This window comes from Myripristis murdjan, chromosome 24 (assembly GCF_902150065.1).
Source record: "Myripristis murdjan chromosome 24, fMyrMur1.1, whole genome shotgun sequence".
In the NCBI taxonomy this organism is placed as follows: domain Eukaryota; kingdom Metazoa; phylum Chordata; class Actinopteri; order Holocentriformes; family Holocentridae; genus Myripristis; species Myripristis murdjan.
Window position 1 is genome coordinate 22,328,877 of NC_044003.1, and position 143,110 is coordinate 22,471,986.

The 143,110-nt window shown below is 42.1% G+C and overlaps 7 protein-coding genes across 10 annotated transcripts in view; 5 read left to right on the forward strand and 2 right to left on the reverse strand.

Moving 5' to 3' along the window:
- The window catches only part of LOC115355783 (cholesterol 24-hydroxylase-like), a 10,294-nt gene extending 7,955 nt beyond the window's left edge, over nt 1-2,339 (forward strand). Inside the window, exons 13-15 of the mRNA XM_030046673.1 lie at nt 780-868; nt 1,195-1,261; nt 1,346-2,339. Of these exons, the coding sequence (XP_029902533.1) occupies nt 780-868; nt 1,195-1,261; nt 1,346-1,504 (315 nt within the window). The 3' untranslated portion in view covers nt 1,505-2,339. The remainder of the gene's footprint in view (nt 1-779; nt 869-1,194; nt 1,262-1,345) is intronic.
- Nucleotides 2,340-13,824: 11,485 nt separating this feature from the next.
- On the forward strand, nt 13,825-23,185 carry LOC115355777 (cholesterol 24-hydroxylase-like). The gene is made up of 15 exons (XM_030046667.1): nt 13,825-14,039; nt 14,137-14,214; nt 17,231-17,312; nt 17,546-17,619; nt 18,216-18,302; nt 18,836-18,974; nt 19,362-19,475; nt 19,567-19,729; nt 19,877-19,942; nt 20,109-20,181; nt 20,265-20,349; nt 20,460-20,570; nt 21,922-22,010; nt 22,282-22,348; nt 22,433-23,185. Exons 1-15 carry the CDS (start codon nt 13,891-13,893, stop codon nt 22,589-22,591), a joined length of 1,536 nt encoding a protein of 511 aa, XP_029902527.1. The 5' UTR covers nt 13,825-13,890; the 3' UTR covers nt 22,592-23,185.
- Nucleotides 23,186-29,215: 6,030 nt separating this feature from the next.
- LOC115355780 (peroxisomal succinyl-coenzyme A thioesterase-like) lies at nt 29,216-44,269 on the reverse strand. The gene is made up of 11 exons (XM_030046669.1): nt 44,219-44,269; nt 38,271-38,476; nt 37,965-38,064; nt 36,482-36,672; nt 35,652-35,815; nt 34,009-34,128; nt 33,711-33,793; nt 33,532-33,625; nt 32,594-32,674; nt 31,810-31,951; nt 29,216-30,650 (listed from the first exon to the last, which is right to left on the reverse strand). Exons 2-11 carry the CDS (start codon nt 38,461-38,463, stop codon nt 30,517-30,519), a joined length of 1,302 nt encoding a protein of 433 aa, XP_029902529.1. The 5' UTR covers nt 38,464-38,476; nt 44,219-44,269; the 3' UTR covers nt 29,216-30,516.
- Nucleotides 44,270-45,402: 1,133 nt separating this feature from the next.
- Nucleotides 45,403-57,982, forward strand: LOC115355782 (cholesterol 24-hydroxylase-like). The gene is made up of 16 exons (XM_030046672.1): nt 45,403-45,621; nt 45,720-45,797; nt 50,170-50,251; nt 50,489-50,562; nt 51,165-51,251; nt 51,789-51,927; nt 52,274-52,339; nt 53,129-53,176; nt 53,268-53,430; nt 54,046-54,111; nt 54,277-54,349; nt 54,434-54,518; nt 54,638-54,748; nt 56,061-56,149; nt 56,468-56,534; nt 56,619-57,982. Exons 1-16 carry the CDS (start codon nt 45,473-45,475, stop codon nt 56,775-56,777), a joined length of 1,536 nt encoding a protein of 511 aa, XP_029902532.1. The 5' UTR covers nt 45,403-45,472; the 3' UTR covers nt 56,778-57,982.
- Nucleotides 57,983-58,423: 441 nt separating this feature from the next.
- On the forward strand, nt 58,424-111,852 carry ccdc85cb (coiled-coil domain containing 85C, b). 4 transcript variants are annotated; one of them, XM_030047646.1, is made up of 7 exons: nt 58,424-59,900; nt 95,507-95,586; nt 98,126-98,167; nt 102,137-102,241; nt 107,128-107,220; nt 107,711-107,809; nt 109,457-111,852. In XM_030047646.1, exons 1-7 carry the CDS (start codon nt 59,177-59,179, stop codon nt 109,544-109,546), a joined length of 1,233 nt encoding a protein of 410 aa, XP_029903506.1. In that variant the 5' UTR covers nt 58,424-59,176; the 3' UTR covers nt 109,547-111,852. The 4 variants fall into 4 exon arrangements, with proteins under 4 accessions (XP_029903506.1, XP_029903507.1, XP_029903508.1 ...); XM_030047647.1 differs by having other exon boundaries at nt 102,140-102,241; XM_030047648.1 differs by lacking the exon at nt 98,126-98,167.
- Nucleotides 111,853-112,142: 290 nt separating this feature from the next.
- On the reverse strand, nt 112,143-121,106 carry ccnk (cyclin K). Its single transcript, XM_030047644.1, has 11 exons — nt 120,949-121,106; nt 120,057-120,292; nt 119,557-119,638; nt 119,310-119,441; nt 117,085-117,190; nt 116,924-116,981; nt 116,256-116,425; nt 115,898-116,106; nt 114,782-114,812; nt 114,498-114,569; nt 112,143-113,968 (listed from the first exon to the last, which is right to left on the reverse strand). Exons 1-11 carry the CDS (start codon nt 120,955-120,957, stop codon nt 113,415-113,417), a joined length of 1,659 nt encoding a protein of 552 aa, XP_029903504.1. The 5' UTR covers nt 120,958-121,106; the 3' UTR covers nt 112,143-113,414.
- Nucleotides 121,107-125,375: 4,269 nt separating this feature from the next.
- LOC115356476 (B-cell lymphoma/leukemia 11B-like) overlaps nt 125,376-143,110 on the forward strand; it is a 32,176-nt gene continuing 14,441 nt past the window's right edge. Inside the window, exons 1-3 of the mRNA XM_030047643.1 lie at nt 125,376-125,664; nt 125,801-126,138; nt 134,627-135,010. Coding sequence (XP_029903503.1) covers nt 126,075-126,138; nt 134,627-135,010 — 448 coding nt within the window. The 5' untranslated portion in view covers nt 125,376-125,664; nt 125,801-126,074. The remainder of the gene's footprint in view (nt 125,665-125,800; nt 126,139-134,626; nt 135,011-143,110) is intronic.

The window sequence follows — 143,110 nt, forward strand, 5'->3', positions numbered from 1 at the left end:
AAGTATGATAAGTTCAGTGCAAAAGCCCTGCCATAAATCCTCCCTTTTAAGAAAGTTTATCATGTTCAGTTTTTGTTGACATTGTGGAGAATGTGTAAATTTAATTCTGTTTATTATTGAGGTTGTAGTTTGAAGAGGTCTTGTACTGGACTACACTATATTGAGAGGTGTTTCTACTTTTTTGTCCTCCCTATTTATACATACATGAGGGGACAAAATATTAGAAACACCTCTCAGTGAAATACAACTAACTGAGCTGAATGCCAAACATAGAATTGAATGAACACCTCTATTACTGTGACAGAAAGAAAACCTGAGTATTATAGGCATCAGAAAAGTAAACTTATTTGTAACACAAAGAAGTGATTAGCAGCTTTCAAGTTTTTTTTTGTTTGTTTGTTTTTTTGTTTGTTTGTTTTTTGTTTTTTTGCTTTCATAGCAATCTGTCCTACCAAAATATTATTTTCCACAATAGTAAAGGAGTGAGTAAAACTGGTTGATTTTGACATTATATTTGCATGTTGGAAATTTTACAGTGCATTTTCGATTGCTCAGTTTTTTTCTACAGGGGACATTGGCTGATCTCAGTAAGATAAAAAATAGAAAGAAAAAAAAACAGATTTTTTTTTCATAAGAATACTGACAAAGTAGTGCAAAGTAGATTCCAGCACCCTGCGACCCTATTTAGGAGAAGTAGCTTGAAAAATGAACAAATCAACTGACAAAGCAAATAAATTTAACTAATAATAAAATGAAATAATCAATGTGATGACATTTAGTTTAGTTCCTATGTGACGTCAAGAATGGACAAATTCTTCAAGGACCCACTGACGTTTGATCCAGACAGATTTCACCCAGATGCACCCAAGTAAGTGCCCTGCAATGAAAAATGCAGATTACATTTCTGTGTATATGTTTTGGTGTGTGTGTGGGTTTGTGCAAGTATGCATTATGCACTGTAGGTTTCCCTGATATTGTATTGCAGTTTACTGCCAGATTAGCTCACCTGAGACAAAATAAAGTAATCATGTGTGACATTGTAGATATTTCTTACTTTCAATCTTCACAAGCTGCTGGAGCTTAGATAATTTCTCCATATGAATCCTTACCACAAAGTTAAGTTTCACTTCATGCAAAAGACTGGAAGAAAAATCCACTGAAGTAAACTAATGTGTCTGTTATCTGTTTTACAAGGCCTTACTACTGTTATTATCCCTTTTCTTTGGGACCACGCTCATGCCTGGGACAGAACTTTGCTCAGGTGGGGAGCAAACACACACATTCACACTCGTGCACAGCAACACTCAAACTGATTGAATTGAATGGCGTCATGATATGATTTTAGATGGAGGCTAAGGTGGTGATGGCCAAACTGCTGCAGAGGTTTGAATTCAATCTGGTCCCAGGGCAGAGCTTTGACATCCGGGACGTTGGAACCCTCAGGCCAAAGGATGGAGTAATGTCCCACATCAAACACAGAAATCACAGCAAAGTAAATGAATGACCATACCGTACGATAAGATGACAAGATCAGATGAGATAAAACGCTGAAACTGGCTTTTTGCACTAACAGACTATAACTGGATACAGCAGAGCAAAATGACAATGTAAAGATCAACAAAGAATAGATTGCACAAATGTATGCAAATCAGAATATCAGCACTGGAACAAGTAAATTTCAGGGTTTATAAAAACTAGTTTATAGCAGAGAGACAGATGCTAAGGAATTTTATGTTGTCTTTCTTTCATATTCCAATGAAGTCTTCAACACAGTAGGCCATATAATTTTACTGCGTTGCTTGAGAAACCAGGTTTTTCCTCACAGGTTGAGGGAACCTTTTCTATTAAGACTGGCAACTCGTCCTCAGCAGACATTACATATTTGTTCCCACTGGGGTGCAGTCTTGGCCCCATGTTATTCTCCATTTACATGATGCCACACAGACATATTATCTGTAAACATGAATTTTAATTGTAATGCTGATGACACACACATAGGAAAAAACAGGGGCTTCACTAGCAGTGAAGACCCTGTTTTTACTAAGTGTGTGTGTTTTTTTCTTCTTTCTCCCCTCCCACAATTCACTTACATTGATTCACCGTGAATCAGGCGCTGTCTCTGTAGTTATGAAAACAGTGACAAGACTTTTAGGTGTAATTTGTGATGCTAATTTGAGTTTCAGTGAGCAGATTAAAGTGGTTCAGCCCTGTTTCTTTCATTTTTATTAATCTGGAGAGTCACCCATACTTTCTGTCTCCCCCAGTTAGACCACTTCAACTCTTTGTATCTCAGCTAAAATCCACTCAATTTGATTTATTGCTTTTCCTGATGATTTTTTCAGTCATTTGTAAAGTGTTTTGTAGCTGTTTTGAACTGTAATGTTTGTCTTGTAATTTTATTGATTGTATTTAATCATACCTATTGTAATGAAACGCACTACTTATTGACAACATAATTATCGTACATGTTTCCTCCTGTTATTACCATTATAAACAATAACTAGGACGTGGCGATGATTTGATGGACACTTTTATTCAAATTAACTTTTTCACACAAATCATCAAGCTGAGGCTGTGAGGCTTCCTCACATTGTTTTTTCATTTGTCTTTTAATCTTTCTTTATTTGAGGTCATTATAGCGGTGTGACCGCAAGGTGGCAGTGTAACTTACCAAAGAAATCCCAAACACACCTGTTCAACTTGTAAAATGTGAACTGTGTTTCTTTCAGCAGTCTAATAAAACACTCAGAGATGGTTGTGCACCTTGTTTTCATGTCGTGTTTCCTTTTTTACATTTGTTTTACGATGCATACACAGACAATGTTGAAAATGAACTGAATCAACAAAATACTGTTGAATGCTGATGGCATGTATGTTGGGAGTTATTGTCACGTTTTTTCAGAGATTAGTACATAACATCAGCCCCTACATTTACAGCAACTCTAGAACTAATTGATACATTAACCCTCATACAGACAAACGCTGGCACTGCTAAATAATAATTATTATCACTGATTATTGAATGATTATAATAGTAGTGAAAAATGTGTTGGGACTAATTAATATCTTTAAAATACATTCATCACGTTCAGTATTTTTTGCTATTTTGACTATTAGGTGAGCCTTCTGTGGCCTACACTGTAGTCGCTTTCTCACAAACTTCATAAAAATAGTTCATGTTACAAGATGACGCTCTATCTTCCCACCAGCTTTTTCTTGGGACATACGTCGACGTTTCTCAGGGAAATGAAGGCTGAGAGAGTTGTACACAAAAAACTTCTTGAATAGTGAGTAAGTCGTGGTCCGTAAGTATTGTGAGAATGACACTATTTATAATTTTGCCCTTGTACACCACCACAGTGGATTTGAAATGGAGTAATCAAGGTGTGATTGAAGTGCAGCCTTTCAGCTTTAATTTAAGGGGTTGAACAAAAAAAGTGTAATTAACTGTTGAGGAATTACAGCCAGTTAAAAAAAAAAAAAAAAAACTCAACACGCCATCCAAAGAGGTGTCTGTGCAGGTGAAGGAGGCCAACATTAGGCTCAAAAAGCAAAAAACAAAACAAAACAAACAAACAAAAAATAATCAGACAGATAGCAACAACTTTAGGAGCAGCCAAATCAAAGGTTTGATATAACCTGAAAAAGAAGAAATGCAGTAATAAGCTCAGCAACACCAAAATGCCTGGAAGACCATCGAAGACATCTGTGAATGACCAAAGAAGTCTTTCCCGGTGAAGAAAAACCCTTTTACACCGTATAGGGAAGTCAAAAACACTCTGGAGGAGGTCGGTGCATCATTGTCCAAATCTACAGTCAAGACATTGTGACAGGGAATAGGGCCCTTCCTATGTTCCCCAAAATCCCACTCCTCACCTGACTCTGAAGGCAACCTTGGTAGGTGGGTGTGGAGAGGTAGCAGCTCCACCCACAGACCAATCTCCCAATTTGCGGCTCACGGCAGGTGTATATAAAGGGGTTAGCTCATCAGCCAGGATGCAATGCTGGTTGATGGGCTGCCCTGGTGATTTCTCCTGCTGTGAGCTGCCAATTGAGCTGTGTGGCCCCAGTTGGGAACAAGACATGAGTTCTCCCTCCAGCAGAGGTTTGAGTCTGTTCTAGGACTGGTTCCTGCAGTTGCTGTTTTCTGCCTCCCAGTTTTTGATATGTTGTCCATGTGAACCTCTGGTATACCTGCTGTTGTTCTTAAGATAATTCTTGTACTCTTATTGGAGTGTTGTGTTTTTCACAGGTTGTGAGTGCCGCCAGGTGGGGTCAGCCACCCGGGTGAGGTCCCCTTCACTGTGTTGCTGTGGCTTCGAGCACTGGGCACCTTTTTTTTTTCTCTTTTGTTTGAGTTTGCTGTGTGTGTGTGAGTGTATGCACCCCCGGACACTCTTCCCCTTTAAAATCTGGCCCCATCTTTTCGGCGGCCTCAGCCATAACCTTGTTCCAGTGTGTTTTAGTGGCACATATTTTTAGCTTGTGGAACTGTTTTAAAATAATTGCTCATTGTAATAAAATATATCTTTATACGGATGCCTTTTTTTTCAGGCAGTGATTTATTTATTTTCCTTTTGAAGCTGTTTTTTTTGGGATCTTCACCCCCACCCTCCACTTACACACTAAACAAATCAATAAACACTTTGATTTTTGAATTGCCATCTCCTTTGCCTCTCTGTTTCTGTTGGTGAACGAACTTGTGAATGTCCAGGCTGGTAATCACATCTTGGCCTCCTAACTCTGAAGTTCAGGCACATTTAAATGTAGTGCCTTAGGTTTAGTTCTTACCACTCTGTCACAACATGTTTGTGAGAAAATAATTACAGAGGGTAAACAGCAAGTTGCAAACTACTGGTGTCACTCAGGAACAGGAAGGCCAGATTAGACTTTACAAGAAACATCTCAAAAAGCCTGACTGACTCTGGAACAGGTTCTTTGGACAGATGAAACAAAGATGAACTTGTACCAGAATGCTGGGAAGAGAAAAGTGTGGAGAATGAAAGGAACAGCCCAGGACCCAAAGCACACCACGTTCATACCACATCCATGGTGGAGGCAGTGTTATGGCATGGGCATGTATGGCTGCCGGTGGAACTGGCTCACTGGTGTTTACTGATGATGTGGCGGCTGATGGAAGTAGCAGGATGAATTCTGGTGTTTATAGGGCAATACTATCTGCTCAGATTCAGCCAAATGCCACAAAACTGATAGGACAGCGCCTCACAGTGCAGATGGACAATGACCCAAAACATACTGCGAAAGCAGCCAAAGAGTTACTGCAAGCAAAGAAGGCCAAGTCAAGTTCCCAGATCTCAACCCAGCTGAGCTGCTTTTCACCTGCTAAAGACCAAAATGAAGGCAGAAAGACCCACAAACAAGCTTGAAGGCAGCAGCAGCAAAAGGCTTGGCAGAGCATCTCAAGAGAGGAAACTCAGAATTTGGTAATGTTGTCCATTGATTCCAGACTTCAGGCAAAACTCCTATTTTGGGCTGATAAATACTCAAACCATCATACTTGTTTATCACAAAAGCAAGGTTCTCTATATTATATTAATTAAAAATGTAATATTATTGCTGTTATTTCATAAGACATCCTGATAAACTGGAAAATTAAGAATTAGTACACTGACAAACACTGACATTGTTGATAGTAAAAAAAAAAATAATTATAGATACATCTGGTAATATAACCCATGACCCCTCGATAATTAATGACTCTTTCAGAACTTTTTACTCAAATCTCTACACTCCAACACAGAACACCTCACCTGCAGACACAGAGATATTTCTGAGGAATGTCTCCCTACCCAAATTAACCCAAACACAGTCAGAAAACCTAGACGACCTCTCTCACTTCAAGAAATCACCAAAGCCCTTTATCTCATGCCCAACAATAAATCACCCGGTCCAGATGGCTATCCAGCAGAATATTATAGACAATTCTGGCCACTTTTCTCACCAGTGTTTTTTAAAATGATCTCGGAAATTCACAAAAACAAAACTATACCCCGTCACATGAACACCGCCTATATCACACTCATCCCAAAACCAAACAAGGACCACTCCAGTTGCTCCAATTATAGACCCATATCACTAATCAATACAGACATAAAAATCATAAGCAAAGCGTTATCAGTTAGATTGGAATCTGTAATCTCATCATTAATACACATAGATCAAACCGGCTTCATTAAAGGGAGGCATTCCTCAGAAAATACTCGAAGATTATTTAACCTGATAAATTTTTATAAGAACAACACCACTCCAAAAAAAACACCATTCATCATAGCAACCCTAGACGCAGAAAAGGCATTTGACAGGGTAGACTGGTCCTTTCTCTTCACCTCCCTAAATAATTTCGGATTTCAGTCATATTTCACCAACTGGATTAAAACACTCTACAACTCACCTACTGCATCTGTTATAACCAATGGAATTATATCAAGACCATTTCAACTACTACGAGGAACCCGACAAGGATGCCCATTATCCCCATTACTATTTGCACTATTCATTGAACCACTGGCAGCTTCCATTAGACAATGCAACCACATCACAGGCATCCAGTCAAAATCACACCACCATAAAATTAGCTTATATGCAGACGACATTTTGTTATACATCACAAACCCCTCATCATCACTTCCATCAGTCCATAATCTGATCAGCAACTATAGTCGGGTGTCTGGCTACTCCATCAACTAGATCAAATCCGAGATTCTGCCAATGGGCAGGTGGGATGCTGAGGCTGGGGACCCCATCTTCAGTCATACAGTAAAATCCATCAAATACCTTGGAATACACATCTCCCCAAACCTAAATGAATTATTCAAACTCAACTATACCCCCCCTATTACAAGAAATAACAGACAGCCTGGAAAGATGGAATAAGTTACCACTATCTCTAATTGGCCGTATATCAACAGTTAAAATGAATATCCTTCCAAAAATAAATTACCTTTTTTCAATGATCACTGTCAACCCACCCCCGGGCTGGTTCTCCTCTCTCAATAGTACAATCACCAAATTCTACTGGAAAAATAAAAAACGAAGAATTAAACTATCTACCCTACAAAAACATAAACAACACAGAGGACTTGGGACTCCAAATTTCTATTTCTATTTCCTTGCACACCAACTACTGTATATCCGTCACTGGACAAATAATATCAACTCACCATGGCTAGAAATGGAAAGTAACTTAACCCAAGAATTAAACATCCAAGATCTCCCATTTATAGATAAATCCATAAAAACCCATCCATGTTACAAAAACAATAATACCATCAACACCACTTTATCCACCTGGTGGAAATCAAATGAAATGCTCCATTACAGCCTCTCACCATCCTCTCATACCCCTCTATGGAACAATCCCATGTTTTTAATCAATAACAAAATCTGTGCTTTTTCACCCTGGATTGAGAGAGGAGTTACCAGCCTGGGACAGCTACTCAGTGGTGGCCTATTCGTGACCTTCGACCACATCAAAAAAGAACACAACATACCGGATCACTGCTACTTTCAATTTATTCAGTTAAAAGAAGCCATAAAGAAAAGCATCAGTATCAGAGATTTTAACAATCACAGTCCCCCCCATACACTAAGCTCAGATCACTTAAACCTCAGAAAATACTATCTCAAACATACAAGATCCTAGCATTCAACGACACCACAATATCAATTCCAACAGACAAATGGACCACTGACTTAAATAACCTAACAACAGATACCAACTGGCTAAACATATGCAATAATACTTTCTCCATGACACGTAATTCCAAAACCCAACTAATACAGGACAAAGTCCTTCATAGAACTCATATCACCACACACAAACTCTACCGCATGGGCTTCAGCCAAAACAACACCTGTTCTTTCTGTCCAACCTAAGTAGATAATTACATCCACGTCCTTTGGCACTGCCCACCTATCCATAACTTCTGGTCGGAGGTCACGAACAGGCTATCAGAGATGCTCAGCCTCAGCATCCCCACAAGCCCAACCATAGCATTACTTGGTGACCTCTCTTCATTACACATACCCAAACAGCACAAATCATTTGTACTAATATCATTAACCATTGCCAAGAAAACCATATTACTGAACTGGAAAGACAGAACAAAGGTATCCATATCCAACTGGCTCAGTCTCCTAACAGATCATTCAAACCTGGAAAAACTCACTATTACTTTGAAAAATGACATCACATCCTATGAAAACACTTGGTGCCCCTTCCTACAATACATTCAGAGCTGATTCCTCTCACAATTCTCAACTCTCTCTCAACCTCTGACTGCTCGCTTGTCTATTTGTTTTATTTATTTGCATATTAATTTGTTTGTTTATTTATTTATTTATTTATTTATTTATTTGTTTATTTATTAACTTGTTCACAATTACATATCAGTCTCTGTTTTCGCCCATTCTTGATCTTCCTCCATATACATAAATAAATAAATAAATAAAAATTTGAAATAAAAATCGAAAATTGGAGGGAAAAGAGGAAAAAAAATGGACATATGTATATGTGTGTGTGTGTGTGTGTGTATGTATGTGCATATATATCTATATATCTATATCTATCTATATCTATATCTATCTATATCTATATCTATATATATATATATCTATATATATATCTATATATATATATATATATATATATATATATATATATATATGTAGATATAGATATAGATAGATATAGATATAGATATATGTGTGTATAGGTATGCGTGTATGTGTATGCATGTATATACACTATATTACCAAAAGTATTCGCTCACCTGCCTTTACTCATACTATGAACTGAAGTGCCATCCCATTCCTAACCCATAGAGTTCAATATGATGTCGGTCCACCTTTTGCAGCTATTACAGCTTCAACTCTTCTGGGAAGACTGTCCACAAGGTTGAGGAGAGTGTTTATAGGAATTTTTGACCATTCTTCCAAAAGCGCATTGGTGAGGTCACACACTGATGTTGGTCGAGAAGGCCTGGCTCTCAGTCTCCGCTCTAATTCATCCCAAAGGTGTTCTATCGGGTTCAGGTCAGGACTCTGTGCAGGCCAGTCAAGTTCATCCACACCAGACTCTGTCATCCATGTCTTTATGGACCTTGCTTTGTGCACTGGTGCACAGTCATGTTGGAAGAGGAAGGGGCCCGCTCCAAACTGTTCCCACAAGGTTGGGAGCATGGAATTGTCCAAAATGTTTTGGTATCCTGAAGCATTCAAAGTTCCTTTCACTGGAACTAAGGGGCCAAGCCCAGCTCCTGAAAAACAACCCCACACCATAATTCCTCCTCCACCAAATTTCACAGTCGGCACAATGCAGTCTGAAATGTACCGTTCTCCTGGTAACCTCCAAACCCAGACTCGTCCATCAGATTGCCAGATGGAAAAGCGTGATTCATCACTCCAGAGAACGCGTCTCCACTGCTCTAGAGGCCAGTGGCGGCGTGCTTTACACCATTGCATCCGACGCTTTGCATTGCACTTGGTGATGTGTGGCTTGGCTGCAGCTGCTCGGCCATGGAAACCCATTCCATGAAGCTCTCTGCGTACTGTACTTGGGCTAATCTGAAGGTCACATGAAGTTTGTAGCTCTGTAGCAATTGACTGTGCAGAAAGTCGGCGACCTCTTTGCACTATGCGCTTCAGCATCCGCTGACCCCTCTCCGTCACTTTACGTGGCCTACCACTTCGTGGCTGAGTTGCTGTTGTTCCCAAACGCTTCCATTTTGTTATAATAGAGCTGACAGTTGACTGTGGAATATTTAGGAGCGAGGAAATTTCACGACTGGATTTGTTGCACAGGTGGCATCCTATGACAGTTCCACGCTGGAATTCACTGAGCTCCTGAGAGCGGCCCATTCTTTCACAAATGTCTTGTTTCACAGTCTGCATGCCTGAGTGCTTGATTTTATACACCTGTGGCCAGGCCAAGTGATTAGGACACCTGATTCTGATCATTTGAATGGGTGAGCGAATACTTTTGGTAATATAGTGTATGTATATATATATGTGTGTGTGTGTGTGTATGTGTGTGTGTGTATATGTTTATGTGTATATACATGTGTATACATGTGTATGTGTATATTGTGGCCTTTGGCTGCACTGCTGGGGGCTGGGGTGGGGTCTTCTACCTGCCTCAATGGTTTTGGTCCTGCCCCCCTCTCGCCCCATGGATATTGTACAGATGTGCGTTTTATATCATATAAATATACATTATTAAGTACTGCCATTTTTATTATTATTAATATCACACATACATACATATGCATGAGACTGTAAAATCTCTTTTTTTTCTGTATTGTTTCGTTTTATCATCATTGTTAATATTACTATTTGTATACCTACTTATTCGTCTACCGTTCTTTGTGGTTTTGTTGCTGAAATATACTTATCACTATTATATATAAACTAGTATTGCTATTAGTACTGTTATTACTAATATTATTATAATTACTAATTTTTATTGTATCAGTATTATTAATCAATATTATTGTTAATACTATTTTATTGTGGTTAATATCACTATTATCAATACTATTATCGGTAACACTCTTTTATCAATACATACAAGGGCATCTCATTTAACAATCCGAATACACACACACACGCACACGCACACGCACACACACACACACACACACACACACACACACACACACATCACAATAGAAGCGAACATGTACTGTTATTTATTATCTCTTTCTGTTTTTGTTTTTGGTTCTTGTTTTTTTTTTGTTTGTTTTGTTTTTTTTACACTGTGTATCTGTCAACATTATGTCATGTATGTCTAGTTATGTCAATGTCAGCCATGTTAACTGTCAAAATAAAAAATAAAAAAATAATAAAAATAATAAAAAGGAATGAAACGGGAGATAAGCTATGATGATCTAGGGAAACTGGTCTACCTCTCACAGGTACATATCATGAAGTTAACAAAATGACAATGTTGTTCTTTTTCAGATGAAACCACCAGCTGTTACTGAAATTGTACAAGTACATTATATTGAGAGGTGTTTCTAAATTTTTGTCCTCCCTATTTATACATACAGTACAGGCCAAAAGTTTGGACACACCTTCTCATTCAATGCGTTTTCTTTATTTTCATGACTATTTACATTGTAGATTCTCACTGAAAGCATCAAAACTATGAATGAACATGTGGAGTTATGTACTTAACAAAAAAAGGTGAAATAACTGAAAACATGTTTTATATTCTAGTTTCTTCAAAATAGCCACCCTTTGCTCTGATTACTGCTTTGCACACTCTTGGCATTCTCTCGATGAGCTTCAAGAGGTAGTCACCTGAAATGGTTTTCACTTCACAGGTGTGCCTTATCAGGGTTAATTAGTGGAATTTTTTGCTTTATCAATGGGGTTGGGACCATCAGTTGTGTTGTGCAGAAGTCAGATTACTACACAGCCGACAGCCCTATTGGACAACTGTTAAAATTCATATTATGGCAAGATCCAATCAGCTAACTAAAGAAAAACGAGTGGCCATCATTACTTTAAGAAATGAAGGTCAGCCAGTTCGGAAAATTGCAAAAACTTTAAATGTGTCCCCAAGTGGAGTCGCAAAAACCATCAAGCGCTACAACGAAACTGGCACACATGAGGACCGACCCAGGAAAGGAAGACCAAGAGTCACCTCTGCTTCTGAGGACAAGTTCATCCGAGTCACCAGCCTCAGAAATCGCAAGTTAACAGCAGCTCAGATCAGAGACCAGATAAATGCCACACAGAGTTCTAGCCACAGACGCATCTCTAGAACAAATGTTAAGAGGAGACTGCGCGAATCAGGCCTTCATGGTCAAATAACTGCTAGGAAACCACTGCTAAGGAGAGGCAACAAGCAGAAGAGATTTGTTTGGGCCAAGAAACACAAGGAATGGACATTAGACCTGTGGAAATCTGTGCTTTGGTCTGATGAGTCCAAATTTGAGATCTTTGGTTCCAACCGCCGTGTCTTTGTGAGACGCAGAAAAGGTGAACGGATGGATTCCACATGCCTGGTTTCCACTGTATGGAGGAGCATGGAGGAGGAGGTGTGATGGTGTGGGGGTGTTTTGCTGGTGACACTGTTGGGGATTTATTCAAAATTGAAGGCACACTGAACCAGCATGGCTACAACAGCATCCTGCAGCGACATGCCATCCCATCCGGTTTGCCTTTAGTTGGACAATCATTTATTTTCCAACAGGACAATGACCCCAAACACACCTCCAGGCTGTGTAAGGGCTGTTTGACCAAGAAGGAGAGTGATGGAGTGCTGCGGCAGATGACCTGGCCTCCACAGTCACCGGACCTGAACCCAATCCAGATGGTTTGGGGTGAGCTGGACCGCAGAGTGAAGGCAAAGGGGCCAACAAGTGCTAAACACCTCTGGGAACTCCTTCAAGACTGTTAAAAAACCATTTCAGGTGACTACCTCTTGAAGCTCATCGAGAGAATGTCAAGAGTGTGCAAAGCAGTAATCAGAGCAAAGGGTGGCTATTTTGAAGAAACTAGAATATAAAACATGTTTTCAGTTATTTCACCTTTTTTTGTTAAGTACATAACTCCACGTGTTCATTCATAGTTTTGATTCCTTCAGTTAGAATCTACAATGTAAATAGTCATGAAAATAAAGAAAACGCATTGAATGAGAAGGTGTGTCCAAACTTTTGGCCTGTACTGTACATGAGGGGGACAGAATAGTGGAAACACCTCTAAATAAAATGCAGTCCAGTGCAACAGCACCACTATGAGTTCAAACATAGAATTGAATGAACAGCCTTATTATTGTGACAGAAAGAAAATATGACCATTATAGGCATCAGAAAAGTCATCTTCTTTGTAACACAACGAAACGATCAGCAGCTTTTAATTTGTTATTTTGTTTGTTTGTTTGTTTGTTTTTGGTTGATTTTGACATTATATTTGCATGTTGGAAATTTTTACAATGCATTTTCGATTGTTTGGCTTTTTTATTCAGGGCATAATGATTTAATGAATTTTTTTTTTTTTTTTTTTTTTTTTTTTTTGGCTAAGATTACTGATAAAGTAGTGGAAAGTAGGCTCCAGCACCCTGCAGCTCGAAAAAGTTCGTTTTTAAAGCTCACTACGTAGGCCTATCCGGTTGTGGTTGCCAGGCTCCAGTCACCAGTCGTGTCGAGTCGCTTTGGACATCAGGGTTGCCAAGTCCGCGTTTTTTCCGCCAAATTGGGCTACTTTTTAAGTGTAGCCACGGGTAACAAATTTTGTCCGCGGGTTGGGCTTGGGCAGACATGAATAAAGATTCATATTTTGAATGACTCATTTTTATACCCAAATCCTGTCGAACTGACTCCAGGCCAGATCAGCATATAAACTATCCACATATGTCACATGCTCCACAGACAAATAATATGCCAATGCCAATGTGAGGCCACTCAGCACATGTCCAATCACATCATCAGCACCACTCGTGCCCAGTGCCTGTCAGCTGAAGTAAGGTATCCCATATTATATTTTAAGTTCTGATATACTGTAAATTAAATAGGTGAAAGAACTGTTTCGGGAAATTGCCTTTAATGTTTATGGTGTTATTTTATAGATATTATAGTGCATTTTGCAATTATAGCAATGCTGTTGGACTTTCAAAGCAACATATATGGATTTTTATGGGCATATTTTGAGTTCTGGTGTTGGGCTGATTTTTGGGCCCTTTTCATACCAGGTTGGGCGGGTTTTGGCCTGATTTTGAGTTGCTGTTTGGCTGCTTTTTTCTTACAGACCTGGCAACCTTGTTGGACATTGAACCACTTCGACACTTCGACACGGGAGGTTTAGCAGCAGCTGCGCAGCTGGTTCTCTCTGCAGAATAATCTCATCGGAAATTATTTCATCAATATGGCAGTTTTCAGTCTGATTTTCGGCTGGGCTTGTCATGCGCTTTGGTACCTGTTCTTCATTGTTCTTATAGCGTTTCTCGGCTACAGTTTGTATATAAAACACATTCACATGAAATATGACCACATACCCGGGCCACCGAGAGACAGGTAAGTGGATTATGTAATTAGCCTACATTATACTCGCTTTCTCACAAACTTTATAAAAACAGTTCATTATACGAGTGACGCTTCATCTTCCCACCAGCTTTTTCTTCGGACATACGTCGACGTTTCTGAGGGAAATGAAGGCTGAGAGAGTTATACACGAAAAATTTCTTGAATGGTGAGCACAGCTTTCAAGTTTAATTCAAGCTCTTGGTTTCACTTAGCTGCTATTTTGAGATCGAAAGTTCGTGTATTTATCAGCTCTATATATAATCAGGTCCGTAAGTATTGTGACAGTGACACTAGTTATAATTTTGCCCTTGTACACGACCACAGTGGATTTGAAATGGAGTAATAAAGGTGTGATTTGAAGCGCAGCTTTTCAGTTTCGATTTAAGGGGTTGAGCAAAAACATGGCATCAACCGTTGAGGAATTACAGCCAGTTTAAAAAAAAAAAAAAAAAAAAAAAATCTATCAGACAGATAGCACCAATTTAGGAGCAGCCAATTCAACGGTCCAGTGTATCCTGTAAAAACAAGGAATGCTCTGGTAAGCTCAGCAACACCAAAATTCCTGGAAGACCACAGAAGACATCTAAAGTGGATGACTGAGGAATTCTTTCCCTGGTGAAGAAAAACCCTTTTACAACGTCTAGGGAAGTCAAAAACACTCTGGAGGAGGTGGGCGCATCATTGTCCAAATCTACAAGACACGTTTGTGAGAAAATAATTACACAGGGTATACAGCAAGGTGCAAACCACTGGTGTCACTCAGGAACAGGAAGGCCAGATTACACTTTACAAAAAACATAAAAAAAAAATCATATTTGTTTTTCACAAACTTTTATGTATACGTAGGGGAGAGTGGGGTAAGTAGTGCAAATTTTTACTTAAAGTGCCTTTAAAGCGAGGGGATTACAGTAATGCCTCCAACTAAAATATACACATATAGTTTAGGATGTTGTGCATCCCTGGGAACAATCACTTTGGATCTTATATAAACTATTATATTATATTATTATACTATTATATAAAAAGTGGTTTTGTGGCACAACTTGCCCCCGGTGCGGGGTAAATTGTGCCATTAGAGAGAATACACTGGGGTAAATTGTGCCATTGATAATTGAACTAAAACTGAACTAGAACTAATTTTAATCTCACAAATGATAATGCTATATAAAAGCAAAACAAATTCAATACAAAATTATTTATTTAACATTTATTTATTATTTTAACAAGATCACAGGCCACTTTTCTGTAACAAGGCCTAGCGCCACATGAACACATACCCAGAACAAAATAAAAATTCCAAAATGAGCACCTACAAATCATCTGAATCTGAATAGTTTTAGTGATCAAAGGTAAGAAGGCAATGTACAATAACAATAAAATACAATAAAGTAATATATAGTATATGATCACAAGTTGTGCCACTGGCACAACTTACCCCAAGGCCCTTTGGCACAAATTACCCCAAGCCCACCATTTTGAAAAAAATGCCTCCCCCAGCTGTTTTGAGCTAACATCATGCTAACTGTATAGACTCATGGTGTAGCTTACTGAAGTACTACAACCTATGTGAAGTGTTTTCAAAGTTTTCTGTAATTGTTCAAACACAGCAATCAAAAAACCTTGATCATAGAAAAAAATGTTTTTTGAATTGAAATGTGCCTCTCAAGCCATGTGTCTCCCTTCTCTACAGGATGAGTGAAATGGATGCCTCTTCAAAAATATGTGGTCACATGACCAACTTCTTCTATGGTTTTCTAGATAACAGGGGTGGCACTACTTGCCCCTTGGCACAAATTACCCCACTCTCCCCTATGTGTGTGTGTGTGTGTGTGTGTGTGTGTGTGTGTCTTCAAGTGCAATTTCTTTTAGTACAGTCACAGCCAAAATACTAAACAAATCCTAAAAAAGCCATTAAAAACTTAAAATTGATTGGTTCCATAAAAATACATAAGAAATTTTGAGTATTGGGTCATTTTGGTACCAGTGATGAAGGTCGTTCTTTTTATTAAAAGACACAATTTTTGTTGCCAAGCTTCGTGTCTATATAAAGCCAGCACATTTGAAAGTTCTTCAGACTCAAAAATGGCTAAAAAAAGGAACCTAGCGCAGGAAACACGCCTGAAGATAAAGATTCTCAGCCAGGAAGGGTACAGCTGCCGCCAGATAGCCAGGAAGTGCAGAAGCAGTCCTTCAGCAGTTGGATACACTCTGCAGAAATACAGACGAACCAACAGCTTGGAAGACAAACCAAGATCTGGGCGTCCAAGGGTTTCTTAAGCAAGAAATGGCCACATCCTGATCCGCATGTGCAGGCAAAACCCCCAAATGGCATTACAGGCGCTTCAGCAGCAGTGGTCAAACCAAACTGGTGTCCAGTGTTCCACCCGCACTGCACGTGGCCGACTTTCAGATCATGGCTTAAGGTCCTACAAGGCTATCAAGAAGCCCCTGATCAATGAGAGACAGAAGCTAGCCCGGTGTCGTTGGGCCCAGGCACACAAGAACTGGACAGCCAGGAATTGGAAGAAGATTCTGTGGTCAGGGGAATTTGTCAAGAATTTAGTTTTGTTAGTTTTTCTTGTAAACAATAAACAAAAAAATATAATTTGTATTTATTTGTATGTTAATGCAGCCACACCTTTTGAAACACAAAAAAGATTTTTCCACAAATATTTCATAATAATATTTGAGATTGTGTAAAATTTTAAGGGTGTCCGAAAAGTTTTTTTTTTCCCACCACTGTATATAAAGGTGTTTACAAGATGTTTTTAAAACAAGTTCACAGTCTTTTTTTTTTTTTAAACTGACACGGGAGTTTTTTTTGTGTTTTGTTCCAGCTGGCTTGACTCTTTGGTCTCTGGACTCTTTGTGTTCAGGGCTTGAACAATAGCTACTATTTTGAATGCCAGCACAAGTCCTCAAAAAACAAACAAACAAAAGAAAAAACAACCGCCTGGGAGCATGTTAGGTTACAGTTCCTTCATGAATTTTTCTCTCTGAAAGCTGCACAAACATGCAGGTACATGTATACATGCAGCAATTTCTCTCTCTCTCTCTCTCTCTCCCTCCCTCTACTATCTCTCTACCTCTGTCTCGCTCACTAACACACCCACCAAATATCCAGGGCGGCCTAAAGGGTGTGTCCAGGCTGTAATTGTTTGCATTTCATGTTACCTTTACAGGGCCGAGACTTATGGTCCTGTTTACAGGCTCAATGGTCTGCATCATGTCATACTAGTTGTGTCCTGTCCAGAGGCCACTAAGGTAAAAAGCTAAATTGAATTTGCAGTAGGTATTTGCTTAATTACCATCAGTTGCATAAGAAAAGAAGAGAAAAAATACAGTAATAATAAGTAGTGTAAAGGTGCTCAGGGAGCCCTGTCTTGTTTGAACTTCTTTCAGTGCTACATTTTGAAAATCAGTGTCTCTTACAACAGTATTTGAACTGAAAAAAAGGCCTTGTTTTAATACCCCTCTTGTGTTGGCCCTGGTTTTAGGAAATCCTGATGTCCCCGAAGTATCCAAAAGATAAGTTTCTCTACAAGAGACTCTTCCACCTGTTTGGACAGAGGTGATTCACTGGTCTTAAAAATAAACTGCTCAGCTATAGTTACCATAGGCTAGGGGTGTAACGATTCTCCAAATCCACAGTTTGCCTCAGACCCCAGTTTTAGAAAATCAGCATTTTTATTGCACAGTTTAATCTTTCCAAACAAAACATGTTTAATGAACAAAGTGCCATATTATGTTCATTATTTCATCATCTATTTTATATTGCTGTGAAAACATTTGCAAATTTCTCCCTCACAAAACTGTACTCATTGAAGTGTCTACCAAAACCAAATTTTACAAATCACAGAGCATGGGGACCCAAATGGTACAGTAGTTGTGCTTGACGTCTGCAACACCTTGTCAAGTGAGTCCTTGTCAACAAAAATTTGCAGTATAATCTTAAGTGGGGACATACTTGGCCCCTTTGATTTGAAATTTCATATGTGGACTCTTAAATAAATAATGTGTCTCAAATACTTTAAGAATGCATGTGCTATTAAATGTCATAAGCAGGCTCTGCACCATTTTTGTACTTACACACAGTCAGGTTTTTAGTTGTGTCATAAATCCTAACGGATCTTACAAGTTTAAAAGTAAATAACGTGTCTCTTTAAGGTTCCTGGGCAATGGCATGGTGACAGCACGGAATCATGAGCAGTGGTACAAACAGCGCCGGATCATGGACCCTGCCTTCAGCAGCCTGTAAGTTATTAATCCCAGAAGACAAGCAAAAATCGCAGCTTTTCAATTGAAGGAACACTGTAATTATCGTGATGTTTTCGTACCATCTAGTGGCATCTGTACGCAGTCTCAATTACAAGCTTAATAATTTTTCTTTATCATTACCATATCATTATCATTGATCAACAACGCTCATGAATAGCGATCAACCTATACTGATTTTTCAGGGCCGATGTTGCTTATTAGTACTCAAAGGCACCGATAACCAATATTCAGGGCTGGTATTCATTTGCAGTAAATTTGAATCACACTCAAAATATACATTATTAGAAACACCAACACAAAACTTGCTTCAATTTCACAAAAGTTGAATTAACATTATTTGAAAAATAAAGTTGCATGGAGCTCAGTTGTGGTAATTGTGGTAACCAAACACTTGTGACAAGTATATGTAAGGGAAGCAACATTGTATGACTGTGACATTTGCATGGTGCTTCACATGTTTGGCATCTTGGCTATGTTTTAGCTCTCTCTATACCTGCTATCACTTCCAGGTACCTGAGAGGTCTGATGGGCACCTTCAATGAGAGGGCAGAGAGATTGATGGATAAACTTGCAGATTTTGCTGATTGCAAGAAAGAGACCTGTATGCTCCATCTAGTCAACTGTGTTACCCTAGATGTTATTGCCAAGGTAATGGGACCTGTTCCATGACTTATGGCTGCTTTATGCTCCATGTCGTGTTCATGATGCTCATGTCACGAATAGCATGGCACGGTGTCTGTGAATGTTAGGCCGATCATGGTTGGTAAAGTTGAACCAGCAAGAAACAGCAGTTCAACCAGTCATCATCCAATCCAATTCATGCGAAGAGAGAGTACTGGTTCATCGCAAAGGGTGAAGTCATACTCATCCATAGTCTGATTTTCTACAGTCAAGTATCAAAAGCTGCTTAACTGTCCTCACAAATTTGTTTTACAGTGGCTTAGGATTCACAACAATAACATCATCAAAAATTTTTGTGAACTACATTGGTCAAGATACATTTGTTGTTTCTTTTATTTCCACAATACCACATAGGTTGCTTTTGGAGTGGATTTAGACCTGCTTAAGCATACTGACTCACCCTTTCCTAAAGCCATCGAGGTGTGTCTGGAAGGGATGGTGTACCATGTCCGAGATGTATTCTTCCAGGTTAGAATTCACTGCACATATGTATGAAGTTTTAATGACAAATATAACCATCTAACAAGGTATGTGAGATCTTAAAATCTGTCATTTCCAGTTAATCCCAAAGAACTGGCCTTTCGTCAATGAAGTGAGGCAGGCATGCAAGCTGCTGCGTGACACGGGGTACAGGTGGATCCAAGCCAGGAAAACTGCCATCCAAAATGGCGAGGAGGTTCCAAAGGACATCCTCACACAGATCATCAAAAGTGCTGACAAAGGTGATAGTCACTTAGAATCACCTTAGATTAAATTAGATGAGTGCAAAACGTTACATTCACAGGTTATAGTACGTTACAGATAGATATAATACAAGTAGTAAGATTGAGGTCAGTATCTATGGACCTATTCAATGTCATTTTTCCCAGAGGAAAGCATGGGTAAAGATGATGAGGAGTTCATGTTGGACAACTTTGTGACATTCTTCATTGCGGGTGAGGCTCATTTGTTTGCTCTTTGGTATTTGAAAACGATAAAAAAAAAAAAAAAAAATACACTTGATACTTTCAAACTAAAATTTTAGAGAAAAAGATGAAGCAAGATTCTCTATTATATTAATTAAAAATGAAATATTATTACTGTTATTTGATAACATTTTAGGGCAAGAAACAACAGCCAATCAACTTGCTTTTTGCATCATGGAACTGGGAAGACATCCTGATATACTGGAAAAGTAAGAAGTAGTATCGTGAGAAACACTTACTTTGACATTGTTGATAGTGGGAAAAAAAAATCCTCAACTATTATCTTTCTCAGAGCGAGGAAAGAGGTGGATGATGTGATTGGAATGAAACAGGAGATAAGCTATGATGATCTGGGGAAACTGGTCTACCTCTCACAGGTACATATCATGAAGTTAACAAAATGACAATGTTGTTCTTTTTCAAATGAAACCACCAGCTGTTAATGAAATTGTACCTCATAACCCCCCTGCCCTCCACTTACCTCCAGGTGCTAAAGGAGACTCTGAGGCTCTACCCCACCGCTCCGGGCACATCTCGTGAGGTGCATGAAGATATGGTCATCAATGGCATCCACATACCTGGAGGAGTCACCTGTGCTGTGAGTCCTTCAACTTTGAGTGTGTTTATACTTCTAAATCAGCATTTCTCTTACTGTGAGTGGAGGTCGAAGCTTGATCCATGTCGACAAGTCTTTTTTTTTTTGTTTGTTTTTTTAAACAAGAAAATGATGGCAGCTAAATCAGCTCTGTTAAGGTTAGGGTTAGGGTTAAGGTTGTGGTTAGGCAACTAAAACAGTGTTTAAGGTCAGATTAACATGAAAGTATGATAAGTTCTGTGCAACAGCTCTGCCATAAATTCTCCCTTTTAAGAAAGTTTATCATGTTCAGTTTTTGTTGACATTGTGGAGAATGCGTACATTTAATTCTGTTTATTATTGAGGTTGTAGTTTGCAGAGGTCTTGTTCTGGACTACATTTAGTCCATGAGCCAGACCACCGATCACAACCGAAAAGTGGGCAATTTCTCATTGCTTTTTTCTTCTTACTATATATGTCAACATTATTTATTGGCATGATAGCCTTCGCAGACTGGCAGCTTCTTAGTGATGGTTATCATACATTGAATGTGTATATATATATATATATATATATATATTTTAATTTGCATAGGCAGAAATCAGAATTTAAATTTTCTTCTGTGTATCTATTCACATTAGAATAACTAGGTAATTTTTTACATTCTTTTAGACAACAGATTTGAAATCCCACAAGTCTTAACCTTTCATTTGTTACCAGATTTGTGTCTGTAGCCCTTATACGTTTGGAGATATACTTATTTTCATATGTGCATGTTGTTTTAGGAAAAATTTCTGACAAACCAGATGGATGAATGGTTATATTGAGAGGTGTTTCTAATTTTTTGTCCTCCCTATTTATACACATGAGAGGGACAAAATATTAGAAAAATCTCTCAATGAAATACAGCTGAATGAGCGGAATAGAACATAGAATTGAATGAACACTTCTATTACTGTGACAGAAAGAAAACCTGAGCATTATAGGCATCAGAAACTTATTTGTAACACTTTCATAGCAATCTGTCCTACCAAAATATTATTTTCCACAAAAGTAAGCGAGTGAGTAAAACTGGTTGATTTTTACATTGTATTTGCATGTTGGAAATTTTACAATGCATTTTCGATTGCTCAGCTTTTTCTACAGGGGACAATGGCTGATCTCAGTAAAATGAAAAATAGAAAGAAAAAAAAACAGAATAAAAAAAGTTGTTTTTTTTTTTTTTCATAAGAATACTGACAAAGTAGTGCAAAGTTGGCTCCAGTACCCTCTGACCCTATTTAGGATAAGTAGCTTGAAAAACGAATGAATGAACTGACAAAGCAAATAAATTTCACTCATAATAAAATGAAATAATCAATGTGATGACATTTAGTTTAGTTCCTATGTGACGTCGAGAATGGACAAATTCTTCAAGGACCCACTGACGTTTGATCCAGACAGATTTCACCTAGATGCACCCAAGTAAGTGCCCTGGGTTTGTGCAAGTATGCATTATGCACTGCAGGTTTCCCTGATATTGTATTGCAGTTTACTGCCAAATTAGCTCACTTGAGACAAAATAAAGTAATCATGTGTGTGTAGATATTTCTTACTTTTAGTCTTCACAAGCTGCTGGAGCTTAGATAATTTCTCCATATGGATCCTTACCACAAAGTTAAGTTTCACTTTATGCAAAATATGAGAAGAAAAATCCACTGAAATAAACTAATGTGTCTGTTATCTGTTTTACAAGGCCTTACTACTGTTATTATCCCTTTGCCTTGGGACCACGCTCATGCCTGGGACAGAACTTTGCTCAGGTGGGGAGCAAACACACACATTGACACTCGTGCACAGCGACACTCAAACTGATTGAATTGAATGGTGTCATGATGTGATTTTAGATGGAGGCTAAGGTGGTGATGGCCAAACTGCTGCAGAGGTTTGAATTCAATCTGGTCCCAGGGCAGAGCTTTGACATCCGGGACGTTGGAACCCTCAGGCCAAAGGATGGAGTAATGTCCCTCATCAAACACAGAAATCACAGCAAAGTAAATGAATGAACATACCGTATGATAAGATGACAAGATCAGATGAGATAAAACGCTGAAACTGGCTTTTTACACTAACAGACTATAAGTGGATACAGCAGAGCAAAATGACAATGTAAAGATCAACAAAGAATAGCACAAATGTATGCAAATCAGAATTTCAGCACTGGAACCAATAAAATTCAGGGTTTATAAAAACTACTTCATTGCAGAGAGACAGATGCTAAGGAATTTTATGTTGTCTTTCTTCCATATTCCAATGAAGTCTTCAACACAGTAGGCTATATAATTTTACTGCGTTGCTTGAGAAACCAGGTTTTTCCTCACAGGTTGAGGGAACCTTTTCTATTAAGACTGGCGACTCGTCCTCAGCAGACATTACATATTTGTTCCCAGTGGGGTGCAGTCTTGGCCCCATGTTATTCTCCATTTACATGATGCCACACCGACATATTATCTGCAAACATGAATTTTAATTGTAATGCTGATGACACACGCTTAGGAAAAAACAGGGGCTTCACTAACAGTAAAGACCCTGTTTTTACTAAGTGTGTGTGTTTTTTTCTTCTTTCTCCCCTCCCACAATTCACTTACATTGATTCACCGTGAATCAGGCACTGTCTCTGTAGTTATGAAAACAGTGACAAGACTTTTAGGTGTAATTTGTGATGCTAATTTGAGTTTCAGTGAGCAGATTAAAGTGGTTCAGCCCTGTTTCTTTCATTTTTATTGATCTAGAGAGTCACTCATACTTTCTGTCTCCCCCAGTTAGACCACTTCAACTCTGTGTATCTCAGCTAAAATCCACTCATCTTGATTTATTGCTTTTCCTGATGATTTTTTTCAGTCATTTGTTAAGTGCTTTGTTGCTGTGTTTTGAAATGTAATGTTTGTCTTGTAATTTTATTGATTGTATTTAATCATACCTATTGTAACGAAATGCACTACTTATTAACAACAAAATTATCCTACATGTTTTACCTTTTCCTCCTGTTATTACCATTATAAACAGTAATTAGGACGTGGCGATGATTTGATGGACACTTTTATTCAAATTAACTTTTTCACACCAATCATCAAGCTGAGGCTGTGAGGCTTACTCACATTTTTTTTTTGTCATTTAATCTTTCTTTATTTGAGGTCATTATAGCGGTGTGACCGCAAGGTGGCAGTGTAACTTATCAAAGAAATCCCAAACACACCTGTTCAACTTGTAAAATGTGCGCTGTGTTTCTTTCAGCAGTCTAATAAAACACTCAGAGATGATTGTGCACCTTGTTTTCATGTCGTGTTTCCTTTTTTACATTTGTTTACGACGCATACACAGACAATGTTGAAAATGAACTGAATCAACAAAATACTGTTGAATGCTGATGGCATGTATGTTGGGAGTTATTTTGACGGCCAACATTAGGCTCAAAAAGCAAAAAACAAAACAAACAAACAAAAAACAATCAGACAGATAGCAACAACTTTAGGAGCAGCCAAATCAAAGGTTTGGTATAACCTGAAAAAGAAGGAATACACTAATAAGCTCAGCAACACCAAAATTCCTGGAAGACCACAGAAGACATCTAAAGTGGATGACTGAGGAATTCTTTCCCTGGTGAAGAAAAACCCTTTTGCACTGTCTAGGGAAGTCAAAAACACTCTGGAGGAGGTGGGCGCATCATTGTCCAAATCTACAGTCAAGACACGTTTGTGAGAAATTATTACAGAGGGTATACAGCAAGGTGCAAACCACTGGTGTCACTCATTAGCAGGAAGGCCAGATTAGACTTTACAACAAAATATCTAAAAAAAAAAAAAAAAAAGCCTGACTCTGGAACAGGTTCTTTGGACAGATGAAACGAAGATGAACTCGTACCAGAATGATGGGAAGAGAAAAGTGTGGAGAATAAAAGGAGCAGCTCAGGACCCAAAGCCAAGTCAGTCCCCAGATCTCAACTAGAGTTCTCATCGGGCCTGAAAATTAAGACCCGACCCGACCCGGGCCTAACTGGGCCAGCCCGAGGCCCAACCCGACCCGACTAATTAGCCGATCTTTAGGCCCGACAGCCCGATAAAGCCCGGAAAAAAAAAATCGCCAAATTCGCCATTAGGCCTATTTAGCAGAGCCGGTCGGCCGCGGCACCGGGGCACCATCAGTCGGTATCAGGCTGGCCGGCCGCCGCACCCGCCAGCATCAGGCAGCTCACCTGTCAGATCCGGCAGACTTGACGGGTGGGCGCGGTACCGGACGGTGCCGCGGCCGGCCAGCCTGATGCCGACTGATGGTGCCGCGGCATGTGCGGGTCAATACGGTAGTCTAGAAAACTGGAGATTTTTTTTTTCTCGTGCGCCCCCAAGTAGATTGCGCCCTGGGCAGTTGCACTGCCCATAGCAAAAACCGTCCCTGCTGCCGAGTGTGCCAGCACAGCGGGATACTGCTGCAACTCTCTCTCACTTGTTTGCGCTGCGCTCGCACAGCTGGTTGTCTGTCACTGAAAGTTTAGCCTCCAAATCCAATCCAGTCTCTCACTCTCTCCACCAGTCACATAAAAATGAAATGTCATAACCAATAACACAACACATAATTCTATTTTTTTATTTAAAAAAAAAAAAAGATCCCCCACAGAACCCGAAGCCCGACCCGACCCGCCCAATTCACGTAAATTTTAGGCCCGACCCGACCCGAAAATGTCGGGTCGGGTCGGGTCGGGTCGGGTTCGGGCAGAATATGAGAACTCTAATCTCAACCTAGCTGAGCTGCTTGTGGTTAGGTAACTAAAACAGTGTTTAAGGTCAGATTAACATCAAAGTATGATCAGTTCAGTGCAACAGCTCTGCCATAAATTATACCTTTTCAGAATATTTATTATGTTCAGTTTTTGTTGACATTGTGGAGAATGTGTAAATTTAATTCTATATTTATTGTTGAAGTTATACTTTGCAGAGGACTTGTACTGGACTACATTATAATGAGAGGTGTTTCAAATTTTTTGTCCTCCCTATATACATACATGAGGGGGACAGAATAGTAGAAACACCTCAATAAAATGCATTCCAGTACAACAGCACCACTATGAGGTCAAACATAGAATTGAATGAACACCTTCATTGTGACAGAAAGAAAACCTGAGCATTTTCGGCATCAGAAAAGTCAACTTCTTTGTAAGCACAAAGAAGTGATCAGCAGCTTTCAAGTTTTTTTCTTTTTTTTTTCTTTCTTTCTTTTTTCTTTTTCTTTTCTATTCTGTTTTTTTTTTTTTTTTTTGCTTTCATAGCAATCTGTCTTACCTAAATATTATGTTTCACAAAAGTAAAAGAGTGAGTAAAACTGGTTGATTTTGACATTATATTTGCATGTTGGAAATTTTACAATGCATTTTCAATTGCTTGGCTTTTTTTTTATACAGGGCACAATGACTGATCTCAGTAAAAGAAAATGAAAATAAAAAATAGAAAGAAAATAAAACAAAAACATTTTTTTTTTTTTTTTTTAAATAAGAATACTGATAAAGTACTGCAAATTAGGCTCCAGCACCCTGCAACCCTGTTTGGAATAAGCAGCTTGAAGAAGTTCGTTTTTTAAAGCTCACTACCCAGCTGGCATTCAACCGACGTTCAACATTGAAATATAATTTAAAACATGTCAGTTGTTGTTTCTACATTGAAACAATGTTGAAATAATATATAAAGCTAACAATTGCTGAAACGTTGACAACCTATCAATAAATCAACGTTGAAATTTACACAAGATCTGTATGTTGATTCAACCTATTGGCCTCTTCCACCCAGCTGGCATTTTAACATTTATTCAACACTGAATCAACATCATAACTCATGGGTGAATCAGTCTTGAATTTGGTTTTGATTTTGCAAAGCGAATCAACGTTGATATTGTGATGATGCTTCAATGTCTTAAGTTTCAACATGAGTTCACTAATGTTGAAGGCACAACAGTGAATTAATATTGAATTAAGTGTTGATTTTGCAAAGCGAATCAACGTTGATATTGTGATGTTGTTGATATTGTGATGTTTCAATGTCTTAAGACATTGAAACTTGTGATGTTAATTCTTAATTCACTTTTCAGATTTGATTTTCTTCCATATAACTGCCTGAAAATGGCAGATGGTTCTCTGTTACACTCACTTCAAATAAAAATCAAAATTGATGATCACTACTTGCAATGAATTATGGATTTTTTTTTTTTTTTTTAATTTTTCCCCTCCTGTGATATTCCCTGGTCAATTTGATCCACCCAGTGCCGGCCCTGCCTATGTTGGCGCCCTAGGCGAAATTACTCCCTTGCGCCCCTCCACCATGCCCCACACCCCCACCCCCAGACGCCGACAAAAACACGCTGGTAGAACACAAGCGGGTGGGCCAGTAAAAAAAAAAAAAAAAAAAAAAAAAAAAAAAAGGAAAAACACAGCACCTCACTGCCACCTGCATCACAGCACCTGAGTGGCTACTGTGTTGCTGTCCTCACCTCAGTGCTGAACTGGACAAAGACGTTTAACTCAGACTTCATTTCTCACTCTTATTGACTGCACAAAACTGTAAACGAAATATATTTTTGGAGGTTTTGTCTCTCTCTCTCTCTCTCTCTCTCTCTCTCTCTCCATTTATTTAACCATCCAAGTTACACTGTTACAACATACTCAGATCGAACAGAAAGTGCAACATTATTTAAGCAATAAGCCCCGAGAAGGGTTACAGTGATTTTACAACGGCTGAGGGGCGTTCAGGCACGACGCGCAGCGGAGTTGTAAAATCATTAACTCACGGCTTCAAGGGGCTTACTGCTTTTATAAAACGGTTACCCTACATATAGCCCATAAAATAAACACACAAGAAAAATTAAGAACTATTAATTCTTCCACCAAGCAAGATAGAGTGGACAGAATGGTTGCCAACCAACACAGACGCTAAGATTGCTTTTTCATCTAGCGCCATCATCATGTCACATCAGGCTATTTGGGCTCGTTAATGTTGAATTGGATATTTCCATTAATAGTGCAATTGTTAAAATAGTGTTCAATTATGTTTGGACTCCTCTTTGCAGGGACGGTGGTGTGCGTTTCGCGACAGGTGCGTTTTTGCGCAGACGTATGCCTAACGTCAGTTGTAACAATAACAATAATAATAAAAGCATACTGTTAATCATAGGTGGAGTTTGAAATCTGCCTTGGGGGGGGGGCAAACTTTTTTTTATTATTATTATTTTATTTATTACAATACCAAACATAATGTAATTCAGATTTATTTCTGAAAATAATCTTATTTTATTGCATTGCTTAAATGTTTATAGATATGTATACAGGAAAAAAAAAATATTGGAACTATTTTTGACTCAATGTAGTGACACATTTCAGACGCTAGGGGCGGCAATGCCCCCCCTGCCCCCCTGCAAACTCCGCCTATGCTGTTAATGTACCATACATCGGAGCTGTCACGCTGTGTCTGCTTTGGGTGGAGATAAAAGGCAGGTGGATAAGGAGGCAGCAGGGAGAGGTAGGCTATTTCTCCAGGGAGGCCCAGCAAATCAAAATTCACTACAAAGTCTGACATTTTGTTTACAAAAGTCTTGAAACAAATGTAACCTAACAAGTAAATTGAGCACAGCATAGTTGGTTGCTAGGCAACACTATGTCCGTTTACACTGGCGCAGGGATATTTTGTGCTGCGGTCTGCCAGTGGGTTACACTGATTTTACAACGGCATGGAACGCGGCTCAGCCAATCACATTTAAGGATGGGAAGCACCCGTTTTATAACAACGGATAAAACGCACACACAGCATAAAAAGGGCCAAGTTATTTTGGTTATATCTTATTCAGAATAATAAATCTATCATAGGCTATTAAGTGCAGCAGAAATGGTTCCGGTTATTTTTGTTACTGTGGCTTGGCTTGCTGACATGACTGTCAGAGGATGGATGAAAGAGGAGGAGGACTAGCGTTGCTTTGGGAGCGGGGCCGGACGGCTGAGCTCACCGGTAAACTAGCACTCGCACTTGTAACATTTAAATCAAGTGATGGAATGGCCGCAGGAGTTTCCTCCTGCTCAACACGGTGTCGTTTGGTGAAAAAGCCAAGTAAGCTGCTCTGTTTCACCATAATAAACACCATAATAAATCTCCTTTTTTTTTCTTTACCTGTACACGTTTCTTTTTTCCTGGGTCTTGGTGGGGCCGTTTGCGCGTAAACTAACTCATTCATTTCATTGGGTCACATGCTGATGACGCAGCCTGGGGGCGGGCACTCACGTATGATAGAAAGCTGCTGATTGACTGAGAAGCTAGCGTCACATGAGCTCTGCTAAGGCTGCCAATAGGATGAACATTTTAATCCCGAAAACATATTGGGTGGGCCTGGCTCAAAATGGCGCCGCCTATGCGGTAGAACCAGAGCATTCTCTGGTAGAACAACCGGTGCCGGCGCCCCTCTGGCCGCTAGCGGTGCCCCTCCAGCAGATGGTGCCCTTAGCATTTGCCTATACTGCCTATGCCACGGCCGGCCCTGGCCACAATTACATTCTGTAGATAGAACACACAACAGTACCACATTTGTGAGAAAAGACAGAAAAGCTGCTCATGATTGCCGACAGTGTCCATGATTCATAACATACTGTTTCTTTGGGATGAATATAAAATGCTCTCTGCACTGTAAGTCATAATGTGAGTTTCATTCATACATTTTTTTCTCTCAGAGTGACAGGGGTATGTAGCATTGCCCCGCAGCAGTGGGAACAAGGCAGAGAAACACCCTGGACAGATTGCCAAGTCCATCACTGGACAAACATGGGAACCCCACAAACACAGGGAGAGTTCCTTTCATCTTCATCTTAGAACCAAGAGCATAAGATGGAGTGTACTGATCATGATCCAAAAGCATGGCAAAGACTGAGCACACCTGCTAGATCAAACTGTAGTCCAAACTGAGGATTTCAATTTATTCAACTCATAATTATTGAAGCTGGCCTGCAAATTAAATGCTCAATTAATCAAAGAAAAAACATAATAGATGTGTACAAGTTTTTAAAATGAGGAAAAGCTTAATTAGCCAAGGGATACTTTAAATTTTATTCAATATTTGTTCCTATTTTGTTACCATATATCATAAAAAATACATTCCTAGCAATCAAACGTATTTCTTGCTAAAAGTTAACAAAAATGCTTGTACAGTTAGGTCCATAAGTATTTGGACAGTGACACCATATTCATAATTTTGTCCTTATACACCACCAACAGTGGATTTGAAATTGAGTAATCAATATGTGATTGAAGTGCAGACTTTCAGCTTTAAGTTAGGGGACTGAACAAAAATACGGCATTAACCTTTTAGGAATTACAGCCAGTTCCTCTGAAAATGGAGTGACAATGTATAAAACTGGCTGTAACTCCTAAACAGCTGATGTCATATTTTTGTTATACTCTTTAAATTAAGTCTGCACTTCAGTCACTTCTTGATTACTGCATTTCAAATCCACTGTGGTGGTGTACAAGGGCAAAATTATGAATACTGTGTCACTGTCCAAATACTTATGGACCTAACTGTATTTGAAAGTCAATTTTAAGTTAATGGCACGCTGGTCAGAACTTATATATACTGTATAAAAGATTTTTATGGGCCAGGTGTGACCATGCTGCAAAGAAAATGTATTTCATGGCAATGAGCTACTCATTTGCAAGCTTCAACACCACGGTTCAGTCAGGTCAGAGGATCAGAGGATTGTGACGTTGTTTAAGGCACAGCTGAAGCTGAGCCTGAACACCATCCTGGAGGGATGAGTTTCCATGGTGACTTAGGTCAGGCTTATTTAAACCCAAATGGTGGAACCAAATTTCTTAAAAATAAGGCTAACTTGGCAAAATGAGCCTGTCTTAACCAGTAATGTTGCTTTGTGGAACAGCCCTCCGGGCTCGGCTCTGTATGTTTGTGTACAGCTTCATAGTTTGGCCTGGGGGAGGCTGGACGAGGGACAGGGGTACAGATGCTGCCGCAGAAATGCCAAGATCTTCTCCCAGGAGTCTTCCTGAGCATCTGAATGGGGTTTGGTCTGTCCTCCCCACAGCATCACCACTGAAACACACACACACACACACATACAACTTCCTGACTGGGGCCGATGAAACATACATACTAATGTAGTAAGACAAAGGCAACTGGACTTGTGGTTCGTCTTGAAGACGTTTCACCTCTCATCCAAAAAGCTTCATCAGTTCAAGAGGGGAAGTCCTAGGAACTTAAACCCTTGAGGTTCACACCTTGGTGCACATGTAAGCTGTTACGGTCACTTCATATATGGCTGTAGTGTCCAAGAAGCTGAGGATGATCCTCAATAAACACCACATCCTTGTGTTAGTCAAACCCAGCAACATGCTAAGACAAAAACTTGCCTCCCCTAAAGACCCTACACCCAAACACAAGCAGTGAAATGCAATATATGTAGTTCAATACACTGAGCAGACAAAACTGCTAAACTGGTTTTACACCCACTGACTCCTCTATCCATGTGACTCTCACATGAGAGTTGTCAGTGGTCTGAAGACTCACATGTGAGCTGAACGTCCCTCATGTCACATCCAGGTGTGAACAACCCTCCAAGGTTTAAATTCCTGGGACTCCCCACAAGTCATTAGAACTGATAAAGCCCTTAGATGAGTGGCAAAACATCCTCAAGACAAAAAGTCTGGTTGTCTTTGTGCAGGACCTGTTTCCATCTGGCGTTAACATGCGCCCTGGGCCTTAGTGACCGGATCTCAAGATGCATTATGGACACACTGGCTGCTGTTTACACCTGTACTTATTGCTGTCCACTTGTGATCGGATCAACCAGGATACAGGTTAATACCACAGCAAACAGGGCTTTAGTGTGTTAGTGGATAAATCATCCTTGAGCTACAGGACAACAGGTTACATTTTAGTGGTGGTTGAGAGCTGGGATATCCACCATTGAAGGCTTATTGTCCTGCTTATTGACGGCAGCTTTTGATAGGTAATGGTAGCTGTGTGTAAACAGATCTACACACACACACACAATATAGACTATGATATAAGCTGGTAGTATTTCAGCTCCTCTACTATTAAACAACTCAAGTCAGGTGATGTAGGACTTTCCTGGATTGTGTGTGCAGGACAGGGACACACACTGAAGGGAAGTCTTCCACAATTAGAGCACCAGTTGGCCCATTTGCGGAATACCTACTAGTACGTGTGTGCATGTCTATTTTAACTTTACCTTTCTGTTTTGAGTGCTGTATTATGAAATTGCTGGCTCTGAAGTGGGGTATATATGGTGGTTCGATGAGATGTCCAGCATCGTGGTAAGTGAGTGTGGTCAGCAGATGGTCATTGCCAGCTGCACGCATCATCTTAGCCATCTGTGGGTCAAAGGTCAGAGGTCATCATTCATTATTATTATTATTAATGCTTTCAATTAAATCATTCACAACATTTAAGGGATATTACTTCACATAAACTTCAGATCAGAACTGCATGATAAATGGCAACAAGCTTGCAGTGCTGAGATTTGAATTTTGTATGGAATCAGCTAATGGTAATCCCTTTAATAAACAAAAAACCTCCACTGATTTTTTACCCTCTCTGTACAGATATTTTATTACAGGTAAACAAGTTTGTCCATATATGCATTTTTATTTAGTTTTTAGTTGAATCCATGTCAGCTTGAATCTTTGATAGGCAGCCCAGCAATCAGACATACAAAGATACGGCGAAAATGGACATGGTGTATGAGGCAGGGATGCTTGTCATTTATTTACACAATTAGTAGGCCTATGCTTTACAAGACTGTACATGTTTAGTAGATGCAAGAGTGGCAGAGTTAGCCAAAATGGCCAGCTTTCATCAACAGTTCTTTACAGTACATAATTTAAGAGAAACCATGTTCCCAGTCAGTCAGGGGTGTGTGCTTCAGTAGGTCTTATAAGGTGAGGAAACACCCCTGGTGTCTCTCTCTCTCTCTCTCTGTGTGTGTGTGTGTGTGTGTGTGTGTGTGTACTCACATCCTCAGCAGATTCCACTGTGGCCCAGTTCTGGTCATCATCACCATTGACCACCAACAGTGGACATTTTATCCTCCCCATCTCGCAGAGCATTTACAATGAAGAACAGCATTAATGTGTGTTACTGATATTCTTGTTTGCAAGCTGTAGATTTTTGGTGTAGGTATCGAAAAACTTCAAATTTGATCATTTTGATATATCACATCTGAGTATTCAGGTCCAAATTGACTGATGGTGCTCAGACAGAGCCTTCACTGTTCTTTTGATGAGGAGTTCACACACAATATAACACCTACTGCTCAGTTTTGTCATTATACTTTTTGACTGCATGTTGTCATTTTATTAACTGTTAATTTGTTATTAACTGTCCACAGAATTTATGAGAATAAACTAAGCAGATTCTTGGAATTTTGGAAATGGATATGCTTTATGGTAACTTATCTTTATTATTTTACATACAGTACTCTTGTTTTTTGTTTATGGATTGGAAAAAACTCAGTTTTGATCCAGAAACAAATGTTTGCACTGATCAGCAACAGCACTTATATGGATCTCACATTGAACCCCAATAATTTCGTGGAGCTGGTGTTGCTGTGGTTTTCAATCCTGATCCTAAGCGCCAGGGCCTGATTGGTTTTTATTATTCTGTCCATCTTTGGACTGAAAAACATCTGGGATGGCAGCTGAATGCAATTACCTTGCTGGTAGGACAGAAAAGCAGAAGGAAGCTTAGTTTGCATGGCCTTGCATGCAAACCTGGACAGCATTTTATGGATCAGTTCTACAATAAATATCCAATCACACTGCATCATATCCACCATTACAGAGGTGGATGTCAATGACTGGTTGATATCCAGTTTTAAACATCAAGATTGGCCTGATATGTTAGCAACCTAATTTAACATTTACCCTTGGATGTATGTGTTAAGGGTACTTACAGCGACTTTCCTTTGGGGGTCAGTGGGAATTGGCAGAATCATGTCGTGCCATATGACACGTTTCTGCTCATCCAGACGTGCCTTGCCCATATCCCTGCAAATAAAATTGGTTGCTCCCATCATTCCTGCTCTAAAACACTGTGTGCTGTATATATTTTACCATGAGGCAGGGCACCTACATTTCCTTGAACTGAAATACTTCAGCAAGTGACACGCCGTATGGAAAGACATGGCTCCCGCTGACTGACACACAACAACGAGGCTGGAACACCACACAGTGATATACTATGAGTCAGAGGAGCCACCGACTCTGCAGATTTTCATTCCAAAAACACTACAACAGCTGATTTCATTCTCCTGTGGTGGACGGTGTGTTAGTCAATGAAATCAGCTGCTGTAGTGTTTGGTTCAGCTGAAAGCCTGTACACAAGGCCCGTGCTTGAGAACCATTGATACGAGGACTAAAAAGTTACTTACACTGATAGACTTGCAGTACGCTGCCATAGTAAGAGTCACTGTCGCACCTAAGGAAAGACCACAAATCCCAACTCTGTCTTTGATCACTTGTGGATGCTGCTGGATGATACTTAACACTTTCTGGAGGCAGATGATGACAGGACAGGGAAGGTATAAAAACATTACCATGATTGCTAAGCAGGTTATGTAAAGCCAAACATGAAACTTGTGAATTGATTTTTCCATAGAAACTTTGATATTTAGGGAAAATGACATGAGGAAAATCAAATTTAAGGGACATGACGTTTGTCACTTTTCAAGACTAATATCCAATACCAAAACTTTTCCTGAGTATTGCATTTTTGGCACACAAAGGACCCTATTTCTCTAACAGTAGGAATTTATATCAATTATTATTCCAGTCGACCAAAGTAATTTTCAAAGCCTACACTACTCAGTGAATGTAACAGATTGCATCAGTACTAAGTATTGGTCAATATTTAAAGTTTCGTGCTCAGTATTGACATTGAATAAGTGCCATCAGTGAATGCCTATTACTGATCATGTTCCACATTAATCGAAGATTGTGTGGGGGTCAAACTTTGTCTCTTCTGCCTCTCTCTTCCTACTTTATGATTTTCAAAAGTTCAATAAAGTACAAAAGAAAAACAAGAGAAAAGAGGGAAATTAAGGGCTGGGCTTGATCAGTGAGAAGAAAAACAGGGTGTCATTTTTATGCAGCCTGCCACTGTCATATAATAAAAATATTATTATTCTATCTAATTATTGACTTTCAGTCTGTGGAATCGCCATGCATTGTGTATCCATCGTACGACAAATTATAACTCAGGCTTTAGTGTTTGATGTTACAGTGCGATGACAGGAGGACTCAATCATGGCCAATTCCAAACCAAACAAAAATGAAGATAGAAGTGTCAGATATCACTGTTCACATTTTGTGAATGAAGCCTGTTTATTTTATAATGTTCCAAGGGAGTATGATATGGCCTAATTTCAGTATTAACCTCTGAGCAAGCTGCCCATTCTGTCCACATTTTGGGAATGAAGCCTCATTTTGTTGTAACTTGATCATTTCATCATTAATCATTGCATGAAAATCTTTTATTCAGTGAGGTTTGGCCTTGGATGGAAATGTAGCTGTTTTCTGTATGTTTCAGTAATTTTTAGACTAGTGATGTAGCCTGTGACAAAATTATTGACTGAATGTCCAAAATAGGACAGACATTTTTAGCTTGCAGCCCTTGGACACAGCTGAATTTTGCTGAGTGGCCCCTAAGCCATCTTAAGTTGAGTAGCCCTTCTCTAAAATCTACCTTTACATGATGGGTAGTAAGATTTGTTACCAAATTATATATTGTATGACAAATTTTTTGATCATGACTGCATCTCATTTTTATCAACTGAAAGTGAACTGAGCCAGGTTTAGTTATCTAAATACAGCACTCGTGTTTTTAAGCCCTTCAGCCATGAGGCAGAGGTGCTTCATCTCCAGCAGTACTAGGTGAGAGTTCACACACCTGGACTCTGTATCAACATAACTTCAGAACAATAAAACATTTGACACACTACACACAGGGAAACACACTGAGAATGACGGTGTAAAAGATGTAAAGAGGTAAGATTTAAAAAAAAAAGCCAAACACCTCAAAATAGCTGAGGCATTCATCATGTGTCTTGAACGTCTCAAAGGACATATAATCCAGTGCCATAGAAACAAAACCGTGGGACGCCAGCAGGGCAGAACGATACTCCACCAGCCCTCCACCCCCTCCCCACATATCCAACACCCCAGGGAAGGGTCCTGGACCTGAGGCAAAGCAAACGAGATGATTAGAAGCTTATTCTGAAAAACAGATAACATCATATAAATAAAATGAGGATGCCTACCACAACACAATGACTGTTACACTGCCTCCCATAAGCAAGTCAGATCACTCCTGTTTTTCAAAGGAGTGAACACTCTGGGTCTAATGCAATAAATGTATCAAACAAGCTGTAAAACACACTTTGCCGTGTTCATGGTAAAGCGACTTATTAGCAAGATTCCCTGAAAGAAATTGCATTCTGTGTTTTTCCCCATCTGAAATACACATCTCACAAATTCCATAAAATATCTGACATATCCCACTTTGAAAAAAAAACAACACACAAAGTGATCACGGCTACTGAATCGGTGATATGTCCCCTTTAAGAAATATTATTGGATGTAGAAAAATACTGAATGGCCAAAAGGAAAAAAAAAAATCAATGGACAAATCAGCAGTTATTTTTTTTTTTAACAGCCATCCAACTCTTATAGAGGGGACACTACTGAATCATGGCTGTGCTTTGTTCTACCCTGGCCACTAGGCAGGGGCATCTCCCAAAACTTAGGCCCTTTTGAAGATTTGCTGATCTTGGTGGGAATGCTTTAGAAGTCTCAGAAATAAATTGAGAGAGTGGAAATGTGTCTTTGGGGATGCTGTAGGTGTACCTGGAGGTATAAAGATGGTTCCTCTGACTGCTCCCTCTCTGATGTCTATCCTCTGTACGCCTGGTGCCATGTACCATCTCTCTGTGACTGCTGAGGCCATGGGAGGCTGCTCCCTGAAGCCCTCAAAAACATGTCCTTTGTATACTGAGATCAACACCACCATGGGGCTTCGTACATCCATCTTTCTCAACCTGAGAGGGGAAAACAGTATACAAACATCAGTGCTGACAAAGGTGGGATTATTCAGTGCATGTAAATGTATCCAAGTAAAAATACATGGAAACACCCTGTTTTTACCAGCGTTTGGCTTGAATCTGCCTTCAACTTTCCCAGTTATCTAACTAGCTAGCCTAAGTACAAAGAAATGACAAGACAAGTCAGACAGTAAACCGTAATACAATCGCTGTTAATACTGCTACTGAATAAGCGGTAAATTCTGTTATCCATGACTGAATGCAATCCAGCACATCCGTACATACAAGCTAACACTCATGCCAAACAATAAACCAGTACAACTCTCTCTCTCTCTCTCTCTCTGCTGTCATTTCAGCACTTTGGCTGCTTCATGACCCACCTCAACCCCTTAACCACTTCAACCATGAACACCTGACCCTTCTCCAACCAATCCCTCCAATTAGAAGTTTCCTTCATCTTAGGACATCCCAACAGTGAATTCTCCATTCCTTATCACCACCACCACCAGTGTCTATATCAAAGAACTTAATTCATGGGATCACCTCCATGGAGATTTACTTGATCCACCTGATAGACAGGCTTAGTTAGACATTCAGTATTTTTATACAGCCCTGTTCAGAGGAGGTCTGCCAAAAAATGAACATGAACATTGTTTCAACTCTATCGCTGCCTTAACAGTCTGTTTAATAAAGAACAAAGACACTGCTCCATGAAAGGATAAAGAGTTACACAAGGTTAACATAGTAAGTACATATTGAGGCTAACATAACAATTTCTCTATCAGTTTGACTGTAGCGAATAATTTCTAGTGAGAAACATTTTGTCTTCACTCAGCGACAATTTTTACAGGAGAACAGAGGACTGATGGAAAGCTTCATCACATGGTGCAACGATAATCACCTACAGCTCAACATCAGTAAAATCAATGAGCTTGTGGTCAACTACTAAAGGAACATGAGTCCATCTGTCCTGGTTGTCATCCAGGGGGAGGAAATCAAGTGAAAATGATGACTCATGGAGTTGAACAAAGGCCCATGTTTTTGGAGAAGAATATGTCACAGTGAATTGACCTTTGGATATAAAGTGTCATAACTTCATTTTATCCTATTTGACATTTGCAGTCTGCTTGAAGAAGGGTCCAGTGTGCTTTGGCCCTGCTCTGGAGATGGTTCATCTCAGGTGAGGCTCAGCAAAACTTGTAAATGATCAGAATGACACATTTACATGTATTTTCAAGTCTTCCAGTGTGTCTGCAGCCTTCAAGAAAGCTGTAATGTTAACAAGTTACCTGAGGCCGGTCCGGCTGCCTGGAACAGGGCGCATACTCCACAGCAAACCCATGGGTTCTGCTCCTGTGTATGTTCCCCCAAGACTCACATCCTCAGAAACTACAAAATGGCGTGAATGCTTTATTTTCAATCTTACTTCATACAGCAGAGATGAACTTAAGTGTTCTCAAAAGTCATGAAATGTCCTTAAATCAGACCAATCAAATCAACTGAGGATTTTCACCTGAAGGAATTTTACCTTGCACAACAAGTCCAAGTAATAAAGATTACAGTTTAACTTCTTGTTGAAGAAGAACTAAACCTACCAGTCACTCTGCCTCTGTCATCACTGACATAGTAGCCAAAGGCCTCCCAGTAGTCCTTGTCCTCAGACCGATGAAGGGAATGCAGCGTTACTGGAAATCTAGGAGGCAGATTCTCCAGCGCCACCTTGAACTTCTCATCCACAAGACCCCGTGTGGGGTGAACAGACAGAATTGGAGTCACAGTCTGAGCCATTGTTGGTGATGGTCTGTGGAAATTGCACATGAAAAATTTGCAAATTATGCTATTGTAATGGGAAATTACTAGGGGTGTAACGGTACATGTATTCGTATTGAAAATTTTCGGTACAGGACGTTCGGTTCGGTACAGGACGTTGGGTTTGGCACAGAGGTGTGCAGCATGGGTGAGTTACCACACAAGTATAATAGGTGGCGGAACATACCGTATTTCACCAATTAATCGCCCGTGCATTTAATATGCAAAATCGACTTGGACCCCGGGCGTTTAAAAGAACCAGGCGGCTATTTGCTGCAGGTCTTTATTTATGTTTGCACCAGGACATTATCGTGATGACAGCTGCTGTCCAATATATTTTCAGTCGGTTGATTTAAGATTACGGTACACCCTTTTGTTCTAACATTAGCTAGCGCTCTTATTTTGACAGAAAACGGAAGTGCTGCACTGTTAGTCGAGTCAGTATCAATATAGGGTACCATTTGGTGTCCCGGGAAGAAATCACTCACTTTTCATGAAAAATTTGCAAAATAACAAAACTCTGAGGGTTTATTATAAATGGCCAAACATTTAAACACACATTGGTACAGAGATACATCTTAAAAAGGGTGTTTTTCATATTTAAAAAAATGTTCTATGATTAGATGCATGTGATTTTGCCATGTCCCAAACTCCTCTCTACTAACTTCACTGAGTCTAATAAGTAGATAAATGATATACAATGTACAAACCTTTTACATGCTCTTGTTGCTCTCATCAAGTACTTGAATAAAATGAGTCAATTGGATCATTTATGGTCTAATGTCATAATAATAATAAACGTTTTGCATGTGTCCCTGGATTTGCTGTCCACCCCGTCATTAGGTGGTTATTGCCACTATAAGAAACCACCTGCTGTAATCAGTGACATCACTACCACTGCTTTGTCTTTTACAAATGGAGTGAAGAATAGCTCCTGCAGAGAGAGTACATATCAACATTTATATTTTGACATTTTCATCATTTTATGATTGAACTTGAATGTGTTCAATCTTAATGTGTCCACCCTGTCATTGCAAAATATGAATCTATATAAATGCTTTTCAGAAATTCAAAATATGTTTGTTAAAGTATACAGTCACCTTCCTAACAGATTCATGCTGCTAGCTAATGGCCCAACATGTGCTCATTAAATGCAAACTTCAGCCAGAAACGTCCACCCTGTCATTGTCCACCCTGTCATCAAGTCTAGTTTTATAACAGTTTTATAAGTTTTTCAGTGTTCCAGAAGTCAAGTGGAGGACAAAACATATGCAGAGAAAGGAACCATTTGAAAGGACACCTATGTTTCTAGGATACCTATGTTTCTTTCTTTTTGTGGTAGGCCTACATTTAGGGACCAACATGTTTTTGTTTTGTTTATATCAATCTTGTTTTTTCGTCTAGTTGAAGGTTTTATTTATTTATTTTTGCTGTTGTTGAGTGTCATTTCCAGATGTAGCCTACCTGTGCACAATTCAAAATACAGTAGGTGAAAAAAAGTCATGTTTTGACAAAAAACATTTGTTGACAAAACCATAACATTGTTTCCTTTAAACATATATGAGACACTTCACTATTGTCCACCCTGTCATGCTAAGGTCCACCCTGTCATGTCATTGTCCACCCCGTCATGTTCATGTTTTATGTGAATAAATAATTATTTTCACAAGTTATCAAAACCTTTTGTGTGATTAGGGCCAAACAGTATTATTTCAAAGTTTGACCAGATACCTTTATTTATAGAGTTTATTCAGAAAAGAAAGTACAACTTTCACAGATTTTACATATACAAACATATTTTTCCATAATTTCTGTATTTTTGAGAGATGTTTTCCAGAAACTAAAATATATTCCTGAATGAGGGACCAAATACCTTTCTGAAAATGTACATTTTGTAATCAATATATGTTTAGAACATATTTACTCTATTTAGAAATTGTCCCATGACAGGGTGGACACATTTTGCAATTTGCTTGTACTTTCTATGCTTGCAGTCAATTTATAAAAGGTGCAGGAGCTTGACCAACATGCATTTCTAACAGCTTAAGGTCTACTTTATACAATGGATATGGAGTTCAGTGGAAAATCTCATCTTTTTTTGTGTGACATTGGGAAGTCTCAGTAGCACTCTATACTGATATTGACTCAGTCTGCAGCTAACTGTTTACTTCTGCAAAAATAAGGTGAATAGCCTTATTTTGGGTTACCTACATATAATGCAAATAATCGCCCCGGCGGTTATTCGGGTGGGCGTTTAATACGCAAAATGGGTGCAGACCCCAGGCTATTATAAGAACCCGGCGGCTATTTGCGGCCGGGCGATTAATTGGTGAAATACGGTAAGTTTCATTTTCATTTATCCATATCCACCTGCAGCTACACGTGTGAAACAGTAGAGGGCAGCAGTACGCTGGGGAAGCGTCTAGTCTCTCAAAGAAGAGGCATAATAAGCTACACCTGAAGCATGACCTGAAGCCTGAGCACTGATGTCATGGCTATGGCTAATGCTACCGAAACCGGCACTAGCGAGAAACTAGAGCTTGAAGAGCGTCCCTTGTCTTTAAAATCTCCTGTTTGGAACACTTCGGCTTCCTGGTCAAATGTTGCAACGGACAAAGACAAGTGGACAAAACGAAGGCAGTGTGCCGACATTGCTCAGCTGAGATCAGTTACGTTCATGGCAACATGATAATAGGGCTGCAACAACGAATCGATAAAGTCGATAAAAAAAAGTCGATAAAAAGTGTTGGCAACAAATTTCGTTGTGTCACGTGATTAACGTGACACAACCTCTGCCACACCTCTGCCATGACCACCTCTATCATGGCAGAGGTGGAGGAAACGGTCCGACCCAAATCTTTTAAGTGTAGGAGAACTTTAACATAAAAGTAGAGTGCGGCATTAACGGGGGGGAGGCACGGAGTGCACGGACACGCGCGCGCACACCCACATCAAAAAGATGATCTTTTTTTTTTTCTATCGCTCATTTGCACGTCACATCAATAACATAATGCCACCGTGTGGATCATTAACGTTGTTGTAGTGGGCTCCCTCATATCATATAGTTTGTGAACTAGCAGCTTCAACCTGCTGAGAGGGTCTAACAGTCAGCAGTAGGAGATGAGAACAGGCTCGCGCACATAATGTATGGAAGCCTTATAGTGGAAAAAATAAAACTGGTCACTACCAAATAATTTTAAACCACAATTCATACTGTAAATATCACTTTAACAGCGGAGTCATCTCATTTGCACCTAAGTAAACATTTCCACAAATAGTTAAAAAATATCTTTTAAAAATTATATTTTGGATGTTATGAGTTGTATCCCCCCTCAGGGATGTGTAGCTTCACAGACACATTGCTGTAGTTTTTCAAAGTGGCGTGTGAAACCATTAAGAATAATATAGTTAGTCTCCAATTAATTTAAATTTAACATTTATCTATTTATTTTTAATTATTTATAATTTAATATAACTTAAACAGATCAGGGACATCCATGCAATATTGTTTGAGCACCGTTTTGCACCGTCAACTTAATGTTCTGCTTTGTAAAGAAGGGGTGGAATTTTTTTCCGATTAATCGATGAATCGAAAAAATAATCAACAGATTAATTGATTATTAAAATAATCATTAGTTGCAGCCGTACATGACAAACATACTGTTTCATTTGAAACGGTGTCATCCCAGTGTGAATGTCTCTGGTACAAGAAAAAAAAAAAAAACACCCTAGTGCAAACACAGCTGATTTTTTTTCTATATTTTGTATAATGTTACAATAAAGTTCCTAACAAATATAAAATTGCTTATTTAAAGCAATTTTATGTTTTGCATTTTGTTCCCATACTGTACTGAAAATGAACCGAACCAGACCTCAAAACCGAGGTACGTGCCGAACTGTGATTTTTGTGTATCCTTACACCCCTAGAAATTACTGATGTGGCACAAAATGAACTATTTTATCTGCTAATGCAGGGGTCCCCAAACTTTTTCCTGTGAGGGCCACATAACTTTTCCCTTCTCTGATGGGGGGCGGGGGTCAGTTTGTAACAGAAAAAGTGTGACGATCGCAGGGGTGCCTAAACGTAAACATTTATTGTTTTCCAGAAAGTCACACATAACCAAATATTAATAACCCTTTCCAGGATCATCACAGAAAAAGTCAGGAAATAAATAATAACACTATTAATGAAATAAATTACACTATTTATGAAATCAATAAAAACCAAATAACCCTCTATGGGTTCTTCACAGAAAAAAAGTCAGGAAATAACACTATTTGTGAAATAAATAATAACCAAATAACCCTCTCTGGGTTCTTCACAGAAAAAAAAAAGTCCATGGAACATTAACTTTCTGTTGTGCCTTGCACAATCTTAACAGGTAAAAGTTCAGCTTAGTTGTCAGAGCAGAATCTCTTACTTAAATGCAGGGACGGTTTTTGCTATGGGCAGTGTGGGCCAGGGCGCAATCTACTTGGGGGCGCACGAGAAAAAAAAAAAAAAAAATTCGCCAGTTTTCTAGACTACCATATAGACCCGCACATGCCGTGGCACCGGGGTACCATCAGTCGGCATCAGGCGGGCCGGCCGCAGCACCGGCCGGTACCGCGCCCCCCGGTCTGGTCTGCCGGATCTGACAGGTGAGCGGCTTAATGAGGGCCAGTGCCGGCTCGCCTGATGCTGCCCCGGTGCCGCGCCCGACTGGTGCCGCGGGGGCGGGGGGGTTGGATTAGTAACATGAAAGGGCGCAAGCCAGTAATATCGCCTAGAGCGGCAATATAGGCAGAACCGCCACTGCTTAAATGACTCATATGAGCAGTCTCTCAAAGTTCTTGTGATCCTTCCTTATAATCCTTTTGTAGGTTCCAGTAGGCTTGTCACGTTCTATGCATGTATTAGTCTCGATCACGTGGCCAGACTGAAAAAAAAAAAAAAAAAAAAAAAAATCGTAATGCGTCTCTGGTATTGTTCAGGGGGCCGGGCCAAATGTGGAGGCGGGCGTATCCGGCCCGCGGGCCGTAGTTTGGGGACCACTGTGCTAATGCATGAGGTTACTTAACCTTTCTAATAAAATACTCAAGGACAACTTTATTTCTCAATCTTTAATTCAGATTTTGATCACACTAAATATCCCAACTACATCCTAAATTTGCATTTGGGATGTAGCTTGAGCAGGTGGCTCATTTGTGAGTGGCACATAGACATATATATTATTAGAAAACAAAATAATGAGCAGAAAGCAGAAAGGGCTTTCACTAAAGTTTGCATATATTTTGTGCTGCGGTCTGCCAGTGGGTTACACTGATTTTACAACGGCATGGAACGCGGCTCAGCCAATCACATTTAAGGATGGGAAGCACCCGTTTTATAAACAACGGATAAAACGCACACAGCATAAAAAGGCCCAAGTTATTTTGGTTATATCTTATTCAGAATAATAAATCTATCAAAGTGCAGCAGAAATGGTCCCAGTTATTTTTGTTACTGTGGCTTGGCTTGCCGACATGACTGTCAGAGGATGGATGAAAGAGGAGGAGGACTAGCGTTGCTTTGGGAGCGGGGCCGGACGGCTGAGCTCACCGGTAAACTAGCACTCGCACTCGTAACATTTAAATCAAGTGGTGGAATGGCCGCAGGAGTTTCCTCCTGCTCAACACGGTGTCGTTTGGTGAAAAAGCCAAGTAAGCTGCTCTGTTTCGCTATAATAAACTCCGTCTCTCTTTTTTTCTTTACCTGTACACATTTCTTTTTTCCTGGGTCTTGGTGAGGCCGTTTGCGCGCAAACTAACTCATTCGTTTCATTGGGTCACAGGCTGATGACGCAGCCTGGGGGCGGGCACTCACGTATGATAGAAAGCTGCTGATTGACTGAGAAGCTAGCGTCACATGAGCTCTGCTAAGGCTGCCAATAGGATGAACATTTTAATCCCGAAAACATATTGTTCTGATTGGGTGGGCCTGGCTCAAAATGGCGCCGCCTATGCGGTAGAAGAACAACCCATATCCATGGAACCATAGATATGCCCTGCGTTCCAATACCCATACTACTATACTATTTAGTAGGGAAAAAAAGAATTAGTATGTCCCAATACATACTAAACTACATACGTTGTAAGGGCAGCTGCAGTACATACTAAAAGTAAAAAGTATAAGTATGCGATTTGGAACGCAGGGATAGAGAGAAAAAAAAAAAAAAAGTTTCTATATCTAAGCATGGAACAACCGGTGCCGGCGCCCCTCTGGCCGCTAGCGGCGCCCCTCCAGCAGATGGCGCCCTTAGCATTTGCCGATACTGCCTATGCCACGGGCCGGCCCTGCTTACAGAGGTCTTGTACTGGACTACATTATATTGAGAGGTGTTTCTAAATTTTTGTCCTCCCTATTTATACATACATGAGGGGGACAGAATAGTGGAAACACCTCTAAATAAAATGCAGTCCAGTGCAACAGCACCACTATGAGCTCAAACATAGAATTGAATTAACACCCTTATTATTGTGACATAAAGAAAATATGAGTATTATAGCCAAAAGTAAAGGAGTGAGTAAAACTGGTTGATTTTGACATTATATTTGCATGTTGGAAATTTTACAATGCATTTTCGATTGCTTGGCTTTTTTATATACAGGGCACAATGACTGATCTCAGCAAAAGAAAATGAAAATAAAAAAAATAGAAAGAAAAAAAAAAAAACAGAAAAACTTTTTTTTTTGGGGGGGGGGGGGGGGGGTTAAGAATACTGATAAAGTACTGAAAAGTAGGCTCCAGCACCCTGCGACCCTATTTAGGATAAGAAGCTCGAAAAAGTTCGTTTTTAAAGCTCACTGCGTAGGCCTATCCGGTTGTGGTTGCCAGGATCCAGTCACCACTCGTGTCCAGTCGCCTTGGACATTGAACAGCTTCGACACTTCGACACGGGAGGTTTAGCAGTAACTGCGCAGCTGGTTATCTCTGCAGAATAATCGGACCAGAAATTATTTCATCAATATGGCAGTTTTCAGTCTGATTTTCGGCTGGGCTTGTCATGCGCTTTGGTATCTGTTCTTCATTGTTCTTATAGCGTTTCTCGGCTACAGTTTGTATATAAAACACATTCACATGAAATATGACCACATACCCGGGCCACCGAGAGACAGGTAAGTGGATTATGTAATTAGCCTACATTATACTCGCTTTCTCACAAACTTAATAAGAACAGTTCATTTTACGAGATGACGCTTCATCTTCCCACCAGCTTTTTCTTCGGACATATGCCGACGCTTCTGAGGGAAATGAAGGCTGAGAGAGTTATACACGAAAACATGCTTGAATGGTGAGCACGGGAGGGGGTGGGGGGTGGGGGGTGGGAGATGTCCCCTCCACTTTTTCAAAAGGCAGTTTTGGTCCCCTGCTGTTTTTACCGTCCAAAAACAATGTTTCACTATATATATAAATGGAGACAGGTCAATAGTAGGACCCAGCGGGAAACGGACGCCCACAAGCTCTTCGATTGGCTCTGCCGTTTCTTGCTAATGTGTGATTGGCCGTTCCCGCTGTCACTCCATCTGGCTGTAAACAGCGCCTGGACTTGCTCACCGGTGAAAAAAAAGGTGAAAAAAAAAAAACTTTTGTTGCGCATCACCGATGTTTAGCTAGTTAGCCAGGAGTCCGTCTTCATCTGCTACTGTAAGTCCAGTGATCGAAGACAACATGTGTTTGGAAGCTTTGGCTAATTTGATTATGTTAATTGTTAATAGTTAACCATTCTGTGGTTTTTGAGGCAAATTCACTTTTCTTTTCTCACTTTTCTTTTATATTTAAGATTTGTTTTTCTTCCATATAACTGCCTGAAAATGGCAGATGGTTCTCTGTTACACTCACTTCAAATAAAATTGATGATCACTACTTGCACTGAATTATGGATTTTTTTTTTTTTTTCAATTTCTCCCCTCCTGTGATATTCCCTGGTCAATTTGATCTGCCCGTCACTGGGTGGTGCTGGGTGGTGGTCCAAAAAATTTGAAACGGTTTAATTTCATTTTCACATAGTCTGCAATAATCCATCCATTTATATCCCTGAGTTCAACTATAGTAACAATAATTGAGAATTTCTGCTTATTTTTACTCAAAAATGAGGTATAATTTTATGTAAATGAGGTCTATTGGCCATACATTCCAAAAATAAGTGTACAATTGGTGGTAATGAGTTGGAGTGAAGTTTACTAACAAGGTCAAACACAGAATTGGGTGATAATTTTATGCTATATGCTTTACAACCAGTCAAACCACAAAGGGAACGGTGAACTACAAGGAGATCAGTGAAATGAAAAGTAACAATAGAAAAGTAGAAGAATTAGGAAAACACAGTGAACTGAGAGAGTTTTAGTTTTACTAAAAAGTTAAATTTTTTGCATACCTGTGACAACTTTGTATTTAAAAGCCTCTAGGTTGTAGTTGTATACATATTTTGAACTTCATATTGCTTTGAGGTGTAGGGTAGATGTCATGGCACTGTTGAAGCAGTTCAAGCACAGCAGTAATTACAGAGGGTATACAGCAAGGTGCAAACCACTGGTGTACCATGGGTATAGATTTTGATCAGGACTGTATATATGTATATATACACTCCTGATCGAAATCTTAAGACCAGTTGAGAAATTGCAAGAATTTACATTTTGCACTGTTGGATCTTAAGAAAGTTCTAAGTAGAGCTTCAAAATGCAAAAAGAAGAAATAGGAGTGAGACAAAAAAAAAAAAAAATGACTAAGCAATTTATTGCAAACAACCATTAAGCTGAAATAGGCTGTTCATCAGCTGATCAAACGTTTAAGACCACTGCCTTTAAAAGCCCAAATTTTGGCAAAAATGTGGATTCAGTGTCATTTTCTGTCAGGTATCCACACTGTCATGACCTCCTGATGACAAAGGCAAATAATCTTTCTCTCTTTGAACGCGGTCGGATTGTTGAGCTGCATAAGCAAGGCCTCTCGCAGCGTGCCATTGCTGCTGAGGTTGGACGCTGTAAGACAGTCATTTTAAACTTCTTAAAAGATCCTGAGGGTTATGGAACAAGAAAGTCAAGTGGTAGACCCAAAAAAATTTCACCGGCCCTCTGCTGGAGGATCCAATTGGCTGTTCGTCAAGACACGGGACGATCCTCGGCCCAAATTAAGCTAGTCCCATAACCATCAGACGGCATCTGCGAGAGAGAGGTTTTAAGAACAAAAAACGTCTTCAAACGCCTTGTCTCCTTCAATGGCACAAAATTGCCTGTTTGGAGTTTGCACGAGAGCAAACTCGCTTCTAAATATTCCACAATCAACTGTTAGTGGTACTACAACAAAGTGGAAGTGATTGGGAACGACAGCAACTCAGCCACAAAGTGGTAGGCCACGTAAATTCACAGAGCGGGGTCAGCGGATGCTGAGGCGCATAGTGCGCAGAGGTCGCCAACTTTCTGCAGAGTCAATAGCTACAGACCTCCAAACTTCAAGCGATCTTCAGATTAGCTCAAGAACAGTGCGTAGAGAGCTTCATGGAATGGGTCTCCATGGCCGAAAGGCTGCATCCAAGCCTTAGCCTACATCACCAAGTGCAATGCAAAGTGTTGGATGCAGTGGTGTAAAGCACGCCACCACTGGACTCAAGAGCAGTGGAGACGTGTTCTCTGGAGTGACGAATCACGCTTCTCCGTCTGGCAATCTGATGGACGAGTCTGGGTTTGGCGGTTGCCAGGAGAACAGTACTTGTCTGACTGCATTGTGCCAAGTGTAAAGTTTGGTGGAGGGGGGATAATGGTGTGGGGTGGTTTTCCTGGAGTTGGCTCGGCCCCTTAGTTCCAGTGAAAGGAACTCTTAATGCTTCAGCATACCAAGACATTTTGGACAATTCTATGCTCCCAACTTTGTGGGAACAGTTTGGAGATGGCCCCTTCCTGTTCCAACATGACTGCGCACCAGTGCACAAAGCAAGGTCCATAAAGACATGGATGAGTGCGTTTGGTGTGGAAGAACTTGACTGGCCTGCACAGAGTCCTGACCTCAACCTTTGGGATGAACACCAGCTTGACCCATTTCAGTTTGCATATAGAGTGGGCAGAGGTGTGGAGGATGCTGTGGTTACACTTTTGTATTTGTTGTTCAAACACCTGGAAGGCCCTTAAACTCATGCCAGAGTCTTATTTGTGGATTTTTCATCCGTGTTAATACCATACAACCTCACCTATATTGGCTGAAAGGCTTATTGAAAATTTCAAACTCGACCCCAATTTAATTGGCTGGATTTTGGATTTTCTTACCAATAGTACACAGTGTGTTAAGGTAAATGGTGTGTGCTCTAATGTTTTCCCCTTCTATGGGTTCTCCTCAGGGTTGCTGTCTCTCTCCACTTTTATATATTTTGTACACTAACGAGTGTCACAGCAATGTTAATAATAGATACATCTTAAAATTTGCTGACGACACGACCAATGTTAGCCTTTTGAAGGGGGATGAGATGGGACATGGGCAGGTTGTGGATGATTTTGTAGCCTGGTGTGACAAATCTTTCCTTCAATTAAACATAGCCAAAAGTGAAGATATGGCTGTTGATTTTAGGAAATCTCCACCTAGCCCTCTAACTATTTTTTATCAAGGCAGCTGCCATTGAGATGGTGGACAACTATAAATATTTGGGTATGGTTCTTGTCACTTTTTTACAGAAGTGTAATTGAATCTGTTTAATCTTTTTGTATTATTGCTTGGTTCGGGAACTTGAATCTGGCTAGCAAGAACCATCTGGGTAGATTGGTGAAAGCTGCTGGCAAAGTTTCTGGGTGCCAACATGAGGGCCTTTTGGTCATCTATAATAAACAGGTCCTGCGGAAGGCTCACTCTATACTGGACTGTTTGAACCACCCACTCCAGAGTGAGTTTGACCTGTTGCCTTCGGGCCGTCGTGTCCAGGTCCCAACTGGCAGGACAAAAAGATTCCAAGTGGCATTTGTCTCTTCTGCTGTTCACCTCCTTAACGGCAATAAACTCTGAGGAGACCCTGTTGGTCTGTTTTTGGCCTTTGGCCGGTATGTACCTGCACCTTTTTAATTTTGTGGATCTCTCGTTTGGTATAACCTCTTGATTTTAAATCCTGCTTTGTTATAGTCTATGTGTTAAGCTGTCTTATGCCACATTTGTTTATTTGTTGTGTCAGTTGTCTTGTGTATGTTTGTTGTCCTGGCTGCAAAACCAATTTCCCTGAGGGGACAATAAAATAAAATTGAATTGAAATTGAAATTGAAATTGAAATTGAAATTGAAATTGAATTGAATTGAATTGAATTGAATTGAATTAGAGCGGAGACTGCGAGCCAGGCTTTCTTGTCCAACATCAGTGTCTGACCTCACAAATGCACTTCTGGAAGAATGTTCAAAAATTTCCATAAACACACTCCTTGTGTAAAGCCTTCCTAGAAGAGTTGAAGCTGTTATAGCTGCAAAGGCTAACCCTAACCCTAACAAACATGCAGGTACATGTATACATGCGGCAATTTCTCTCTCTCTCTCTCTCTCTCTCTCTCTCTCTCTCTCTCTCTCTCTCTCTCTCTCTCTCTCTCCCTCTGCTATCTCTCTATCTCTGTCTCACTCACTAACACACCCCACCAAATATCCAGGGCAGCCTAAAGGGTGTGTTCAGGCTGTAATTGTTTGCATTTCATGTTACCTTTACAGGGCTGAGACTTATGGTCCTGTTTACAGGATCAGTGTTCTGCATCATGTCATACTAGTTGTGTCCTGTCCAGAGGCCACTAAGGTAAAAAGCTAAATTGAATTTGCAGTAGGTATTTGCTTAATTACCATCAGTTGCATAAGCAAAGAAAAATAAAATACAATAATAATATAATAAGTAGTGTAAAGGTGCTCAGGGAGTCCTGTCTTGTTTGAACTTCTTTCAGTGCTACATTTTGAAAATCAGTGTCTCTTACAACAGTATTTGAACTGAAAAAAAGGCCTTGCTTTAATACCCCTCTTGTGTTGCCCCTGGTTTTAGGAAATCCTGATGTCCCCAAAGTATCCAAAAGATAAGTTTGCCTACAAGAGACTCTTCCACCTGTTTGGTCAGAGGTGATTCACTGGTCTTAAAAATAAACTGCTCAGCTATAGTTACCATAGGCTAGGGGTGTAACGATTCTCTAAATCCACAGTTTGCCTCAGACCTCACTTTTAGAAAATCAGCATTTTTATTGCATAGTTTCCAAACAAAACATGTTTAATGAACAAAGTGCCATATTATGTTCATATATTATACAATATTGATTAAAATCAGTGTTAGGAAGTTGAACAGGTCATAAGTCCCTCTCTATATCTATTTTATATTGCTGTGAAAACATTTGCAAATTTCTTCTTCAAAAAACTATACTCATTGAAGTGTCTACCAAAAACTAAATCTTACAAATCACAGAGCATGGGGACCCAAATGGTACAGTAGTTGTGCTTGTCAGCTGCAACAGCGGGGACATACTTGGCCCCTTTGATTTGAAATTTCATATGTGGACTCTGAAATATGTAATGTGTCTCAAATACTTTTAGAATGCATGTGCTATTAAATGGCATAAGCAGGTTCTGCACCATATTTGTGCTTACACACAGTCAGATTTTTAGTTATAAATCCTAACAGCCTTTACAAGTTGAAAAAGTAAATAACTCTCTTTAATAATCTCTTTAAGGTTCCTGGGCAATGGCATGGTGACAGCAGTGAATCATGAGCAGTGGTACAAACAGCGCCGGATCATGGACCCTGCCTTCAGCAGCCTGTAAGTTATTAATCCCGTTCACACGGCAGAAGACAGGGAAAAGTCGCAGCTTTTCAATCCTGTGTAATATCACAAATTTTTTTTTACCATCTAGTGGCATCTGTATACAGTCTCAGTAACAAGCTTAATAATTTTTCTTTATCATTATCATATCATTATCATTGATCAACAACGCTTATGAATAGCGATCAACCAATAATGATTGTTCAGGGCCGATATTGCTTATTAGTAATCAAGGGCATCGATAACCAATATTCAGGGCTGGTATTCATTTGCAGTAAATTTGAATCACACTCAAAATATACAGTATTAGAAACACCAACACAAAACTTGCTTTGATTTCACAAAAGTTTAATTAACATTATTTGAAAAATAAAGTTGCATGGAGTACAATTGTGGTAATTGTGGTAACCAAACACTTGTGAAAAGTATATGTAAGGGAAGCAACATTGTATGACTGTGACATTTGCATGACGCTTCACATGTTTGGCATCTTGGCTATGTTTTAGCTCTCTGTATACCTGCTATCACTGCCAGGTACCTGAGAGGTCTGATGGGCACCTTCAATGAGAGGGCAGAGAGATTGATGGATAAACTTGCAGATTTTGCCGATTGCAAAAAAGAGACCAGTATGCTCCATCTAGTCAACTGTGTTACCCTAGATGTTATTGCCAAGGTAATGGGACCTGTACCATGACTTATGGCTGCATTATGCTCCATGTCGTGTTCATGATGCTCACAGCATAATGCTGGCTGTAATTGTGTCATTCTGCCATTTCCAACATTTGCACCATTATTAATGTGGGGAGAGTACTGGTTCATCACAAAGGGTCACTTGGTGAAGTCATACTCATCCATAGTCTGATTTTTTACAGTCAAGTATCAAAAGCTGCTTAACTGTCCTCACAGATTTGTTTTACAGTGGCTTAGAATTCACAACAATAACATCATCAAAATTTTTTTGTGAACTACATTGGTCAAGATACATTTGTTGTTTCTTTTAATTCCACAATACCACATAGGTTGCCTTTGGAGTGGATTTAGACCTGCTTAAGCATACTGACTCACCCTTTCCTAAAGCCATCGAGGCATGCGCGCGGGAACTACTTTTTGCCAGGGGGTGCTGCGTATGGGGGGGGGGGGGACAGGATTGGATTTGGAGGCTAAACATTCAGTGACAGACAACCAGCTGTGCGAGCGCAGCGCAAACAAGTGAGAGAGAGTTGCAGCAGTATCCCGCTGTGCTGGCAGACTCGGCAGCAGGGACGGTTTCTGCTATGGGCAGTGCAACTGCCCAGGGCGCAATCTACTTGGGGGCGCACGAGAAAAAAAAAAATCTCCAGTTTTCTAGACTACCGTATTGATCCGCACATGCCGTGGCACCATCAGTGCCACGGCATGTGCGGCCGGCCCGCCTGATACCGACTGATGGTGCCCCGGTGCCGCGGCCGACCGGCGCTGCTAAATAATGGCGAATTTGGCGATTTTTTTTTCGGGCTTTATCGGACTGTCGGGCCTAAAGTTCAGCTAATTAGTCGGGTCGGGTAGGGCCTCGGGCTGGCCCAGTCGGGCCCGGTTCGGGTCGGATCTTAATTTTCAGGCCAGATGAGAACTCCACCGGTGATGTGTCTCGGCGTGATTGCCCCTCTGCACGCGTTTTACATGTTTTTCGTTTTCCTTGCATTAGGTGCAGTAGATTAATACACGTTTTACTTTCTCCCCCTGTCCACACCCTAAGTGACTGCCACAATCAAGTCATTTTCAAAAGAAAATGACTTTGAAATGTGGTAAAATTAATTTGACATTTATTCCACCCCTCCTCAGCAGGGGGTGCTGCAGCACCCTCAGCACCACCCTTCCCGCGCCCTTGCATCGAGGTGTGTCTGGAAGGGATGGTGTATCATCTCCGAGATGGATTCTTCCAGGTTTGAGTTCACTGCACATTTGTATGAAGTTTTAATGACAAATATAACCATCTAACAAGGTATGTGAGATCTTAAAATCTGTCATTTCCAGTTTAACCCAAAGAACTGGCCCTTCATCAATGAAGTGAGGCAGGCATGCAAGCTGCTGCGTGACACGGGGTACAGGTGGATCCAAGCCAGGAAAACTGCCATCCAAAATGGCGAGGAAGTTCCGAAGGACATCCTCACACAGATCATCAAAAGTGCTGACAAAGGTGATAGTCACTTAGAATCACCTTAGATTAAATTAGATGAAATTTTAATGATCCCTGAGTGCAAAATGCTACACTCACAGGTTATAGTACTTTACAGATAGATATAATACAAGTACTAAGATTGTCAGTATCTATGGACCTACCGTATTTCACCAATTAATCGCCGGGCTGCAAATAGCCGCCTGGTTCTTTTACTTGCCTGGAGTCTGCACCCATTTTACGTATTAAACACCCACCCGATTAACCGCTGGGGCGATTATTTGCATTATATTGAGGTAAACCCAAAATAAGGCTATTCGCCTTATTTTTGCAGAAGTAAACAGTTAGCCACACAATAACTGTGCGGCACTTCCGTTTTCTGTTAAAATAAGAGAGCCACCAACGTTAGAAAAAAGGGTGTACCGTAATCTTAAATCGACCGACTATAAATATGTTGGACTGTCAGTAACTGTCATCACAATAATGGCCTGGTGCAGGTGTGTGTAAAAATAAATAAAGGCCTGCAGTGAATAGCCACCTGGTTCTTTTAAACGCCTGGGGTCCAAGTTGATTTTGCGTATTAAACGCCCGGGCTATTAATTGGTGAAATACGGTATTCAATGTCATTTTTCCTAGAGGAAACCATGGATAAAGATGATGAGGAGTTCATGTTGGACAACTTTGTGACATTCTTCATTGCGGGTGAGGCTCATTTGTTTGCTCTTTGGTATTTGAAACGATAAACTTGATTAAAAAAAAATACACTTGATACTTTCAAGCTAAAGTTTTAGGAAAATTAAAACGAAGCAAGATTCTCTATATTAATTAAAAATGTAATATTATTGCTGTAATTTTATAACTTTTTAGGGCAAGAAACAACAGCCAATCAACTTGCTTTTTGCATCATGGAACTGGGAAGACATCCTGATATACTGGAAAAGTAAGAATTAGTACACTGACAAACACTTACTTTGACATTGTTGATAGTGACAAAAAAAATCCTCAATTGTATTATCTTTCTCAGAGCGAGGAAAGAGGTGGATGATGTGATTGGAATGAAACGGGAGATAAGTTATGATGATCTGGGGAAACTGGTCTATCTCTCACAGGTACATATCATGAAGTTAACAAAGTGACAATGTTGTTCTTTTTCAAATGAAACCACCAGCTGTTAATGAAATTGTACAAGTACCTCATAACCCCCCCCCTGCCCTCCATTTACCTCCAGGTGCTAAAGGAGACTCTGAGGCTCTACCCCACCGCTCCGGGCACGTCTCGTGAGGTGCATGAAGATATGGTCATCAGTGGCATCCACATACCTGGAGGAGTCACCTGTGCTGTGAGTCCTTCAACTTTGAGTGTGTTTATACTTCTAAATCAGCATTTCTCTTACTGTGAGTGGAGGTCGAAGCTTGATCCATGTCAGTCTTTTTTTAACAAGAAAATGATGGCATAGTTGCTTTTCAAATGAATGGTTACTGTTGATTAAGGTTAGCGATAAGGTTAGGTCAGGCAGCTAAATCAGCTCTGTTAAGGTTAGGGTTAAGGTTAAGGTTGTGGTTAGGCAACTAAAACAGTGTTTAAGGTCAGATTAACATCAAAGTATGATAAGTTCAGTGCAACAGCTCTGCCATAAATTCTCCCTTTTAAGAAAGTCAGTCATGTTCAGTTTTTGTTGACATTGTGGAGAATGTGTAAATGCAATTCTGTTTATTGTTGAGGTTGTACTTTGCAGAGGTCTTGTACTGGACTACACTATATTGAGAGGTGTTTCTACTTTTTTGTCCTCCCTATTTATTTACATGAGAGGGACAAAATATTAGAAACACCTCTCTATGAAATACAGCTGAATGAGCTGAATGCCAAACATAGAATTGAATGAACACCTCTATTACTGTGACAGAAAGAAAACCTGAGCATTATAGGCATCAGAAAAGTAAACTTATTTGTAACACAAAGAAGTGATTAGCAGCTTTCAAGTTTTTTTTTTTTTTTTTTTTTGCTTTCATAGCAATCTGTCCTACCAAAGTATTATTTTCCACAAAAGTAAAGGAGTGAGTAAAACTGGTTGATTTTGACATTATATTTGCATGGTGGAAATTTTACAATGCATTTTCGATCACTCGGCTTTTTTCTACAGGGGACAATAGCTGATCTCAGTAAATTAAAAAATAGAAAGTAAAAAAACAGAATATATATATATTTTTTCATAAGAATACTGACAAAGTAGTGCAAAGTAGTCACCAGCACCCTGCGACCCTATTTAGGATAAGTAGCTTGAAAATGATCTAATCTATTTATCATCTGGGCGCTATTTATTTATTTATCATCTGTTTATACTGTAAATACATTGTATACATCGATGCACACTGGTTTTATTGGTTTTTTGCACATTGTTTTTTGCACATTGGTACTTAGATCCTTAGATCTCGAGGGTCATCTTTATTCTTTATTTTTGATTTACTTATTCTTTATTTTTGATTTACTTAATCTTGTACTCTGTGGATACTGCTGGAAACTGTGAATTTCCTTCGGGATGAATAAAGTATCTAACTAACTAACTAACTAACTAACTAAATGAATGAATGAACTGACAAAGAAAATAAATTTAACTAATAATAAAATGAAATAATCAATGTGATGACATTTAGTTTAGTCCCTATGTGACATCGAGAATGGACAAATTCTTCAAGGACCCACTGACGTTTGATCCAGACAGATTTCACCCAGATGCACCCAAGTAAGTGCCCTGCAATGAAGAATGCAGATTACATTTCTGTGTATATGTCTTGGTGTGTGTGTGGGTTTGTGCAAGTGTACATTATGCACTGCAGGTTTCCCTGATATCGTGTTGCAGTTTACTGCCAGATTAGCTCACCTGAGACAAAATAAAGTAATCATGTGTAGATATGTCTTACTTTCAATCTTCACAAGCTGCTGGAGCTTAGATAATTTCTCCATATGGATCCTTACCACAAAGTTAAGTTTCACTTCATGCAAAAGACTGGAAGAAAAATCCACTGAAATAAACTAATGTGTCTGTTATCTGTTTTACAAGGCCTTACTACTGTTATTATCCGTTTTCTTTGGGACCACGCGTATGTCTGGGACAGAACTTTGCTCAGGTGGGGAGCAAACACACATATTGACACTCGTGCACAGCGACACTCAAACTGATTGAACTGAATGGCGTCATGATGTGATTTTAGATGGAGGCTAAGGTGGTGATGGCCAAACTGCTGCAGAGGTTTGAATTCACTCTGGTCCCAGGGCAGAGCTTTGACATCCGGGACGTTGGAACCCTCAGGCCAAAGGATGGAGTAATGTCCCACATCAAACACAGAAATCACAGCAAAGTAAATGAATGACCATACCGTATGATAAGATGACAAGATCAGATGAGATAAAATGTTGAAACTGGCTTTTTGCACTAACAGACTATAACTGGATACAGCAGAGCAAAATAACAATGTAAAGATCAACAAAGTATAGATTGCACAAATGTATGCAAATCAGAATTACAGCACTGGAACCCATAAAATTCAGGGTTTTAAAAACTAGTTTATAGCAGAGAGACAGATGCTAAGGAATTTTATGTTGTCTTTCTTTCATATTCCAATGAAGTCTTCAACACAGTAGGCCATATAATTTTACAGCGTTGCTTGAGAAACCAGGTTTTTCCTCACAGGTTGAGGGAACCTTTTCTATTAAGACTGGCGACTCGTCCTCAGCAGACATTACATATTTGTTCCCACTGGGGTGCAGTCTTGGCCCCATGTTATTCTCCATTTACATGATGCCACACATATTATCTGCAAACATGAATTTTAATTGTAATGCTGACGACACACACTTAGTAAAATCAGACAACACTAGCAGTGAAGCCCCTCTTTCTTTCTGTCTCCCCTCCCACAATTCACTTACATTGATTCACCGTGAATCAGGCGCTGTCTCTGTAGTTATGAAAACAGTGACAAGACTTTTAGGTGTAATTTGTGATGCTAATTTGAGTTTCAGTGAGCAGATTAAAGTGGTTCAGCCCTGTTTCTTTCATTTTTATTGATCTAGAGAGTCACTCATACTTTCTGTCTCCCCCAGTTAGACCACTTCAACTCTGTGTATCTCAGCTAAAATCCACTCTTTTTGATTTATTGCTTTTCCTGATGATTTTCCAGTCATTTGTTAAGTGCTTTGTAGCTGTGTTTTGAAACGTGCTGTTTGTCTTGTAATTTTTATTGATTGTATTTTTAATCATATCTATTGTAATGAAATGCACTACTTATTAACAACATAATTATCCTACATGTTTTACCTTTTCCTCCTGTTATTACCATTATAATCAGTCATAAGGACATAGCAGTGATTTAATGGACACTCTTATTCAAATTAACTTTTTCACTTAAATCATCAAAATACACTACAGCTGAGGCTTACTCACATCGTTTTTTTCCGATTTCTTCATGTCTTTATTTGGGGTTGTTAAAGCGGTGTGACCGCAAGGTGGCAGTGTAACTTACTAAAGAAATCCCAAACACACCTGTTCAACTTGTAAAATGTGCGCTGTTTTTGTTCCAGCCGTCTAATAAAACACTTGATTGCGCACTTTGTTTTCATGTCGTGTTTTCTTTTTACATTTGGTTAAGAGGCATACACAGGCAACGCTGAAAATGAACTGTATCAACAAAATACTGTTGAATGCTTATCTCTGATTTTTCAGAGATAAGTACATAACATCAGTCCCCTTCCATTTACAACAACTGTAGAACTAATTTTATTGATACATTAACTTTCATACAGACCAAAGTTGGCGCTGCTAAATAATAATAATTACTACTGATTATTGAATTATTATAATAGTAATGAATAATGTGGTGGGGCGAATAAAACTATTATGTATTTACCAATATTCAGTTTCATTTGCTATTTCGACTATTAGCTGAGCCTACTGTTGCTTTAAGAGGGCTGAGCCTGAGCGCTGTGTGGGTTTCACTACACTTTTCATTTACCTGCTGCTCACTCCTCTCCCATGTCTTGATTGGCCGTCTTGGCCGAAATCCTCTTGAATGATTTCAAACCCGAGTATGTGGACAAGAAGGAGGAGGAGGGGACGCTGCTAATTCCGAGCAGGGCTGAAGGCTTGAATCCCTCGTCCACCACCTCGTCGTCTCTGCAAAGAGGCTTATCCGCGGAGCGCTGTCGATGGCAAGAGGCGACCGAGAGCACGGCTGGTAGCGACCTGGGCTTTCAGAGGTACAGCGCTTTCACCAATCTCCGTCGTTCTCACTTAGATTTGGATCCAGTTTACGTTTGGCAATTTGTTGCGTTTTAAATTCCCATCATTTGAGCGCAGCGATGTTCTGCGGAGAGGGCGCACATTGCGATGGGACGCGGCATATTCTGCTGACAGGACTCCGCGCCGGGAACCATGACCTGATTGGAAATCACTGCTAATCGATTGATAATCGCACGCGTGTTGTTGTTATTGTCGGAAAGTGAGTGCCAGTACTTGTTTACGAAATTAATGAAGAGTCTCCTTTTACATGATCAGTGAGGGCTCAGTCAGTGCACTGGTTGCCATAGCATCACATTAATAATTTCCTTTTGATTATCGTTCTATTCTAGAGGGGGGATTCATTTTAATATTTTGGACCATGTATTCATATTTTAACACAATTCCACAATTGAGGCTTGGTTAAAAGAGTCTTGCTAGTGAATTGCCGCCCGTCGTTTAAAGGAACTGAGAGCAGCACAGCCCAGACTGGTAGTCATGGCTAAAAATCCGTCCGAGGGACCCAAGGATGACCTGAGCCAGCTGACGGACGAGGAGCTGCTGCGGTGCAGCAAAGAGGACCTGGTTAGGAGGTTAAGGAGGGTCGACAGCGAGAAAATGAACTTGATGATCGAGCACGGCAACATGATGAAGGACATCAACCGGCGGCTGCAGGTGCACCTGCATGAGATCCGGAGCCTGAAGGAAATAAACCAGAAGCTGCAGGACGACAACCATGAGCTCCGGGAGCTCTGCTGCTTCCTGGACGATGATCGGCAGAAGGGCAAGAAGCTGTCCCGGGAGTGGCAGCGCTTCGGCCGCTACACGGCCAGTGCCATGTGGAAGGAGGTGGGCACCTACATGATGAAGCTGAAGGAGCTGGAGGCCAACCAGGAGACGGTGATGCGGGAAAACTCCGAGCTGAAGGAGATCATCCTCATGCTGGATGAGGAGAGGAACGGCGCCGGCTCCAGGAGCTCCATAGACAGTCAGTCCAGTTTGACCAACCTGAACGGGGGCACCGGCACCGTCAGGGATGTCGGGGACGGGAGCAGTACGTCCAGCACCGGGAGCGCCGGGAGCCCAGATCACCACAATCATAACCACAGCCACATACACAAGCCCACCACGGAGAACAGTAAGCTGGGTCCCACCATGAGGAGATCCATGGATGACCTGTCAGCACCTCACCATCACAGGAGCATCCCCAATGGACTTAATGGTGAGTTCTGACACACACACACACACACACACACACACACACACACACACACACAGCTTCACTGATCATGCCAGCAGTTACTCTGACTGGTGACTTTGTAGGTTATCTAGTTGCACCTCTGCATCCCAAGTCACACTCCAGACCCTGTTGCCTGTGGGATGCTGAATTTTTTTTTTTTTTTTTTTTTTTTTTTTTTTTTTTTTTTTACAGTGATTCAGACATAAGGGCCTCTATTCACTGTTTAATAAGGGCGCTGTTGCATTTGGAAACCAAGTCACAGAATTTTCACCTGCTCAAATTCAGAAACTTTCAGGCCCATGTCCTCTTGTATGAAAGGGAGCCAGTCATGGCGGCCTTTTGATTGTAGTTTTCAATCAAAGCTCTAAGCTGTTCTCATGATCTTGCATGCCGGAATGCTAATAAACAGCTTACAGAGATCTCCAAACAAGGGGCACAGTGCTGCTGGCAGTGTGAGGCCTCCTGTGAAGTGACAGATCATTGCTGCTATGTACTTTTATTTTACTGAGCTTGCTGTCCGACCACACACATGCACACACATACCAGCGGGCTGTAATTGTCCACCATGCATCTATGTTACGTGTCTTATGTTTGATGCACTGTTAACCACATGCGTGTGATTGCAATGACAACAGCATATGTTAATCAAAATTACTGTGCATGGAGGATTAGCACGGGGTCTTAGCTTAACCTCACCACAAAGTCTTGATTGGGATGCTTATGACACACACGTCTGCACGCATGCATATACACACACGCACACACACACACACACACACACACACACACACACACACACACACACAGATTCAAAGCATCCTTAAGTGGCCTTTTCAGACCCACACTACCCCATCATCTGAATCTGCACAGATTTAGGTCACTGCTCTTGTGGTCTTCAAGGAAGAGGACTTATCTTAATTGCTTTCAAAGGGGCTCAAGCAAATTGATTTTTGGACTCGTCCGCTGATTATCATTGTTGTCTTTGGCTGTGGAGGAGCACTCGGGCTTGCTTAGGGGCTGTTTGAAATGCACGGCTTGGGACCAGAAATCAATGTCCCTGTTTCAGGACCTAAATACCCAGCTGAAAGCTGCCAGAGGGATGAAAATGCCGTAATGGAACTGGAGGATGCTAAGCCTGGTTTAGCTAGCACATGGGCTCCTAACTCGCCATGATCTGTTTGGCAAAAGCAATTAATTCTGTTTCATGCTCTGGAGAGAAAAAGTATACAATCAGGTTGCACCTTTTTACAGGTGTTTATCCTAAGGAAACAACTTCCTGGTTCAGATCTTACAGGTCACATGTTACTGTTGGACGTCCCTGAACCTGTAGGCAGTATAAACCCTGAAAGTAAAAATTACAATTGGATAGAGTCACGAGGGAGTGGCGAGGGAAGACATAATCCGGACACACACTCAAAAACAACCAAATTTTTGGGGCGGTGCTTAGGTGCCGTTACATAAGAGCAATATTGTGTCTGCAGCAGCCTAGCACCTCACTAAGCTGCTGTTTTGCTAGATGTATTTTGTGACATTGTATGCCCGTGAAGCTCTGGCTTACTGTGTACAATACTGTCGACTAGCTAGCATCGGGAAGGCCCCAGTCACTTGAAAGAAGGTTAGTTGGTCAGACTGATGCATTGGCAGTGAGACAAGATGCTCTCTAGTCCCAAAAAATCTTGAACACTGGAAACCTTATTGGCTTTTGCAAGATTGCAAACAGCTTCCATGGGGAAAAAACAATTAAATTTATATAGAGCTACTCATGAAAAAGTTGTAAACAGCACTTAAGTAAACTCAGATGACAGTCAAATGAAAATAATCCTACCTTACTTTTATTACACAAGTTGGACAAACTGCGAACTATTACAGCGAACTACCCATAAGCAAAATCAAACCCATTATTAGTATTACACAGGCATACCTAGTGATAATTGTCCTCTAAAGAACAAATATTACCCCTTATTTCTAAGAAAAGGGCCTGGTTGAAATCCGAGTGGAGCGACCATGTTGTGCTGTCAGATTTAGCCAGAGCCTGGCCACGGTGTGAGGTCTTCAGAGTGGCTTTATTTAATGCTGTCCAAATGCCAGTGGCTCCCCTGTGTATTTAGCAGACAAACTTGAGGATTTCCACTCAAGTGCTAAATGAACAGCATCTGTCTGGGTGCCAGAGACAGAAAGAGGCGGAGGAGAGGAGCTGGGAATGAGTTTTTGTGCCTAAAGAGTAAAACCAAATGATTCTTTTTAGTTGAAGACTTGATTTTCATTAGCTATACCTTTCTACCACTTTCCAGCCAAACACCAGAGCTTGTTTTCCATGTTTTGACCGATAGGCATCCTCCCTACTAGAAAATGTCCAACTCCTAAGAGGCCAAAAGAGGCACAGGGAGAGGGGTGTATGACAGAGAGCCCAACAAAGGGCCCTGAAAAGGGCTTGGTAGTGTTGGGGGAGTGTCTGGATGGTGGTAGGGGGTTGGCTGGGAAGCTTTTGGGGTGGAGTGGTGGGGGCTGTTGGAGGGCATATTGGGCTTGGAGGACGTTGGGTTTTGGCGACATCCTGCTGTCTTGCTTAATTGAATTTCTTGTGCAGTGACACTCCTGATAAACCCCCCACTCCTCTTCCTTAGGGGATGAAAGCTGTGTGTGTGTGTGTGTGTGTATGCATCCATGCATATGTGCACATTTTCCTGTGCTATGTAATGTGTGTATGACCATAGTAGGGCTAGGCTTTTCTAAAGGAAAAAAAAATCAGGAGATACACAGACTGCTGCTGTGTTTCATACGCTGGATTACTGAATTCTATTTCCAGACGTCTCAACGTCTGCATTCGCTTTTGGTGGTCTGGAACCCAATTCCAGTCGAAGACCTAATGTAACATGATGCTGTCACAGAGAGCTTGCATAGGGCGTCCCTGGTACCACACAGAAACAGATTGTCTGAGTGGAGCAGTATGCGCTGAGAAAAAGCATCAACAGATTTTGGGGTGCAAAAAAAGCACACAAGTACGTATAAGTGTAACATTACTTAACTCTTTCTAGGTATTGTAACAAGTGGGTTTGGACTGCTGTGCTCTAAGCCAGTATTATACTTTCTGCGAGTGTGTGAGGGTCCACTGTGGTCCACAGAATGCACATTTTCCACTACCCAAGTCTGCAAGGGTCCTCGTGGTCAGGCCCATGTGCAGCCCAAAATTTGTGAGTTAAATAGTAGTGTAATGTAGCGTAGTGGCCAGGTGGGATGCGTCCTCCGAGCGGACTCCAGAAAATAGTATACAGAACTACTTTGCATCTGCGGTGTCCAAAGCCACTCATGTTTGTGTGTTGATGGAAAATTCTGCACGTTACGATACTTCTACCGCAAGAAGAACGGTACAAAAGGTAACATTGGTTTTTGAGTCTTTTCAAGCTCGGCCAGAGAGGTTAAAAAAGGTAGCCAGCCAGCACAGTGCTGCTTTGACGTTGGACAGATGAGCTGATAAAGATCCTCTCTCTGGTTAACGTCTGTTGACCTTAAACAGACCTCACACATTCCCGTGGCCTTTTAGCTGCCAAACAGCCTCAACGGAACAATGTTTCAACTCTGCAGATGAAGTGTCTCTGAATAAGGAGCAAGTGCAGCAAGGATTTCTCAGACTTTTTCAGCCCGCCCTTTGGAATAAATTAGAATTCGCTCAGGGTGCTTTGAAGACACAAAAGCCGATTTGTAATTTGAGAGTAATTAAATTGTGATACCATTTGGCTGCGGTCCGTGATTGTAAGTTCCTTGTGATGATAGGATTGAGATGTGGCATGCGGATGGATTGACACCCGTGCCTCAGTGCAAGGGTAAATAAAACACTGATTTAGCAAATTGTTTTGGTCCAGCTGTGGTGGGATCTCTGGGGCTAATCTTAGCACAGATATGCTAATCAGAGCTACAGCTACACTGCCAGCAACAGCAGCTGCACCCACAAGGGTTAATCCTTCCCACTCATACAAGCTGGCGTGTGTGTGTGTGTGTGTGTGTGTCCATGCACATGTGTATATCCACATGTGAACCACAAGCCAGTGAGATCTTGAATTGAGGCCCATGCAGCTCCTCGAGACAGTGAAGGAAAACCAGGGGCCTCAGACGCTGATAAATGGCCCATAGTGGCCCCTCCCTCCCTGCTCCTCCCTCCTTGCATAATACTTTTCAGACCTCGTTACTCTGTAGCCTGTCACTCATTCAGCTGCATATGGCTGCTCTCTCAAAGGAGCCACAGATATTTGTGATGCTCGGAAGAATGAGATTTAAAAGAGGTTCGGGATGATAGTATTCAGTGCGAATTGGAATTAATCTGAGGTGTTGTTTGAAAGCAATGGGGACTTGCAGTGCCCCCCCAAGATTTGTGCTGTTGAGTGAGCTGTGCTTCAAAGAACCAATGTATTTTAGTCACTCTGTTGAGTCACCCTGTAAACCTAACCACTTAGGCTTAAATTAGGCTGAAATTAGCCTCAATGAAGTCCCAGAGGAGTCATAAAGCTGTGTGTTAAAACCGTTTTTTTTTTTAACACTTTGCCTGTCAGTGTGTTAATGGAAGAGGTGTCACAGTGAGCGAACACTCTTCCACTTTCTGATTTACAAGCTTCTCTCTCTCTCTCTCCCTCTCTCTCCTTGCCCTTTCCCCTCGGGGAGTGACGGGACCTTAAAGCTCACAGTGAAACCGTAGAACCAGCCCTCCCAGTTGGCCACCAGTTTGCGTTTCGTCACGGTAACACCAATTAGTCAGCGGTATGATATTCACATTCATATGACCAACATGTTTAACAAATTACTGTGTGACCGAAGCCATTGTTTCCTTCTGTCACGGAGGCGCTTTACTGTAAGATTTGAAGATATGGTGAGAACACAACCGAAGCATAAAACACATGTTACTCTGACTAAAGTCACAAAGAGCCAACTTTTTTATTTGCTTGTTTTAATCACTAAATATTGTTTCTTACATTAGAATTCAGTCATGAATAAAAAGACTCATATTTGTGTTAGGTTTTATTTATAGTTTAATTTTTTTTTTTTTTTTATGGGAGTGAATCAAAATCCCAGCTGATTTTGTGTAGAACACTGCAGAGTCTTTATAGCTGGTTTTATTTCTTCAAAGGACCAGACAGGTTTTCAATATCCCTTATGTTTTTTCTAAAACAAACATCAATCAAACACAGCCAGCTGGTCAAAGTGGGCCTTGACTCTGTGTGAGCTGCTTTCACATTTTCAAAGGAAACCAGAGGATCAACAACACAATGGTGTTTTCCTCTCCGCTGTGGTTTCAAGTCATTGTGTGGAGTGTCTGCGGGGCTAAAAAAGGGCGCCTAGCAGGAATAGGATGTTTCTCTTGCTGATATCCTGTTTGTCCACACACAGATTATGTCTCTGTGTTCTAAGATGCTGATTTGGTTTCATGTAACCTCAGCCCTGCAGTGAGGCACAGCGGGCGGCCCCCGCAAAGTGCACAAACCAGAAAGAACTAAAGGAATGGAAAATTATTACTGGAGAATTGTTGACAGAAGTTTAACTAGAACAGTTGATGTAATTGCTAAAACTGACATAATAACTTAAAAAACTCGCAGAGAAAATATTTCACATTCTTAATTCATTCCGTTTGCGCAAGGTCCTATAAAATGCAACCTCCAAAATGCTTTATGGGCTTGTTCTGTGGAAACTAAATTACTTGAATTCACTTCATGAGTGACCTTCTTGATACAGATACAAGTAAGGATTCACAAGGGACTTTAGTTTCTGTAAAGTTTTAGTTTTGGAGTCAGCGAATCACGGGATAGCAGAAATTTACTCACTCTATGTCGTCTGCAAAAGGGTCAAAGTTTTTACATGATACTGTTTTGTCAACATACTAGTACCCTCCGAAGAAAGATGATATACTGCTCTTTATGTTTGTACTTTTTTTTCTTTTGATGGATTTCTTTATAATCCAGTTTCTGCCGTGACTCAGCTGTGTCGGGCATTGTTTGAGAGTTTCCCCGGGGCGTGGCAGGGCCGGCCTGCGAGCCTGTGTTTCTCTCCTGTATGCGCTCTCTGGATTGCGTTTCCCAGCACCCTGTCTGCCTGTGTGAGGCCTAGCCGGCTGATAACACAGATAATGGAGCAGAAACACACACAAACACACACACACACACACACCAGAGAGAGAGAGAGAGAGAGAGAGTTATTGAGAGAAAGAGCCACAGGGGGAACTCTCAGCTGTCTATTGTCAATGAAAAGCCAGCCTGTCAGGACGTCCCACATTCCTGGATAAACAAAAGAGGAAGTGGGTCTCTCTCTCCTCAGTGACACAGCAGGAGCAGGACAGCATGGAAAGAGGAACAGGAAGATGGAAAGAGAAGGAAGTGTCCACACTCTCTCTCTGTCTCTCCCTCACAAATACGAATCACTCTCTTTTACTTCTAGGTTGCTCCTCTTAACTTTTTTTTTTTCCACCCCCTGCTTTCCCTACCTGACAGAACTGACTTCTTCTGTCTCCCTCTCTCTCTCCATCTGCCTCCATCTCTGCCTCCATCTCCCTCCATCTCTCTCTCTCTCTTTTGATTCTTATGAACCTGCTGTCTGATCCGCTGTCCGTTTATTCCCATCAACACAGCGCTCATCCGACAGAATGAGGTTATAGAGCCGGCGTGAGCCCAGCACACACATACATGGACACACGCTGTAAAATACGGAGCCAGCTTCTTCTTCAGCAAGTTCTTCAGCAAATCTAGCCACCGTATATCCTGTTTTGCATGTTCATTGCATGACGTGTTATCTTGGAATATGTCATTTATTTTGGGTAAAGTTTGCTGCATGACTCTTCACAGAGTAGAGGCTGTGTCATCAGTCAAGATGATATAATGACAGGCTGTCGCGTGCAGATGATCATGTCACACTGAATGAAAAGGAGATAAAACAGCTCAGGCCTGTATGTATTGTGTAAACTGCTTCAGTATGCACTCTTTTGTCTTGTGATACCTCACGGCATATGATGCTTATACGTGGTGCATCGTGTCATGCAAAGGGTGTGCAGTTCTTGGAAATACAGTGGCAATTTCAGACATTTCTCTCTGGGCCCCTCTCTCTCTCTCTCTGTCTCCCTCTGTCTCGATACCCCTCTAAACGGGCGCCCTTCTTTGCTGATCGCTGGGTAGTGGGCCGCTGGAGGGGCTGGGCTGCTCAGTCGCCTAGGCAACGGCAATGATCAGTGGGGCGAGTGGACGGCGCCCACGCCTGGCCTCAAAGTCACTGAAGCGGAGGGAAGTAAGGGATAGGGGGATGGGGATAGATTTGGGCATGGTCGGCCTCCATGCCGGTTGACCCGTGCAGAATGATGCCTGCCACAGTTAGGTCAGTTCTGTGTGTGTGTGCGTGTGTGTGCGTGTCTGTATATCTGCTTTTTGTTTCCAAGTAACCCACTGAAATGAGACCAACAGGGCGTGGTTCCTCCGCTGAATCCCACCTAGTTTGTAAGAATGCTTTAATCCTTTGACTTTTTGCTTCCTTCTACAGCTTTATCGTTCATGCTGAAAGACAGATGGGGTTGGTTAGGGCGTTGTTATGATCTCACATTTAACATTTGGGTCTCAGACGTGAGGCGGCTACAGAACCATAGCAAGGACGTCCAAGAGTATCCTCCCCTGGAAGAAAAATGGTCAAATTTCCACCGTAAAATGCATCAATCTTGAGCACAGTGACGTGCACATACATAGGTCTGAGGTAAGCTGCAGACTAACCTCTTTGAACAGCACTCAGTCCAGGCCTGCAGTGATAAATTGTTGGGTCCTGTATGTCTTATCTGTTGCTGTCTCCCTCCCCATCTAAATTCTTCTCTTGCCTGCTCTTACATCTCTTTTCCACACATCTCTGTTGTTCCTCTTTTCTTCTTCCTTTTTTAAGTTCAGGTTGTGGGAAAAAAAGAAGCACAAAAAAAAAAAAAAAATGCCAAAACTGCAAAGGCTGTTTATGATATACAGCATGTCTTCATCACTCTTAATATTTGTCTTTTCTTAGTAAGAAACTCATTAAATCCAAATAAAAAACCAATGAGCTGCGTAAGAGTTGTGCCATTCAGTAACTCAATGCTGTAAGCTAATAGTAATTTGCTAATAGTATTCTGATCTTGTTTGTATAGAATTTTGAGTATAATGGCCCAATATTGTAATGTAACCTTTCCTTTTCTGATTCATTTCCTTTTCAAATTCATATATTCTGTCTCGTCTTCTCTTGGTCTTCTGTTTTCTGGCTCAACTTTGCCTCCTGTCCTTCGTCCAGGGCTGAACAATAAAAATTTTATGTAATATATTTCCGTAGTTCTGACAGTGATCTCCCAAATACACATGCAGCACATACAAACCTACTGAGTGACACGGCCAAACTGGGTTTTAAAGTTGGTTCACTTAAAGCAGCCGCTCTGACCGCAAAATATGACTTGGCCCCACACTTGCCAGCTGGGTGGGAAATGTAGCCAGGCAGGGTGATTTGGAGGCACGGAGGTTTGAATCTTGTTCATAAACATGTTTTGCATTCACAGATACACACCAAGACACACAGTCATTGGGAAACTTAGTTGGTTCAAATACAACCGATGATTGTATGAAATGAGTGAAGAAAAGTGGACTTTGGACTAGGAAAAGATGACTAACTGTGTACTTTTGCTTTGCGTTGTCGTGTGGAGATGAAATTTAATCTCACAGTGAGGTTATATTGCTGATCACTGGCAATGTGGATAAGCCTGGTGTCAGATAAACACTCAACACATACTCGGTGTCGAATTTAAGATGTCTGGAGTGAAAGTATCACTTTTTGTTCTTGATGTGGGCCTGCACTTATGGAACAGATTCTACTTGAACAAAAAAAAGGAGCACAAATCAAAAATAATTTAACACATGCAATGCAAAACTATGGCCACCACAGCATATAACCATTTTTTTTTAAGGCAAAGAAATGAGATTCGCATCCAAAATGAACATCGTTGCAAATTAATATTCTGATTTGAAACAGTGCAGTTAAGATTGATATTCCTATTGCTTCAGTGTCCCTCAGATTGAAGTTATTTCTTCATGTGACTGGTTGTCGTCATTTATGTTTGAACAGATGGCGCTGAAGCAAAATTCATTCCATATGTAGCCTCCTTCCGATTGGAAGAAAATCCAGTAGATGCTGGAGAAAGAAGCCGTCAGAAATGTGGTAAATAGAGCAGCCTGCTTTAAAAAAGAAAAACTACCATTAGAAAGTAGCTGGCAGTAAACATGTTTTGGCCAATGCGGTCTACAGCAAGAGCTTGCAGAACACACATGATGGAGGCTTCATGGTGAGAGGTGACATAAAACGAATAAAAAAAACGAGTTATACGTAATTCTTAAACATAAAATACTCAGAGCTACTGTCAGAACATTCAGAGCTTAGAGAAAGCCCTTAGTGATGCCACTTGGTTAGACTGCATAAGGTTAAAAGAGAGTCACGGCTCTCCGCTTGTCCCATTCCCAACTCATCCATGGCTTATTGAGTGAGCACTTTTAATGAAAAAGACCATGCACCCCTGGCAAGACCCTTATTGATCTGTATTTTCTGTGAGACAGAGTGCGATGCAAGCAAATGAAGATGCAAAGCAGGGAGCTGGGGTTGGAGGGGAATGAGGAGTAACTGAGCTCAGGTGGCACCATGACAAACAAAGTAAACTCCGCTATCAGCAGTTCGATTCTATCTGTCCAGCACACCTAGTGACCTTCGATACGGAACGGTCCCAGGTTGCCAAAAGTCAGCAACTCCTGGATGGAACTCCTCCTCATCAGCTCCTTTTCAGGCCTGGAAGGAACAAGGCGTTCATCTGGATTTTCTGCCTGTCAGCGTTTCCCTTTCGGTGGCTCTGACATCGGAGACCGGAGTCAGCAAATGTCTTCACCTTGCTTGCATTTAGATGGCAGCGCTGTCACCCCACAGACCTGTAGTTTAACAAATATAGATTATTTTCTCTGGCGCTGAGGTGCATGAAATATAGGCTTGGAGCCACAGTGGATCACTTGGTGGGTCCCACATGGCAATTAATTTACATGAGCAGGGTGCCCAAGTTGAAGAGCACAAGGCCTCATTTTCAGTTTGCGTTAATGGTGTGGCTGTGTGAAAAATGTATTACACTGTGTGGCGAAGGAGGAAATACTGAAATGCTCAACTGGCAGAAAAGAAACAAAGAGTGAAGTTTTGCTCAGCATTGTCAGAATCTGATTTGCTGTTTTGACTTCTTCTTCTTTTTTTTTTTTTTTTTAAATAAGAGTTCATGCAGGGGCAAGGCAGTCTCAATAGGTCGACAACAGGTTCACAGTGAAAATCGCAGCTGAAACGCACAGCGCCATTAGACCACTCTGCATAACCCACACTCCTGCAAGAAATGTGAAATATGACTGTCTGGCCCTCCCAGTGAGATGGATGAGATAATGTGGGGTTTGATGGTTGGCTGGAGCATCTGGAATGAATTGTTCGGGCTCAACACTGTTGCTTCATCTTCAGGAAGTGTTTTTGGAATGGTTTTAGGTAACCTCGCTCTGCTTTACTGAAGGCTGATTTCCTCTCGCGGCCCGATTCCATTTTCTCAAGTGCCAAGACTGGACTGAGTAACTTGGGAAAACATGTTTCTGTTTTGGTTTGGGACGGGCCTTCAGGCAGACCCTTCTTTCTAAATGTTCTTGTGTTACAGGGAGCCTGGACAGAGGCAGCAGTTCACCAGTATAGACAGGAAGGGATGAATTAAAAGGGTGTGTGTGTGTGTGTGTGAGTGTGTGTGTGTCTGCCGATTTCAGAGAAGGGGATCGTTCTTGATTTTCGAAACATGTCAAGAATTAATGTACTGCATGCCTGGGGAGCACATTGTGTTGGTTTATGCGTGTCATTCAGTTTGCGGTTTTGCTGACACCTTGCTGTCTCAGGAGAAGTTGGCAGTTTGGGTTGGTGGGGGTTGGGGTGATTCATTAGTGGGTTTTCTGGAGTCTTCTGTCACAGTGGAGGAGGTTAAGAGTTTGAGGGGTTCCAGTGTAACCCCCTCCTCCCGGTTCCCCCACATTAAGGTTACTGTGGCCATCTGTCATTGTATTGTTGTCAATGCAAAGGTGTTGGAGAGGGAGCGAAGGAAAACGCAGCTGTGTTCAATCCATCTTCCTGGCTTATGATGTACATTGTGCACTGCAGTGTTATACTTTGGCTGTACATTGCATGAGCAGAAAGGCACTATTTAGGGTGGAAAAAGTGAATAAACCTTTGTCCCCAGTGTCCTGACACTTTTTTTTTTTTTTTTTTTTAAAGGGATGATGCTGGAAGATGTGCTGCTTCATCTCCCTCTCTCTCACATGGAGAGGATTATTGTTTTAGTTTAACTTTTTTTTTTTTTTTTAAAGAATCCAGACCTGATCTCAGTTCTAGTCGTAGTTTTAGTTATTTATCTTCTTTGGTTGCATATTTTCTCATTGGAGGAGAAAATTCCTCAACTTTGGCCTTCTAATTATTGGTTTATTTAAGGTCATTTGTGAAACTGGATTATGTTGGGGGTGTGTGGGGAGGGGTCAGGGGTTGGGGAGGCACATTTTTAGGTGTAGTGGCTGGGGTAGTCCTGGTGACTGGACTTCATCTCGTCCACTAAATCAGACAGCAAGCCCCTTATTATCCTGTGTTTGGAAGTTTTACAAAACAGTTTGACTGCTGCTCTGCGCCCGTCCCCGGGAACTCTTGAGTCAAAACTACAGCCATTGAAACGTCATATCAAAGCATGATAATCCGTTTAGTGAGGGGACTTGCGTAAGCCCTGGTGTGTGTGTGTGTGTGTGTGTGTGTGTGTGTGTGTGTGTGTGTGTGTGTGTGTGTGTGTGTGTGTGTGTGTGTGTGTATTTGTGTATGTCCATGGGTGTCTGTATGCATATGCACCACACCACCCACGTGACCTCCAGCACAAATCTACCCCACCATCTTGGTAGGAAATAGCTGAACCTCATATTGCAGAGGAGATTCAGATTCATAAGTGACCACCTATAGCATAGGTTTATTATTATTATTATTATTATTTGGAGAACCTGCTATTAGGGATATGTGCTATGACGATATTAAATTGTGGATGATAAAACCACACTGCTCACCAGTCTGTTTTGCACCTTTCCTAACAGAGACACCATTAAACCAGTAATAGCCAGCATGAGGTGTTTGCCATGGATTTCTGTCCCTCACGCTTTTTTATTTGGCAACATAGCAGCATGGTTGACAGCACGGAAGAGATGGTTCCTTAGAATACATTCAACATCGATAATATGAACTTGAAATCAATTTGTTGCAGACAACAGTTAATGTTATTTCCAGTGTGTTTAGACACAGTTCTTGTATTCGGTGGCAATGCGGCAAACCTTTTTAGCCACATCAAAAGAAAGCCTCCCAAAGAGCACGCTGAAAGTGAAACTGGAAGGGCAACTCATGTGAGTGCATCAGCCTGAGCCACACAGCCAGAGGATACCAGGCCAAAACAAACAGCTTTAAGAAAGACATTTGATAAAGGCACTCCCAGTGACAAGACAAGTAAGTGCTGGAAAGAGGTAACCGATGTAACTTTACCTTGACAAGGATATGATTGCCTTAAAAACTGTAGAAAATGAGTTTCAAAAGACTGCTAAAAATAGTTGAACTGTGTGAGTTACCGCAAATATTTTTCGAACACCGCTATTCCACGGCTGCACTTGTAACACTGTGACAAGATTGAACACAAAATTCACAAAGTCCAGTTTTTAAAAGGGGAGAGGATGTAAAATGGTGCTTGCAGCTGAACAGCTAGACTCTTCTGCAGTGCTCTAAGCACAATTTCATTGCTGAGTGAAACAGAATAAAAAAAAAATAGTCTCCATTATTCTTTTTCTTTTAGATTTTGTTTCCTTGTGGGGCTATATTTCCTTAAGTGGGGAAATTAGTTTGGCTGTACTGTCCAGTGACTTGCAAAACATCGCCATGAATCATGCATTGTGATCTTGCCTGAAAAAAATTGCCGACCCCTACCTGCGATGATGACATGAACTCAGAGGGACAGAGGAGCCAAATCAGTGGCATAAAGAACGCTTAAGTGCATTAGAGCAGTAAGTCTGGTTACCAATAAATTTCCATTACAACATCCAAAAGATATTAAGGGCACCCCACTTAACTGGGCTTGACCTCAGATTATACAGGCTGATCAAAATCATTATTTGTTTATTTCCACTTGTCTCAGCCGAGTGCTGAGGGTTCGATTCCGCTGATATGCCTGTGACAATCATAAAGCGCTTAAATGAAAGCCGATAATCATATGAAAATGCAGGATCATGAAGAGGCAGTTGTTCTGAATGATTATGAGCGACTGGCAGGCTCGGTAGATGGCTAGATGGGGGCGAGGGATAGAAAGAGGGAGGTACAAGTACAAATGCGTTTCATCTTTTCGCTTAACTGCATCGTATTTGACGTTCATGATACCGGATGGCATTTGGTGCTGGTATTAACTTGTGGGGGAACAACCAGTGGGGATGTCCACATGCGATTATCTAAAACTCTGGAGATGTTCATGGGTCTCCCTCTGATCCTCTCTGACTGCATTGGAGTTAGTGCGGGGTTTAGCAGAAATACAGATAATGTCTGATTATACACGCAGGCTGCTTGGCTCTGGAGTCATCAGGTCTTACTGCAGTGTTGGGTTAAAAAAAAAAAAAAAATAGGCCGTGATAGAGATTGATAGATGTAGGATGGAAGGAAGAGATGTGAAAATGGGGGTGGGGGCAGGGTTGTCAAATTCATGGAGGGAGGAAGTAGGAAGAACATTTGTACAACCGCTGCACCCTCACCGGTTTCTTTTAACATTTAGTTTGTCTCAGTGCAGCCTCATATCGACTCGGCCGAGTTAGACGTCAGATGAGGCGAATCAAGCCCTGTTATTCATCCTACAGAGGGGCATCACACAGCATATTTCAGCCTCTTCTCACTCACACGCTGAGAGGAGATGACACTTCTGACAGCCAATTATAGCCGGCTCGTCTCCCATCTCCAGCGCAGTGGCCTCTCTTGTTCTGATCTCGCGCTGCTCTGCTCGGCTGCTGTTTTTTCGGGGAGTCCAGCATCAGCACATTTCGAATCGGGCAGCGGCTTGCATGGCAGTGAGGTCAGCAACGCTTTCCTGGAAGTGTTGCTCGCGAGGCGTCACAAGTCCATTATTAGCAGACTGTGACGTCTTTGTAACCACTGTAATCACAATTTCATGTATTAGCCTGTTCTGTAATGAACACAATGTCCAAATAACCTGGGAGGAGATTTTTTCTGCTAATCTCAGCCTTATTCCATTCATAATGCTTTGTAATCTATGTCAAGTGCATTGGTGCATTTAGTATTTTTACTCAGTGAATGATGAACATGATAAATTGATTATAAAAATTACAATCACAATCAATAAAACTTTCATTAATTGATTAACCAACTATTTGAGCACTAAATTGCATTACTATATACATTTTCTGATGTGATTATAATAGAATCAAGTAGTTTCTCTAATGTGCTTTTTTGTGTTTAGTATGCTTGGCAATACATTTCAAGTAATAACGAGTTACAAGGAAGCCTGTGGTATTTTGATTTTTTTTTTTTTTTTTTTTTTTTGGCAAAAGTAAGATGCAGTAGGTGGAATTGCTGCAACAGGCATGACATTTTCTTTGATCTCTGGGTGAGGTTGGACTGATCAGTGAAGTCAATTGCCCCACCCATGGATTGCCTCACAGTCACTCTCTTTATCCGGCTCTCTCGCGCTCTCTCTCACGCACGTACACACACACACACACACACACCACGGTACAGAAAAATCGCACTCAATAAATGCCTTTGATGATTGCACCTAAAGATAGGCTTCATATACACTGCCTACCCTGCCACCACAGTATGCTAGAACTACCTGTGGCTATCTCAGCAGCTCCCCATCACTATTTCAGATCTCATTCTGCAATAGATTAATTGAGAAACAAAACCAGCCTAGAGGGATTTCAGGAGATGTTTCATGTTATCTCCTATGTGTTCTCTCTCTCTCTCTCTCTCTCTCTCTCTCTCTCTCTCTCTCTCTCCCGTTCACTGCCTCTCTCAGTCAACAAAAGATGTAAGGGGATTAAACCATTGATGTTATAGCTGTGTTGAGGCTCTCTGAAACATGGAGGGTTCTCCGTTAAAAGGATTTGAAGAGCGGGATCCAGTATCTCTGCCCACCACTCTTTTAAATACATGGCACGTAGCCCTGCGCACGATATGCACTGTATGAACCGAGGCGCTCCTCTTAAACCCTTTAAAAGACGACGAGGTTAAATCGCACATATATTTATGAAAGGGACCTTATTAGGGTGCAACAGGGTGTCCTAAAAGAATGTGCGGAGGGATAAAGGATGGGTGAAAGGAGGAACGCGTCTCCTAGAGGGCCGCTGAGAAGAACCTCTGACAGTGAGGCTCAAGGTTGAAGATCCAGGAGCAATAGAGGACACTGCAGAGCCAGCAGCTTCTCCTTTCGCTTGTTGCTAGGATACTACGCCCTTTTATTCTGTATTATGGGGTGTGCTCTCCTGCGCCTTCTCTACAGCGTGCCACCTCTCTTCTCGCCGTGTCTTCCTATATTTCTCTCTCTCCCCTTTGACACGTTTCTCCTGTCACTTTTCATTCTCTGTGTTTGTGCTACTTCTAAACAAGCCGAATCTCGCCTGTAGAGCCACAGCTTCCTTGCCGGCGGCGGTTTGTGCAAGAGGCCGTCTGTCCTTTGTTAAGTTGGCTAGGCCGTGCTCTCTCAAAGCGAGAGGTTCTATATTGTATGCCTGTATACCTGTTGGGCTTTCCTTTAGTCATTGCCATGCACAACAAACAAAAACACCACTCATCAAACGGAAAAACTGTACAAGGAGCCTATCACGATGTCCCGATGTCAGTATTTCTCCAGACAAGTGTTTATGCTGCATGGACGAGGATGAAAAGTCAAATGTGAATAGTTTCTGTGTAAAACCTAATAGCTGTCCTTTTGGGAAATGTGAGCTGAGAAACGGTACCATAATAAAAAAAATAAAAAAAAGCCCGCCGAGTAGAAAGAAAGCAGAGACATAGAGTCGATCCCTGTTGTGTTGACTTTGTGGCTAGAACAGTCATGACAGCGCGGTTCGCCCAGTCGATGGAAAGGCTGACAGAGGGGTTTTTGGGGAGCCCACATCAGCAGCTGTCATCTGGCAGGGTCCTGATGAGAAGGGGAATTGGAGAATTGAGAGAAAAAGACAGGAGAGAAAGATGCGGAACAGGAGGAGGTTATAGAGAATTGAGGAGAGGATGAAATGGGTCATGGGATAGGAGAATGTGAAATGCATTGGGAAGAAGAACAGGAGAGAGGGAAGACAAAAGAAGGAGCGACAACGTGAGGATGGGAGGAAAAAGGGGATGAGGAGGATGAAGTTGCCACTTTCCACGGGCCACAGCTGGCCCTACCCAAACCTCAGCTGCTGCTGCTGCTGAGAAATGAGGGGGAAAAAATAAAACTCATTCACTATCTGACAAACTGGCAAAAAAAACAAAAAAAGACTGAGAGGCTAGAAATATCACTACACCTGCAGAGCACTGAAAATGCGTGCCACAGAACACTGAACAAAGACACGGTGCCAACTTTCCATACTTTAGGAGCAGTAAATATGTCAGTGGAGAAAAATCTGTTTTATAGCCACTCACAGTCACAGCCAATTGCCATGCATTTCATTTCAGCTTTATTTGTCATTGGCGATGCACCAGCATAAGGTTCGTATTTCTGTTGCAAGCTTTTGGCCGTTTGCCAGACAAACGGCCCGACCTGACAACACGAAAAATGCCGCCTCAGTGCACTTTTGACGGACAGCTCCTTTTCCGTGGCCCAAAGAGAATAGGACAAAGGTGCGATTACACTGCAGAGAAAGACCCGTGCAAAGTAAATACATCTTTGACCTGTCCTCCCAAGCAACCTCAACTCTTCGTAGACTACAAATTCTCAAAAGCAGTTTAATTCATGAGATCGAGCACCCTCTTTAATTCATCTAAATAATTTTATTTAACACTTTATAAACATCAAAAATAGTATTGTGCATGGAATTCAGGGTATCCGTGCCAATACCACGAAAAATGTTGCGTATCGATGGCATACCTTCATTATCTCAAGGTCCCTTGCACTGAGAGCGTCTGTATTGTATGGGAAGCCCACAATCTCAATGTACAAGTACATGTGTAAACACGCACACAGGCAAACATACACACACATTCCAGCTCCGCATTCCAGTCGGCAGCAACTGAACCCAGTCCACCCAACACTGCAGAGTGCCTTCAGAGCAAACCTGTGCTGTAGCTGTGCAGTTCTGGAACAGGATTGATTTACATGTTACCATCAGTGTTTCATAACCCATCCGAAATAAAGAGCGCCGTTCCCCTTTATCCAGCTTCTAGTGTCTCCAGCTGTTCAGACGCTCTGCTATTATCAGATATCTCAGTTTTGGTTTAAACCTGACTGATTTACAGCCTTGTTGTCGGTTCAGGATTGCAGCATGAGACATGTCGTCTAAAACTGTGATTATTTCAAGGCCTCAGTTGTTAATAGCCCTTGGGTGGGGACTTGGACTTGCCTTTAAATTTTCGGGGAATGGCAACAAGAAGAACGCGATGACAGGAACTTGGATGAAAGGTGCAGTAAACATAGCAAATTGTCATTATTTATGTCATAATAGTCAGGCGTCAGTGTCTGCGAACATGCCCTGTTGCTGAACTGACTCATGGGAGTCCACATGTGGAAAGAAAGCCATGCGAGTGCAGTCAAATCAGAGTTCATGTTCCACAGGTCACAGAGAAAGGAGCGCCGTCGTCGTTTTGACTTTATAATAGCAAATTTAGGTGATGAAACAATCCTGTGCTATACATAGTTCCTCTTAAAAATGAGCATATTACATTTTGCGTTGCATAAAGATAATAATTAAGCCGGTGCCACGAATAAATGTGCTGACATCAGCCTTTAGCCTACAGCGTTTGAGTTTTAATGAGGCAGCGTTGTGTCATCATAAAGCCATGTACATCTCTCTCTCTTTCTTTGTGTTTCTGATGCCACACAGACTCAACATAATAAATTCACATGTATGAGAGAGAGACAGAGAGAGAGAGACAGAGACGGAGAGAGAGAGAGAGAGAGAACAGACTCAGGGACCAAAACCCTGACAAAGGACGAGCATATGTTCCTGTTTACTAATCTGGGGCTTTTTACAGTAAGATGATTAGAGGCTGGATGACCCTCCATTTAAAAAAAAACAGCAGCAGATAGACCGGCTAAAGCCTTGTTTGGAGCCAGGTTAATTGTAGGATTGATTTAACCTCTCTTTTCCACACTCTGCCTCTCCAGTCAGAGTCAAAGTGAGACAACAACCTATAACTCGGAGGACAAATTGTCTAACAGGTGCAGAGGCTCCACACCATTCACAATATAATGGCTGACACATAATGTAATGACTAAGCAGGCCCTCCCCCTCCATCCTGCCCCCTTCCATCGAATTATCGCTCTTCCCTTTAGCCATTTTGTGCTCCCTCTTTCTGTTGGTGAGTTCCTGATGACCTTCCTGCTCTCTGCTGTGGGGTTGTAAGTAAGATCCACTGAGTCAGAGGGACCACCTGGTCACCACTGGCCCATTCTGATCTCTGTCACTCACCGCTAATGCAGCCTGACACCGTGACTCCTAAACTCCAGCTTGCTCAGCCACAGACAATTGAGGCCACATTGTGTGCAGTCAAGCTGTGTTGTCCAGGTCTGGCCAAAGAAAAAAAAAAAAAGAAAAAAAAAAAGAAAAAGAAAAAAACAGTCACACGCATTGAGACAGTGCGCTAAAGTTAGCCTTGCTGTTGCTGTTGACTCATCTGCGGTGCCTTCACTCGGTGTTTGCAAGGTCTGAGCTAATGGAGGTGAGCCTGACTGCTTTTTGGCAGACCCTCAGAGGGCCTCGCTCGCAAATGGATGCATCATCTGCAAGACGGGAAAAGCTTGGCTTGGTGTTTACTTGATTCCGCCTTGACAAGTCAAAGTAGTAAGACACTGAGCCTAAATTAATCATCTGCGCTGCTGACTCACTTATGTTATTATATCTCACATCAGCAGATGACTGTGAGGAGGAATAAACCTCAGCTTTGGAATATGAGCATCTGGCTTAACCGGCTGGGGTTATGTCACATTAAAATAATAACTGCTGTAAATAAATGAAAAAAAATAGGCATCTTTATGTACATACACTTATATAAACAACTTAAAAAAAAAATAGGATCATAATTTCAGAAAGTAAATCAAGCTGTTTTTTTTTAGACATAAATTGTACACTGTGACATATTTTTTCCCCCTGTGATCAGTCAGTATGTTTTATTTTATTTTATCACATTATCCTCAAAAAATATATTTTTGCACATGTATATAATTCTAATCGATGATTTCTACTCGTAAAAGTTTTAGTAATTTACCAAAATATTTTTGAGGCTGTAAGGTTATGTTCAAAACCCTTGTGAGGTGGAATTTGAAAGTACGCGAGCTGAATTTTGCCTTCTGAAGTGGGTTGAACGTTAGTTAAAAGAAGATGATGGTTGCTTGGCCATGAGCAAATCACTTAAGATTGCCTTCTGAACAAAAAAAAATCTGTCTTTCCATGACACATTTTCACTGTAGGACCTCTACCAATGTTGAGGGCTATCGTGGAAACTCATCAAACAAAAAGTACCCTATTTTTTCAGCTATTAACCCACCAGCATAACATAGTTTTTCGGCCCACAATCCCCACAGTACAGCGGGTTTGGAAAGCAATGACAGCATAACATATTCAGTTGCTTCATGGAAAGTTGTAATTTTCCAGTCAAAAACCATCAGCTTTTTTATAATTTGGGAACAGATTTCAGTGTTTCGCGGTCCACCGCTGGGGCCTGGTCCAGTCTCTGAAAAATCCTTAGGAGCCCGTGGCTGCTTGACTGATGAGCCTGGGCCGTGATTCTGCCCCAGCAGAGGACTTATCAAGCCAAACTGCCTCTTTATAACCGCCCCTGGTGTGTAAATGATAGCCATGCATCATAAAGTGAGAAAGCCAATGGTCGGGACTCGATGAACAGAAGATGGGACGCGAAGGAGGATATATAATGAAATGACCGGCTGACGAGTTTCCATTAGGTTTTATGAGGAATTTGCGTGTGTCCATTTGTGGGAACGCGTGCACGCCTGTGTGTGTGTGTGTGTGTGTGTGTGTGTGTGAGAGAGAGAGAGAGAAAGAGAGAGACGGAGGCCTGCTGTAGTCTTTTCAGAGAGGTCAGATTGATTCAGGGCAGGTTAACCATCTGTCTATAAACCTCTAGTCTCACTCGCTAATGGAATTTGTCCCCATGATTCTCCCCTTTGTGTGTGTGTGTGTGTGTGTGTGTCTGTGTATGTATGCACGTAGGTACTGTATATTTTCACCCCTGTGCAAGCACCACTAATAAACCTAATGGCTATGAAGTTAAAGGTGGAGTTTATTCCTATTAAAAGGATGGAATGCTTTGATGCTGTAGTCACTGTTATGAAATTAGGACTCTTTATTATATACCGCAGCAGTTTATAATGACATTTAAAGCTTTCCCTGCTGCACCGGCCTATGTATTTAATGCCATAATCCACATCATCATCCGATATCAAATGTAATGCCCTACATTTTAAACTAGTTTGACATAAGTAACCAGCGGTCATAAATGTCATTTTCGTCTTAAGTGAGGGAATTGGGAAGATGATTTTTTTTTTTTTTTTTTTATAGCAGCGTTTGATCTAGACATGCTTTAGTCGCAATAAAATGTTTATTGGTGTGATTTATCACTAAAATGCAGACGCAGCAATATTGGGTTTAAACGCTGCTTTTCATATTGATTTGTGGTGCCCAGGGAAATCTGTCAACCTTTTTCCGTGCTTGTTAATACTTCTGTTTGTGTGTGTGTGTGTGTGTGTGTGTGTGTGCCTGCTTGTGCATTTCAGTCCATTCTTCTTGCATATCCTCTTAAAATATTCTTTTAAACACATCCACCCTCAGCCACCCCCAGGTCCCTGTCCTCTAAATTAGATATCTTAATCTCCTCATTTGACCTGCCCTTCTCCATAACCTCAAATTAGCCAATCAGATGTAAGAGAAAGGGGGACAGACGTAACATGTCACAGAACCTTCACTTAATTGAGGTGATTTTCAGGCCTTGCGATTCCCTCCTCTGTGCAAGGCGCCTTTTTTTTCTGTGGAAACACGTTACAACATATTGCTAAACTCTACAGTGACTTATCTGAGATCAAACTGGCAGTCTAACTGGATTGTTGTTGGTGTCGAGAACGAGGAGTGACTTTCTTCTGGTGATGAAAAGTTGGTGGAACGGGTTGGTGAAAAAGAGCTTTTTTTTTGCAAATGAACAAGACAGAGGGAGGTGAGGAAAGAGAAGTTGAGACATCTTCGGAACAACTGGTTCTAGGCCGATTAAAACAGAGATGTGTTGAGAAAACGTGCTGTCACTGCAGCCTGTCAGTCAGCCTTGCAGGCAGCGCCACAGCAGCAGCAACAGCTAAAGCTTGGGCCTCGTGTTTGCTTGTCAAGGCAGGTAAACTTTTCTTCCAAAAAGGTTAGTGGCATTTAAACTCAGTTGACTCCCCCTTTCTGATGTGTCACACCTTTAGCTCACACACACACACACACACACACACACAAGCATACATGCGTGCACACAGGCAATCTCTTTTTCTCTGCGTCTGTCTCTGTCTGAAGCTGTAGGCGTCTTGCCATTGTCAGGGGAAAGGGAGTGTGTGCCGCCACTTGGAAGATTAAAAACTTATTTTGCAGCCGCCTCTTCTTACCAGGAGGCTTTACGTTGGGGGGTTAAAAATAGTCTGTTTCTGTGCACGAGTGTGTGTGTCTTAGCGGCAGTGTCCCTGTTTGGTTATGTTTCAGCCCGCTCTGCCTTGCAACAGGGGATGAGGATGTTTTGGCTTCGCATCCAGAAACACTGGTCACTCTTTCTCAGGAGGGCCAAGTGGTGCTTGTCGAGGCCAACGCAAAATGATTACAAGAGGAGATGAAGAGCACTCGCCATGCGTATTGGACTCTGAATAATAATACCTGTCGGCAAAAACAATCACTCAGAATACATTCGTGGGGTGAATTCTCAGTAACCTAGATAATGAGTCCCGGTTTGCTCTGTTTTGTCCGGTGGAGGAGACCTGGCTGTTGCGACTCCACCGTGGAGCCCAGAGCCAGCGCTAACCATTTATAATGGGAGATAATAGAATTCCCTTGGTTATTATGTCTGTTTCTGTCTTGTCTACACAGTGTCGCTCTGCCTCCGTGTCTCTCTCTCTCTCTCTCGTCGTCTCGTCGCCTTTCTAATGGCGCCTTTTTCCCAACGACTGGAGAGAATAGCGACGTCGCCTTTGCTTAATTTCACCACATCTCGGGACACAGTTGTCGAGGCGAGTCAAAGACTATAGAACTCCGGTCCAACATCAATCTAATTTTAGCGGTGGCTGGATGAGATAACTGCTCTTACATAAGATCTTTTTTCCTCTTTGTGGCGGTTACTGTACCAACAGCCCTTGAGAGGTCTCTTTTATCCCCCATTCAATGCCGAGACGGGAGTTGTTTAAAAGCGCCAGATGACATTGGTAAATGGCGGGGCATTTGTTTCAAAAGCCGCAACGTTTGAGGTCTTGGCCCTCTTGCTGTTATTAATTTCACCTCTCGCGTGGTTATTTTTGGCCGGCTTATTTTGTGGAGATGACAGCCGTGTGTTATTCCCGGTATTCTTTTACATATTTGTTTTTGGGGTCGCCCGCGTGTTTGTCACAGGTGACGCTGTGGGTGTCTGAGGTGCAGACAACCACAGCGCAGATAAAACAAGCCTGTCATGCACCCCAGCAAGATGTATTAAGCGATTTTGTCAGCGCTTGGATTGCATGTCAGAGCCACAAGTTGAATCTTGCCTGTTCTCTCTCTCTCGCTCGCTTTGATTTGCATTAGAATGAAATCAGAGATCCTTTTATTATTCATATTAACAGAAGAAAACCAGCAGATGATGTCAGTGGAAAGAAAAGGTCATTTTCACAGGGTTTGGAGAAGCCTGATTTTGCACATTGCATCAGATCCCACATGGTAGATGGGATTTTCAGAGCCAGATAATAAAGGGGTTGAGGGTTATACTTATTGAGGAACGTCCCCTGTATTTACCATCTCACTGCTACCGGTTAGACTCTGCTTGCATAAGCGCAACCTTTGCCAGCTCAGCAGTCAGTCAGGCAGACTTTAAAGGAATGGGGTGCTATGCAGATTTATGCAAATGAGGTTGCCATGGGGTTTGTGGTGGTGGTGAAACCGTGGTGACGGGTAGAGGAATGAGGTTAAAGAGGGCCATGGGCTCCGGGAGGACGTTCTCTACCACCAATGCCCTCTGGTGTTTGTTTACACGCTGTGGTGGGTTGTGGCCTGTGGGTTGTGTGAGGTAAAACAAGCCATCTCTTAAACCCCGACCACAAAGCTTTTCATGGGCATTGTTCAGCATCATGTTGATAACATCCAGACGTTAAGGCTGTGTAGGTTACAAAAACGTCTCTGAGAACAGCCAAACTCTCACTTGCTTTCTTCGGGTGCTGGTCAAACACATGAAATTCAAAATATGCTCAAGTCAAAAAATCTTGGCACACACCCTCTTGATCCATATATGTACATAGATCAAATGGATGTACTTGATCCATATGTATATTCATGAAATGGGCCTGGAGCTTTGTTGGTATGCAGCAAGATTTATTTTTTCTTTGTTGGTGTTTGTTTAAAAATCATCCAAGGGGACAAGCAAATGTATGTTTTCTCTCAAATTATCTTGAATATTTACAGTTGAAAACGGCATGATTAAATTCAATAACAAATAAAGCTGCCTTAATTTAATTTTACAAAGGGTATTTCATCATCCCAACAAACTGTCTTTTGTAAATAGTGTTGTAATGATGAAATTTATTTAAACAAAAAGAGACCATGCAGTTTTAGCTCCGAGGGCAAATATTTTCCAGTATCACTGCTGTTTAAAACAAATGAAGGAAATACGGAAACACAGTAATCCCCCTGCATTACTGAGTCAAAGGAGGATAAGCTAAATGTCTGTTTTCCTTTACATTGCCCTAAATATTTATAGTTGAAAACTGTATGCAGTTAAAAATAACAAGTAAAGCCACTAACATTTCATTTTACGAAGAGGATTTCATTACCTGACCAAATGTTCCTTTCTAAATGGTGATATGATGCTGAAATGTATTTAAACAAAAGGGATCATGCAAGTTAAGCTTTAAGGGCAGGCATTAGCCAGTAAGACTGCTGTTTAAAACAAATGAAGGGAATACAGTTAACACAGTAATCCCACAATAATTTGCCACTATTTTCTCCTGTGCCAGCAGGAAAAAAAAAAAAAAATAGAGTAGCCGGTTGGCCGACCCAAAGGAATTTTGAGTCCATCCCTGAATCAGTCAGCAGTTGTGACCTTTGAGCTTCTGTGTCAAGGGCCATCAGTGTCACTGAACATTAGATAGTGGAAAAACCAGCTCTCCAGGCCTTCTTGGAATGTTAAGATACCTGAACAGACCAGAACCTCCTCAAGCGAGTAAACCCATATAGCCAGGGGGGTTTGGGCTTTTTTGGCGACCCAAATTTAGCATCCTGCCAAGTCTTACCCAGTGACTCGGGTTCATTAAAGCATCCTAGAACTGTAGTCATGTTAACACCCACCACAACACAGGCTTGTGACTCATTTTGGGTCCTGATCCACTGTTCAGGCAATGCTGCCATGGCTGATTTTTGCTGCTGGACACCACAAAAAAATAAATAAATCAACAAAACTCACATCTCTGTGATGGACAAAAATGTAACGAAGCCCACAGTAGTGTACCATTCACATCTCAACCCATCTGTCAGGGTCATCCATCCACCCATCAGTCAAGCCATTAGCAAAAAATCATGAGGGAAAAAAAACATATTTTGCATGTTGTGAAAAGGTATGCATAAAGTGTCCTCTGCTGTCACTTAAAGTCTAGACTGGACCGCACAACTCTTCAAATCTTACCTGACGAGGGCAGTTCAGACTTAATGAGCGCTCTGCCTGCAGGAAGCTGTTCACCCTACATGACCGGGAACAGATTGTGCATCACTCACACACTCTTTTAAGCAGCCATTGATAAAAGTGACTTCTCTTATGGCTCATTTACTTTTTCTTTCATTTTCTTTTTTCTCTAACCCTAACCCTAACACTTGAAACTGTTGCGTTCGCCATCCTTAGGTTTCACTCTTGGTAATATTTGAAAAATCTTGTCTGGCCAAAGCCAACGGAGATGGAGCACTGAACCTGACTCATCTCGATGGTCACGTTGGATCAGTCTGTCTAGAACTGGCATTAAAATCGTCTTGTGCCAGGCTTAATTCTGGGAATAATACCCTCTTGCACCGGTGCATTCACACTCACATCCACACGATATGACAAAATGCTGTAACACTGCCGTAAGCTGACTCTCATTACATGACATACTTCCCCAAGCAAACCAACTCAGCTGTCCAGTAAATCAATGCAAACATATGGATTGTTAATGAGAGGGAATCATTATCGGCTTGACCTGTTTATTCACAGTTGCTGGAGTCCTGTTTACATGTAAGCATACCCGTTGTAGTCAAATGAAGTGGTGCATGGGTCAGCTGGGGCTCTTTGATGTACCGAGGGTTGTTAATGTCTATTGACCGGCAATTGAAGACCAGCCTGAATCCCACGTCTGGATATTGATTTGTCTGTCTCGACATGCTAAGTGGATGAGGAAGAGAGAGAGAGAGAGGGAGAGAAGGCTGTGGAAAGTGGGAGACGGAGAGAAAGAGGCAGGGAGAGCGGGAGTTTATTTATAGGTATCGCAGGAGACAGTAACGCAGACATGTGTCTTGTTGCTATCACACATCCTGTCCAGCGAAGTGATGCATCCCTCCTCTGTCTCCTTCACTTGTTGTCACCACCCTCGCAGGGTCAGCTGACCTCTTCACACGCCTGCAGCTGTGTGCGGCTGCCTGTAAATGTGTGTGTGTGTGTGTGTGTGTGTGTGTGTGTGAACGTGTGCAAAGCTTGTGTGATTCTGTGTGGGATGGTTCTTCCTCATGTGTGTGTTAGTCAGTGTGCTCCTGTGTTACTTACTAAACAAAAGACCAAAACAAACAAAACAAACAAACACGCACACACTTGCTGTTTTAACAAGAGTATAGGTGTGTAGTCAGTTTTCAGTGTGACACCACAGAGAATTGTTTGCAGCTTGTTCACCTATGAAGCTGCCATTAATTCATGACAAAAAAAGTTAGTACTTCCTTTGCTTTAACTTAATACTCTACACACTCTATACTATAAGGCATAAGGCATGAAAGGCAATGAAAAAAAGTGTCACAGCTTGTTTCCTAGATGATCAAGAGACTTAGAAAGCTAGTGTCCTGCGCCCTTAATCTTTTGATTAGCCTGGAAGAATGAGTGGCAGCCAGTTGGGCTTAATCCCATGAAATCAAAACTGAGGCTTTATGCTTGGTCCACACCCTTAATTACACTCAGTGTGTGCATATGTTGGCTATTAACAGCAGGACAAAAGACAGAAGATTAGTGGTGTTTGGGAGAGGGCTTGGCAGTGAATGATTTGTGTACAGAATGTTGCACTGCAGCTTCAGTTGAACCGGCGCAGTTTAGGTGTTTGTCATGTCACATTATGTTCCACATGGCGAGGCATATTGTTTAGACTCTGTCGTTTACTAAGCGTGAAGTCAAATGTGGAGGAGTCCCACACAGCTGTGTGAGCACGCTCTATCTATGTTTACATGCATACAAGGAAATAGATTCTTGTGAGTAACCAGGTTAAAGCAGGAAATCTGATTAGGGCAGGAGAACATCATACAGTGTCACAGATGATTTAGACATAGCAGACGGTCCCAGATGGATCACCTAGATCAGAATGAAAATGGCGTGTTGTTGCCCACACAGTGTAAGAGGGGCAGCACGTCATGTCCCGATCTATTAATGCAGTCTGGGACTGTTTGGGATGTAAATATCATTTTGAAATATTTTTGATATTGTTGTTGCTCTTGTAGTGTGAGAGGCTACAACTTCACATTTCTCAGTTAGATTGCATCAGGATAGGTCACTCTGCCCCTACGTGGGGAATTACCCGATTTCTAAAGCACATGCTCGTGCTCTGCACTACTGTTCTGTTCCAGAGGCCTGAACGGAGAGAGCAGACGTCATGTCAGTGGCATGGTACTTAAGTTGGAGACTGTATTCACAATTTTACCAGACAATTCCCAAAGTAGTTTTTAAAGTAAACAGGACTGTTAAAGCATAGTTTGACCAGAGTGGCAAATTAGAAATATCATCTGAAATGTCCACCTTTGGCTCCTGGTTCCTGTGTGTTCAGTGATTTGAACACGTGATCTGACTGAGGTGCTTCATTTAGGGAGGCGTCTGTTAGTGACATACATGTTGATTACAACAGGCATGGTAATCAAACATGTCTTCTTCCTCTCTGTTTTATCATGGGAATTTTAAGGTTGCATAACATATAATTGCAGCAGACAGAGCTATATATTATCATAGAAGTTGCTTTTATTGCTTACACGTCGTGTGCCAACAGCAAAACGGCCCTGTCTGTCACAGTGAACACCACCTGCACATGTACTATCTGCAACGGGATGTCAAAGTCCAAAGCCTTCACAGCAAGTCAGCCAGCCTCATTTCCACTTCAGGGCCACACAGAGCTTTCTGAATGTATTCTTATGATAGGTCAGAGTGTATAAAATTTTGCATCATTAAATACTCCTCATTAAAAACGCACAAACTTCCATCAGTTGTGTTGTGTTTACAGCTAAGACAACATCTCATGTGCTCTGTTATTATGCATAAATGGGATGGTGCATTAAATCCCGTGTTGTGAGTTGTCCTTCGGTGCGAGTAAACCCTTCTTGTTGCTGTGGAAAAGTGGCAAGCGATTAAAAAGGGACTTCACCTGGTCAGTGTTTAGAGTTGTTGGTACACAAGCAGTCCTTTGAAGTGTAATCCATTTGGCACCTTAACTTTCACACTTGTCACTCAGCATGGGCCGTCTCTCTTCGAGCATGAAGTAATACTGTGCTGTTATCTCACACACACACACACATGCCTATACATACAGTCACATTCACATGCACATGTAATAACACATCTACCTCTCTCATTCTCCGGTATGCACACAGTCACCCACACGTACACACACACACACACACACGCACACACTACCCTTGCATTTATACAAGCACACACTCCAGAGTGCGTGGGGAGGTGAGGCGTTCTCTCCCTCTCTCTGTCAGAGCGGGTGCCATGTCTTGTCAGATGGGGTTAGCTCCCCGCCAGCTGATGAGCCAGCCGAGCCTTTGAAGCCCTTCCAGGGGCCCGTGGTTTACGTGCTTGGGTTGCCAGGTTCTGCCATCCCCCTCATTAATGCAGCATGGATGCCCACTTAACTTGTTCCTCTCTGCTCCTCTGGTTGGTTTGCCCTGGCTATGACCGAGCACTGGGCAGCCAAGCAGAGGAGGCAAACAAACACACACACATACATGCACGCACACACACATCGCTAGCATGCCAACCACATGTATGTGTATACATGCACGGGCACACACACGCACACATAGGCAAACAGGTGAAGCTGCTAGTGCAGAAGCAATACAGGCAGAGAGCACATTTATAGACAAAACACACCAATAGGCACACCATTCCTTTACAGCACTGCTCAGTTTGTGTGTGTGTGTGTGTGTGTGTGTGTGTGTGTGTGTGTGTGTGTGTGTGTAAGGGTGTGGGCATACCCTGCTTTCCTGCTTTCCTTCACAATGTTCCTCTGACAGTAGAAAATATGGAATAGCAATCAAACACTTCCTCTCAGGAAAGCACAGTTGTGCCCTGCTCACCTAACTGGCGCCAAGTCCTGACCCCTACAAGGATGCCCCCCTCTACCTCTCTCTCTCTCTCACACACACACACACACACACACACACACACACACACACACACACACACACACAAACCTCTATACCCTGCCTTTTCTCTCTATTCCTCCTCTTTCACACTGATCTTCTTGTCAGTGATGAAAACCTTTAGCTGTTGTTTTTGGTCATTTTTACGTGCACCTCAGTTTGACTCGGTTTCCCAGCATGGCTTTGGCGTGTTCTCTCCAGACCTTTTCAAAGTCTTTGTTTATCGAAGACCTTATTGCCTGGCAGATCAGACTTTGTGCAGCCCACTGAGGTCAAATTACATGGGAATGTACTGTACTCCGGCTTGGGTGTTACTGCAGAGAAAGAGAACAAGAAAGACTGTTTAGACTGTTTCTCCTGTTTCTTCAACATCTTGAGGTAATTGACCGAGCCTCCCGCCTTGAACACACAAACGCACGTACAGACAGACACACACACACACACTTACAGTCACACATGAACACATACTTCATCACAGATGGGTTCTCTCTCTCTCTCTCTCTCTCTCCACCTCCCTCCCACACTCACACACTCAGCTCACACCCACACAACCCACATGCACTCCCTATCTTACACATACCGCGCATAAGCACTCATTCATACTCCAAGCACACAAGCACATCGTCGAGAGAATATCCGTGTCTCTGTGCTAAAACACAGTGATACAGCTGTGAATAGGAGATGAAAGCCACAGCCGAGCCAGGAATAATAAAAAAGTGGAGTGATATCAATGCACTGCAGGCCTCTAAACAGCCAAGGGATCTGACTTGAAAACAAAAAGGAGATGCTAAAACGTGGTCCATACACTTTTTCCAAAGCTGCTTTGATGTAGTAAAGACCTTGGAGTCAGCAACAAGGAGGCTGGTTTTGCTCTAATTGTAACACACATCAGCACCAGCTAAATGCCCAGTGTAAGTCTGTACACGTGTGGTCCAGTTTGAAGACTAGCCCTCCTCTGCTGGTTACAACTTCCTCCTCCAGCGTGCTCGACTGCAGGCTTCCCTCCTGTGTGTCCCGACCTGCTTCTGTAAGAGTGGGCTGCCTTGACCTCCAGCTGCCCCAGCCCCACCCGCTAACACAGACTGGGAGCTGACAGAGGCAGAGAGAGGGCGTGGGACAGACAGAAACAAGGATTCCACAAAGAAGTACACAAATGAGAATTTACAGGCAAAAACGTTAAATGTAAGAATGGGAAGTAAGACAACTATAACGAGGTGTTTACAGATCCTTTACAAGTCTCAAAATGCCTTATTTTTATTTTTTTTTATTTTTTTTTTATTTTTTGAGACCAATACTGATTCCAAGTTTCTTTTTTTTTTTTTTTTTTTAATTGAAACTTATATTTTATGCCAATATTCAATATCGTAAATTTGAAAATTAGGCCTACTGTGCAAACAAATTAGAAACCCATCACTAGAGCAAATCTCTTTTTAATAGAATGTAAATTTAACAAAATGCAAATGCAAAAGAAAAAGATGAGACAAATGCTGGTAAACAGTATTAAAAACCTTTTAAAAAGAGCTAGAGGAAACATTGATATCCGATCTGCAGACATTGGGTTGATTCTGGACTGATTTCTGAGTTTTCGCAATATATCTGCCCAGTCTTAAATTATATTATCCATTATTATCAAGGTCTTAAAAAATCTACCATACAGTTAAATAAACAATTTTAACCGTGAAATTCAGTTACATAAATCTTAAAAATACCGCAGTTATTTATTTATTTATTTTTTTCCAGTGACATATCAGCCCAGTCATGCAGTTTCATACCACTTGCTCCACTTGCCTTCATTTCTATATTCATTTCAGTTGGAAAATTGGTCCAGTTATGCACTGGTACTAAAAAGGTCTTAAAATCTTAAAGGGAACTTTATGAAACTTGCAGATACCTCTACATAACTAAGACACAGTGGAGAAGGAGAGATATCTAAGTTGACAGGAGGGATTGGAGCTGCAGGAAAACAAAGCAAGCAAGCAAGGAAAACAAAAAGGAAAGAGCCAAGAAAAAACAAAACAAAACAGGAGGCCTACCTTTTAAAGGAATGCATTATGTTTTCAACTTATCCTTTAAGGACAAAGAGGAAAAAATAATCCACATGCCACTGGTAGACTGTGTTCCAACACACCTGTTATTAAGCTAAATGCGAAGTGATTTTAACTTAACTTACTTTCCTGTGTTGAGACTGTACACCTGAAAATCACTATGCTCATTAATCAATCCCAGTAGATCCTTAATAGCTCAATAGACTTATTATTGATCTACCGGGAACACATGGATGATTTTGGCATGTTTGTTTTCATTTAACCGCTGAATTGATCAAGGGACCAGTCTCCTTCAAACCTGATGCGCTCCTTTAAGAAAGTAAAACGATGATGAGGGCAAGAGCGAAGTTTAAGTCGAGGGACACGATGACAGGGAAAAGTGGAGAAAGGGAGTAGAGTGCAGTGGAGGAGGGAGTGGCTGCTGGAAGTGGGTCACAGTGCCACTGATGTGATGGAGAGTGACATGCAGAGAGGGGGACAGACTCGCGCCACTGTCTGCGTCACGTTTAGTATCAGCTTATTTCACTGAATAAACAGCACTTGCACAGAGGTAAAAATAGCTCACTTGTACGCAAAGGACAAGGTTTCCCTCTCTGAGTCCTATTTCCCATTCTCTCTCTCTCTCTCTATGTCTCTCCCTCTCTTTCTAACTCTGGGAATATATTGTTTATTTCTTCATTGGACATTGTTAAAGCTTTTACTTTCCCCACAACACCGCAGCTGCTTGTACTCGCTGTGTCAATTCTCAAGATTGCATTCAGGTTATGCATAAGTAATAATCACCGTTCTCCCTCGGTGCTTGTTGTGGATAAAGGAGGAGATGCAGGGTTGAGTTGCCGAGTTTCGCGGGGTAATTATTTTGGCTCGGCTTTGCAATCCCTGTGTGATCTCGAGCTTTTCCCCCGGCCCCGTGGTGGAGCTGCAAGGAGAAGATGTGAGCTGGAGGGATGGAGGGATAAAAGGATGCTGGAATGGCATCGGAGCCAGGGAACAGTTTAATTGCCTGACCCCTGTCCCCCCAGGATGGGTCTCTAGAGCTGGGTGTTAAAGAGAGGGGGCGGCTAGATTCTCCCACCAGATCCCTCCGGCTTTGTGTCTGTACGTGCATGTGTGTGTGTGCGTGGGTGCGCAGGCATTTTGTGCTTGCCATGTATTCCCACTAAATGTGCACACAGGAGATCTGCACATATTTAAGCAGGGCCACTTAATCACATGTCCTGTGTGGTGCTGAAGTGATGGGCTCACAGATTTAACATCTATCTCTAACCCCTCCGACACATCAAAGGCTTAGAGACGGGGTGGGGAGAGGGAAAGATGGTGCCATGGTATCCAAGGCTTCTCCGCCTGCAGACTCAACTGCTCCGAGCGGAGGGATTCCTCTGTATCTCTGCGCTGTCCCAGGCTCGCAATGTGATAAGCTTCTAGTCTTGCAAACCATTTCATTGTTGTCTTCATTTTCTTCTTCATCTTCTTTTTGTCCCCAACAATCGGAGATCAGGGGAGGGACCGTGGACGTGGAAAGGGACCATACATTGTGCAGTTTCTGAGCCTCTTCTGGCAAAACTTTGGGGGAAAGACAGGGTTTTGACACCAGGTCTGCCATGTTCAGTGTAGAGGTGGTTGGCTCAACACTGCGCCACCAACAGGCCAAAACGAAACAAAACAACACAACACCCAGCGCAATCTACACCAAATATGAGGAATGTCATGGTCACTATTGACTTGTCTCTGCTCTTTCTCCTTTAAAAAAAAATGTAATTAGTAGATAGATAGAGAAATGTATTGATCCCCAGAGGCAATACTTTGTGTGCCATCAATTCATAAGCCTAAATTCCTGGCACATGCAAGTATTCATGTAGAAACACAATGATTTTGATTCTGAACCGCATACTGCAATCTCCTTTTCAAATTAATTGCTTCACATGAAAGTTGCCTGATAGATAGTTCAGATAACGTGAGGCCATTGGATTGCTGATGGAGGGATTATAGCATCTTGGTAATCTGGAAAAAAAAAGACCCCACAATGCTCAGGATAAAAAGGAATGGACAATTGTCCTTTCCCTCTTTTTGAGGTTTTCAGTCTCTTTGGTGTAAAGAGCGTGGTGGTGATGACTGCAGGCTGAGGAACCTTCACTGTAATCGGCTTGCGATCTGGCCGCAGGTCAGGCCAGCAGATGAATCCAGATTAGAGGGTCACAAGGCAGGAAGAGAGGATTACCAGCTCTGGCCACTGCGGCCTCTTCATCTCGCTGTCCAACCATCGTCTAACCAGCCGACTGACAGCACTCAACTGACACAGGCGCCTCTCCTAAAAAGTCTCTGGGCTGACTGCTGACTGGAAATAGGCCCACTGACCCTGCTGGGGCAACTGTTCTCCACTTCATTTAAAGGCTTGGGAGACACATCTTTTCTTTTTCTCCTTCTTTTAAATAGGATTTTTCTCTTGGTAGATATCTGACGGCTATATTTTATGTAGTCTGTATAATGCAAATTCAAGAGTATACTTTATGTGTCACTGTTTACTGTCTTCACTGTCCACGTGACCCTGGGCATGGCTCTTTACTAAATAGATCTGCAGAATAGCACCCCCTGCTTGCAGAGTGTTGATCATCTGAACCATTACCTCGATGAATGAAGTGGTCTAGTCAGGCTTATTTAGGTCACTTATACATCAACAAAACAAGGTCAGAGAGACACAACTGATGCAGCAAGTTGCCATTGTGTGTGTGTGTGTGTGTGTGTGTGTGTGTGTGTTTGTGTGTGTGTGTTCACATGCAAGCAGGTGTCTGCATATGTGTGATAGGGCTGAGCAATTGAAGATTGAATTGAAATATATAATTTGCACTATGGCCAAGTGCAAAATCCAAATTGCAGGAGCTGCAATTTTTTTGATAAAGGAGTGTAAGAAACATGTTTATTTGGTACAGACCCCAACAACAATGACAGTATCATCACTTTTGTAGCTTTTTCAGTGTAAACAAAAATTGTAATGCAACATAAAAATAGAACTGCAATTGAAAAATGATCACTCCCACTAAAATTGTAAGTAGTATTGCAGTACCTGTCAAATTAATCGCAATGTGATTTTATTACCATATCATTCAGCCCTAGTGTGTGATATCCCCATGTGCTGTAACTTTCCAAATGCATCTTACACAACCCAACATTTTTATCAGCATACTCCCTCTTGGCTTTGCATCTGTTTTCCCATCAGAGTCTCCACTCCACAACTCTTCTCTCTCTCTCTCTCTGTGCACCACCACTTACAAAAACAAAACAAAATAAAGCTGTGTGCGCAGTGGTGTGTGTGTTCCCGACAAGTTGCCTGAGTGCAGTTCCTCTGTGCAGTTCCGCTTTGATCTCACTGTAAATTAAACATGCCTTTTTAGATAACAGGTTCTGTGCCACCCACTGAGTAAAATCACACCTCCACTCTTCACGGAGCCGCTGTCCCTGGTTTGAACTCACCAAAGTTGAACCGAGTTAATGTAGAATGCTGCTATAATAGGATCAGCAGCAGTTTCAGCAAGCTATGCGAGGCAATTAGGCCACATACTTACACTATGTGTTAGGTATACAGTTTACACACAGTGTGGAGGACTCAAATTAGACATGACAGGAGGTCACTGTAGAAAAGCAGCAGTTCAAACAGCATTAAGTCATATTGAGAGACCAAAATAACATACATATCCATTTCACATCGTGAGAAATGCCTGGGTCAAGTGTCGGTGTGAAGCCGGTCTCTGCAAAATGACCCTGGTCAGGAATGGGGTTGACACGCAGGTCAACCACGGCTCCACCCTGGGTGAAAGTTCAACACTTGACCCCTGTGGTAGAGCCCCACGTGCTTGCATGATTTTTCCAGCGCATTAATGTTTTGTAAACGGTGTGCTAAAAGTGCAAGGGTGGTGTTTGTCCTGCACAGGATTGACCCAGATCATCGTTATTCCTAAGATGTGTGTCGGTGTAGTACTACATGGCAATACAGGGGTAATTGAGGTCAGCTGGGTTAAATTATTTCATGGATAAGCCCTGCTTTTAAGTCCATCTAGGTGAATGGCCTCAAGCACAAACGTGGCCTTTTACCTCTTGCTGGTGCACCTGCACACACTCTTATCTGCCAGAGATGTGAGAGAGCTGTGTTTGTCTGTGAAAGGCTAGTTTTAACCGAAGAGGCTTGTGAAACAGCAAATCATCATGCGCTAATGATCAGATTCTTCCAGTTGCAAATACAAGCACAGGGCATCAGCAAAATACTGCGTATATATCTCAGATTTATCGCTCAGTTTTGATGTGGAACCCCTCATTTGGTGAATGCTCTTTCACAAAGAGTTTTGGGGTCTCTCAAAGAGCACGTCAGCCATTTGAGCTCTTTGTGGTCCTCTTGCTCCACTGGCCTTGCCTGGCTGTATTCCACTTGTGGTCTTTGAAATGCTAATCACTTCTCCTCCTCTCTTTTCTTCTTTGTCTCCACCAGATTCCTCCTCCAACTACATCAGGCAGCTGGAGACTAAAGTGCGGATCCTGGAGGATGATAACAATAAGCTTCTCTCACAGGTGAGGTTCACACACACACATACACACACACACACACTCATGGATGCTACTGCCTGTTACTTGCCCATCCCTTTCAGTTTTGAGGGGTTTGAATTAGCCCAGTGCTATTTGATGAAGTGGCAGGAAAAAGCATCAAAGGCCATCATCGAAGTTTTACCATGGCAAAATACTCCTCTCCCAACTTTTCAACATAGCCAAGATGTACGATAGGTATTCGGGATGAGACAAAGTGGTTGCTTGATGCCTCTCTGAAGCCACCCCCTCATAACAGCCTGCCTGTTAGTTGGAGAATGTGTTTATCCATGTTTAATTCATGGGGAGTCAGTAAGCTTCAGTAGCGAGCAGTGATGTTAGCCCCTGAGGCAAATTGTAGGCGCAGAGAAGAGACGAGTGGAGGAAAAGGAGGTGAAAGAAGAATTAAGTGACAATGACAGAGTAAAGCATTTCTCCCAAAGGTTGACCTTGCTGTGACATCCCCACAATTTAGGGGATGAGGGCTGAGTGGAGGTGGGAAGGAGGAAGGAGGAGGAGGCTTGTTCAGTTCACTAAGAGGTCACATGTTGGCCTGTAGACATATGGATGATAAACAGTAGCACCACTGACCAGACACTAGTTTCTCTATTCTCCATACGCCTAGTTAACTTTAGTAGAGACATGTATTAATTCATCATGTGTCTTACCTGTTCAGTGAACTTAGAACAGCACTTCAGTGATGAACTTCAACATTCATTTAGATCAGCTGACCCACACACATTTTGGAGGTAGCCAGTGGGACTGGGACTATCTTTATTATTTTAGAACCGTGATGTTGGCTGTGATTGTTCTTTACTCAGATTTTGTGTTGTTTTCTTTCCCTGTGTCTTTTAATACACTGAACAGGAGTAGCACTCCTCATTTCACTGTATTTTGTTCAGGCGTTATTCTGTTCTGCTCTTTACTGAATACCTCAATATCGACATTGTGTCAAAATTGCAGGGATGACAGTTGGTGCTTTTGTAAGATGGTTACAGTCAATGAATTGATAAAGAGTCATTAGTGATGTGAATATGAAGACCAGACAGGTAAAGACAGCTGTTAAAAGACTCTAATAGGTTTAACTGCAAAACTGCATCCCTTTACTGTAATGCAGCCTTTAAAACCAAGAAAAGACCACACTTAAGCCATGTCATATTATAATATCCAAAATTCCAGGTGATATCCAGTCACGTATCATTATCATCCAGCACTAGCAACCAACATCACTTGAAAGATGCACCAACATGTGTTTTGACTCATCACTAACTCACTCACATTCATATTGTATCTGATATTTTTTGTATTTACTGAAGACAGAAGAAACAGAAAGAATATAATTTCTTTTGTTATTTGGATTAAATTATGATTCACCAAAGATGTCTGTCTTTTTTTTTTTTTTTTTTTTAATCTTTGAATCTGTGGTGGTGTGAGCGTTTTCAGAAATTTTATAGCCATAGCCCCTGACTCAGGGAAAATATTTCAAGTGTTTCAGTTAGTTTTACTCCTACATGACCTCCCATATCCAGTATGCTTATATTACCTTTCAGTTTCATCATGAGCCTAAATCGTGTGACTCGTGTTCATTGGGAACACAAGACAGACTAAAGACAGTGAAGTTCAGAAGTCACAGTTGAAATGGATTTTTAATTGGAAGCCTTTATTCCTTTTTTTTTTTATCATTTTCTCTTTCCCCAATTATCTCCCTGCAGATTCAATTGAAGGCAAAAGAGTGTGGGCGGGAATCACTGACACGAAACCTCAATGATCCATGTAATTAGCTCTAAGTGGTACAATTAGGAGCTACACATTGTCTCATAGCACTTTTACATCAGGACATCCAGCGTGAATCTCCTTTTGAAATAACTCTGCTTTTAAATTACACCTTGACTAAATGCGCTTTGTACTTGAAACCATCGCGCTTGCTGCTGAAATGTGGTGCACGCACACCCACAGCATGACGTATCGTTTTATCCTGAATACCAGGCAAGGATTGTGGCAGGAAAGATCTGCAGAAAAGCCGTTAGGAATAGTTAATATTGAGGTTTCACAATAATAAAACTTTTTTTTCTTAACCTTTGTCAGTTGGATAGCGCTCAATAAAGAAACAGATGATATGAGATCTCTTAGTGACCGCAAGAATGTGACAACATTGGAAGAAAATTACATGCCTTTTATTGGACTTGGCACACATTCAGCAAGGCAGTGTTGGAATAAGTTTGCATAGTGTAATGCAAAAAAAAAACAAAAAAATGCTCAAAAGCAGCTGGGGAATTGCCTATCAATGTTCATAACACATAAAATAGAGCAGATAACCAAGGGGATGTGCTGCAAAATCTCAAATGTGTGACATTAAGTGTGTAAAGTTCCATACTCAACAATGTCTCAAAGTTTGTCTGTTGTTTTTACAGCGACTCTTTCGTTTGTGGGCGCCAGGAGGACGACTGTAGTTGCCGCCAGTAATGACTCCCAATAAACAATAAGCCAATAACAGATTATACGCCCACACTTTTTTTTCTCTTTCTAGGCCCACAGCCGGTATAGCTTATCACAGATACACGGCAAGAAGGTAACTTTTCTCCAGAGCCGCTGATCGCTGGCCTCTCTGAAACGCTGCTCTAGCGAGGTCAATGGGGCAAGCCTCTTTTTGCTTTTCCACTCTTTTATCTGTCTGGTGGCGGGACTTCCACAGCTGTGAGCTTGTTGCCGTCTCATACGGGTGGCACTTGTATCTGCTTCGAGCATGCTGAGCAAATGAATGAACGGAGGCACTGTCCGTGTGTAGCCACTTTTTGGCAAGGAGCCTGTCCTTGTCCTTGAAGCTGTTTTGCAAAGCGGCGGGTGTGTGGTACAAGGTACCCGAGGTGAATGAATGCTACATTGTGCTTTGGTGCATGAATGACACACGCTTGTCCTGGCTTGCTGGGACGTCTGGTGGGCTGAATAATTTAAGACATGGGGGCGACACAGGTAGATCCAGGCATCCATTATGCATGGCTGACAACTGATGTGAGTGTAATTTAAGAATGCAGGAATGTATGAGTGTTTCAGGAATGTTATGGTGTGTTTGGATGACTGGGAGACCATTTTCTTTCCATGAAAATACAAGATTGGTACTGAAAATATTTACCAACTCCTGTAATTAATGCCAATCAACTATTGCACCTCCAGAGTTTACTATTTATTTTGCAATAGCCCCATAAGTTACTGTTATACAATAGGCTACTTACTGACATGTCTCAGTACTAGCAGGTGGAATTACGATGGATTATCTCCCTCAATGGACATATTATCTAACTTCCAGTGTTGTGAAAGTGGCCCAGTGAAACTTGTGTTGAGCCCGAAGGAAACAATAGCTTCTTATCACAGGAATGTTGACCCTTTAAACCATCTTGGCTGAGTGATTTTTAAACGCACTGAAGGGAGCAGAGGGGCAGCCGACAAAATGGTCGCAAGGTGGATACAAGCAGGAGGCGGCGGCGGCGGCGGGCGGGACAACGGAGACTCGAGGACAAAAAGGGGCGTGTGCGTGTTCGTGCGCGTACACCCTCGCCCCGCGCGCATGTTCGTGATTTGTTCTTTAACTTTCCTCCCACTCCCGCTCCCTATCTCCCACTTCTCCTCAACCATTACTTATCTCTCTCGCTGAACAGGACTCACTGAAGTGTGAGGCACTCTGTGACTTTCCTCCTGCGTGCTCACTGGCACTTTATCATTAACAAGTGAGTGCTCAGTGTGACTCAGAGATTTTAATGATTTATATGACAGATTCAATTTACACCAGATGACACCCCATCCATTAACGGCGGGCTAATTGACCTCGTTGACTTTGCGAGAGTGGCCTGCGGTAACGCCCCGCTCGGGAGTCTTGAAGGATGAGAGAGGTAAATGAATGATGGCCGATTCATTGACAAAGTTACCGGCGATATCAGACCTGGACACAAACAAATGCATTTGAACATGATTTCCGGAATCACAGCTAATCGATCTTCATTCGCTCTCGCTTGTCAAGCGCTTAACCAGACAGAAAAGCAGATTCTTCACCTAAATTAAATGCCAATACAGAATACCCGAGAAGTGGATGATAGTTAATCACAGCGTCGCCTTGTAAAGAGCATACGTCCGCTGGCAGAGCACTAAAATGAATTAATGTCTTAATGTCCAAATGGAGCTCCGTGCATGGGTGAGCCGCACAGGTTACTGAAGTTGCACCCGTTTTCCTCTGTATTCCACTTCATTTTGGTGCTCGAGGAGGGCCGTGCCTTTCCTCGTGCCCTTTTCGTCACGGCGGCATCACCCTGACCCCTCATAACTCAGGCAGGAAATGATGCGTGACGTCCACGGCTCCTTCCTGTCAGCACAGAACATTGTGATGGATGGATGGACGGACGGAGGGGCTGTGTGCTTTGGCCAAGAGGAGTGCAGCAGGCCAACTGTCCCGGACTCACCAACAAAAAAAAAAAAAAAAAAAAAAAAGCTTTTTTGGTCTCTATCAGCAGTCAAGGTCAAGTCAGGGAACGAGGAGTGTTTGGCAGGGAGTGCAGCTTTGTTGCGAGCAGTCATCCAAGCACAACTGAAGACTAAATTAGATCCTGAACCCGTTAGAGAGCTGAGGCGTGATCGAAGACTTCTCTTTACTCATTACCAGTCGTAGTCATATCTTACCAGCTCTCATTTGTTCGAAGTGTGTGTGTGTTTGTCTGTTGGATAACGCGTCGATGGAAATGTGTGCCTCTCCTCCGGATGTGCCATTTAGGGCTCGAGTCTGCTGACAGACACCAAGCCCAGAGAAAGGTCATGGTGATCACTGTTGGTTAGCAGAGGTACAGATTGAGGGCATGAATGGGAAAAACCAAAGGATAGATCAGGAAGTGCCAAGGGATGGATGGGGAAAGGTTACAGGAACAATGAGGGGATATTGAGCCAGAGGAGTGATGATATCAAAGGAGAGACGCTACGGGGGGGATGCTAATTGTGCCTGTGTGTGCACGAGGACGTAGGTGCACCTCTGCATGTGTGTGTGTGTGTGTGTGTGTTTGGAGCAGCCGACACGACACAATGTCCACGCATTCGTAGACACACACACACACACAGACACAGACGCACAGCTCATTTGGTTATTTATAGCCCGAGTGCTCCCAGGCATCACGTGTGTTTACATGCTGTGCCGAGCGCAGAGGGAACACTAGTGCGTGACATGAGAAATGTCATAAGCAACAGTGGTGTTGCTGTGTTCCTGCCCACAGAGGGGAGCTGGGCTAGTTACTGCCCCCAGGAAGCAGTGGTCTTTGGCTGCTAATGAGGCTGAATCTGAGGAACACACAATCCCCCGCATAAAGGCCCTCGATGATGGCACTACATGATACAGTCCGCCGCTGTGCACTGCCATTTACAAACGGAGCTACCTCAGATACAATTCAATGTTACAAATTAAGTGCTTGAGGTGGCATTGTCAGAGTGACAGTGCTGTGACATTAGCAGACGTTTATAGATAGATTTGGTATTTTTCCAGCCCCGCCCGTACTGAATTGTTGATTTATCACTGAATATGGCTCAAGCTCACTGCTGGATTTAGAGAGGAGAGACCTCTCTGCTGCAGCTTCCAACATGGCACTCGATTCCCTCCTCAAAAACCTTATAAACATCCTTTTTGAAAAGGGGAAACTTCAGTTTTGATTTTATCGATTTTAATTCTGCTAATACAGCCTGGTTCTTATCAAATCCTCCGATGCTCTTCATATTATTTGAATACAAAAAGAAAGCAAAATGAGTTGAAAACATCTCCCTGAAATAAATTACGTAAACACGTCACTACAGCGAGATGCTGTGATATAGAATCCCAATTCTATCTTTGCAGTCGCAAAAAATACACAGCTATAATACATCATATAATCATATATTAGTTTTAACCAAAAATGAAATAATCATTGCACACACACCCTGTATTTTCCCCTTTTAAATGAAGGAGATTCAGCTGTGCAAAAGGAATGTAATCCCCTCACAATAAAGCCTGTCACCGCTCTGACATTCATTCTCTCTCCCCGCGCTCAGCTGGCCGTTTGCTGCAGGAGTGAAAGGAGTTTCCCTCTCAGAGGCAGTGGCACTCTCTGTGAACCAGCATCTAACACAAACACAGGACAAATTCACTGTATTTATATATTCATCATGGCTGCAAGTAGCTGAGACATAGAAAATGGTACTTGATTCGGGTTCATGCCGCGGCGCTGTCCGTGTTTTATCATGTAAGAGAGACTTCTCCCTTTCACAACATTGTGATTACAAGTGGCTGTATATTTGGTGCGTTCTTAAACGTAACAACTCTTTTCGTCGTTTCGTACCAACACTTTGGCTCTTGGCCTGGGCTGAAAAATACTGAACCTAGCCTAGTGATGGGAATTTATCGATCTCTGGTGCCACGTGCTCAAGGAACAAAGAAAGATATACACAGTGACGCAAATTCTCATGACTTAAATGTCTAATCTGTGTGTGTTTGTGTGTGTGTTTGTGTTTGTGTGTGTGTGGGCATGTTTGGGCTCAGCAGTGTAACCCAGGTGACCTTCGCGCCCTGAGGAAGGGAATGACCCTCTACCACTCAGAGTCCCAGCTGTCCTCTCTGCCCCAGCGCCAGGACGCACTGCACATGGTGAGTACCCAGGAGGACAACACACACACACACACACACACATCACATCACAACAGTGATGCCCACACAGACATGCAAACTCACATAGTGATAGGCAAAAATAAACAAAAAGATGCTTGTACTCAGTTTGCTACAAATGTTGCCAGGGACTAACTGCAATCACGCACACACACTTAGACTCATGCATGGATGCACGCACACACACACACATGGATATGAACAGTAGCCAGGAGTGAGGCCGCTACAGCTGTACCTCTCCCCGTTTCCTCCACAGTGGAATTAAGTCAAGTCAGCTCTAATTCACTTTACTTGTAGCTCTCCAATTATGCCTCTACAGGATGCCAGACTCGGTATCTCCCTCACACACGGCAGGAAGTGAAACAAATTCACACAGGAAGAGAGAGCGAGGCCGGGAACGAGGAGTCAGAAAAGTGAGCGTGAGCGAGGACAGGGACGGGAGGTTAGACAAAGAAAGCGAGAGGATGGAGCGACTCAGAGAAGAAAGGCGGGAGGGGGGACTAAGTCAGAGAGATGACGCCCAGAAATGAGAAGGGAGTGAGCCTCTCCCTCTCTTTCTCCCATCTTTCCCTCCTCTCTGTTCCCTTTCTCTGCTTCAAGCCCGTGTGAACTGAATCCCGCTATGAAAGTAATAATCCTCTTGAATCCACCGCCACCCCTGACCCCAGAAGTGTCTAGGGAGGAAAGGCTCGGTAATTGTTTTCTGACTGCTTAAAGAAGGCCAGAGCCAGGCTATGCCACTACCCAGAGGACTAAGTCTTCTCCTCTGCAAAAATCAATACCGTGTTTTAATCACAGGCCCACTGTAAGGCCTGGGCTCACTGTGTCTGGACCACTTAAGCTCACAGGTCAAACTCTCCGCCTTGGTGAGGTTTACATGATTCACCCTTGACCTTCCAGAGCACTTTTTCCAGCCAGGAGGAAGGTCTTGACGGTGGGCGTCGCACATTTAATTTCACAGCTCAGTTTAAGGTCACGATATTGACTCCCGGTGTACATTTTAGCTTAGAACTCGTAAGAAGACATGGTCAGATATTGTCGATAATTGCAGGATATGTGACGTTAAATCATCCTACAGCTGGCAAGCTAATCTTAGACAGTACAGACCGCTACAACATCTTCCAGCCTAGATAAGGATGACTGCTCAGTGCATTTTGCCAAGGTATTTATACAGCCTCAAATATCAGCATACTGGAAGAATGTACAATAGATTCCTTTTGTTGATTGTTAGACTGCAATCAGCTAATATTGTACTTGGTCTTAAAAGTGTGAAATACAGTTTCATAAATATCAGACTTTAAAAGTCATTATATATTATGTATATTGTCTTAATTTTAACATTTTATATCATTTCATTTTCACATCTTTATCCTAGCCTTTGCGCTGCTGCACATGCCTGATGCCTTTTCTATATCAACCCACTATCACTTTTCCTATCATATTTATCTCTAGAGAGAAATCCAAGAAAACCTTGGCACTTACCAAACCCAAGTTCTGTGGGAAAAAAAAAGTCTAGGTTAGATTTTTTTTTAATAGCACCAGCTTCCTGTCTAACCTCAAAGGACACTCATCTTAGCTGTTCACACAGTCACCTGGTTAATAATTGACCATATTCCTGCCTAAAATTCACTGTTGCACTGGACCTAACATATAATACTTTGATTTATACTGTCCTGCTGTGCTTATTTAAATGATAAGAGGATGTTTTGTCTGAAAACAAGTTGTAAATGTCATTAATTTAGCTTTAAATCATCTGAAAAAGCATAAAATATAACTCTCTGATACCTGTAGACACCCTGAAGGTGTTATATGAGAAGTCATTGTCTTGAGGGATCTGGCTTTCACTGCTGTGTGAATATTTTATTCAAGTTCAAGTTAAAGCCCCAAAATCACTGTTTATAGTCTCAAAGAGATTTACAGGCCTTAAAGTTTACAACAGCCAACACAGGACGACGGCCCCCGACTCCAACGCTCATAGCGTGCAAGAACCACCAATAAATGTGTCCTCACTCTCACAAGCCAAACGACAGAATTAGGATAGCCATCTTCTGGGAACACACAAACTATAAACTCATAAATTTAACAGTTATAAACTTATGAAACGGACTCGTTGCAAAACAGCGGTTTATGGCACGAAATGACCCTTACATCGGCAAGCGGGTTGCGTATCCAGCGCAGACAGTCATGCACCCTCGCTCCTTTGATTTGTCCTACCAGTTGATGAGAAAGTGATTCACTTCCTCTTCTTATTTTGGCCTGGTTGTCGTGGCGACTCCATGGAGACGCACTCATGATGAGCTGCATGCTGATTGATTGGCTGCTCTCTAATGTGGCCTGAGTTCATCCATGTGTGAGAGAGGGCCCTCGTCTGAAGATGGAGAGGGAGAAAACCGGTAGACGAGAGACGTCGGGATTAAAACAGCAACAGCAGAACTTCAGAGGGCTAAACTGCTGTGTTCTTTGTGTGTGCGTGTGTGTGTGTGTGTGTGTGTGTGTGTGCGTGTGTGCGTGTGCGTCAGATAAAGTAGAAGACATAGGAACGAGAATGATCATTTGAGCGATGGATAAAGAAAGAAAACAGCCAGCCTGCGTGATTCTTGCACACACTCAACAGTCCAGTCCCATTATGCTGTGCTGAAAATCCAAACCATTGATTCTGACAGGGGTTTGCTTTTCCTCTCATCCTGCGAGGCCTAAATCAGGTCAATTTATGCAGGGAAGCCATCACCAACTGTACATCCATATGAATAGTAAACATGGCCCGGAGCTGGCTGTGTCTCTGCGCTGTCCAAATCCTTTTCTTTACCGCACGGCCCCGGCGCAGAATAAACTGAAAAACCTGGCTCCCAGCGCTCGCGGGAGTGTTTACACATTTCAAACAGTAGCTTTAACCCATGGAGGCGAGCATCAAATGGGAGCGGCGGCGATTTACATACTTTCACTTGCAGTTTACTTTCAAGTTCACTGCGGGAAGAGCTGTATGGGAAATTACTCGTTTGGCTGTTCAGATTTCCGGCTCCAACCTTATACAAAAAGAAATGCGTTGAAAATGTAAATTACATGCTGTAAATACAAATGTTTACCACAGGGCATTGTCAGGCAGGTAAACTTATACTTCTTCCCTGTCATGTTTTCAAAAACATAACCCATGGTGATATGTTTAATAACTTTTCCAGGGATGTCATATACCTTCCTCACCACATACATCTTATTTATCCATTTTATTTTTTATGTTTTTTCATTTATTTGTTTATTTGAAGAGTTCATTTGCAAAAACAGATAAAAGCCATTCTTAAAATGAATACACCTTTTTCACTGATACTGCTACACACACACATATACACACACACACACACACAAAGCATGATTTAGGATAGTAAAAATTACGCCAGGCTAAATAAACATATAAAAAATAGAAATAAATATAAAGTAAATTTTAATAAAATTCATAAAAGTTTAAAAAGTTTTAATAAATTCAAATGGAGATATATGTTTTTGTCTTCATTTTTTCTCTCATATTGGACATTTTACACAAATCTTCCAGCTGTGACTGTCCATCTTAAGAAATTGTAATACACTTTTACATGTAGTGTCCACTAGTAAGCAGGGTTGAGGTATTGTTTATTCAGAATATCTAACCCAGCCACCTCAAAATGCATAAAATTGATAGATTATGTGGTGGTTTTAGCACATCATCGCCCTCAGGTGCAGTAGTGCGGGGTTATTATTTTATCTCTGCGATATTAGGCCGCGTGGGCTTGCCCTGGCGTTCAGACGGGCCGAGCGGCTGCAGAGGAAGCTGACAAACGCATCACTAGTGGGGAGAGAATTGAACCCAGCCTAACAGAGCCACGGAGCTGTGTCTAATGCAGAGCCCTGATGCCAGGTCACACTGAATGAAGCCATTGTGTGTCCCCCCAGATCTCTGTGTCCCTCCAACAGAGAGCCACTGTCTGGAACTAACTGAGGGGTGGGATGAGTCAAGCACCCCCTGGTCCTCTTACTGGCTGGCTGCTCCCATCACACCAGGTTAAATCACACAGCGCAGGTAGCAGATCTGGCGGAGAGTTGAATTCATAGCAAACACAAAGTAAAACCTCTCTCTCTCTCTCTCACACACACACACACACACAAAGAACAGGGGGTGACTCAGGTTAGAATGAAGCAGATGGGATGTCTGTGCTTGAAAACATGTTGAAGAACTAGAACTGAATGAATTTCGAGAACCCGTAGGCCTACGGGTGAACGACAGCTTCCCATGATAAATCTGAAAATCTTTTCTCATAAAAGATGGGTCCGCTTTTGAGTCAAATATCTCGGACGTCGCTCAGAAGAAAGTGCTCTGGTCTTGCGCCGCGTGACGCCGAACCATCTGAAGCTTGGAGCCGGGGGCGTCGTGGCAGCTCGGTTACAGCGCGCGGCGTGTGCTGCGGATATTGTGGGTTCAGATCCAGCTCTCGACCTTTGTCGCATGTCATCATCTCTCTAATTCACCCCCTCATCCTCGCCGTCGCCGTGGACTGCCCACTGAGGCAGAAATGTCAAATAATCTGAAAAAAGAGGGGAAAAATATCCACTGGAAGCCTTCGCTGTTCACTTGTGATGTAGGAAGGAAATACATTAAGTTGGCATTTTCAAGGCTCAAAGCGGCTGTGAGTTTGGGGGAACTATGTCAGAAACTGTATCATCGATTTCAACACTAGGATGTCCTGGTTGCTCAGCAGGCAGAAGCCCATGCTACAAATCACTCACACAAGACACTTTCTACTGTGTGGTGTCAAACAAACTATGTACAATTATAAAACAAGAAAAAACACACAACATGTCATTACAACTGCTGGTACTGACAGTGTCTTTCCTTCTCGTAGGGCACAGGGCGTCTCCCAACCAGCGAGTCTTCTCCTGCCACAGGCTACCTGTCCTGCGTCCAGAAACCAGAGGCGGTGGTTCACGCCATGAAGGTACCGGAGGGCGGGCCAGGGGGTGCCACTCGCCTTGTTCGAGTCAATTTAAACTCTTCCACTTTGTAACTTGTATTTTAGGGAAAATGTAGTCGGAAAACTTTGCCATTGCCTTAGTTAAAACCCACTGGAGGTGCTCGTCTCACCATGATGATGTATTTTGAGAGTTGGGCACTGTGCTATGATGACCTCGGTTTTGCTAAATCCCTGTGCTCCACCACAAAAGCCTCACTTTTAGCGGCACACTCTGCGGTGCGAGAGTGAACTCCTGCTGCACTGCTGCTATGCTTCCACAAAAAAAAAAAAAAAAAAAACCTAACTCGAGATGTAAAATGAGAATTCAGATTTTTCAGTAGTCAGAGGGTGAAAAAAATATTATTTTTAATCCTACCAGTGTCCATTTCTAGTCATGTGGCAGTGTGACCCGAGCACACTCCACTTCTTTAAAAATGGTATAATATGAAACCCTCATCTTTGCGTCTGCCATCAGGTGCTAGAGGTCCACGAGAACCTGGACAAGCAGGTTCCTGAGGACTACGAGGAGGATCTCAGCGAGAAGGAGAAGGCCATCGTTCGAGAGATGTGCAACGTAAGTGCCTCACTCATCCTCTCCCCCTGCTCTCTTTACCTTAGCATTTATTTTTACTAGTTCTCAGTCAGAGGTTTCCCATCTAATCAATATAGGAAGACAAGGACCTGCATTAATCTGTTTTGTTTTTTACTGAATAATTAATTGTTTCGTCTATGAAGGGTCAAAAATATGACAAATGTTCATTAGAAGTCAGCAGAGCCCAAAGTCACATCTTTAAATTGCTTCCTTGGTCTGACCTGCAGCCAAAAAGTATTCATTTTATGATGATATGAACAAAAGTAGCAAATGTTGGTGTTATTAGTGAAGCTGCAATCGGCAAATTTTGGTGATTTTTTACTTGATTAATGATTAAAACAATCAATTGTCAAAATAATATTTGATTAACATTCTGCCAATCAATTAATCGATTAATCATCTGCACACTAAGTTTCAATGAGGAGATAAAGCTAGAGGGCATGAGATGAGGAATAGACTGCAGATAGACTGCTTGTGCATGGCAGTTTCTTATTCTTAAGCGATTAACTCCTGACCATTTGAGTTCTGGCAACACTAAAACATTTTATTTCATTTTGTTTAGAAGGATGACTGTCATGCAAAATTAATACACTGAAAGATGCAAGCTCCCAGGTGGAGAGCTACTTAGGTCTAAATGTTTTCAGTTATACTTTTTTGAAGAAGTGACACCGGGTGCTTTAAACCTAGAGTTCCTGTTGTTCACAACGCTCAAGCTTGTTCTGCCTTCTCAGTCGGTCCGATTCTTTTTAGTTCACTTCCTCCGGGTGCAAATCAGGTTAGTCTCTGGGTTGCTGTCGCTAATGAGGAAGCCTCATTTGGTATGGAGCGACATTTGCAGCAGTGTCCCGAGCGTAGCGCCCGCTCCCTCGCCCTTTCTGTCCCTGCCAAACCACGCCGCCCCACCCCCGCTCCCCAGCACCCACCCGTCCCACCCGCACCCCCCGGTCCAAAGCAAAGTTAGCTCTAATTGGAGGCCCTAAGAAGAGGCTCGTAGTTGAGCTGTCAGAGCAATTAAAGTGGAGCGGCAGGGAAAAGAGCACTCTCCACCCCTCAGCCTCACCCCTCCATTCTTCCCCTCTGCCCTCCCCTCGCCTCCCTCCCTCCATCCCCTCTGTGGTGCTGAAAGGCCCAGTCCGGGATAAAAGGTTCGCTGATTAGAGAGAGACGGAGAGCCGGCCTATCTGGGCCCTGCAGAGGTATGTGACAGGCCAGGAATCTCGGAAGCACTACAATAGTACCTCTGTAATATCATTGGGGTCCCCTGGGGCCCCTTTTCGCTCAGAGATCTCAGCGCCTGAGACTTGAGTCAGGCAGCCTCCCGGAGACAGAGGACAGAGATAGCTCTACTGTAATATGTGTGTGTGTGTGCGTGTCTGTGTGTGCGTGTGCATGCTCGCACACTCTTTGGAGCTCAAAGTCAAAAAATGTGTTTGAAGTTTTCTGTCTTGAAGAAGAAAGTATTTTTTTTTTTCTGCCTTAGCCTTACTATTTAGGTCTCTGCCTGTACGGCTTTCTGTCTCTGTATGTCTTGCTCCTACCTATCTTACACACACATACACACACACACACTCTTCCACCCTGACTTTCCCCTCTCACAATCCCTCTCTCTCTCTCTTCCTTGCTGTGCAGGTGGTATGGAGAAAGCTGGGTGATGCGGCAGGATCAAAGCCGTCCATCAGACAGCACCTCTCTGGGAACCAATTCAAAGGGCCGCTGTAGCATGGCAACGAGAGAGAGAGAGAGAGATGGAGAGAGAGAGAGAGAGAGATCAGGATCTACCTACACTCACCTGAATCCGCCTCATCTGCGCCTACACTACCCATCATGCCAAGCTCCCTGTTGCCTCCAGCACCAAGCACTCCTTTGTCAAAGCCTCACAACGAGACTGGATAAGACAGAACCTAGGAAGCTACAAAGCGGACCTTTTTAGCCTCTTAATCGCTAACGTACAACTTCACATGTACAATATCTGTTTTTATCTCTCAGAGCTTATGAAGTGTTGACAACCGGCAGCTAGTTTCACTGATTTGCCACTTTCCTCACTGATTCGGGGGGGCTTTAGGCTACAGAACGGTCTCTCTCCTCACACAGCCTACATCTTACTCTAGTCTAACGATGAAAGCTATGAAATGAAAGCTATATAAACACACAACAACTATAGTCCTTTTAGAGCGTAACTGTGCGACATAAAGCTCGTGATAATCCATGGTTTGAAGCACAGAACCCGTAAGGCTGCAGGGGCAGACCTCTCTAGACGTGTTGCTGCGACGCGAATGCAACATCGCGGCGGTATCCTCAGATTAGGTTTGATAGTACCTCCCGTAGGGACCCTCGCTCCTCTGTCACCTGTATCGCTCCCTAGTGGTGAACGAGTATAATTAGCATTAGCGTTCGAGAAGTGTTAACCAAGTGAAACCCACTGTGACCTAGCGCCTTTGCTCATAAGACAAGTCTATCGATACTACAGTCTAGAGATCACTGTTAACATGTGTATATTATGTATAAAACCATAGCACTACATCATTGTCATTGTTGATTTTTTTTTTTTTTCTTTTATCTATTTTGTATTCTAGCGTGGCCATGTGATCAAGTATTTAGTTTGGAAAGCACACACACACAACCGGACCTTAAACAGGGTTTGCTTTTTGGTAATAAAGTTAATCTTGTTTTTTGTTTTTTATTCTTTTTTTTTTCCAGATGAATTATTATTCTTTCTCTCTGTAACCTCTGAAAAAGTATCAAGGCCATTCTGAATCAAACCATCTCAATCAGTCAATGGATAGATAGATGGATAGTTTCCTTATTTTGAATTGTGAAATTAACTAAAATTGTATGCTGTGTGCATGCTCGACAATCATGTTCTCAGGTTGGGAGGGCTACAGCTTTACCTTTGCCCATCTGTGACTCTGTGTGTGCGTGTGTGAGTGTGAGTGAGCAAAAGAAGGCTGAATGGTTCTCTTGCAACTGTAGCATCTGCCTGTGAATCCTCTTTTTCGCTATTGAACCCTGGTTACAGCAGACTGCTGAGGACATTTGCTGCATCCACACAGGACAGGCGCCGTCTCATCAAAGTGTAACGCGGCCAAGGGCTTCGTTTTATCGCCCGGCTGACACAAGTCCATTTCGACCCGGTTTTATCATTTTGTTGAGCTCTATCTCAGTGAATGAAATTTTTTTGTTTTCTAAAAGCTCAGGCCTCGTTCTCTTTCGGATGGATTCAGCAGGTGTGTCTCAACAGTGCATGTTTTCTTAAAGCTGATTTTTTTTTCTTTTCTTTTTTTAAGAATGCGAGATAAGTCTTCCCTTAGATGTCTCCTGAAAACACTAACATTTTAAACAAGTATTTCTTGATGTCAGAATGAACAAGCACTCTTAGTCAAAGTATTTATTGCCAGGTATTAGAGATGGGAGTGCCATGATTAACTGGGCAGCCATTATTTTTAAAATCTATCAGAAGAGATTTTGCTAATAATCAGAGAAGTGTTCTGATAGGTTTGGTCAGTGACTGGCAGCTCAGGCGCTCCCATTTCTACTTTTAGTTGTTCCAAATTAGAACATTGTTGAGGCTGTTTTCCCCGCCCCTCTGTTCTCTCCAATAATGGGTCTAAAAAAAAAAAAGAAAGAAAAAAAAAAAAGAAATCAATCAAAGTATGGTTTTTAAAAGTGTCCTTTTTTCTAGGAACTGATTTGAAGCCATGAAACAATTTTGAATACTTTATATGGCATTTGATTTGAGATGTGCCACATTTTTTTTTCTGCATGGTGTTTTGATTTGGAACCTAATTTTTTTTTTTTTTTTTAAACATCTATAGTGTTCTTTATTCTGCATATGTGCTAAACCACAATACAGAATCCTAGAATCTACAGTGTAAATGTCAATTCCTGTAGTAACTAGCATGACTGTGTAACTTCTTTTCATGAATTTCACTGATATCAAATGGATATTGGTAGGTGAAAAGAAATAAAACATGAAATAGGCCACTTTTAGAAAAATTTGGGAGAAAATAAAGAGATGTTTAATGATACTCTGGAGTGGTGTCTCAGCTGATTACTGAACTTATTTCTGTTGGCATGCTGCTTTGACCAATCAAATGTAACTTAGGCTGCCCTCTGTTGGTAGATGGATGAAAGTAAAGGAAAACCAAATTTCCACTTGTAAACATAGAACTCAGGAAATGTGTCTATTTACCATCTGGCTCTTTGTGCAGAATCAATGCGACTGAATCTATTTCTTTTGTGTGTTAGAAGCAGAAATCACTAATTGAAGCAGATGAGAGTTCAGCATCTACAACCTCATCAGAACACACGGCTTAGCTCAAAGTAGGAAAAGCAGGTCTTTATTATCCCAAGTGCCACTTAGACCCCAAAGCAAATTTGCGTGCAGGATGCATATTCATCTGTTAAAGAGAAGCCTGACTAAGGCACATATGGATAGAAACTCTCCAAAAAAAAAATTCATCAGTATGATTACATCAGATATGTACAAATATACCTTGGACTGTCCAGTGTTACAGACGGTTTGATAACAGCTTTCTGTTTGGTAGTTCATGTAATACTGTCTGCAGTGCAGATTCACTCAGAAAAAAAACAGGACAGGGAAAACACACAAAGCAATAAAACTGAAAAAAGCAGGTCTGGGAATGACAGCATCTAAGGTAAAATGTCTAATGATACAAAAAAACATCTTGTGACATGACCACAGCATTTTCACAGCACTATCAAAACTAAGGAGGAAACAATGTACAGCATGTTTTTAGCGACATCAGACAGCCTGTCAGTCCAACACCTTTTCATATGTGACTGTGCATGTTCATGTTCAAGAATTCATTATCTGCCATTCCTTCCCCTGAAATGGAAGCAGTGGGAATGTCGAGAAAATGCAAGAAATTCTCTTTTAGAGGCAGCAAACAAATTCCAGGGTCAGGAGATACCAGGATGACAGGGATTCCAGGCAAACCAATGTACGGAAATGATTTCAATAACAGGAAAAAGTAAGAAATGTAAGTAGGCTTAAAGACAGGAATTTCAACTAAGGAAAAAAATCCAAAAGCCCCCAAACATTTACTTAAGATTGAAAAGGTAACATTTCATGCTCCTTCAGTGGATGAAAAACTGATGAATGACAGTACAGAAAGAAAAACAATTTGGGGGCATAAATCTCTGATGGGTAATATTTCCTTTCTGTTTCCAGTAAGTGGACAGTGTTGTTACAGGATCCCAGAACTAAGTGTGGTGTACCATGTTTTGGCCGTTAAAAAAAAAAAAAAAAAAGACCAGATAATATTCTCACAGCACCAGTTCTGCTTCTCCTAACAAAACTACCCAGACCTCGATTTACTTTCAAAGTCTGTTTGATGGGCCTCCATTCAGACTCCCAGCACCTTTTTAACATAAGTTGCACTGGAGGTGAGCAAGCTCTCATCATTTGTTTGTCTCAGAATAAGTCAAGTTCTCTGCCTGATCAGGTTTCACTTTCCAGAGAGCTTCACATCCCCAGTGGAGGCTCTGCACAGCCTCAGCTCCTACACTGTGCTCACACTATCTCTTCAGTTCATTCTCTCTCTCTCTCTCTCTCTCACTCTTTGTTTCATCTCATCCAGCCACCCCGGTTCATGGGCATGCCAGGTGGCGGCGGCAGGGGCACCTGTGACTGTCCTGGGGGCACTGGGGGTGGAGGAGGGTACCCGGCGGGCGGGAGACCCATCCCTGGAGGGGGAACGTGGCCCGGTGGCATGCGTGGAGGAGGCGGAGGGGGATAAGTGTGGTTGTAGCCAGGTGGTGGATAGGCAGGGGCCAAGCTGGGTGGCGGGTAGGTGGATGGAGGAGGCGGGGGGCCTGGGGGTGGGGCAGTGGGTGGTGGGTAGACGTGAGGGTGATAGGGCGGCATAGGGGGTCCGTAGCTGGGTGGCATGGGGGCGTACGAGGGCCCCTCGGTCTTCATCATGGACTGCAGGCTCTGGTAACCCTCTCCGGACATGTAGGAGCTGCTGGTGGACATGATGTAGTTGGAGGGCGGGGGCGGAGGGGGGCGGTGGGGGAGGGGAGGGGGCTGGTGGGGAGGAGGGGCGTGGGGAGGCGGCGGGGCAGACTCGCTTCCTGGCTCTGCATCCGAGGGCGGCGCTGGAGCGGGGGCTTTGCGGTCTGGTTGAGCGAAAACAGACAACAGAGAAAGAGAGAGAGAGAGAGGGCGTGTTAAAAAAAAAAAAACAGGCAATCAGAAAAACCTTTTTTTTCTCCTGCCGTGACTCAGTAACCTTTCCAATCCCAGACAACGTACGCACCGCTACACCAAGACCGCCAGGCTTCGTCCGCACAGGAGGTCTCATTATCAGGCTCAGGCGCTAATCAGATTGGTTGGGAGAGGTTGGGAGTATGCATGTGTTGGGAAACATAATGTCCAGACAAGTTGCTGGTTATGTAACCAGACTGAGAGGACTAAGGACTCGTGTTGCTCTCTAAGCCTCAGGCCCGGGCAGGGGGTCCAGGCTGCTCATTATGGACCGATCTGGTGGCGCACGCACACAGACAGCGGGGCGTCGAGAGGACGCCAGTACAGTAAACACTAATTTTGTCTACGCAGCTCCACATGATTTTAACTGCCTTTTCAGTCCCTTTTAAAATTTGACTGGAGGATGATGGCATTCGAGGTAAGCAATGAATAGCAACTCACCAGGGGGAGGCTGCGATGTGGGCAGAGGGGGCATGGGGCTCTCCAGTCGAGGAATCTTTGAGCCAACTTGTTCTGCAAGAGGAACAGACCAGCCAATGAGATGCAAAAGCCTCAAAAAGCCAGTTTACACAGTTTGAAACAAGTTTGTAGGCTTGAGTTGCATATTTAGGCAATGCTCAAACATGCTGTGAGAAGATTAATTAGTGTTTTGAAATCATTTCCAGAAATGTATTTGCATTAATCCTTCATGAGCTAATCTTGATGAGGTGAAACAGAACTCCTACCTGGAGCCTTTGGTTCATCTTTTGGAGATGCCTGAGGAACAAAGAACGATCCACAGTCACTTTCAGGCAATACAAAGCATATGCTCAGTGTCTAATTTAGTTAAAATATCCTTGGATTTACATCATAGTTATTCGTCAAGTGTAACTGGATGTGTTGAATTATGAGTCAGTGTGCACCAGAGCTGAACAACAGAGTACATGCTCCAGTCAACTAATCAATTAACAGAAAAAAAAAAAAAAAAAAAAAAAACAATCAGCATGTATAACTCATTCCCACTGTTTTCATCCATACCAAGAAGGGCAGGGCCTGACATGCAAACACAAACAGTACTCACTGTTTGTGTTTGCACAAGTAGCAGGCTGTGGTGCATACCCAATAAGACATATTAACACGACACATTCAAATACAGAGGCTCACACAGGGACAGAACCAACACACACCCTGAGGAAGTCTCTGAAATGTCTGGCTATCCTCTGTGCCAAATACATTTTCAAATAAACTCGGAGTTGAGCATCGTTTTTATCGCCGTGTGAGCTCCACAGTCACACCGCATTTTAAATGTCCGATGATAATCGTTATTTAAATTGAAGAATTTTTTTTTTTTTGGCTTGGAGTCAAAAAGCCAGGAGTACAACTCTGGGTCTCAAGGATGTGGGCTGAACAGGCTGAAGACTCTGGATTCTTTTTCAGTTGTGTTTGATCTTATCAGCTGAGTCTACTTAGGCTTGTGTCGTGTGAGCCAGTGGAAGACTTACCAAGACGGAAACTCTCATAGACTTTATCAGCAAGATTCAATTGCTCTACAGCTGATGAATTGATATCCAGTTGAATTTGAAGGAACAGATCTAATAAAATAGCATAGAAAGGGCAGCACGCCTAACTCAGTGCACATAAGCGTGCAATTACAAATGAATGACAATTTTGTAATTTTATTAGTGCAATGTTGTGGACTGATGACATCTGAGTGCCAGAGTCGGGTACTATAAACTGTCATCTTCATGTGAAACACCCATCTTTGTCCTGTCAGCCGGTGTTAACTGCCTTCTAACTGATCGGAGGTTTTAGTCAATCACCAGTCCCACAGGTCAAGTCCCCCAACCCCAGTTTGGACTCACATGTGAACGTTTGAGCTGGCGTGGGGGGCTGCCACCCTGAGGAGAAGTCTTTTTTGGTGGTGGGGGAGGAGGGTTGGTGCCTGAAGGTTGGCTCTGTGGGATTGGGGGAGCTGGGGGCTGAGGTGCAGCGGCCCTCTCCTTCTCCTGCATCTGCTGGGGAATGGGCTTGTTGCCCTGGGAGTACAGGTCCAGGATCTGGTGGCAGATGTCTGAGAGACAAAGAACAGAGGATATCCAAGCCAGCTTGTCCATGCCTACACAGGTCCACATGAAAGTAGACAAAAAAGGTAATTTTGCTCTCACTGGACACTTTCCTAACTCGCTAGTTCCCTATAAGCTTCCAGTCTATGATGAGTACCTTCAAGCAGCTCGACTGGGACGTCCTGGACAAACTGCTCCCACCAGCGGCGGGACGACTGTTTGGCAGTCCACTCCTGGATGTCAAACTTACAGAGGCGGCCAGCCAGGTACATGACAGCCACCGCTATGATCTCCGGCTCCCACTGAAGGGACAGCATGGTGCACAGGCTGGGTGGGAGACAGACGATACAATTAGTATGGTCGACTCGTTCTGTTTCCCATGTCAACATTTTGAAAACTGAAAACATCAATTTATTCTCAGAATGTTACAGCTTTTATGACTGTAACTGAAAACTCCCATAACTCTTTCATTACTCATCTCTGAAAGTCAACATTCTGCGTAGGTTTTTTTTAAAACAAATATCTTCCAGTAATTTATTAATGTGCATATAGAATATATGCAGATCATTGTGCATATGTGCATAGAATAACAGATGAGAAATACAAAGTTGTATTCACAACATAAGATTAAAGAAATCGTTTCAAAGTGCACAGAGGAAAATAATGTGGATTATGGTGGGTATAGCTTATGTAGTAATCATCAACATCCTCATTGTTAGGCCGTCATGTCATTACATACTTATTATGTTGTAACATGGTAAGACTGATGAATATAAAAATGCCCACTGAGAGGACATGTTATGTGTTTATGGGCCACCTGCTCACCTGTCATTGACAAAGGTCCAGGCCATCTGTAGCACCTTGCACACTTTATTCTTCTCACCTAAAAACAACCGCAAGAAAAATCAATACACTTCAGTGATTCCCAGGGCAGTGATAAAATCCCCTCCATGTATGGACTGAAATCTGTACTGGCCCTATCTCACCTTTGAGCTGCTTGACGTAGCGCAGCAGGAACATGTAAGGGTGCTCCACCTGCAGGTCAAACTTGATAGTCTGGAGCAAGATCCTCTCCAAAACCATTACCTCCTCCTGTCCAGAGAAGCACAGATAGTTCAACTACCGAGGTAAAGTCTCCGACAACGGACCATAACAAAACGGCTCATGACTGACTGATTACTAACTTCAACTGTGACATTTAGCCTTTTTAAGAACTTGTTGTGGGGCATAATCACATGTGTCTTCTCCTGTTCAAACACAAGGGGCTTCTGTGAGTGTCTCTTGTCATACTAGGAGCTACATCCCATAAGGTTTGAAAATATCAGTTTACCTAGCCAACAGGGTGCAGTATTGAAAAGATAAATGGACAAGATAATTGGCAAATGCTCTGCTTAGACTTGAAGATGAATAGCCCATTCTAAACCAAGGACATAATGTAAAAGGCAGAATGAGTAGGATTTAAAAAAAAAAAAAAAAGCCACTAGAAGTGTGTGATGGTGAATCTGCAGAGACACTGCCCTCTGCCTGGATTTTCTTGTTTTGCTGAGCTCAGGACTGCTGTTATTGGCTCCCAGCCAATAACAGCATGCAGTGTTGGACTGATGACAACATTCAATAGGAAGCTATGAAAATCCAGACAGACATAGCTAGTTCCACAACGAGAGTGATTCTGGGGTTGGCTTTCGCCTGCTGGCGAGCACTGAAGAAAAGCAGGAGGATGAAGAGCAATGAGATGTTGGCCTATTTTCTGTTGGACAGGTATGTGCCAGCAGGCCTTTTTTTGCTAGGATGCAACAGCATTCACTGCATTGCCATCCTAAGAAATGAAAACTTGCCGCCAGCAGTTAGCTTAGCCCAGGAGGAGAGGCCAACATGGAATGTTGTCTTTGCAAACCACAACAAACAAATCCTACTCACTGAGCCTTTAACGTCACATATTCTCACCAGGAAACGAGTATGTGATCATGGCTTCATTCCTCAAATTTAATAAATGTGCAGAAATGTTTCTCTGCCATTGGCAAAGGAAGATACTGGGAACTCAGTCACATGAGTACCTGCAGCAGGAATACCAGAGCCTTGCATCCACTGAAGCAAACACACTTGAACACTCTACACACACCTTTAACGTTGGCTGTACAATCATTCATTAGTCTATTCTTTAGAATGCTCTGCCTGCTGGCAGTGATTCCTCTATAACTTTTAAGAACCAATTCTATATTTGTCCCATTTCTGTCACTGTTTTGAGCCCAGATTATGATACTATACGACTATACTAAGTTTTAGATAGTAGTAAGCTACAATTACAATGATTTATTTCAATTTTACATTTTGTCTTGCAGTTGTGGTGCACCACTGCCAAATGAATACAGAGAAAACACTGCTTCTGGCCTCAGACGTGTTTGCGGAAAAAGTGCACACCCAGGATCAAATTAAACTGGAGCATAGGATCCAGATGGCTGGCACATGTGCAGGGTCACTGGATGTCATTAGCTGTCAGCTGCCCAGCTGTACACACACCTCACTGTAAACAAGGTTGATTACATATCCTCAGCGCCTCTTCTCACCCGCTCCATGTAAGTCAAAAAGCAGAGTCCTGCAGGTTATGATTAAGAGCAATATATATGGCAGATCATTTATCCCCATGGCAATTAGGCTGAAGAAACAAAAGTTTGCGAATGGAAATGTGCAGGACATTTTCCTTCATTTTGTTTTCTCTAGAGCCACATTTTTTTTCCTGTCAGCATAACACTGAAGGCCATGCTACTATAATGCTGGTCTACAATGCTCTGTGGTTAGGAATATGTGACGGTTAGTTCTGGAGGAATCAGGCCTTTTGTACTCATACACTACACAGTAATACAGTTGAGCACAGGTGAATGTGTGTGGGTTTGTGTGTGTTTCTGGGACAGATATAAAGATAGCAGTGTGTGTGTGTGTGTGTGTGTAAGAATATGCATGTGTGCACCTGCATATGGGACCGATGTGAGGGAGGGCATTCATGCCTGTGTGAGTGCATCTGAACACATGTATAAAACAAAGGTTATGGTGACAGTGTTTTTGTGTTTCCTGTTGATTTGGTTTGTTTGTTTTTCCTTTACCCTACCACAAGACCACAAAAATTTCCCTTCATGGGACAGTATGGTTTGTCTTAACCTGAACATACAAGACCCATAGTACAAGGGTAAAAAAATGTCACGAGGGAATACTGCACCTTAGGGTCATCTCCAAACTGGGCAAACTGCACGTCATTCAGTAAGCTGCGGGCTGTTTTGATGATGTCCTTACATTTCTTTGGGGTTTCCTCCACTTTCCCTGCCAGGAAAAGACAGCAGGCACCAGTCACCTGTAGGGACACAGCACACAACATTTGTCCAACACCTTCAGCGCTTAGAGGATTTTTTTTTTTTTTTTTAAACAATTAGAGGAAAAAAATATGGATCGCAATCACTTGAACTCACATATCTAGGGAACTGCTTGAAGGAGTGAAACATGTAGAAACGGTGGAAGTATATGATGCCGGTTGCCAGAGTATCGTAGTGTCTGATAGTAGTCAAGGAGATCACAAATATAAAATTTACAAGTCAAATTCTTCAGTGATCAGCTATTGAATTATCTAAACTTAACTAAAATCCTAACTATAGGTCAAGGTGAGAGAAACAACAGGAAAAACAAAACACACACCAAAAAAAAAAAAAAAAAAACACAGGTCACTATTCTCTTTGACACATGTTACATCCTTGAATATGGGAGGTTTAGTGGGGAATAAATATTACGAGGCTGAAAGGAAAAATACTTCTATGATATGTTGGGGCATTCCATAATTTCCTGATAGTCATCTGGTTGCTGTTTGATCTCATAATTTTATTTACTGCACTGAGTGCAGAACTGTATTAGAGAATGAGATGAAAGGTCATTTATTTCCCCATGTAATTAAATCTCTCAATCAAAAAAAGGATACAAGCCAAGTCGGGTTCCCACATCAAATATAAAGCGGGCCCCCTCTCTCCGATAGCGGGCCTCTGTGCCAGGATCCAGGCCTTCTGACTGAGAAGGGGTGTGGGCCAAGTCCTTCTTGTCCCAGTACCAGCATGGCTTGATGTGGTCCAGAAATGTTTGGCCAGCCATTGACGAGATATCCTTGGATTCCTTCATTTGCTGGGGAGAGGCAACGGTGGATGGACCCGCTGCACTGGACTGGCAATGAATAAATTAAGATTACAGCTGTGTCCACTCTTCATTCACCAGTAATTTACCATCTTAGACTGCTGCTGGTATCCTGATCACGGTGGACGACGCAGAAGCTACTAGCCTGAACTTAAAGCCTACCGGCATTAGCTCCCATTCGCTGACAGGCTGCCGCTGTAGCCAAGCATATAAGCATATAAAAACATTGCTTTCTAACAGTGGTAGCCAACAAGTGACAACTAATAACTGCACGGTTATACCAATATCAGCCATGAACTTTTGTTAGTTAAACCATAATAAAACTAGAACTAGCTACGCTAACTGAAGTTAGCATCGTGGGGCTAATCCGGCAGCATTGAATGAACACCAGTCACGGCAGGAGGCTAAATGACAGCAAATAAAGATTGATTTGGTTGACTTAATACACAGAGTGGCTAAAATTAATCTGATATTGCAATAACATCAAAGCAGACTGAGCACGTTGCGCCATTAAGCAAAAACAAGAGCTTCTTTGCTAGCCACCGTCTTTAGCTAACCCCTGCTAGCAAACTAGTTTGACTCGAGGTCTTGCGCTAAGGCTCAACCAGAACTTTTCAACCTGTCAAATTCATCCTGAATTCACCTCCTTCACCGCCCGGCGGGTTGCTACGAAACACGAAGCTTACCTTTAACATGTAGCCTTTGGTGTAAACGACTGAAGACTGACAATTAGATCAATAATCTGCAAATGTTTATAATAAGTTGGCTAACAAGTGATCAACAACAGTCCCCATTGTAACAAGGGCACCGCCATTATGGAATACGTCAGGGACAAGTAGACGTGATGACGCATCAACACGCAGACATGTGAGCGAGTGGCAGTTTTATTTTATTTTATTTTTTTTCCTTTAGTGAATAAATTAGTCCCAGGAGACGAATTGCTATTATACTTATTGTAAAAACAAAACAAAAACAAAAAATAAAATTTCCCCCATTTTTTGTTCATTTTGTGCGGTAATAAGATGTGATATTATCAACGTCCACTAGGGGGAGACAGAGAACGACTAGAGGAGTTAGAGCTGGGCCGTCTAGCGTGCACTTGACCAAAGAACCTAATGAGACTTGACAAATGAACATCTCTCTCTCTCTCTCTCTCTCTCTCTCTCTCACTCTCTCTCTCTCTCTCTCTCTCTCTCTCTCTCTCTCTCTCTCTCTCTCTCTCTCTCTCTCTAATTGTTACTAGTTTTAGAATCTGGGTCTATTAACAGTCGTGTAAGATATTAGCATATGTTTTAGCATATATTACATACAGATAATGAGGACTCACGATTCAGTACTTTATTGCCATACCAAACAACTTGGTTAGGAATTTCTTTAATCTGAAGCGTGAATTTTAATGAGGGTTTAAATGTTAATAAAGACAGAGGCTGTGTATAAAACTGGATTTCTAAGAAGAAAATAAAAACACTTTTTTTGTCCTAAGGTAAACTCTTCCAGGATGGAGAGGAAAAAAAAAATCTGAACCTGCAAGGCTGCAAATTCTCACTGTTGTTCTAAATTCACATGCAATATGTCTCCAAATCAATAGAGACTGTGTATGTTACACCATGCAAACTGCAGGAATACCTCAGTGTCTTATTTAGTAGCAGGTGGTAAAAATGAACTACAATTATCTAAACAAGTTATAAAGACATGTCTTTAATGATAGATGTCTTTCCCGTAAATAATTACAGTAATAAAAAATACATATTGTTGGTTGGGGGAGAAAAAAAGTAACTTTTTCAGCAAATGTTTGCTATAAATATTACAGAGTAAAAGTGCCACATCCTGCTACATGCACTCACAGACACACACACAGACACACACACGCACTCACACACACATACCCCTTCCAGCCTCACTTCTGAGAAAAGCCTGCATTGAATCATTTACTTCGTCCAAATTAAAATTTGGAATCTACATGCATTATATATTCACCCATGCTCGGACAAATCCTCTTAACTGTGGGAGAAATTGTCAGGATGTGTCCCATAGAAAAGTAAGAGCGTTGTCTAGTTGTATTGCCCATAGCAAGGGAGCATCTCAATCTGTCACTCAAGTCCACACACACACACTCACACACACTCACACACACACACACACACACACACACACACACACACACACACACACACACACACACACACACACACACACACACAGCAACCACAGTAAATCAGCCTATGAATAATATATACATGTACTTTCTTTATTAATATTAAACATTGCATAATGAGGCACTGACTATAAGCAAATCCCAGAGCAATATTCATATTACCGTGGGCTGTCCTGGAGTGGACCCGTTATTGTTTTTGGTCAGTCCTTTGTCACATAATGGTTAAACACATCACAGTGGTTGACATGTTTGCCTGCTTAACCTTGTGAACAAAAGATCTTTTTTTGCTCTTGAAAACTGTATTACATGTCTCTTTCACCCACTTTGATCTTTTTTAAGCTACTGATATAATGTTGGTGTTTAATAAGAGACTAAACAGGAAAGGATGGACGGCACGTGACTCAGGTTGTGACCCAGAATCGAAGCCGTAAAGCTGCATCTGCTTTAGTCCACTACCTTATAAGAACACTGTAATTCATTTTCTCCTCCTAAACATTCCCTTTAAAATTGTTTTTACATTCTCACATCATTTTCATCTTCTGTCTTTTTGCAATGGAACCAATACATCTATTTCACTGGGTTATGCACATATTGTCTCTTTCTTGACTTGGACAGAACTTCCATTTCAATTTGCGCTCATTTCTGGTGTATGTAATGCCCCGCAGTGTTTTCACCCCACTCAGGCATCTCCCATACAGCAGTGGCACTTACCACGCAAGACTCGTGTCTCCTTAGAGGCAACACTTTGGACTTAAAACCTTTCCTGTGTCCACAAGCTGGGTATTTGTGGCATGTTGGCCCTGTGCAACCCAGCTTAAACTGCCTTTGCCCTGAGCCAGCAGATACAAGCTATAATGGAGACATTGATGTATTATTGAGAAACCCATGGGTAAGGATCAAGGAACTGCTTGCAGCCAGCAGGGACGGCAAGAGAGTGTGTGAACTCGGGATAATGTTTTCCTTCGGCATCCAGTGTGTCCGTAACTGCTGTTGCTCTCTCGGCCAGATGCAAAAGAAGACATTTCATGTAATATCATATCACATATTGAATTTATGGGCTCCAGTCAAAGCAATATGCTTGACAACATGCTCGGCCTATCTGTGAGAGATAGCTGTTGTGCTTCACTGTTTCCATGTGGAGTCTGCTGAGGTTATGTCTGCTTGAGCCAGAGCTGAGATGACATTTCATTTATATAAATAATTACTGTCCTGAAAGTCCCCTAGGCCTGCCCTGAAGCAATCAAACTTCTAATGCTCTTAAAATTGCCCGCCATGTTTTATTAATGGGAGACTATAAAATGTATTGCTATAGCTACACACTTCTCTGCTGATACTGACAAAATTGTGTCAACATTAAATGGGCTTATTAGGGTTTAGTTTTACTACACAACGTATTTCAGGCAAATTAGAGAGAGGTTTTGAAGCATTTATTTGTGTGGAACGATATTAGCTCTAATTAGAAAATTCAGTCTCCTCTGAGTTGAGCTTGCTGCCTGCGATTCAAAGGCAAAGTCACGTCGCACAGTGTATTAACCACTTATCTGTGCATATATTGAGCATACACTGATCTAAATGAATACAATGAATTATGTGCAGAATGATTGCCCATTAGTGCCATTAATTGCTTCTGAGTGAACCTGATCTGCTGTTCAAGGGCCCTCTTAGGTTCTGGATTGTATAAATGGCAAAGTAAGTAGGCCCGCACGTAATTCCAACAGTGTAACACAACCCAGTCTTACAGTATCAACCAAAATCTCACTCCTGACAATGCCAACAGAGGGTACTGTTGCCTCACAACATGTTGAAAGTGTCTGAAAAAAACAAATTTCTTATTAAAGTTTCACTGCACAATTTGGGAAAGTGATCTTTTTTATATACATCTTACTACAGCAATCACAAAAAAGAAGTCTGCATTAGCCTAATAGGTAGCCTGTGTATTAAAATGATAAGTCTGGGCTATAATCTGGTGACACCATTGCTTGCAGTAATCTACCACTCAGATCTAATCTCGACGAGAGTGTGTGGTTTGGACACCCCAAACATTTTAAATAATTGACCCTTCAACCAAATAGGCAAATACACAGTGGAAGATCTGCAAAATTCCAATTGGTATGAAATAGAGAGAATTAATTAGTGTGAATTAATATAAACATAAATAGGGAAAAGAAGTTGAACGAATCTGGAGGTCACTTTAGGTGGGAAAAAAAGTCAGTGGGAATAAGTTTGACTGAGTGGAATACAGGGGAGTGGGAAAATGATGACAAGACAATTATGGACAATTATGGACTTTTTAGAGGCTCATTCCCTGCAGATGTAACTGAATCATAGCCTTTTTTCTGAGGTGAGAGCAGTAGAAAGAGAGAGAGAGAGAGAGAGAGAGAGAGAGAGGAGCAAAGCACTGACACCGCTTTTGAAAATGACTGCCGATTGATGGGTAATCGATTACTTCGTTTAGTTAAGGAGCTCATCAATGAGCTCCGGGGAGCCGCCGCTAGTCGTCCCCAGTGTCCGTGTGAGGAGTCCGCCTCCTTCACATGTCTGGTGTCTCTCCCAGCGTGGACGCGCAAACGTCACGGACGCACTTGAACTTGAATCCCATCCCACTCCACGGAGGCAACCCCAACCACACACACACACACACACACACACACATAGACATAGACATACACACACACATACACATGCACATACACACAAACACACTTAGGCTACACACACACACACACACACACACTCGGGGTCCTCCCAAACAGAGCCCCTTTCATCGTGAGACAACAAGAAGTAGCCTCGACACTGTAGGAAACATTGGACCTGAGCTTGTTGGACGAGGAGGAGGACGAGGAGGAGGAGGGGGAGGTGTCTTGTCTGCCCGCCTGTTGTCTCCGCCGCTCTCTCTCTCTCTCTCTCTCTCTCTCTCTCTCTCTCTCTCTCTCTCTCTCTCTCGCTCTCTCTCTCTCTCAACGAGGCTACCACCAGAGCCAAGAGTTGCCGCTCCGCGTACCGCTGCCAAAACGCGCAGGAGGACTCGGTGCCAAAGGGTCATTTTAGCGCACCACTGCTGAAACGGAAGGACTGTAGGGATCCTAGAATAAACAGCAACTGTTTGACCCCCAGATGATATAATCATAAACCAATAATAATAATAAAGAAAACAAGAGAAGGAAGAGAGAAAGGAGCCAAATAATAGCCTATACCCATCACCGGTGGAGTGCTCCGTACCTCATCTGTCGCCACGCTTGCTGCAGAGGTGGGCACTCCAGGATTTTCACCTAAGACGCGCAGTCTGCAAATAGATTATTGCTATCCATTACCTACCTGAGCACATATCAATTCATCAGCTGCCTGTATTGCTTCCTAAAACTACTTTGGCTTCTTCAATCCAGGTGTTGCTTCCTCCTCCTCCTCTGAAGAAGAAGAAGAAGCAGAAGAAGAAGTGACGCGGCTACAGGACATTGCTGTGGACAAATTGGTCTTCCGTCCTTATCGCGCTCCGTATCTGTCACTTTGACCTTCCAAGCGCGCAGCCAAGTTGCAGTTGTGAATTGGAGGGGGATTGGGACAAAGTTGGTCAGCTGCGATCCAGAGAGGACCGACACCACGGTTCAAGCCGACTCCAAGTGCCGTTCACCGGGCGATGCCAGAGTAAATGCCGGGGCAATGTCCCGCCGCAAGCAGGTGAACCCGCAGCACTTATCGTTGACGCACAGGGAGACAATACAAGGTGAGTTTATCAGCCCCTGTAATTCACCACTTCCCCCTTGGCGTGGGCTATCCATTGCTTTATTTCATTTAAGTTTATTTTCTTTTATTTTGCCATTTTAATTCCAATGCACGGGGCAAAGTAGAACAGCTTTATAATTTGGAACCATTTATTTTGCAATTAGAATCAAATAACGCCCAAGCAGTGCATTTGCCGCCTGAAATTACGCCGCACAAACAGTCTAATAATAGATAAAGATAAAGATAAATTGTGATTTGCACAGATCAATTTAACATGTGATGAAATCAGGGGAAAGTGTACGCTGCTCGTTGAGACAATGCAATACTTTGACTTCTGAGGAAAATTGAGACGTTATGCAGATTATTAATCTATCATCTTTATTAGACAAACTAATAAAGATAGTGCATCTTGAGTTTTATTTTGTAGCTCCACAGTAGGGTTATGGTTTTACTACTGAAGGCTATATAATCAAAACTAATTATTTTGTTCTAACTACAGTTTGATGTCTGGTTAAGTGTGTGCGTGTGTGTGTGTGTTTGTTTGTGTGTGAGTGTGTTTCATCCAACATAATTATTTTTTCTTCTTGTATATTGCAACATGTGGCAGTGTGAGGGGCGTGTACAGTGTAGGCCTATTCGTTGTTGTTCAGCATTTGTAATCCAGGTATTTAGTACCCCTAAATATTTAGTCGTTTAGCTGTCTAATCCATTCTTTTTTTCCCTTTTTGTTCTGTCTTTTTTTACAGTTGGTAATAACCACACACACACACACACACACACACACACACACACACTTTCTAAACTACTGTTAACGTGACGTAAAGGCCTAATTATTATCTACACTGCTCTGATTAAATATTGAGAACAGAAAAAAAACGAAGTTGCAGGAATATAAGTGGTTTAGATTATACTTTGTAAAAAAAAAAAAAAAAAAGAAGAAGAAAAAGAAATCTAGAGAAAAAAGACAATGACACAACAACAGCACCAATCTAAACTTTCACTGAAGCCAATTTTCAAAGCGGGGGGTCACAACTTCTTTTAGGCTTTTCGGAGCCGATCTGCGCAAAATAAATTGTGTAGCGCCTAGATTAAATCTGCGACATGCAGGAATTTTCGGGCATATGATTAAAAAGTCGCCTAATCCAATTTCAAATCAATTATATCAATCTAGCCTTCATCTCCCAGCGTTCTCCCTTGCCTAAATCCAATTTCATAGTGGCCTAATCTGGGTAATTCATTGCAGAAGTTTATGATGTAATCTTTAGCCAATCTGTTTTGTGTTGAGCAGGGTTAGGCACATTCCGTCCCACCCGACACCATTTGCCATTTAGACTAATCATTTAGCCGCATTCACTTTGTCTTTCTCATTTGACTTACTTCTCTTCACTTGAGTTTTTCAGACGACTAACTCGCATCCCAAATAATTATGTCAATTTCGAGCGCAAAAAGGGAATCTGAAATCTAATACAGTGGCAGGTTTCATTGTCATCTAATTGAGGAAGTGTTGGTGCATCCTAAGCAGATTTTAGGCAGATGACTGATATAGATCTAGCTTGAATATTGATCTGGCATTTCTTTTTCTCAGCTGTCAAAGTCACTGTCACTAAATAAAGGTCCAGAGGCCCAGTTGCACCCATGTAGTGCAATTCATTTTGAATGTGCAATCAGTGATATCCTTACACTGCATGACTAGAGCTTTACCTCAGGTGTGTGTGTGTGTGTGTGTGTGTGTGTGTGTGTGTGTGTGTGTGTGTGTGTTTAACATTTACCTGCATGGATGGAGACAAATTACTACAGCGGTTTGCATATTTTCAGTGCCTTTGGGGGACTTATATAAATTTGGACTAACTGTCAAATATTTGCCTGTTCTCCTTACAGTCATGGGTCACTTTGTGACATTTTTTGTTGCTTTTAATGGCTTAAAATAATAATAATTTAAAAAAAAAGAAACATAGTGGGCCTTCTTCACTGTCAAATGTTTGTAATTGTGCCGAACGGATGTACCTCTTGTGGTTCACAACATGTTTTATTGCACGCTGAATGCCACAGGTTAGTTTTGATCTTGACAGTAAGAGACGAAGATGTGCTCAAGTCCACAAACGTCTTCAGGATCCCTCCTGTTCTTGTCTTGGGCTTTTAATGGCTGTTTCTAGACATCTTTCTAACCACATTTTGCACCTACCCCCCACCTTATATCTTATAGCTGATTTGTCAGTGAAGGCCTTCAGTTGTTACATAACAAGTTTACCTATTACAGTAAGATGCCTAGAAACGTTAACAAACACTTGGCATTCATCTTGACCCAGCAGGAGTGGACACAGAGCTGAAGTGGTGACTAGAAGCAGTGAGACGCTGATTAGGGGCCTGAATCTTGTCCTACCTGTTTTTTCACATGACACTGTCTCCTGCTTGTTGAAGTGCAGCCTTTGGTGCAGTGACAATGACCTGAGAGTGCAAGGTTAGGGAATGACTGGACCCACAGGATTTTTGTTTTGTTTTGTTTTATTTATTTATTTATTGTTGTTGTTGTTGTTGTTTTTTGTGTGTGGCCATTTCAAGGAGGTCAAATGCAATGCCAAAGTACAGGACCTTAAACAGATGAAGGGAAAACAGTCCCAGTGTGAGTGTGCATCTGTATTTGCTGTGAGAACAATGTGTGTTCATGCATGTGCATGCATACACATATGTACTTGCGTGCAGTGACAGTGCTGAACCTGTGTTTACCATACATACAGGATATCGTTATAATTGTACCCCGTATTTACTTTCAGTTTATGGAAAGCAGTTAATGTATCACCCATTCAGCGTCCCGAGGCAGCATGTCACTGTTGGCTGTTTCTTTAAGCTGGGTGGGTCTTGAGAGGACCAGGATCACACCTTAGGCTAGAGGATCTGAGGGCCACAGGGGGGAAACCAAACCCACTGCAATTTGATTGAGTCAACAGATTACCGTTGCAATGCAAATGCACAGCATTATCATGGGTGACCTGCTGAAACCAGAAAAAAATGTGGCGTTTTCCCATTTGCGGTCATGCAGTTTTTGATATTTTTACAGTGCCTTGTCTGTAGGGCCGAGTCAGCCGTTGGGGTCGTGAAACATTTCCTCCATGTGCAAAATGGCATCAGCTGTCAAATCCAGTCCCAAGGTCTCTTATAATGTGAGAAATAATATCGCGTGTGTGCAGGACTCCAGCGTCTCTCTACGGTTACTCTCAGTAACTGAACTGAGCCCTTTGCCCTGCAGCGATGGCCCTATAGGTCATGCTCCACTTGGAGGAGCAGAGAACCTGAATATCAGCATATTTCTGGACAGGCTTTAGACGCACAGTTTGTACTGGAAGTCGAGTTGCCAGGCCAGCCACAGAGAGTGGTGTACAGCTCACAACAACCAAAATGAATGCATGCAATGTACAAGTATGCACCAGGGCAAGTGGGCATGTGGACGTGTATGCATGCACACAGACACATACACACACACACACACACACACACACACACACATGCACACATACATGGTCATGCACAAACACATGCACACACACACAAACATACAGCACATATATTTACACAAGCTCACTTACACTCAAACCACATGACCACATGTGCAAATTGCATACACTCTGCATGTTCACACACTAACAAATCACATGTAATGCTGCTCCTCATGAGTCCTCCACTCTTATGGTGAATGGTATATTACAAACAGCCAAACAATCTGTTCTCTTGTGTTGAATTCGACCTTCGATTTACACTTTATCTTTGGTATTATTAGGATTCTGCAAGGAAAAGATCCCTCAAGGGCTTTTTCATGTTCTTTAAGTCAGTCACTAAGCTTTAGGTCTCATTCACGACAAACAGACCCACCATAAGAATAATATTCTTATATCCAACAATACGTATATGAATGATTAGCATCATATAGGCCTTTCTTGTTCAAAATTATTTTTTTAATCAGCAATTTTCCACAGGGTTGTTTTACAGATTCAGCTATGGAAACGCTTTTTGGTATCTGTTTACTCTCAGAATTGGCATGCTACTGGTGAAACTGTTGATGTTTTTTTCTTTATTCACACCATATGGCTGTCAAAAGCTAGAAAGAAACCCACCGTACACACTGCGACGCCGCAATAAATATTCACATATTGTGGTAACTGGATGATAATCTCAGAGGAGATGACTGGTGAACATTTTATAATTTACTCTGATTTATTTCAGTTTATTGTCCTGATGTTCCAGCTTTTTTTCCTCTATATTTCAATATGATAAAAACACATTTAGTTCATTTTGCAGCGCTATAAAGTTTCTTTTATCATTATTATTATTATTATTATTTCTCTGACCTCTAAAATCATTTGGCAGATTAGATTTATCTCCAAATGTCATGCCTCATATCTGACAAGTCATTTATAGTGATTTACTGACAAGTCACAGTCAACTGCAGGGCTGTATTTTGCTCACTTTCAGAGTGATAATCTAAGATTTATGATAAGAAATGAGACTGCTACGGATTAAACGGTGATAAGATAATGAAACACACAGCCCTGGCCTTACACAACACGCGCTGTTGCAGCTCTCCTTGGCAATCGCAGCCGAGAAAAAGGGATAGGGCTAAGCGAGGCCGCTTGTCGTTTGAATTTTTGATTGTAACCATCTGCAACGTTGCTGGTGTCATTTATTTTCAATGACAGCGTGAATCTTACCCGACTTTCCCTGTGGGGTTTACACATGCATGTGTGTGTGTGTGTATGTATATGTGTGCATGTGTTTCCAGACCAGCCAGTGGAAGGGGAAGACAAAGGGAGAGAAAAGACAGGTCTGAACCCATACAGTATGGTTGACTGTCAAATGAGTGCCCCTGGCCTTACTTTGCCTTCACCACTAGAACAGAGTGTACAGCTGCTATTAGAAAGTAAGGATTAACAGAAACAGAAAATGGCTTCACGGCTTTTTTCTGTTTAAAGCCCAACTGCTAACTGCAACCTAATCAGATGAAAACGGGGCAAATTGAAACAGATGCGGAATATTCGGAAAAAAATTGCATTTTTCTCAGTTCCTCATTCGGTGTGAGGAAGGAGCGGAGCCCGGAATGGACTAGAATACAACTTTTCTGACCATGCTGTAAAATTTTCTCTGCGTGCACCCGAGGCACAATTAGACACCAAACAAGAGTCTTCACCTTTATATAAGAGCACACGATATTTAGGGATTAGTGGGCAATTAATATCAGAGTACTGCTCAGGAGCTCACAACCTGGTGAGTCCAAATTGGCATGTTTTACCTCCACCTTCTGTGGAAACCACTGACCGGAATTAAAAAAAAAAAAAAAAAAAAAAAAAAATCATATATTTTGCCTGGCTATGCCTTTGACAATAAGATAGTGAAATTACGGTGCCATCCTGCACAAAACTGCATTTTAACACATGCAATGAACAATATCTCAGCTGTATATGAGACAATGCCTCTCCTCCACAGACATGGGTTTCTTCATTCAATACATTTTGGCTGTGCATTTGAACTTTTTTCTTTCTTGCTTTTTTCTTTTTCTTTTTGTTTTTTCAACATTTTACACAAATGGAAATATTGGTGAAAGAGGCCCATTGTCTTCAGCTGTGTCTCCCATCTGGTACACATTGTGCAGTGGCAGTGTGCGGTAGTAGTGGAGTGAGTGACTGACTTTCTCCTCATCAAGCTGATAGGGGGTGCTCTAAGGCTGCCTGACTTACTCTACACTTGATAAGGCTGACTGGCCCGGCTGTCATTTGCTGAATGCAACTGCATGTGTGTGTATGTATGTGCACATACATACAAATAAGAGGGAGAGTAATGTGTTGAACTGTTGTGACTACTAATTATATGATGTCATTATACGAGGGACACACAGATACAACGCTCTCAACGCTTTGGCAACCTTGTTGGCAACTTTCATGATTCAGTAAATCACGTTGAATTGAACTGAACTGAGAAACAGAGGAGCGCTGCAATGTGTGTATCATGTTAGACAGCCGGGTTTCACTGCTATCATCGCACCCTCTTGTCACTGGCATGTTTGACAGTGTGTCTGCTACACACCCTTACCTATCAAGCATGAGCCTCTCACATAGGTGTTTGAACAGAGGAATTAAACACCGTCTATCACGGCATAAGGACATTAGTGTGCCTCTCTTTTGTGAGAATGTGTGTGAGAATGGCTTTGTTGGTTTTTTGTGTGTGTGTGTGTGTGGCATACCATGTCGGTGCATTTTGCACATGTGTGTCTCTCTCCCACGAGCGAGCGAGCCTCAGGATAGATGAGTGAGCGGGTTTCAGAGAGGGGTGCGGTTTGCGAAGATGTCCGACTGATATTCCAGTGGCATAGTGACAGTGCCAACGCCTGCTAATTTACTCCCTTCTGCCCCAGGCCAAGTTACTCAACCGTAGGTTAACAAACAGGCCCTTCTCTCTATCCCTCTCTCCCCCTCTCTCTTTCCCTCTCTCTCTCTCTCTCTCTCACTCTCTCTATCTATCTATCTATCTCTTTGTCTCTCTAAGAGAAAGTCAAGTTCAAGTGCTCAGGTGTCCTTCCATTCGTTGCTTCAGTGTTGCCACTTTCTACATTTATGATCTTCTTTTTTTTTTTTTTTTTTTTCTGAACACCATCATTCCACCTGCTTTGGATGTGCTTATGAAAATGGAAATGAGAATGTAGCACATCACATATAGCACATAAGTCTCACGCACATACATGCAAGTGCACGCTTGCACGCACGCACGCACGCATGCACGCGCGGCTGCATGGCTTGTGTGAACAAACTGGAACATTGGCTCATGTGAATTATGGTCACAATCTGTGAACTGTGGGTAAATATGTGTTTGTGTTCCTTCTTCGCCGCCTAAGATTATGAGATGGAAATTATCTGGCAAGCATCCAGGAATCCGTCGCCATTTAGAGAAAAGATATTTGGCATCGGATCATCACTCCAGGGCGAAGTGAGGGCTGCGTGAGGGTGAAGGGAGTGGACTGGAAAGTATGTGTGTGTGTGTGTGTGTGTGTGTGTGTATGTGTGTATGTTGAGGGGTGGTGGTGGTGATACATGGTTACAAAAGAATACTTGGAATTATGAAACCAGGCAAAACTGTCTGTAATGTTCAAACGGAGCTCCGTCTTGTCTTTAACGGTTATGACTGGGAGTTTAGACGAGGAAAGCCTCCATGACAGATCGGAATGGGCGATACGAGAGTTAGGATCTCTCCCCGATAAGTGACGCTCGGATGGATACACACTGAGACGCACGGGGACAGACAAACAGACACACAAACACATCTCCTTTGTCTAATCGTAGCAGTCACATGGGTGCCATGTTTGAAGAGAGACAGAAAAGGGTGGGGGGGGGGCTGGAAAGGGGGGGATGCAAGTGAAAGAAAAGGAGGCAAAGAGACAGGCAGGCTGTGCTCTGCTCTTCTCCCAGGCATCAACACCCCTCCCTGGGCACCCGCTCGCTCAGACGCCCCTAGAGTCTCTGGAGCCTCAGGTTTCCTCTGGGCTCTTAGAAGAGGACACATTTTCATACTGGTAGATCAGGGTAGCGTTAAAAAAAAAAAAAAAAAAAAAAAGCAGGTTGTCCATGAGGGATTTACATTAAGCTGAGGGACTCCGTTTTAGCTTTGGGGAGGGAGGGAGGGGTGTGTGTGTGTGTGTAATGGTTATTAATGACCGTGTCAGATCTGTGCAGAATGAGATTTACTCTCTTAACAGGACCCTGGGATTGGCTTTATAGATTTTCTGTCTATGGAGAATACAGTGTTCACACTTACCTGTGTGCCACTCCATGTGAACACACACACACACACACACCTCTTCCTTGTCTTCTCTACTTCTCATTTTTCTCTCTTTCTTTTACACACACACACACACACACACACACACACACACACAGGTATGTAGCCTCCTGTACGCTACACTTTGTTCTGCACTTGCTAGCTATGGCAGTTTAGTGCAGCGAAGGCCCTCACCGGAAACCGAGCTCGCACTGTGAAACAAATAGCTTCCTGGCCCACACACACACACACACATATGCACACACACACTCACGCACATACACAAAGACAAGTATTCAGTCCCACCCACGCAGATCTCACACTGATAAGGCTGCTCCCAGGTGTTTGTCTAGGCGAGGCATCTTGCTTTATGCCAAAGAAAGTGACACAATTGTGAACGTAATGATCATCTCATGTGGTGTGGAGAGGTGGCTTTTTACAGGTTTTGTTATCAAGAAAATCTAAACCTCGCTGCGTATTTTCTCTCTGTCTGTGCTGCTCTCTTTCTTGTTTCTTGCCATCTCTCTCCCTCCTCTCTTTGTCTGTTACCTTCTCTCTCTCTTTGTCTGCGTCTCTTTCTAATCAAAGTGTTGCAGCTCGTGTTTTGTTTTTTTTATTTTTTTATTTATTTATTTTTGCCAAAAACACCGCCACCAATTGACATTTTTCGCCCTCCGCTTCCCCTTTTCCTGCAGCTGAGGCCAATCATGAGTCAGGGGCGGGATCGCCATCTCCGGAGCCGTCCACTCCCAGCCCTCGGAGGGCAGGACCCGGCGAGCATGACCTGCTGACCTGCGGCCAGTGCCAGACCAACTTCCCTCTGGGTGATATCCTCGTCTTCATCGAGCACAAGCGGCGTCTGTGCCGAGGGCCTGGCAGCGCCCCGGGCTCCTTTACCAAGCCAGGAGAGGGCAGTGGGGGCAACATCATCCCCATCTCTCCCAGGGTTAGGTCTCATGAGCTGGGCAGAGGGCCTGTCCCAGTGGAGGTGGGCATCCAGGTCACCCCCGGAGGAGAGGAGGACGAGGTGCGGAGGCTGACGCCGGCCAAGGGTATCTGCCCCAAGCAGGAGAGAGGAGGTAGGCAGGATGAAAGAAAACTAAATTTAAAGGATGAAAAAAAAAATGGAGGATGCAATTAGAGGAACCAGGAGCTAAGCTGCTCAATTATGAACACACACAGATTTAAAGTGAGTCCTTAAACACACTTAAACACAGACGAAAGCGCACACACATGCACACACGTACATTCACACATCTCTCACCTGTTCAAGACAGATAGCTCTCTTTAAAGAATCCCAGCTGCTCGTTATTTTGACAGTGGCCTTCAGGAGGGATTAATGTAGCCTGGGATGATTTCATTAGAGTGAGTGAGAGCTGCGCTGTGTGTCTATTCTGCTCTGCTCTAAGTGAAACATCACACACACACACACACACACACACGCAGACACACGCAGACACACGCACATGCAAACACACACTGGCAGGCCTGAAGGACTTCTTCAGCTGAAACCAATTGTGAAAGGCGAGGAAGAAGGTGATAGAGGAGCCGCCCCCAGTGCGTGTGTTTGTGTTTTTGTGTGTGTGAGCGCACACGCGTGTCTGTGTGTTCGTAAAGAAATCCTGCAGCATATGAAAAAAAAAAAAAAAAAAAAAAGGTTAAGAAAGCTGATTAAAATTCATCTCTCTGCGTGGTGAGGAGAAGGGGATTAATAAAGCAGCGAGGCCGTTCATCTGGCTATGGGGTGGGGTGGGGGGTGGGGGGGGTAGAGGGGGTGGTGGTGGGGTAGCTGGGCCTGTAGACTGCCAGCGCTGCAGGGGAACCAGTTCAAAGTTATCAGGAGAGACAGTCACCATCACACACCCAGAGGAACTGGGAAGGCTATCCAGGATTACACAGGCTTCAGTAGACTAAGAGAGAGGGGAAGATGGCTGTATTGTCAAACTTATGAGCTACGACGATGACAAAAAAAAAAAAAAAAGAGAGAGAGAGAGAGAGAGTAAAAGATGATAAAGTTAACAGAGACATGGGTCGCCGAGCGCCACGAGAGGAAAAGTTCAGGTTATGCCAAAGTTTGGTAGACTGGGAGAGATTTGTCTAGGTAAGGGGCGACTTTTATTATATTTTATTAAATATAGTAGTATTTTAATTCATCAAGGCTGTAATAGTCTTAAAAATAAATGTTATCAGACAGTGATCACCACACACTCAGCTTAGACAAGCTTGTGCGCCGACCTGGACAGACTTAGTTAAAAGAGAAAGGGAATTAGCTAGATCATGATTTATCAAACTTTTAATAAAATTCTAATTATAATAAAAGTCATTAGAGAGCCACCATCACACGCACTGGATTATACGAGACTGGGAGGGACGTGGTGTGAAAATTAGAGACCATGCAATGCTGTGAGAGTGTGCTCGGGTTGCGGTTGTTCCTTTTCACAGATGTAGATTTCTCAGGTGCAGTTCACATATTCAGGTTCAGCCAGCTTTGATTGCAAAAGTGACAGTCTGTGATCATAATCAATAAAATATTCCAAATGAGTAGATGTTGAAACACAGAGAGGCCTAAGAGCTCAGGTATATTCGGGGCGACTTGGTTAGAAAGAGCCGGTGATTGTGCTGTCATGTTTAATTTCATTATCTTTATTTTGACGTGTCACCTGCGCTTTAGGATTTGTATGATTCTGTAAGGCTATGCCAGCCCATGAGAAATTGTGAAATGTTATTAGGAAAGTGATTCTTTCTTGAAAAGTTGACTTTTGAAGGTACACGGTATCTCCAGGACACAGATTTGAACATGCTATACATTTTAGAATCAAACCTAAAGAGACCATATTTTACAGTACCTTTTACAGAAGTCAGCACATATGTACAGGCCGCCATCTTTTGCAGAGGGAAAAAAAAAAACCTCTATTAGAAGAGTTTCCAAATATTATCGGTTAGCACACTTTTGAATGTCAGTGGTAATTTTCAGAAAAATAAAAAACATGGGATTTATGGTGCAGATTGCATTAAATCCCACAATTGATTTCACTGCTGAAAAACAACATACCGAGTGGAGCAAATAATGATTAATCGTGTCATCTATTCTGTTTAAATGGCGTCAGTCAAAACAACTAGTTCATCTGCACTGCCTTGCATTTCCATAGTTGGCAACATGTTAAATGTATTTATTGATTGCATTTGTGGGGAAAAAAAAAAAAAAAACACTCTGGAAATTGAAAGGAGCTTTAGCAACAGCAGTGAACCCACCCCTAGGCCCTGTTGCAGGGGTTAAAAAACACAACATGGAACTCATTTGGAAGCCTCATACAATGAAAAAGACGCAACACTTTTTTTATATGGCGTTTTGTCTTTCAGGTGGTCAAAGGAAAAAAACACTTAATTGGGCAGCTAAATACACTTAGCTTGGTTTTGTCTGCAAGTCAGCCAGGCAGTTAGTCAGTGAGTCAGCCTGTTGGGCTGCCAGTCAGCCAGTCGGCCAGCCAGCCAGTCAGTCAGTCAGTCAGCAAGACAGTCAGCCAGGCTTATCACTAAGAGAACAGGACATGAAAGCACTCGAAGCCCTAAATGAAACAGAGGAGGAGAGCTTTGTTCAACACATTAGATTGCCACTCAAGGCAGTCTTAAGTTTCAACCAAATTAGATTACATTATTAGGCCTAATTAGGTCCAGTGTGGTGCCGACACACATGCACACACGCAGCAAGACACAGGCGGCTACATTATCGGAAGTGCACAATTGCTTGCATGCAGTATTTAGGACTTAGTGGTCTGAAACACATGCAAATATTTTCAAAACAGGTGTCAGAAAAGCAGATAAACAAACAAGGCTAGGAGAATATGTAAAAAATAATAATTAAAAAAAAAAAGATTTCCCTGCCACACACATGCAAACACACACAGAAACACGGAGTAATTGGCTATTGTACGGTTTGTGTAACCCTTAACCCTCTCCCCTGCTTGCTGGTTTATAACATCCTGTCTGGCCTTGTTGTCTGTTAGCCCGCTTGCTTAGACTGCAAACATGCTGCAAGGTTAGCAGATTCAACCCCAAAACCTGCACGCGCACACACACACACACACGTGCACACACGCACACACCACACAGATGAAAAATGGCCCTTCTGTGTCCTGATTTTTTTATTTCCTTGAGTTTCTCCTGCTGAGGCATGCACTCTGTGTGTACATGTGTGGGCTCTGTGTGCGAGCGTGTGCCTTTCGCATCATTTGTGTGTGCGTGCATATGTGCATGTGTATGTGTGCGGTGTGTGTCTGAAGAATGATGCGTGTCATCAGACAGCGAGTGGCTGTCGCTAGGGGAGCGTTGCCATGCTAAGACGACCCTGGCCCTGCTTTGAACCCCTCCCAGGATGGCTGGCAGGCCCCCTCGGAGCACTTTAAGACATCCAGAACACGGGGACGAGGGGGACATTATGACAACCTGTCTCTCTCACTCACTGACACACACATGCACCGTGTATAGAGATCCCTTGGTAAATATTTCATGAGATGCAATGTGAACAACAGCAACGTCCTCAAACATCTCTCTCTCAATCCACCTTTGATCCTCCTGCTCTGAACTTTATCCGTCGCTAGTCTTGCACTATTACACTCCTGCCAGTTGGACCAGTTTATTTACATTAGAGCACTGTTTGGTATTAATCATAAAAGTTACTACAATAAACAACTTCCCAGCTCCCTCTGATACCAGCACGAGTGTCTCTTAACTGAGCCAAAGCTGAATTTCCAATGTGTTTTTGTAATATATCGTCTGTGCACCAGTCTCAAAGAAAGTATTTACACCAAAAGGCCTCAGGCCCAGTTCATATTTACAGATATTTTATGTGTCTATACAGCAGCAACAGAGTACACTGCAGCCACAGGGCTGCTGTCATAAATTTCATAATATGGCATGATGGAGGAATTTAATTTTAAATGAGATACCTGCCATTCTAAAAATGCAACACCCACTCATGCAGGGATATTACTAGTATAACGTTTTAAATGATAAAAACCCATTTTGCTTTTGAAATTTAGAGCAATATAAACAAGAGGGATTTGTTTTCTCCAGGAGTGACTCATAGCGGTTTTGAATGCAAACCTCCTGGTGTCAGTGTTTATTCCCTGTATGTTTCAGTCCTACAAACATGTCAAAAAGTAAAAGTGACCTCTACACCCAAAAAGGTCAGATTTGCGATACTGTGCCCTTGTGATTTCAGTCGTAACTGCTGGTGTCACTACAGATCTGTGACATTCCAGTTTCCACACCTCTCCAGCAGTGTGCATTTGAAGGTGTCTCTCTCTCTTCTGAGTCTTTCTCCCTCTCTCTTTTTTTTTTGCCCCACCACCCAATGCTCCTTTAATCACCTGGCTTGCTCTCATTTCCATATTAAATAGGCTTTAATCATGAAAAGCAATCAGGCTCTTGCATATTCATACCTTCCCCTGTACGCCGGCTTCCCTGTCTCGCTCCAGTGCCAAGCAGCCAGTAATCAGTAGGCAGGCGGCGTAATGCCATAGCCCCGGCCCATCGCATGAAAACACACACTGCGTGAGTTAGAAATAACTTCACATGCTACTTACGTATTATCTCTACTCCAAGAGAGAGAGAGAGAGAGAGAGGAAGAGAGAGATAGGGTGAGTGAGAGAGGGAAGGAGTGTGAGAGAGAGGGGTAGAGAGATAAAAAAAGAAAGATGGCGAGACTGATCCCTGATTTGAGCTGCGAATATTTGTACAGAGGCTCAAGGAAAAGTCGATTTGCATAATGACTTTGTAGTTTTGCATTAATCACATTTGCATATGAAACTGCGTTAATTACTCCTGATGATTTTTTTTTTAAACTTGCTTCATTTGATGTCCAAGCTCTGGGGTTGTGATTAGGGGTTACACGGTGGCAGTTGTGTGGGTGGCGTGTGTAGCATCGTGTGTGTGTGTGTGCCCATGTGTGCACATCTGCCTGCCGGTGTGTCTGTGCGTGTGTTCATGCTTTTGTGTTCATATGCAGTCTTACGTATGGCTCTTCTGAGTGCTTACGTGAGTGTTTTGAAAGCCTGCCAGGGTATTTGTCTTGTGTCCGCTGTTAGGCGTGTGTGTGTGTGTGTGTGTTTGTGTGCATGCTCCCATGTTTCTGCATAGGGCAACCATTCGCTTTTGCTCTGCGGGAGACAAGAGGAGCATACTCCTTTCATTTAAAGTACACAGTGAACATTTTCAAAGAAATGTGAACATACACTTGTTTACAATATCCCCTCTCATGTCTTTCTCTTCTGCACTTTCAAGTTGCAGGGAGAAAGAGAGAACGAGAGGGGGTGGGGGGGTGGAGGTGGGCAGACAGCGAGAGAGTGTGTTGTTAGGTGTATATAACAGCTGAGGATTTTAAGGCCTTGGGTAACATCAACACTATACAGATTGGTGATGTCACTTTCAATGGATAAGATAAGAAAGGAGAGCTCGCTTCCTATAGATGTTTAGCCGCTCACCTGGATGTGCACGCAACTTCCAACACAATACAAAAGCAAGGTTGAGCCTTCCTCTCAAGGCACAATTGTTCCTATGCATTATTTAAAATAGACTGCACACGAAAAAAAGCTAATTGCAGGAGCTTCCTCGCTATGGCACATACATCCAAGGGCAATTATTGTCTTCCCAAGCACATAATGAATATCTCCATACGTTCGTTTACATTCTCATAGCCATGTGTGCTGTTAGATGTGTTCTTGCATGTGTGCTATATGTGGGCTCCCCTAGCGTTGTTGGCCCATAACACTGCCCCTCAGACAGGACCACCCCAGGGGCTGTCTGACTCCGCCTGTGTCTGTCTGCCTGCTATATCCAGCAGGGTCAACTAGGTCTGTATGGGAGCTGCTAAACGTGGCCCAGCTGCACACACACACACCAGCACAATCACCTTAAACACACTCAAACACACTCGCACACACAGAAACACACAGATAAAAAATGTACATTCATTCACATATGTACGCGCGAGCAGGAAACATAACATGGATGCAGAAGAGTGCGATGCTTTACACACACACGCGCGCAAAACATGCAGGAATGCATGCAAGCGCTCACTCACACTAAGGCATGCACATCCCCACCAAAGACACACACATGCACACACGTACACACACGGCTTTAAGGCTCCCACATGAAGGCATCAAACGCTCCACAGCCAGCTTTATGGCACTCATATGGCAGCAGATTTGATATTTTCCTACCACAGCGGGGGAATAAAACTCGCCACTAATTTGGACTGCGAGCGCCACCGCTAACTTTCAGCATGTGCCGACTGACTGTGTCTTCCAGATGTGTGGACTCTTTGCTCCTTAACAGCCTTACTTAAGAGGCATTAGAAACCTCACACCCCGTCCCTGCTACGCATGGCGAGCGATGATGAAGCTTCGGTATTAAACACAGACACGTTGCTTTTGCACAAATCTCAGTTCAACTGTGCAGTGCAAGTTGTCCATACTGGTGGAAATCTAAATGTTTTTTTTTTTTTTTTTTTTTTTTTTTTAATTTAGTCACATAAATAGCTGTAATCGAGGTTATTGGAGTGCTGCATGCTGGTTATGCAAGGTGCCCCTTGCTTCTTGGTTGTGACATTTGATCACACATGTGCATTCATCACTGCTGAGTAATGTAGCAAATGTGATAATAGGGCCACAGCTTAAAAAGGTATGCACTCACTAATACACATATGCGTTTGTTCAACACATATAGGTAGCTGTGCACGCACGCACACACACAGTCACGGATAAGAACCTGCCCAGCAAGATGTACACCTTGCCCTTACTGTAAAAACACTCCTTAGAGAGCAGCTCAAGCCTATATGGCAGACATGCAGATAAAAACCTCATGTGTTGGTGTGTGTTCAGCTTTTGTACCGCCTGCCAGACCTTGTGCATAACATATAATACACCCCCTTTCAGGGGTAAATGGAGAGATTTTCTGACCGGGGCATTCACTCATTTTTTTTTTTTTTTTTTTTTTGTTGGAAAAATAGTGTGTGTTTGTCTTTGGGAGGAAAAGACTACCATTAGTATTTGTGAAAAGGAAAAGCGCTGGGGCTTGTTAGCTTGTCAGACAGGGGTAATCCTACTTACTACACTGTTGTTGTTCTCTTCCTCTTATCTTATTAGCGTCCCACTCTGATTGGGTGGGATTGTGGGAGAAGAAAATGAGGAGACGGCGTTTATGGCCGTATTTTCCTTTTTACGTGCTGCCTCACCACAGAGAGATATTGAAAGCCTTTCATGGTACACTTACAATTCCCCTTATTTCACCCACTTATTTGTCGTGAGCAATTACTTAAAGAAAGAAGCCTCGACACTGACAAACACATGAACAACATAGGCTGTTTTTATGTTTGCCTGCCAGTTAAATATAAATCTACAGCGGCCAAGGAACAATATCCAACAAAAAAAATGCATTATTGATACTTTCATACACAGTATACCACCCTGGCACATCCCATCTCTTTCCATTCATCCCGCCGATGTCAAAAGAAATCAAAATCACTGCCATGGTGATTTTTGTGCTCTGGTGATGTTCGAGCTGTTCATACATTGTAACACACATTCAAAAGTTGCATGATTTATTATTAGTATGAGGGGGGGAAAAAAAGTGAAGATGAGCTCACTGGCAAAATCAGTTGATTTTTTTTTTTTTTTTAGTGGGGACAAAATTTACATTTGAACTTCAAATTCAAAATATATGTAGTTTTTCCTCTCTTTTTTTCATGGGTGAAAGACAAACAAACACAAACAACAACACTGAGTCCATGAGAACATAGCACAGCTTTAACTCATGGAACATGTCCTGCTGTCCTGCAAAACAGGCAGAAAAAAAAAAAAAAAAACATTTCTGGTGTGTGTGTGTGTGTGTCTGGGATGAAAGAGGGCTTGCACTGTCATGTCCATAGATGGCATTGGAGGCAGGGAAGTTATCTGCTCAAGGTTAAGGGGCTACACTCTCCTCATATACTGGCATAAGTCAAACTTTTCCAAAAACCCCTCTCCTCTGTGTCTGTCTTTCCCAGAGCAGAACAGAGCAAGCCAAAATGAAATAAAGCCTAAGATGTTATCAGGGTGATTGGTGCCAGCGGAGCTTGTCTGGGCCTGTGGTCTGGCAGGGCAGCGCCGGCCCGTACCAGCGCTGGTGTGTGTGTGTGT

Bases quoted from the DNA above. Each gene is read 5' to 3' on its own strand.
- LOC115355777 (XM_030046667.1), top strand. From the start codon at position 13,891: ATGGCAGTTTTCAGTCTGATTTTCGGCTGGGCTTGTCATGCGCTTTGG. The intron at 17,620-18,215 runs GTGATTCACTGG...TGTCTCTTTAAG, and splicing joins TTCCACCTGTTTGGACAGAG to GTTCCTGGGCAATGGCATGG. The intron at 18,303-18,835 runs GTAAGTTATTAA...TATCACTTCCAG, and splicing joins GACCCTGCCTTCAGCAGCCT to GTACCTGAGAGGTCTGATGG.
- LOC115355780 (XM_030046669.1), bottom strand. From the start codon at position 38,463: ATGGCTCAGACTGTGACTCCAATTCTGTCTGTTCACCCCACACGGGGT. The intron at 34,129-35,651 runs GTGTTTGGCTTT...ATCTGCCTCCAG, and splicing joins AATGCCTCAGCTATTTTGAG to AAAGTGTTAAGTATCATCCA. The intron at 33,626-33,710 runs GTAGGTGCCCTG...TTTTATTTGCAG, and splicing joins GTATTTCAGTTCAAGGAAAT to GGATATGGGCAAGGCACGTC.
- LOC115355782 (XM_030046672.1), top strand. From the start codon at position 45,473: ATGGCAGTTTTCAGTCTGATTTTCGGCTGGGCTTGTCATGCGCTTTGG. The intron at 45,622-45,719 runs GTAAGTGGATTA...TCTTCCCACCAG, and splicing joins CCCGGGCCACCGAGAGACAG to CTTTTTCTTCGGACATATGC. The intron at 54,749-56,060 runs GTGAGTCCTTCA...GATGACATTTAG, and splicing joins CTGGAGGAGTCACCTGTGCT to TTTAGTCCCTATGTGACATC.
- ccdc85cb (XM_030047646.1), top strand. From the start codon at position 59,177: ATGGCTAAAAATCCGTCCGAGGGACCCAAGGATGACCTGAGCCAGCTG. The intron at 98,168-102,136 runs GTAACTTTTCTC...GTTTGGGCTCAG, and splicing joins CACAGATACACGGCAAGAAG to CAGTGTAACCCAGGTGACCT. The intron at 107,221-107,710 runs GTACCGGAGGGC...GTCTGCCATCAG, and splicing joins CGGTGGTTCACGCCATGAAG to GTGCTAGAGGTCCACGAGAA.
- ccnk (XM_030047644.1), bottom strand. The intron at 114,813-115,897 runs GTGAGTCCAAAC...TTTGTTCCTCAG, and splicing joins GCCAGCTCAAACGTTCACAT to GCATCTCCAAAAGATGAACC. The intron at 113,969-114,497 runs GTGAGTTGCTAT...TCGCTCAACCAG, and splicing joins CACATCGCAGCCTCCCCCTG to ACCGCAAAGCCCCCGCTCCA.